Genomic DNA, 144,179 nt, shown 5'->3' with positions numbered 1-144,179 from the left:
CACGTCGGGCATGATTTAGCTCTGCCGCCGGATAGTACCCTGGAGGCCACGCTCGAGCCCGCTCTGATCCTCAATTCGGAGCCGGCCGCGCAGATCGAGGACGGATGGCTAGACATCACCTCGGGTGCTGCAACCTCTACGGCGATAGAGCCGAACACTGACTTTGTCCCTCATAAAGCTCGTGACTCCAAGGTGCCGGACTCCTCGCCGGACTCCGAACCCCCCGCGCCCGCCCTGATCGAATCCGATTGGGCGCCGATCATGGAGTTCACTGTAGCGGACGTCTTTCAACACTCACCTTTCGGCGACATCTTGAGTTCGCTAAAATATCTCTCGTTAACAGGAGATCCCTGGCCGGACTGCGGTCAGGATGGTTGGGATGCGGACGACGAAGAAATTCAAAGCCCACCCACCACCCACTTGGTTGCCGCTGTCGATAATTTAACCGACATGCTAGACTACGACTCCGAGGACATCGACGGTATGGACGACGATGCCGGAGACGACCAACAACCAGCGCCCACTGGGCACTGGACAACCACCTCATCGTATGACATATACATGGTCGATATCCCAAAAGATGGGAATGGCGAAGGAACAAAGGAGGATGACCCCTCCAAAAAGCAGCCCAAGCGCCGGCATTAGCGGCGCCGCTCTAAATCCCGCCATAGCAAGAATGAAGACTCCAATACCGGAGACAATAATACACCGGACAGTGCCGAAGACAACCCGCTCAAGCAAGATGCAGCGCAGGAGGACGGAGATGCCAGCCCTCATGAGAGAGCGGCCGAAGAAGAGGTAGAGGACTACATGCCTCCCTCCGGAGATGAGGCAAGCCTCGACGACGACGAATTCGTCGTGCCTGAGGATCCCGTCGAACAAGAGCATTTTAAACGCAGGCTTATGGCCACGGCGAACAGCCTCAAGAAAAAGCAGCAATAGCTTAGAGCTGATTAGGATCTGCTAGCAGACAGATGGACTGAAGTCCTCGCAGCCGAAGAGCATGAGCTCGAACACCCCTCCAAACGCTACCCTAAACGCAAGCTGCTCCCCTGATTAGAGGAGGAGGCTTACGAACCCGCATCACCAGGAGACAATACGGCTGACCGACCACCCCGTGGTCGCGACAGAGTGGCCTCTAGGCCCTTCACCAGACCCGTACCCCGGCATCGCTCGAAAAGCACACGGCCACAGGGGAACACTCCGGACTGGCGAGATATATTGGAGGGTAAGGCAAGACAATCAAGATCGATCTATGGATCGCGTGGGCGTCCCACGATACGTGACGACAATCATCGCGCCGGACACAGTAAGTCCGGCTGGGCCGAACAAAATAGACCAAGCTCCCTTGAGCTCCATCGTGATATCGCCCAGTACAGAGGCGCCGCACACCCACTATGCTTCACAGATGAAGTAATGGATCATCAAATTCCCGAAGGGTTTAAACCCACCAATATTGAATCCTGCGATGGCACAATAGACCCCGCGGTTTGGATTGAAGACTATCTCCTTCACATCCACATGGCCCGCGGTGACGATCTTCACGCCATCAAATACCTCCCCCTCAAGCTTAAAGGACCAGACCGACATTAGCTCATAGCTTTCCAGCAGAGTCAATTGGGAGTGTGAGGACCTGGAAGCCGCATTCCTCGATAACTTCCAGTGCACTTATGTGCGACCACTAGACGCTGACGACCTAAGCCACATAATTCAGCAGCCAGACGAATCGGCCAGGCAATTCTGGACATGGTTCTTAACCAAGAAAAACCAAATTGTCGACTGTCCGGATGTGGAGGCCCTCGCGGCCGTCAAGCATAACATCCGCGACGAGTGGCTTGCCCGGCACCTGGGACAGGAAAAGCCGAAATCCATGGCAGCCCTCACATCACTCATGACCCGCTTCTACGCGGGTGAAGACAGCTGGCTAGCACGTAGCAATAACCTCAGCAAAAATTCTGGCAGTCCGGACTTCAAGGACCGAAATGGCAGGCCGCGTCGCAACAAAAACAAACGCCGCATTAACGGCGATCATATTGAGGATACGACAATCAATGCTGGATTCAGAGGCTCTAAACCCGGTCAGCGGAAAAAGCCATTCAAAAGAACTACTCCGGGTCCGTCCAATTTGGACCGAATACTCGACCGCTTGTGCCAGATACACGGGACCCCCGAAAAGCCAGCTAACCACACCAACAGGGACTGTTGGGTATTCAAGCAGGCAGGCAAGTTAATTGCCGAAAGCAATGACAAGGGGCTACATAGCAATGACGAGGACGAGACCCAACCACCGAACAATAGAGGACAGAAGGGTTTCCCCCCACAGGTGCGGACGGTGAACATGATATACGCAATGTACATACCCAAAAGGGAGCGGAAGCGTGCACTCAGGGATGTCTACGCGGTGGAGCCAGTTGCCCCAAAGGTCAATACATGGTCCTCCTGCCCGATCACTTTTGACCGAAGGGACCACCACACCAGCATCCGCCACGGCGGATTCGCCGCATTGGTCTTAGACCCAATCGTCGATGGATTTCACCTAACCAGAGTCCTGATGGACGGCGGCAGCAGCCTGAACCTGCTTTACCAGGATACAGTGCGCAAAATGGGCATAGACCCCTCAAGGATTAAACCTACCAAAACGACCTTTAAAGGCATCATACCAGGTGTAGAAGCCAATTGTACAGGCTCAATTACACTAGAAGTGGTCTTCGGATCCCCGGATAACTTCCGAAGCGAGGAGTTAATCTTCGACATAGTCTCGTTCCGCAGCGGCTATCATGCCTTGCTCGGACGCACCGCATTTGCAAAGTTCAACGCGGTGCCGCACTACGCATACCTCAAGCTCAAGATGCCAGGCCCTCGAGGAGTCATCACGGTCAACGAAAACACTGAACGTTCTCTCCGCACGGAGGAACATACAGCGGCTCTCGCGGCAGAAGTGCAATGCAGCCTCTTAAGGCAATTCTCGAGTCCGGCCTTTAAGCGGCCGGACACAGCTAAGCGCGCCCAGAGTAACTTACAACAAGACCACCTGGCACGTTCCGAGCACGCGTAGCAGTGCGGCCCCAAACCCAGCTCCTGCGAAACTTTAAAGCAGGTCCTTCGCGTACACCATTACGCTCTGAAGATACCATGTGCATGGGGAGAGGGGCACGACCACGATAAACCCAGACTGCGGCTCAACCACACCAGGGGCTCTCAAGTGTGTAGTTCTTTTTTCTTTTCTTTTTACCTTTTATTTTTTACCCACATGACTCCATTTGTCAGAGGCCCTGTCCGGCAGCAGATCTGCCGAACTCACGATGCAACAGCCAGGAAAGGATAAAGGCTACAACGAATATACATGTGGTCTCCGTTACGAGCATTTTTATACACCAATCTGCAGCCTACCCCTGGAGGGGGACATGTTTAACAGTCCCATACCTTGCTTATCACACTATTTGTATCGTTCTGCATTCGTAGCAGCACTTATTGAATAAAACAATGCATCACCTTTTTGCTTATAATTGCATTTCCTTTTCATACATATGTTCATCCATGGCATATTGCATCCGTACACTTTGGTACGGCTAATACACACCAGGGGCTTATGTTCCCCGCATTATGGTGTGATGAGTCTGAACACTTTCACAAGTGCGGCACCCCAAACTTATAGCACTATATGCATCGGCTCCGAATCATGTCTTGGGTCAATAGTTGGGTTTGCCCGGCTCCCATGTTTTCATACCTTACGTTCCGTTATATCGGCTAAGGTAGCACTGGGAGAACCACTACGATTGCGCCCCAGTTGAGCTGGGTTAACGCCTCAGTGGAGAAAGCTAAAATTGACCGTCATGATGAGGCGAGAGCCGGTCGCTGTTCGAGAGGTTTTTTGCGAGTCCTTAAAGACTTATGCCACTTAGAGCGAGGAGCCGGATACTGTCCGGCCAAGGCATGGATAGCGCCCCAAATTCGCCCTTCCGAAGACTAGGGGCTTCGCCGAAATTTAAAATTATAGAATTCTATGGCTAAGTGAGAGTGTTCAAGCATTATAAGTCCGGTTGCCTTGTTCGCTGTGTCGAGCGCCTCCCTAGATGGGCCCAAAAATGGGAACAAGAGCGCTCGAGTTTATCCCGAACACCCCAGCACTCGTGGCATGGGGGCTGAAGCCGACGACTTGCCATCTCTCAGATTTGATAAACAGCCGCACAAAAGGTAATATTTTAAATTAACAAGCGTTGCTTAGCGCATATGAACCAAGTTTTCAGCGCACAGGATAACAAAATGCGAGTCTACTCAAATATTACATCTTTGGAGCACTCACCCGCAATAGTGCGGGCACCCTTCAACACACTCTTATAATACATCTCAGGCGTGCGATGCTCCTTGCCCTCTGGTGGGGGGTCCGTCACAAGCTTCTGGGCATCCATCTTGCCCCAGTGCACCTTTGCGCAGGCAAGGGCCCGACGGGAACCCTCAATACAGGCGGAGTGCTTGATAACTTCAACCCACGGGCACGCATCCACCAGCCGCCGCACCAGGCCGAAGTAGCTCCCAGGCATAGCCTCCTTAGGCCATAGCCGAACTATGAGGCCCTTCATGGCCTGTTCGGCCGCCTTGTGGAGCTCGACCAGCTGCTTCAGCTGGTCGCTAAGGGGCACTGGATGTCCGGCCTCAGCATACTGAGACCAGAAGACCTTCTCCGTCGAGCTCCCCTCCTCGGCCTGGTAGAATGCGGCAGCATCGGACACGCTACAAGGAAGATCTACGAACGCTCCTGGAGAGCTCCGAATTCGGGTAAGCGATAGGTAATTAACACTCACATGCTTACTTTGCATGAAAAATGCCTTACCCGCTGCTATTTTCTTTACTGCCCCGATCTCCTGGAGGGCCTTGTAGGCTTCGGCCTTAGCGGCTTTGGCACTCTCAAGAGCCGTTGCAAGCTCAGACTCCCGACTCTTCGAGTCATGCTCCAGGCTCTCATGTTTCTTCACGAGATCCTGGACCTCTTGCTGTACCTCCGCCACCCGCGCCTCCTGTTTCTCTCGCTCGGTGCGTTTCGCAGTCGCATTGCGTTCGGCCGCGGCCACCGCCTCTTTCAGGGTCGCCACCTCGTTAGTGGCCCCTGCAATACCCAAGTTATCCTTGTCATTTTTCTTGCAACCAAATCCTTTTCTGTAAGGTACAATTTTCATAAGGTATTACTCACCTTCTTTTTCCTCGAGCTGCTTCTTGGCACGGCCGAGCTCGTTCTCGGACCGCTCGAGGTTTTCCTTCAACGTATTGACCTCCGCAGTCAGTGCGGCGGAGGTCAGCAGCACAGCCTGCAATCCCATATTGACATATTTTCATGACTCCTGCGTTTATCTTTCTAAAGATCCTTAGTCCAGCTTTTCTTTCCGAACACCGAACCGAGCATCAGGGGCTACTGTATATGCGGTACCATTTTACATATAATGAAATTCTTACCTCAAATCCTGTTAGAAGGCTGCTGCAGGCTTCGGTCAGCCCGCTCTTGGCGAGCTGAACCTTCTGAATCACCGCACTCATAACAGTGCGGGGTTCCTCTTTGATGGAGGCGCCGTTGAGCGCCTCCAGCAAATTATCCGGCACCTCCGGTTGGACGGAGGCAGCCGGCGTCGGGGTCTTGCCCTTCTTACAAAGGGGTCGCCCGCCGGACTCTGGAGCCACTATGGGTTTCGGGGCTGAATCCGGTGCAAAGTCCGGGAGGTTGTCCTGCAACACCTCTGGGGCCCTCTCCTCCTGGTGGGTCCCTTCCTAGGATCCCACCTCGGCATCATCCGCATCACGGGGGGTGGAGGCAGTCGGAAGAGAATCCATATCCGACGCCCCTAAGGACCCACTCGACGAAGTGTCGAGATCATCCTTAGGCGGACTGCAGGATTGTATGCGGCATTAGAAAGACATAGTGTGGCGGAAAATGAAAACCTTGAAGTTATTCGGGAGTCCGGATACTTACGATCTCGACAAAGGCTCGGCCCTTGGAGGCCAGTCCTCGTCATCATCACTGGCGTTGGCGGAACAGTCCGGGGGAAGAGTTTTTCCCTTATTGGACCCTTCGGCCTCCCTTGTTGGGGAGCCCTTCCTTTTCTTCCCTCCCCCCGCTGGGGGAGAGGCTTTCTTCTTCTCCTCCTCGCCCTGGTGGGAGGAGTTGGCCTCGGATTCATCATCTGATAGCACCTGAAAACGGGAACTCTTCCGAGTCCCTGTGGCCTTCTTCTTGGCCTTCTTCTCCGGCACCACATGGGGTGCCGGAGCCAGCAACCCCGTTAGGCGGGCGTTAGCTGGGTCCTCTGGCAATGGGGCCGGACAGATAGCCTGTGCGGCCTTCTTCAGCCAGTCCTATCAAACGAAAGGGAGTTAAGATCCCGCATAGAGTCAAACTACGGAAGACAAGCTTCTCTTAAAGGACAAAATAACTTACTTCATCAGCTGGGCGCTCCAAGATGAATCCGCGATCTTTGGTAGCGGATGCGGGACCCTCGGCGCCCTTGAACAGCACCTTCCAGACCTCTTCGTACGTAGTGTCGAAGAGCCCATTCAAAGTCTGGTGCTGCGCCGGATCGAACTCCCACATATTGAAGCCCCATCGTTGGCACGGGAGAATCTGGCGGATGAGCATGACCTGGACTATGTTCACAAGCTTGAGCTTCTTGTCCACCAGCTTTTGGACGCAGGCTTGGAGTCCGGTCAGCTCCTCCGAATCGCCCCAAATCCGGCCGCTCTCTTTCCAGGAGGTGAGCCGTGTGGGGATGCCGGATCTGAATTCGGGGGCCGCTGCCCATTCAGGGTCACGCGGCTCGGTGATGTAGAACCACCCCGATTGCCACTCCTTGATGGTTTCCACAAAAGTGCCCTCCAGCCACGTAACGTGGGACATCCTGCCCACCATGGCGCCTCCGCACTCCGCTTGGCTGCCCTTCACAACCTTCGGCTTGACACTGAAGGTCTTGAGCCACAAGCCGAAGTGGGGCTGGATGCAGAGGAAGGCCTCACACACGACGATAAACGCCGAGATGCTGAGGATGAAATTCGGGGCCAGATCGTGGAAATCCAGGCTGTAGCAGAACATGAGCCCCCGGACAAAGGGATGGAGTGGGAAGCCTAGTCCGCGGAGGAAATGGGGAAGGAATACTACCCTCTCATGGGGCTTGGGGGTGGGGATGAGCTCTCCCTCGATGGGGAGCCGGTGCGCAATGTCGCTGGACAAGTATCCGGCATTGCGCAGCTTCTGGATCTGCCCCTCCGTGACGGAGGAGGCCATCCACTTGCCTCCTGCTCCGGACATAGTTGGAGAAGGTTGAGGTGAGATGTGCTGGCTTGGGCGCTGGAGCTCGGGTTCGCAGAGGTGGATAAGCCAAGGAGGAAGAAGGCGCAGGTAAAAGGGTTGGATCTTTATCCCCTTATATGGGCGGACAGAAACACGCGTCCCCACCGGCCTAGTAAAACTCGCTTATCTCCCAAGCGTCGCAATCAATGGCGCGGTTGGGTTACCCACGTCCGTATTGATGGGAATCCCGAAATAAGGGGAACACGATCTCTGCTTCGACAAGACGTGCCAAGGAAACCGCCTCGCTAAACGCGCTGAGGTGGAACAATAAAAACAATTCGAGTGAAGGCTTGGAAGTGGTGTGACATCACGCCACAGAATACGTCAGCAGATTGATCTTGTGTAATATTATTCTCTCTACGGTGGTATGTGCAATTTATTTTTGCAGAGCCGGACACTATCCTGGTGTTCACAATCTTCTATAAATTATTCGGAGGAGGAACCCGCCTTGCAATGCCAATGACAATATGCGCGCCGGACTCGTTGTCATTGAAGCCTGGTTCAGGGGCTACTGAGGGAGTTCCGGACTAGGGGGTGTCCGGATAGCCAAACTATCATCATTGGCCGGACTCCAAGACTATGAAGATACAAGATTGAAGACTTCGTCCCGTGTCCGGATGGGACTTTCCTTGGCGTGGAAGGCAAGCTTGGCGATACGGATATGTAGATCTCCTACCATTGTAACCAACTCTGTGTAACCCTAGTCCTCTCCGGTGTCTATATAAACCGGATGGCTTTAGTCCATAGGACGAACAACAATCATACCATAGGCTATCTTCTAGGGTTTAGCCTCCTTGATCTCGTGGTAGATCTACTCTTGTAACCCACATCATCAATATTAATCAAGTAGGACGTAGGGTTTTACCTCCATCAAGAGGGCCCGAACCTGGGTAAAAACATCGTGTCCCTCGTCTCCTGTTACCATCCGCCTAGACGCACAGTTCGGGACCCCTACCCGAGATCCTCCGGTTTTGACACCGACATTGGTGCTTTCATTAAGAGTTCCTTTGTGTCGTCACCGATAGGCTCGATGGCTTCTTCGATCATCATCAACGACGCAGTCCAGGGTGAGACCTTCCTCCCCGGACAGATCTTCGTATTCGGCGGCTTTGCACTACGGGCCAATTCGCTTGGCCATCTAGAGCAGATCGAAAGTTACGCACCTGGCCGTCAGGTCATATTTGGAAGTTTGAACTTCACGGCTGACATCCGCGGGGACTTGATCTTCGACGGATTCGAGCCACAGCCGAGCGTGCCGCACTGTCACGTCGGGCATGATCTAGCTCTGCCGCCGGACAGTACCCTGGAGGCCGCGCTCGAGCCCGCTCCGATCCTCAATTCGGAGCTAGCCGCGCTGATCGAGGACGGATGGCTAGACATCGCCTCGGGTGCTGCAACCTCTACGGCGATAGAGCCGAACACTGACTTTGTCCCTCATAAAGCTCGTGATTCCAAGGTGCCGGACTCCTCGCCGGACTCCGAACCCCCCGCGCCCGCCCTGATCGAATCCGATTGGGCGCCGATCATGGAGTTCACTGCAGCGGACGTCTTTCAACACTCACCTTTCGGCGACATCTTGAGTTCGCTAAAATATCTCTCGTTAACAGGAGAGCCCTGGCCGGACTGCGGTCAGGACGGTTGGGATGCGGACGACGAAGAAATTCAAAGCCCACCCACAACCCACTTGGTTGCCGCTGTCGATGATTTAACCGACATGCTAGACTACGACTCCGAGGACATCGACGGTATGGACGACAATGCCGGGCGCTGGACAACCACCTCATCGTATGACATATACATGGTGGATATCCCAAAAGATGGGAATGACGAAGGAACAGAGGAGGATGACCCCTCCAAAAAGCAGCCCAAGCGCCGGCGTCAGCGGCGCCGCTCTAAATCCCGCCACAGCAAGAATGAAGACTCCGGCATCGGAGACAATAATACACCGGACAGTGCCGAAGACAACCCGCTCCAGCAAGATGCAGCGCAGGAGGACGGAGATGCTAGCCCTCATGAGAGAGCGGCCGAAGAAGAGGTAGAGGACTACATGCCTCCCTCCGGAGATGAGGCAAGCCTCGACGACGACGAATTCGTCGTGCCTGAGGATCCCGTCGAACAAGAGCATTTTAAACGCAGGCTTATGGCCACGGCGAACAGCCTCAAGCAAAAGCAGCAACAGCTTAGAGCTGATCAGGATCTGCTAGCCGACCGATGGACTGAAGTCCTCGCGGCTGAAGAGCATGAGCTCGAACGCCCCTCCAAAAGCTACCCTAAACGCAAGTTGCTCCCCCGATTAGAGGAGGAGGCTTACGAACCCGCATCACCAGGAGACAATACGGCTGACCGACCACCCCGTGGTCGCGACAGAGTGGCCTCTAGGCCCTTCACCAGAGCCGTACCCCGGCATCGCTCGAAAAGAACACGGCCACAGGGGAACACTCCGGACTTGCAAGATATATTGGAGGATAAGGCAAGACAATCAAGATCGATCTATGGATCGCGTGGGCGTCCCACGATACGTGACGCAATCGTCGCGCCGGACACAGTAAGTCCGGCCAGGCCGAACAAAATAGACCAAGCTCCCTTGAGCTCCGTTGTGATATCGCCCAGTACAAAGGCGCCGCACACCCACTATGCTTCACAGATGAAGTAATGGATCATCAAATCCCCGAAGGGTTTAAACCCGCCAATATTGAATCCTGCGATGGCACAACAGACCCCGCGGTTTGGATTGAAGACTATCTCCTTCACATCCACATGGCCCGCGGTGACGATCTTCACGCCATCAAATACCTCCCCCTCAAACTTAAAGGACCAGACCGACATTGGCTCAACAGCTTACCAGCAGAGTCAATTGGGAGTTGGGAGGACCTGGAAGCCGCATTCCTCGGTAACTTCCAGGGCACTTATGTGCGACCACTAGACGCTGACGACCTAAGCCACATAATTCAGCAGCCAGACGAATCGGCCAGGCAATTCTGGACATGGTTCTTAACCAAGAAAAACCAAATCGTCGACTGTCCGGATGTGGAGGCCCTCGCGGCCGTCAAGCATAACATCGGCGACGAGTGGCTTGCCCGGCACCTGGGACAGGAAAAGCCGAAATACATGGCAGCCCTCACATCACTCATGACCCGCTTCTACGCGGGTGAAGACAGCTGGCTAGCACGTAGCAATAACCTCAGCAAAAATTCTGGCAGTCCGAACTTCAAGGACCGAAATGGCAGGCCGCGTCGCAACAAAAACAAATGCCGCATTAACGGCGATCATATTGAGGATACGGCAATCAATGCCAGATTCAGAGGCTCTAAACCCAGTCAGCGGAAAAAGCCATTCAAAAGAACTACTCCGGGTCCGTCCAATTTGGACCGAATACTCAACCGCTTGTGCCAGATACACGGCACCCCCGAAAAGCCAGCTAACCACACCAACAGGGACTGTTGGGTATTCAAGCAGGCAGGCAAGTTAATTGCCGAAAGCAATGACAAGGGGCTACATAGAGATGACGAGGACGAGACCCAACCACCGAACAATAGAGGACAGAAGGGTTTCCCCCCACAGGTGCGGACGGTGAACATGATATACGCAACGTACATACCCAAAAGGGAGCGGAAGCGTGCACTCAGGGATGTCTACGCGATGGAGCCAGTTGCCCCGAAGTTCAATACATGGGACTCCTGCCCGATCACTTTTGACCGAAGGGACCACCACACCAGCATCCGCCACGGTGGATTCGCCGCATTGGTCTTAGACCCAATCGTCGATGGATTTCACCTAACCAGAGTCCTGATGGACGGCGGCAGCAGCCTGAACCTGCTTTACCAGGATACAGTGCGCAAAATGGGCATAGACCCCTCAAGGATTAAACCTACCAAAACGACCTTTAAAGGCGTCATACCAGGTGTAGAAGCCAATTGTACAGGCTCAATTACACTGGAAGTGGTCTTCGGATCCCCGTATAACTTCCGAAGCGAGGAGTTAATCTTCGACATAGTCCCGTTCCGCAGCGGCTATCATGCCTTGCTCGGACGCACCGCATTTGCAAAGTTCAACGTGGTGCCTCACTACGCATACCTCAAGCTCAAGATGCCAGTCGCTCGAGGAGTCATCACGGTCAACGGAAACACTGAACGTTCTCTCCGCACGGAGGAACATACAGCGGCTCTCGCGACAAAAGTGCAATGCAGCCTCTTAAGGCAATTCTCGAGTCCGGCCTTTAAGCGGCCGGACACAGCTAAGCGCGCCCGGAGTAACTTACAACAAGACCACCTGGCACATTCCGAGCACGCGTAGCAGTGCGGCCCCAAACCCAGCTCCTGCGAAACTTTAAAGCAGGTCCTTCGCGTACACCATTACGCTCTGAAGATACCATGGGCATGGGGAGAGGGGCACGACCACGATAAACCCAGACTGCGGCTCAACCACACCAGGGGCTCTCAAGTGTGTCGTTCTTTTTTCTTTTCTTTTTACCTTTTATTTTTTACCCACATGACTCCATTTGTCAGAGGCCCTGTCCGGCAGCAGATCTGCCGAACTCACAATGCAACAGCCAGGAAAGGATAAAGGCTACAACGAATATACATGTGGTCTCCGTTACGAGCATTTTTATACACCAATCTGCAGCCTACCCCTGGAGGGGGACATGTTTAACAGTCCCATACCTTGCTTATCACACTATTTGTATCGTTCTGCATTCGTAGCAGCACTTATTGAATAAAACAATGCAGCACCTTTTTGCTTATAATTGCATTTCCTTTTCATACATATGTTCATCCACGGCATATTGCGTCCATACGCTTTGGTACGGCTAATACACACCAGGGGCTTATGTTCCCCGCATTATGGTGTGATGAGTCTGAACACTTTCACAAGTGCGGCACCCCAAACTTATAGCACTATATGCATCGGCTCCGAATCATGTCTTGGGTCAATAGTTGGGTTTGCCTGGCTCCCATGTTTTGGTACCTTACGTTCCGTTATATCGGCTAAGGTAGAACTGGGAGAACCACTACGATTGCGCCCCAGTTGATCTGGGTTAACGCCTCAGTGGAGAAAGCTAAAATTGACCGTCATGATGAGGCGAGAGCTGGTCGCTGTTCGAGAGGTTTTTTGCGAGTCCTTAAAGACTTATGCCGCTTAGAGCGAGGAGCCGGATACTGTCCGGCCAAGGCATGGATAGCGCCCCAAATTCGGCCTTCCGAAGGCTAGAGGCTTTGCCGAAATTTAAAATTATAGAATTCTATGGCTAAGTGAGAGTGTTCAAGCATTATAAGTCCGATTGCCTTGTTCGCTGTGTCGAGCGCCTCCCTAGATGGACCCAAAAATGGGAACAAGAGCGCTCGAGTTTTATCCCGAACACCCCAGCACTCGTGGCATGGATGCTGAAGCCGACGACTTGCCATCTCTCAGATTTGATAAACAGCCGCACAAAAGGTAATATTTTAAATTAACAAGCGTTGCTTAGCGCATATGAACCAAGTTTTCAGCGCACAGGATAACAAAATGCGAGTCTACTCAAATATTACATCTTTGGAGCACTCACCCGCAATAGTGCGGGCGCCCTTCAACACACTCTTATAATACATCTCGGGCGTGCGATGCTCCTTGCCCTCTGGTGGGGGGTCCGTCACAAGCTTTTGGGCATCCATCTTGCCCCAGTGCACCTTTGCGCGGGCAAGGGCCCGACGGGCACCCTCAATACAGGCGGAGTGCTTGATAACTTCAACCCATGGGCACGCATCCACCAGCCGTCGCACCAGGCCGAAGTAGCTCCTAGGCATAGCCTCCTTAGGACACAGCCAAACTATGAGGCCCTTCATGGCCTGTTCAGTCGCCTTGTGGAGCTCGACCAGCTGCTTCAACTGGTCGCTAAGGGGCACTGGATGCCCGGCCTCAGCATACTGAGACCAGAACACCTTCTCCGTCGAGCTCCCCTCCTCGGCCTGGTAGAATGCGGCAGCATCGGACACGCTGCGAGGAAGATCTACGAACGCTCCTGGAGAGCTCCGAATTCGGGTAAGCGACAGGTAATTAACACTCGCATGCTTTCTTTGCATGAAAAATGCCTTACTCGCTGCTATTTTCTTTACTGCCTCGATCTCCTGGAGGGCCTTGTAGGCTTCGGCCTTAGCGGCTTTGGCACTCTCAAGAGCCGTTGCAAGCTCAGACTCTCGAGTCTTCGAGTCACGCTCCAGGCTCTCATGTTTCTTCACGAGATCCTGGACCTCTTGCTGTACCTCCGCCACCCGCGCCTCCTGTTTCTCTCACTAGGTGCATTTCGCAGCCGCATTGCGTTCGGCCGCGGCCACCGCCTCTTTCAGGGTCGCCACCTCGTTAGTGGCCCCTGCAATACCCAAGTTATCCTTGTCATTTTTCTTGCAACCAAATCCTTTTCTGTAAGGTACAATTTTCATAAGGTATTACTCACCTTCTTTTTCCTCGAGCTGCTTCTTGGCACGGCCGAGCTCGTTCTCGGACCTCTCGAGGTTTTCCCTCAACGTGTTGACTTCCGCAGTCAGTGCGGCGGAGGTCAGCAGCATAGCCTGCAATTCCATATTGACATATTTTCATGACTCTTGCGTTTATCTTTCTAAAGATCCTCAGTCCGGCTTTTCTTTCCGAACACCGAACCGAGCATCAGGGGCTACTGTCTATGCGGTACCATTTTACATATATTGAAATTCTTACTTCAAAGCCTGTTAGAAGGCTGCTGCAGGCTTCGGTCAGCCCGCTCTTGGCGAGCTGAACCTTCTGAATCACCGCACTCATAACAGTGCGGTGTTCCTCTTCGATGGAGGCGCCGTTGAGCGCCTCTAGCAAATTATCCGGCACCTCCGGTTGGACGGAGGCAGCCGGCGTCGCGGTCTTGCCCTTCTTACGAAGGGGTCGCCCGCCAGACTCTGGAGCCACTATGGGTTTCGAGGCTGAATCCGGTGCAAAGTCCGGGAGGTTGTCCTGCGACACCTCCGGGGCCCTCTCCTCCTGGTGGGTCCCTTCCTAGGATCCCACCTCGGCATCGTCCGCATCACGGGGGGTGGAGGCAGTCGGAAGAGAATCCATATCCGACGCCCCTAAGGACCCGCTCGACGAAGTGAAGAGATCATCCTTAGGCGGACTGCAGGATTGTATGCGGCATTAGAAAGACATATTGTGGCGGAAAATGAAAACCTTGAAGTTATTCGGGAGTCCGGATACTTACGATCTGGACAGAGGCTCGGCCCTTGGAGTCCAGTCCTCGTCATCGTCACTGGCGTTGGCGGAACAGTCCGGGGGAAGAGTTTTTCCCTTCTTGGACCCTTCGGCCTCCCTTGTTGGGTAGCCCTTCCTTTTCTTCCCTCCCCCCGCTGGGGGAGAGGCTTTCTTCTTCTCCTCCTCGCCCTGGTGGGAGGAGTCGGCCTCGGATTCATCATCTGATAGGACCTGAAAACGGGAACTCTTCCGAGTCCCCGTGGCCTTCTTCTTGGCCTTCTTCTCCGGCACCACATGGGGTGCCGGAGCCAGCAGCCCCGTTAGGCGGGCGTCAGCTGGGTCCTCTGGCAATGGGGCCGGACAGATAGCCTGTGCGGCCTTCTTCAGCCAGTCCTGTCAAAGGAAAGGGAGTTAAGATCCCGCATAGAGTCAAACTATGGAAAACAAGCGTCCCTTAAAGGACAAAATAACTTACTTCATCAGCTGGATGCTCCAAGCTGAATCCGCGATCTTCGGTAGCGGATGCGGGAGCCTCGGCGCCCTTGAACAGCACCTTCCAGACCTCTTCGTACGTAGTGTCGAAGAGCCCATTCAAAGTCCGGTGCTGCGCTGGATCGAACTCCCACATTTTGAAGCCCCATCGTTGGCACGGGAGAATCTGGCGGATGAGCATGACCTGGACTACGTTGACAAGCTTGAGCTTCTTGTCCACCAGCTTTTGGACGCAGGCTTGGAGTCCGGTCAGCTCCTCCGAATCGCCCCAAATCCGGCCGCTCTCTTTCCAGGAGGTGAGCCGTGTGGGGATGCCGGATCTGAATTCGGGGGCCGCTGCCCATTCAGGGTCACGCGACTCGGTGATGTAGAACCACCCCGATTGCCACCCCTTGATGGTTTCCACAAAAGTGCCCTCCAGCCGCGTAACGTGGGACATCCTGCCCACCATGGCGCCTCCGCACTCCGCTTGGCTGCCCTTCACAACCTTCGGCTTGACACTGAAGGTCTTGAGCCACAAGCCGAAGTGGGGCTAGATGCAGAGGAAGGCCTCACACACGACGATAAACGCTGAGATGCTGAGGATGAAATTCGGGGCCAGATCATGGAAATCCAGGCTGTAGTAGAACATGAGCCCCCGGACAAAGGGATGGAGTGGGAAGCCCAGTCCGCGGAGGAAATGGGGAAGGAATACTACCCTCTCATGGGGCTTGGGGGTGGGGATGAGCTCTCCCTCGATGGGGAGCCGGTGCGCGATGTCGCTGGACAAGTATCCGGCGTTGCGCAGCTTCTGGATCTGCCCCTCCGTGACGGAGGAGGCCATCCACTTGCCTCCTGCTCCAGACATAGTTGGAGAAGGTTGAGGTGAGATGTGCGGGCTTGGGCGCTGGAGCTCGGGTTCGCAGAGGTGGATAAGCCAAGGAGGAAGAAGGCGCAGGTAAAAGGGTTGGATCTTTATCCCCTTATATGGGCAGACAGAAACACGCGTCCCCATCGGCCTAGTAAAACTCGCTTATCTCCCAAGCGTCACAATCAATGGCGCGGTTGGGTTACCCATGTCCGCATTGATGGGAATCCTGGAATAAGGGGAACACGATCTCTGCTTCGACAAGACGTGCCAAGGAAACCGCCTCGCTAAACGTGCTGAGGTGGAACAATAAAAACAATTCGAGTGAAGGCTTGGAAGTGGTGTGACATCATGCCACAGAATACGTCAGCAGATTGATCTTGTGTAATATTATTCTCTCTACGGTGGTATGTGGAATTTATTTTTGCAGAGCCGGACACTATCCTGGTGTTCACAATCTTCTATAAATTATTCGGAGGAGGAACCCGCCTTGCAATGCCAAAGACAATATGCGCGCCGGACTCGTCGTCATTGAAGCCTGGTTCAGGGGCTACTCAGGGAGTTCGGGACTAGGGGGTGTCCGGATAGCCAAACTATCATCATCGGTCGGACTCCAAGACTATGAAGATACAAGATTGAAGACTTCGTCCCGTGTCCGGATGGGACTTTCCTTGGCGTGGAAGGCAAGCTTGGCGATACAGATATGTAGATCTCCTACCATTGTAACCGACTCTGTGTAACCCTAGCCCTCTCCGGTGTCTATATAAACCGGATGGCTTTAGTCCATAGGACGAACAACAGTCATACCATAGGCTAGCTTCTAGGGTTTAGCCTCCTTGATCTCGTGGTAGATCTACTCTTGTAACCCACAACTTCAATATTAATCAAGCAGGACGTAGGGTTTTACCTCCATCAAGAGGGCCCGAACCTGGGTAAAAACATCGTGTCCCTCGTCTCCTGTTACCATCCGCCTAGACGCACAGTTCGGGACCCCCTTCCCGAGATCCGCCGGTTTTGACACCGACAACAACCATCATAGCCAAGTTAACTATCTACTCCCACTAGACAAGTACTAACTTACTCTTAGCTATCTAGACGATGCCGGCCGCCATCTGTGGTACACGCTAAACGCCGGCACCGGCGTCCTGCACCTCACCTCGGACTTGCCAGAGGTGCGATAGGCCCTTTCAATGCCGGCGTGGTGCACCAAAGCTTCGGCTTCCAAGCAGGAAACCCACTTGACGAGCTGGTAGTAAAAATCGGCGTCGCGAACGCGTGCGTGCCCGACAGCCTCGAGGGCTATTTGCCGGGCACCGGCCTCCACGTAGTCGTCCCAGTTGCGGGAGCTCTCCTCGCGACTCAGAGCGTCGGTGCGGTACTGCTCCATGTCCCGCTGGCGGCACAAATCGGTGATACGCTGCTCCTCCGCCAGGCGGTCGCGCTCCAACAACTCCTGCTCCTCCGCCATGCGGTCGCGCTCCAACAACTCCTCGATCTGCGCATTTCCATCTAAAGACAGATAGAATGCCTCCTCCCTCCATCTGCCTTCCGGTGAAAAACCGAACACTAGTTCCGGCAGTGACCGCCTCTGGCGTCGCCTACCGCGGACAGGCGGGGGCATGGCGGATGTGGTGAGCAACGTCGGGCTGGTGGGGGCTTATGAGGATATGGCGAGTTGGGTCACGGTGGCACCGGAGAAGGCCGGGAAATAATACTTATAGGGGGAAGGTAGCGCGACGGTCATCGGAATTCAATGCATAATGGCTTAGCGTGCGAGCTTGCCGTGGAAAACTAGGGAAACTGAAATTATGACTGTGCCGTCCCGTCCCGTCTGGGTCGCACGCCGGCATGGTGGTCAAACAAGTGCACTCGAATTATCTCCCTCCTTGTCAATAATGATTCCACAGATTTAAAAAGTCCGCAATAATTAAAGCGTATCTTTTTTCGTATCAGTAGCTGCCTTAATTACGGCTGGCTGCATGCAGGCACTCAGAATCGCTCGCAGGAAGTACGCGAAGCAGCATGCAACGAGTCACAGCTGAGGGCACGCATGCAGCCACTTAAATCGCTGGAATTAATTAGGCTTAAACGTCTGCATGCCGTTAATTATTGCCATGCCTTGGTCTTGCTGCTTTGCTCACGGGACTAATAAACCCAGACGGAAGGAGTACCTTGGTTGGTGAGAGGTTTGAATTAAGCCCTGCAAACCGGAAAGAAGGTACTAGTACGTTTGTGATCCGCTATTTATTCGTGTAGGATCGAGTAGGTCGTTTCTTGAATTGAGCCCTGCAAATCGGAAAGGAGGTAGTATGTGCGTGATCCACTATTTATCCGTGTAGGATCGATAGGGTAGCTTGTCAGTTTCTTTAGAGGTAGGCATTTTTATCCGTGTAGGATCGATAGTGTAGCTTGTCAGTTTCTTCAGAGGTAGGCATTTTTATTCAAAAAACTGCCACTTTGCATCTTGCGTCGCAAATAAATCTGCCAGGAGCGCATTTGTAGGCTAGCTAGTGATCGATCAGTAACTTGTAAACACTGAGCGAACTGAAATAAGTAACTATTAATGCATCTCAATGATTCACAGATCATATACAAATATGTAGCTCCAAAAGCAAAGATCAGCCACTTTGGATCTTGCGTCGCAACTAAAACTAACTAGTACGATTCCCATACATAAGATCAACATGTTAATGCATCTCAATGATTCACAAATCATATACAAATATGTAGCTCCAAAAGCAAAGATCTAGAAAAAACATCTGTTCTTCCTACTAACATGGATGCTTCTATTGGCCAACATTCAGTACAGACTGAAAGACAAATTTGTTTGTGAAGTCTACAATTCCTCTTGCAAACGTAAGTGGTTTCACCAACAGCTGGAACCATGAGAATGAACCACACATGATGGAGGAACATCCACTGAAATATGATTTGGTCTTCTCTCGATCACACCGCAAGACTATTTTAGGAATACAAACTTTAACTTAGGCAAAATGATGCCCATTGTATAATCAGACCAAAGCAATGAAGCACCAAGTGTTGGCCAGTAAATAGTACAGTACTACTTTTCTGCAGTCCATGAAGTGACTATCCAATCTTTGTGTCTATTTTCAAATGGCACTGCATGCAGTGACTATACTATTCTCTTGCGCAGTTCAACCAAAATTGCGGACACTTTGTTTGTTTGCCAAATAGCAACGGGCAGACATCTCTATCTGCACAAATATCAAGCAGCTAGTAACATATCAAGCAGCTAGCAAACCACTAGTATTACTATCTAATGACAGTACAAAAAGAGTAGAAAGATAGTAGCAAACCATGTACCTTCATAATGAACAGCTCATAGTGCCACCAATTGGATATAAAGTTTTGGAAAAAAACATGCTCCTAATGTTGCACCAGTTGGACTTTTTGTGCAGCTCCACTAAAATCGAGCATCCCTGTTTGCATTGATATTGAAAGTGTGATTACTATAAGAGTGGCACTAGTTGAAGCATAGACTCACAAATATAAGCATTCCAATTTCTTAATGGGAAAAGGTAGCAAGACTGTTTCTAACAACCTGTTTGAAGGAATAAATAAATCAACAACAGTTGATGTCAGGAAGGCATACATAGTTTTTTTCTGAAAAACTGAGCCATTCCTGACCTTTCCTCTTCTTTTAAGCAAATTTTGTGCAGTTCTACTAAAATAAAATGCCATCACCGCCTTGACAATTCAGTGACACTGTACAAAAGGAAATGACTTAACATTACATCATGATGTCAGGTATGTAGTCGACAGGCATTAGAGACAAACATACAGACCTCCTCCGATAACATAATGAACATTAATTTTAACAAAGGTGTGACCAGCTTTACCGGGATAATTTGAGTGAACTCTACACCATTCAAATACTACAAATATACACTAATCCAGTGGCTAGTGCAACAGTAGAGTAGTTCGTTTATTACAGGGTACAATACAATGGTTTTACTGAACAGATTTCAATAAACTCTAGCACTGGAAGGTTTCTATAAGAATTAACAATACAAAATGTAAAGGTAACAAGTTTCAGCATTGGTATACTAGTGGCATTAGACAAAATGTAAAGGTAACAATACATCCACAATCAACAGCTAACCCTGAAATAATCCAGTGACATTAAATGGCATTGCTTAAATTTATCCGTGGCATTAGACTGAAAGCGGCATTAGTTAAATGTGGCTTCACTTGAGTAGTAGCATTGCTTGACTTGAATGCTGGTGTTATACTAACAGCAAAAAAAGTGGCAATAAGAGCATGGGAGGCCCATTCGGACAGTGGGCGCACCAGTACGATGTACCTCCACGGACGTAGAGTGGTGACGGAGGTATGGTTGCCCAGAGCAACAAATATCCAGGCAACATATGTGGATTACGTCCCACTTTTGTTCTCTTTAGCCACCTTTTTCCTATGTGAGGACAACAAACCGATCGACCTGGTCATTCTCTATTGCGTTGTCATGCCTTTCTACCCTTCTTCAACCAAGAGACATGAGACTCGTTCCTTAGCTACTGATTTTCCCCTTTTCAACCTAGATGCGGGCTCGATGCCTACTCTGTTGGACAGTACAGTCTCCCTTCCTTTCCTTATTCAACCCAGACATGGATTAGTCTGCATGAAGTAGGGTTTCCTTTAATAGTGCAAATTATGGTTTTCGTCTGCGTGGCGAGCAGAGCAGAGGATAGCAAATTGGGAAGATGGTGGAGTGGAAAAAGATCCACATGCAACGACGTGCCAGATGGGGCAATAGAACAAGGGTACGGTTCGAAAAGAGGTAGCATACGTGAGGGTCAGTGGGAAGTGGCTTCGTTCGTGGTTGTCGTCCTCCGCACACACTATGGCAGCGAGCTTGGGGACAAAGGCCATCCAGCGCGGGTGCTAGGTCTGAGAGGACGGCCTTGTCATCAGTGCGTGACCTCGCTCACCGACGACGAGTGCGTTAACACTGCACGTCCTTTTCTTCCCCGGCGGATCTGTGACCACCGGTGAGGAGGGAGAGAGGGGCCATCTTTTTTAGATCTGGAGAGAGGGTGGTAGTGTGAGAAGCAAGTGGGCAGCCCTTGGCAAGAAAGCGCTGAAGCTCCAGCCTATATATCTTTTTTATACTACTAGTACTGGAGGTGGAGTAGTGGTAGAGTAGTTTATATTTTCTCTGCGTACAGTACCAGTTTGTCGTGCTTCAAAACTGAACGGCATGCCATTAAAAAAATAAAGGTCGATAACTAATGCGGCACCTCGGGCCAACGCGGCCAGATCGCATTTTGCACGAAAAATTACACACCATGTTTCATAGACACGTGGTCCCGTTCCAACATATCAGTGAGACGACGGCGAGTAGTAGGAGTATTTCCGAACCGACGTGTAGGCCGGGGCGCCCCTTCGTGAACCGTGGCAAACTGGCAACCGCCCAACGACTCTTCGCCTTTCCCTCTCGATTTGGAACTGCTGTCGCACGCTCTTCCTCTCCCTCCTCCATTTTCCTTCAGCCCTTCACCCTTTCTTCTGCCATTGTTCGATCATCTTCTCCATGGAGGGAACAGGACGGAAACGACCCCGTTAGTCTTGCCCCGATTTGAAAGATGACGTGGTGGAGGAACTCATTGATCGCTGCGACGTCATCACCTAGGCTAGCATGGCAGGTTCGTTCAAGCCCATTCTTGACTCAACTAATAACATCATTACAAGGAACCCAAGAGTCAAGGAGCGGTTTGATCTCCCCTATCTTCTTCGCCGTGACCCTGATGACTGGCGCCGTGACCCTGATGACGGAGGCCTCGCCCTGTGCAAGTGGATGCCGCTTGATAATGATACGTATGATGTTAAGATGCCATCGCTTGAGGGCAAGGCTTGGGCAGGCGCAAATGGAGATTGGGTTGTTTACATTGGGTCCAACTGCGAGTGGGAACTTGTGAATGTGTACACTCGTGACCAGGTTCCACTTCCAAAAATCTCAGCAGACTGCCTAGAGGTTGAGCACACCGGTATTGTACGCACGTTCAAATACAATCACGGTGACTGTCTTCTACGGAAGATAGCAATTTCTCGAGTTCCCAACCGCTCTTGGAATTACAACAACTATGAAGTTGTTGCTATCTTCTATAAGATTTTTGCCATCCTTGCTGATTTGGCTCGATGGACATTGCTCAAAAATCAGTTTTTGAGTACTGTGATGCAATTGAATACGAGGGCCTTGTGTTTGCTGCCACCACTCGTGGCACTATTTTTGCATGGAGTCGTTGTTTCGGTACGTTTGTCTTCCACCGTAATTATAATTGTTTCATCCACATGCATGCGGGTTAGCCAGTTTCCCTTTACTAATTAACCTTCTTCTTGTGTTTCCAAGGTCCTGCAAACATTCCACCACCTATACTTGAAGATTTTTATAACCAAGGGGGAGATGATGATGGAGCATGAGGACGAGCAGCGCCCATATACTATTTGGCGCCTCGCAACTAATTCCGATGAATCACCTCTTCTCGTGTGTATACAGCCCACTGATGATGTTACTGCTAAGGAAGCAGGTGTAGTCTCCCATGGTCGCACTCTCTGGACCTATTCCAACACCTGTTGCATGGTATTCGGGATGGATACTAGTGTGCTAGCGCCAACTCCTTCTCCCTGGTACAGAATTGATAGTCTTGGAGAAAACTCGCTCTTCCTTGGACAAAACTATCCAATGATGGTGAAAGGCGATCCAACTGCTGTTGACACAACATTACTACCATTTATGAGAAGCAATTGTGTCTATACCTTGGACATTTGGGTGGTTCCCTACCCTGGTACTGATATAGTAGGCCGCTTTAGCCTGGATGATCAGTCCTGCGTTGGTCTCCAGATCGACAATGGATGGCCCGTCCCAGAGAATCACTTGTGGTTCAAAGCAAGCGTTTCCAACACTGAGGAATGGTTGAGTTGAAGTTCATTTCATTGCTTGTTATTTGTTGTGTGGTGAAAACTTTAGTATTTATAATGTATCCTCATTGTCGACGTGGGTTGATGACCTGTTGATGTAATAAAATGATATGCCTGTGATAAACTTACTAAATTTATGAATGGCTTTCGAGTCGCTTCTGTGAGTGAGTGGTGCGACGAGGCAATTTTTTTTTCCGAATACATAATTGTACGTGCATTGCAACAGGTTATCGAATGAGGCCAATCAACAATAGTAGTACACTATTTGTACTAGCTTCACATGCTTCGCGCATTGTGCGGGTGTTTTTACTGTAGCCATATTGTACTCTACTACGTAACCAGCACCTTGAATCCTCGATACTAGTAGTACTACTACTATATAGTAAGTAGTAGGAGTAGTAGGGTGGCATGGGCCAGAACAAGCATTCACGTCCAGGAGTACGGCACACGCCACCAGCACGACTTCCATCTGACACCATATTTCTTGGAGTCCGTGCTAGAGCAATCTCTTCAACCTCATCATTTCTCTAACTCAGCCATCGCGCGGTGGGCGAGGTGGGGGTTTGCCGATAGTCAGTTTCCTTAACTTCGGTCCCACTTGTAAGGCCAACTGCAACGCACGACCCCAAACGGACCTCCGTTTTGCACGAACTCCAATGATAATTTTGACTAGAAAAGCAAGACCAAAGAAAACAAGAACCACAAGAATACATTTTACTACTCCTGTAAGTTGGATTAGTGCCTTCTTGATGCATTCATTGTTGATCAGCAGAGGCTCGATCTTGCGTGCTTCTTTCTTCTTCGATTGTAAAGAAGTAGACGTTGCTTCCTCACATCTAGTCTCATGTCTAGCGTCTATTCTAGTACTCCCTCCGGTCCATTTTTCTATGCGTCTAAGCAGCAACACGCATACCAAGTAGGAGTATCAACAAGTGCACTAATATCATCTATAGCCTCTGTGCTAGCTAAAAGTGATAGAACATCTACTAAATTGCGCTCTATCAATATATGGATGTACTCTTCTTCACAATACAAAAACTTGCATCCATTCTACTCCCTTCGTTGCACAATACATGCCTTCTATTTGTCAAAATATATATGTATCTAGACATGTTTTAGTATATAGGTACATCCATTTTTGGACAAATGGAAGTCAAGTATTTTGGAACGGAGGGAGTACACAATACAATTTTTAAGTTAGCACAACTAGTCTAATCCAAAAGCACAACCAAAGATTTGGTCGGGTTCTTCCTCCTTTTGCCGACATGTGGGACATCCAGCATCTAGGTCGTGTCATGAAAGAAAATAGAGTGATAGTTGAAGCCATGAGATGTGCATCTTGGGTTAAACTGTAAATAGAATCTTACTACTCTTGAGTAACTCCAAAAGCGGCCACCAAAGATCTTTCTTGGATTTGTTTTTCATCACCAGCATGTCGAGGTGAAAGATGTGTAGGTTTAGTGGGTCCACTTGCGTTTTCACTAACATGTGGGGCCGCATGTGAGCAAACAGACGATGGGCTCCGTGCATCCGCTGGCTGGCTGAGAAGAGAGATAGAGGAGGGCTGAGCATGGACTGCAGGAAATTTGTTCGACGTATGTCGATATAGGCTCGATATAGTGGGTTGGCATGGGCCATAACTAGCATTCACGTCTAGCAGTATGGCACACGCCACCAACACGAGTCCCATCCGACACCAATTTTCTTGGAGTCCGTGCTACAGCCATCTCTTCTCCCTCCTGTTTTCTCAGCCATCGCGCGGTGGGCGGGGTGGGGGTTTCCGATAGTCGGTTTGCTCAACTGCGGTCCCACTTGTAAGTGAAAATGCAACGCCACACGCATTCCCGCTTGAGCGGCGTGCCGGACCAACCGTGTGGGGGTGCGATGCGAACACGGCAGGCTTTTCCTTTTGAACTCGTAACTTGTAAAATTTGGTTCTGCTCCATGGCGCGATCGATAGATAGAAAATAATAATTTTGCCTAGAGTAATGAGAAGTTTTGTTCTGGCGCCGTTCATGCATGGAGTACGTACGAAAATTATGAAGTTGATGCGAAAGGTAAGATAATTATTGTAGTATCATATACTACTACATGAATTTGACGGAAAGATAAAAATACATACGGATCCATCAACCGCATCCTCACGCCCTAGTGCATCGGGTCACCAACCGACGTGTGAGGAGCAGCGGCGTTGGCGGCGAGCTCAACGTGCTTCTGAACAGTTTCGTCCAAGGTTGCACTGCGGTCCAAGAAGGCCAGCGTCCTATCGTCCTCCTCTTGCATGTAGTAGTCCTTGTGGACGATTTGTGCGTAGACGTGGGTGATTATGTCGATGGTGTCTTGCTGCGCCAGGTGCTGCGCGGTGAGCACGACCTCGAGGTGGACATTCTCTGGCGCGACGGCGGGCAGTCGCAGGGCCACCAGTGCGTCGAAGAGGTTGTCACCATAGTGGCCGTTGAGGGTGACGGGCATCGCAGAGCCTGGGCCCGTCGGCTGGAGGCTTACGTCAAAGTCGTCCGCGAGCTTCTTGACGACGGTGAACTTGTCGAGGAAACCGACGATGACCTTGTCAAACAAGGAGACGAAGTTCTCGACCAAGAGGCCCCTCGCCCTGGCCGCCTCAAGCAATACTACTTGGAGACGTTCCTTGTTGTCGGGCCGCAGGCCGGCGTCGTGGACCATCTGGCACAACCGACTGATGCTCGCGCTCATCGCCTCCATGGGTCAACTGATCTTGCGATTCGAGTGATCACTCTTGCCCTTGGTTAGCGTGCGTAGGTGCGTAGGATTTCGTACTCTCCTTGGCCATCTACTGCACCTGCCTTTGGTTGTATGATAGGTGGGCTAGCCACCCCCTGGGCCCACCTGTCATTCACCCAAAGGCAGTTGCCGTAAGTCAATGAAGCTGCGTCCCCCTCCGTGCCGGTGCAGTATAGTCATCTCACCGGACCTCTAGTTGGGGCCAAGCGAGAGAAGTTTGATGTTTACTGGTTTATTGGTCCCATTTGCATTTTGCGCCAAGTTTTGACCTTTGATTTAACTAATAAAATGTTAAGGCATGTAAACAAAAATGTTGTGTAAGTCACATTACGAAAACCAAATAATCCCAAAACACTTAGGCACGATGCATTAACTCCATCCTTGTTTCTTATTTCGTGACATATCAACCAATGAGAGATGTGGGCTGTGCATGCTTTCAATGACTTGAGACTACCATACATGACATGCAGTGTTTAGTTCATTGCATGTAATCCTATAAGTAGTTAGCAAAAAAACATTAAGTTCTCTCGCCGATAGGAATAAAACACCATGTATTTATTTACAGAGGGAGTAGTACATTTTTTGTGACATGCATTACTACTAGATATTGCTAGTCAAATACTAAAATCCAGATGGACGTGGTAGTACTCCTAAATCCAGACGGTGGTGCTACTAGTACTAGCACTGTACTACCCGTTGGTCAAATTATTACGTGCTGCTCCTCACAGTGAAGTGACAAGACCCTACGCCGGAGATGACACCTGAGTATAGGCGCCATGTTCGGCATACCATAGTCGGCCTCACCGTTTGCAGTCACTATCATCATGGCTGTAGAGCCAGCCTGCTTACAACTAGCCTTGTTTGACATAATTTCCTGTGCATAGATGCCCGTGAATTGCATGCAACACCAGGATTGGGGGTGGATGGCTCCGGCAGCGGCCATCGCGCCAGATTTTTCCACCGCCTTCTAGATGTGGTGGGGAGGAGATAAGGCTGATTGTGAGAGACAAGGAGTTGTTTGTAAATAGGGAACAAGTACGGGCATATTTTTGCAAAAAAAGGAGAAGCCTGGTTTGTATGCGTCAGATCTAGATCCGACGGCTATTGGTGAAAGATGGGAGGCACAACATCATCACTAACTCAGGACCTGTTTGGTTCGCAGGATTTTGAAAGCGCAGGAATCGGACATGGCAATATTACAAGTTTCAAACTGATATTAAAAATGTTAGGAGTAATGCTGCACCTAGGAAGAGGGAATTACTAGGAAGTTTACGTAAGAACTTCTGTTACTTTAGATGGATGCAGCATTATCATACAAACTAAAATCCACCGCCCTGACAAGTTACTAATGGGCAAATAAGTGTTTGAGTCTCTGGCCACTTGATGTTTCAAAAACAAATTCAGCTTCTGCGGAGACTTTGTCATTTAGGCTTAGACGCTTGCGGTGATCAGCACGCCATTCATTATTGCGCCAGAGAATGCCAAACCTCATTACCTTGAGCACACTTGCCTCCAAAACAAAGAACCTGGCCAATTTAATCTCAGATGTGCTGCCTCGGTAGTCGATCAAATCAATTTCTGTAAGATGGAGATCAAGGCATTCGATGAGATTGTTATAGTGCAGCACATTTTTCACTTTCGGGTCTTTTTTTATCTGCAAAAGAAGAGAACATATTAGAGCAGCTGGCTGAATAAGATTGTCGTGTCATCAAGAGGTACCAATATCATTTGCTCATACGATAGGGTTAGCTGGCTAGTGATATTTTTTCACTCTATGTCTCTCTCTCTCTCTCTCTCTCTTTCTGTTTCCTCTCATTTAACTAGGAGCACGTGAAGAGCTTGGGCATTTGTTGCCTTCCACTATGTGGCTGATGCCATATTTCGCAAAAGTATGCCACATAATATGCATCAATGTCAAATCAAAAGATTTTGGCACCGCTCTCGCGATGTGAGAGAGTTGGCACCGCTGTGCACACAGACCCACATGTATAAACAAATCAATCAAACCAACTACACCAGCCTCTCACTCTCCCAAACAAGTGTTTTTTATTGCCTCAGTCCTCTCTCTCTCACCCACGCAGTGTTTTTTCATTGCGTGAGTTAATTTGGCACCGGAGAAAGTAGGTGATCCAGATTGGGGCACCAGGTGAGCAATGGAGGGGCATCGATGCCAAATGCATCACAAGTGAATTTGCCACATGTTTTGGCCTACATAGCCCACTTTTGTACTCCCTCCGTCCCAAAATTCTTGTCTTAAATTTGTCTAAATACGGATGTATCTAGTTACATTTTAGTGTTAGATACATATGTATCTAAACAAATGTAAGACAAGAATTTTGGGACGGAGGGAATACTACCTCGTATTTAGTATAAAATTTTGATCATAGATTTACCTAAGAAAATGCCAATGCATATCACTAAAAATTACACCATTTGAAATTATATTCAAATACGAATCCAACGATATAGTTCTTAGTGACATGCATTAACATTTTGTCAGTTAAATCTATGGTCAAATTTTGATACTACAAAGTTGGAAGAGTAAACCAGGACGGAGGTAGTACTTGCTCTTAGGGTAACCATAGAGTTACTGGAGTAGTCTAAGTTACTTTCCACTATGACTAGCCTAGGCTACTATAGTAGTAGTACATCATAAAAACGATGCAGGTGATCACGTGAGAAAAAAATACTAAAAAACATTTCTTTCGGTCCAGTGCGTAGATGCAATTTTGAACACTACACTGGTCATCGTAATTTGGGAAAATTATGAAAAAATTGAGCTACATTGTGATTACCGTTTACTTATCGGAAAGAAGTTTCACCTCGATGAGTAGCTTCTCCGTGCACGGAAAGCATGTAAGGAATCCAACAACTTGATCCAGATTGGGGCCGATAGATTTTAGTGGAGTTAATTGCAAGGAACTACCACACTTCAGCACGTTGTAACGAGTCAGTACCACTAGTCATTTTTTTGCCATGCGGTACCAACTCTAAGCCTAAGTGTTCCATAACAGTCTGACAGCCGTATAAGTGTGTATTGACCCCGTATCTGACATAAAGGGCCCACATGTCAGGTGCCACCGTGGCTTACCCGCGCGCACCCGCTCGGTAAGTTTCGCACCCGCTCGGTCACTCCATGTAGCCTGGTCCGGTCGAACCCGTACGCAGCCAGCCGCACTCGACACTCCACTCTGTCCCTCTCCTCGCCGCATCGCCCTCCTCTCTCCAGCCGCCGCCACTCGCCGCGCAGACTGCTGTGTCCGCCCCCGCCACCGTGCCATGGTCTTTGAGGATGAGAGCAGCGACGACTTGTCCAGCCTGCAGATCTCCTCCTCCTTTGACGAGATGCATTATCAGGTCAGTGGTAGAGCTAGGGTTAGGGTTAGGTCATTTGGGGATTTGGGGATTTCATGATCTGGTTTTCTGATTTGAGTATTTGCTCCCTGTAGATTCCTGCTAGCATTGAAGACCAAGACTACAATGGCTTGGAGATGGCACCCGAGGGGCTCTGCGTGGAGCATCGGCGGCCAACTGAGCGCCGTGTAGCTTTTGAATCATTTGAGACTGGCAGGAGGTTTCTAGTTTGTGCTCAGCCTGTGAGTCACTGAAGCTTAGTAGTTTTGATGCTTATAGTACTAATGGTCACTGCAATAGCTTAGTTGGCTTTGTTCACTGTAATATATATATATATAAGTTTGATGCTTATGTTGACTGTAATATTTATACGGGCAGCAGCTTAGTTGGCAGTGGAAAAGCTCATAGTTTAGTTAGTTATTAGTACTGAAGCTCACATCAACATGTTGTGTAGGCATGTGCTATTTGTTGATTGAGGCAGTGTAGATTCTAATAGTTTAATTGAGGCAGTATAGGTTGCAGTAGAAGTAGCATTGTTTGGTTGGCCACATGTATAATTGTTTTCTATATTGCAGGAAGCTGTCAATTGTGGTTTCCTTGCTTGGGTTGACCCAGAGTGGCCCCCCACAATGCAAAATGCATTGTTGAAGCTTTGGGAAATGTTTGAAGACAGCAGGACTGCTAGGAGGAAGGATAACCTGGAAAGTTCACTTGCTATCCACCACCTTAAAGAAGAGAAAAGGAATCTGGATGCCAACTATGACAAACTAGTTGAAGATGTCCATCAACTTCTCAATGCCTAGGAGGACAGGGTGTTGGATTTAAGTTATGTGCAGGCTAAGGAGAAGAAAGCTGAGGCTACCACTGCATCAGTTGTGGCTGCCATGAAGAATGAGATGGAGAAGAAAGCTGAGGCTACCACTTCATCAATTGTGGCTGCCATGAAGAATGGATGGAGAAGAAAGCTGAGGCTGCCACTGCATCAGTTGTGGCTGCCATGAAGAATGAGATGGAGAGGAAAGAAGCAGAGAACTACAAGATGCAAGAGAAGTACAAAGTGCTGATGAACCTGGTAGAAGATCAAGGCAGTGTCATTAGGAACCTGAAGATGAATCATTTGAAAGAGAAGGAAAAGCTAGCTGAAGGCAACAACAATTTAAAGATTCAGGTTGATGAGCTCACCCTGTCTGTGAAAAAACTAACAGAAGAGAATGTGCCGTTCAAGAGGGGACATGAGAATCTGATAAAACGCAGGGATGAGTTAAAGCTCCAGCTTGCTGTGCAGTTCAAGTCACTTGAGAAGAGCAAAGAGAAGTTGAAGTTGATCCATGACATCTTGAAGGAATGAGGCATATGACGATGATCTGGGTAGATGAGGCAAAGCTAATCTTTTGTGAAGGGTGGTTTAGTTAAGTGTAATGTATGGATGTAGTAGTTGTGAACAATGTTGGAGACTCCAGTATGCTATGATATTCAGCTAATGTTGTAAGAATCTAGTAATTATGTAAGAATCCATGGTCATGTTGGACTCCTGTATGCTCAAGTTAGATGGCTCTAGTTAGATTGCTCAAGTTATTTAGCTAATGAAACTCAAATGTTCACAAGTGCCAAATGTTCATCCTAGTAATGAAGTGCAAATGTTCACAAGTGCCAAATGTTGATCACCTCAGAGATGCCAAATGCCAAATGAGCATTGAGTTGAGTTGTTCACAAGTGCCAAATGACAATGACAAAAAGCATTGAGTTGTACACAAGTGCTAAATTACCAAATATTGCAGATATTGCAGGCATAATATGTTCACATGAGCATTATAAGTTCACAAATGACCTAAGCACACAAACTCAGAACTCCATTACAACATACATCAATTTTGTAGCACAAATAACTAAGTTCCCAGCACAAATAACTTAGTTTTCTAACACTCAACTCTGGCACTCTGGTACTCTCCCACTCAGGTGTTACCACTGGCAGTGAAGAATGACATCAAACGAGTATATTTCCCTGGGGCACTAGAAGAAGGAGCACCAGAAGATGAAGCTCCTGCAGAAAATCTTGGGGCAGTGAAAGGCCTTGCAAATCTTGCACTTGCACTAGCTGACCCTCTAGCACTTTCACTTCCAGTTCTTCTAGTTCTTGCAGTTCTTGCAGAAGTAGTTCTTGCAGAAGAAGACCTTGCTGGTGGCTGCTGTGATCTTGATGGAGTACCTTCTAGACCTTGCTGACCCTCTAGCACTTTCCTTGATCTTTTTGCTGCCTGACAAACATAAAAAAACATGCTAGTTAGTCACAAAGGTTTAGAACAAAAAACATAGAAGGAAAGATGTCACATCCCTAGTTCTGATAATGCCAAGTGCTAGTATCTGGTGTTGCATCATGTTTAAATTCAAGGAATTTGAACTGAGGAAATTAGAAAGCCTCAAAACTTTTTAAAAGAAGGGCAAGAACCCTTTAAATTGCATTCAGTGATTCCAAAATTCCCTAAAAATCATTCTGGTAATTTTGGCAAGAGATATATACCAAACCAAAATTCTGGAACATTTTTATGGAATATTTTGGGACATTGAATTTAAATCATATTGTATTTGGATTTGAAGTTATATTCATAATATATAATGATTATAGTTTCAAAAAGCCTGTGATATTTTATGTATATGTGGAGAAGTCCATTATGTGACATAAAAATATCCAAGGGAATTTTGGCACTGTTTTCAAGTTGTTTGAATTTGAATTCAGTGGCAAAAGAAATATTAAAAAAGAAAAGAAAACAAAAAAATATAAAACAGAGCAGAAGAACTTACCTGGCAGCCCACCTACCCCGGCCCAGCTCCTGTGCTGGCCCACCTGCGGCCCAGCCCACCACCGCCTCCCTCACTCCCTCACTAGAAGGACGGAGGCGCGTGGCCGCCCCGCGTCGGCCACCTCCTCCCTCCCTGCCTGCCTGGCTCCTCCCCGATGCTCCTAGACGACGCCACGGAGATGCCACGCAACCCCGGGGCCCTCTCACTCCTTCCCCGTGCTCATCCCCTCCCCTGTCCCTCTCACACGCACCCACCCGAGCGCACCTGACGCCGCCGTTCGCTGCCACCACGGCCACCGAGCTCCCCTCGCCCCTCTGTTTTGTCCAACGGGCTCGCCTCGACGCCGTGGATCACCAAGACGAAGCACGCGCTCGCGGGATGCCTGAAACGTCGCCATCGAGTTCATCATCGTCCTCTGCCCCGACGATCGCCGCCCGTCGATTCGCCGCCCCGAGCGCCTCCCCGAGCCACGGAGCTGCTCTTCGGCCTCCCTGTGAGCTCCTGTAGCTTCCCCTTTGCTCCCCCTCTCCGTTCCCGTCGCCTAGCCCCATTTTCTGATCGAGCCCGAGAGCTCACCGCCGCCGGCCATGGCGCCGCCGTAGCTAGAGCGCCTGCACAACGCATCAGAGCCCACCCCCATGCTCAGCGAGTCCGCAGGACTCCTTGGCAACCCGCAGCTCGTCCTCCCGTGCACCAAAACACCGTATCCGAGCGTGCCCGAACTCCGGCCGCCGCAAAAGTTGCCGCCGCTATCGATTTAGTCCATTCTGGCGCGAGCTGTTGCCGCCCTTGGATGCGCGAGTCTCCCAGCTTTCCGTATCCACAAACCGCGTCCAAAACCGATCCCTGTGGGCGATTTCCGAGCCGCGCCGCCGTCTCGGGCCTCGCCGGCGTCGAGTCGCTGGCGAGTTTGACCCCACTGACCCAATTTGACCACGGGTGGGGCCCAGTTTGACCCCCCGGGTCAATGACAGGTGGGTCCTAGCACTGCTAATTAATCTAGGGTTAGTACTAATTTAATTAGTTAGACTAATGACACTGACACGCGGGACCCACTGGTCAGGTTTGACCTGGGCCGCCCGTTGACCTGCTGACGTCACTAATACGTCATGCTGATGCAGTAAATGTTTTCTGGAGTTTTAAATAAATCAGAAATGATTTATTTATTTCAGAAAATATCCAAAACTTCTAAAATTCATATAAATTCAACCGTAACTCCAAATGAAACAAATTATATATGAAAAATGATCAGAAAAATCCAATCTATCCATCTGTACCATTTTCATGCATGTTTGAACAACTTAAAGTTGCTGTTTAGGACAATTCAATTAGTTGGCATTTAAGAAAGCACATATGGAGTTTGAATTTGAACCTAGTGTTCAAACCCACTCCATTTAACTTGTTGCTAGTTGCATTAGGCCAATCAACAGCATATTGCCATGTCATGATCATGCATCATATTGTGCATTGCATTGATTGTGCTCTTCCTTGTTTGCCGGTGTTTGTCCCCTCTCAGTAGACGACGTTCCGACGATGAGTTCAATGACACCGATGAAGAACTATTACTATCTTCAGAAGTGCCAGGCAAGCAAAACCCCCTTGTTCATTCTAATACAATCCCACTCTCTCGCTCCTGCTCTCTTTTACTGCATTAGAACAACAACGTTTCAACTGTTACAGGCTGCGGTAGCTGAACCCCTTTCCTCTGCATGACCTGTCATTGCCACAATAAATAGATGAAACCCACTAGCATGAGTAGGAGTTGTGTGAGCCCTGATGTGCCTACTCATTCATGCTTGTTTGTCATGCCTGCTACAGCTTAGAGTTGAGTCAGGTCTGATTCATCGGGGATGAATTAGAGGTGTGTGAACATGTCCTACTGTTGAGAGCTAAGTGTGTGAACACGATTTGGTAAAGGTAGCGGTGAGAGGCCATGTAGGAGTACATGGTGTGTTGTCTCATTGCAGCCGTCCTCAGGAACTGAGTTCTGTGTTTGTGATCCATGAACAGTTACTACCACACATTGGGTTCCGGTAACTCGGCCCCTCTCGGCTTATTAATCAACTCGATCTCTGTCCAGGAGTTGCAACTAGTTTCTGGTGTTTGTAGGTAGTGTTAGTAGTCTACCAAGTGGCACCCAGTACAGGTGGGCTTGGGACAGACTAGGCACAGTGGCACGGTGTACCAAGTGGCACCCGGATGGTGGGCTTGGGAACCCTGCTCACATCGTTTGGGGCCGTGAGCGACACCCCGGCCGGATCTCCTTGCGGATGGAACACGAATAGGCGATAAACCTGGACGAGAGACTTGTGTGGTTAGTCAGGTCGTGGCCGACTCCCTCACCCGGCTTCCGCTTGAAGGTTGCCGAGGTACATGACGTGTACAGGGCGATAGGTGGCGAGAGCGTGTGTGAAGAAGTACACCCCTGCAGGGTTATCATTATCTATTCGAATAGCTGGATTCCTCGGATATGGAAACTTGGACCCCTTGCATAGTTCATAGACAAGTGAAAGTGGATACTCTAAAATGCGCAAGATAAGTGTGAGTGCTATGGATGGCGTTCTCGTAGGGAGACATGAGCGGATCCATAGTGGTGTATTGATATGGTGAATATGTGGATTCGTGTGCGCCACCTCAAAAGAGTTACTTGCAGTCGTAGTTCAGGATAGCCACCGAGTCAAAGCTGGCTTGCTGCAGTTAAACCCCACCACCCCTTTGTTGATAATGATGCATATGTAGATAGTTCTGATGTAAGTCTTGCTGGGTACATTTGTACTCACGTTGCTTAATTTATGTTTTTGCAGAGAGACTTCAGTCTCGCTAGTAGTTCCACGTGGACTTCGACGTTTAGCTTGTTACCTCAGCTACGATCTTGTGCCCTCGGCAGGATCTGGTAGATAGTCAGGCTTCTCAGCCTTTTTCATTTGTAGATGTCTGTACTCAGACATGTTAAGCTTCCGCTTGTGCTTTGACTTGTATGCTCTGAATGTTGGGTCGTGAGACCCATGTCTGTAATATCTCGCTCCTCGGAGCCTATTGAATAAATACTTGAGTCGTAGAGTCATGTTGTGATGCCATGCTGTATTTGCCCATATCGAGCATATTGTGTGTATGTTATTGAAATGCTTGGTATGTGTGGGATCTGACTATCTAGTTGTTTATCCTTAGTAGCCTCTCTTACCGGGAAATGTCTCCTAGTGTTTCCACTGAGCCATGGTAGCTTGCTACTACTCCAGAACACTTAGGCTGGCCGGCATGTGTCCTTCTTCGTTCCTGTGTCTGTCCCCTCGGGGAAATGTCACGCGATGAATTCCGGAGTCCTGTTAGCCCGCTACAGCCCGGTTCACCGGAGTCCTGCTAGCCCAGTGCTACAGCCTGGATTCACTCGCTGATGACCGACACGTTCGTTGTTGGGTCATGTATGCCTATCCCTGTAAGTTAGTGCCACTTTGGGTTCATGACTAGCCATGTCAGCCCGGGTTCTTTGTCATATGGATGCTAGCGGCATTATCATATACATGAGCCAAAAGGCGCAAACGGTCTCGGCCAGGTAAGGTGGCACCCGTGGGAATACCGTGCGTGAGGCCGCAAAGTGATATGATGTGTTATATGCTAGATCGGTGTGACTTAGGATCGGGGTCCTGACAGCTTTGGTATCAGAGCCTGACTGCCTATAGGATTACCAAGCCATACTGGTCGAAGTTGAGTCTAGAAATTCTTTAGTTATATAAGGGAGTTGATTGTGGGATGGAACGTAAGGCTCTTTTACTCCTTATACCTTATGCCCTTCTGATTTGAGTCATCTTATCTTTCCTACGGGGTTAAGGAACTAGGCTTTCTCTTCTTTCTATTAGGATCACGTGTTACCAATCCGTAGACTCATATTATTGTTAGATTTAAGCTTGAGTTCAGTTCCTACTACTTCTGTATGTTAACTGTTGATCTCGAAACCTTGATATTGTGCTTCTGAGTGGCTATGCCACCATTTTTGTAGCATGTCTCCAATCCTTTTCGAGCATTTACAGCCGTTATGCTGTCCGAGTCATCCCAGGTTTCTAAACAATCTGATGCACTTGCAAAATCCTTTCCCTCTGGTTTCGATGTTCCTTTATGCCAGCTCAATCACACTAATTGTTGAGTTGAGGTATTCTATTGCCTCGACATATATGTTGGAATTATTATTATGACCCTAGGTGTCTTAGGGGATCATCTAGTAGTCTAGCCATGTTTTGTGATCCGAGTGTGATGATTTTGGCCTTTATTCTCGAAAGCATCCTGTGATGCCACTTAGTAGTAGGTATTCTATTCCTGGGTCTTGAACCCAATATTCACTCTACTCATTCATGTCGATAGTGTTTGCTAGTTCCTTTAGAATATTAGTAACCTTTGCGATAGTCTTCGAGGTCTGTGGTATATCATTCTTCCAATACCATGAACCATTATGGCAGAAGTTCTTTGAACCAAAAGATCACAACCAGAGTGCTCTTGATGAGTCCTCCATTCATAGTTGTGGATCTGCTAGTCCTTCCTCTTCCGCATGGGTTATCCGGAAGAAATATGTTGAACTTGTTCGACATACTAACCTATGCATCCACAACTCAGAAAGATATATGTTCCTTTGAGTTGTTCCTCCTTAGTTGTTTTCTGACCTTTGTCTATCAATTGATAGTCAAGAGTATGCGTGCATTTGTTCATCGATGCCTGTCACTCTTGTGGTCCGTCAAGCCATTCTATTCCAGAATGACTAGGAGAAACAAACTCCAGTACCTCATCCATATCCAGGATTGGTTCAAAGCAGTTGTGCTCCGCAGATCAAATACTAATCCAGCTTTTGTTCTGCTCCACCTTGGAGTATTACCATCTTTATATCAATAATATCATGGGAATTGCACACCCTCTTATGAATTCTTGATGCAATGATATTTCTCGCCATCATTACTCACTCCTCGGTCCTCGTGTTGTTGCAACCGGAATGCCGACATGTGAACTATGATGTGTGAAATCGATCCTCCTAGAAACCTTGTTGCTTGGTAGTTAAAGGACAATAATTTCATTCTTAGTGTGTTGGTTCTTGAATCATCATTCTAAGATAGATCGTGCTACCTAGTCCTTATTTCCGGTGCACTTTTCGATCAATGAGTTGGGGCTATGCCAATCCCTTGCTTATTTGATCATCTCGTCTTGCCCTGAAAAGCAAGATTGTTCTCGAGCTTAATAGCATATCGGTGGTTCGTGATTTTCCGGATAGCTTCATGGAAGTATCACTAGGCTGTCCCCTGACTGTTATGTTGAGCTCGTGATCAAGTTGGTTTTCTGTAACCACCCCTTCTCCAAGAATCCGTGTTGGATACTCTAAGCTAGTTGGTTAAGCTAAACAACAACTTGGAGAGTTGGAAGATAAAAGCTTTGCTTAACTTAGTTCATCTCTAAGGGATATCTTCTCTGTGTGTGTGTTGAAGAAAGATGATATCTTCATCGATTGGTCCCTGTGATCAGTTGTTGGACCTATCATCTTATCCAATCTTTGATTTGAGTGTGGGCTATTCTCAAATCAAATCAGAACCAACGATGTTCGTAATGTTGTCTTACTCGTGGCTTTTCCTCGAGCATACTCCATTATATCTTTTGGTCTGACCAATGCTATCACCGTGTTCACGTAACTATGGAATTCTGTTTATATGGTCATCCAGATGACTTGTTGATGAGCCCATCAGCAGCATTTTATCTTCTCCATGATCATGTTGAACATCCATCTAGTGTTGGAAACTTTTGTAAACATTACCTCCGTGTTCCATTCATGAGGTATATGTTCGGATGAAAGAAGTGACTTTCTCTAATTCACGTGCACTTGGTGTAAGTTGCCGCCGTGGACCTGAGAAAGATTGTTTTTGCTTCCTTTGGAATCATCCCAAGTCAGTCATGCATGTGCGAAGTACTCTATGGTTTGATAGGTTCGCCGCCTCCATTCTTTATGTGTTCCTATCACACCAAGCCACTGATTGATTTGTTCAGGGAGAGGAAGCTCCTTCTTAAGAATCATGACTTATGTTAGGACTTTGTTATCCTCGATGATGGTTCCCTACCAGAACTCGACAGTGTTTTATTATAAGACTACTATGTGGTCATGCTTGTCTCGGACAACGTGTTCACATGTTGTAGCAGAACCAGCTCATGTTTTGGAGCTTGCTATCGTAGTTCGTCTCCCGAGAATCTCACAACGTCATCTCGTCGATTTGTGTTGCAAACTTTCGTTTTTCCTTCTAGACTTGATGAGTCTGGAATATCCTAACACCAACCAGATCTGAATCTCAGGCAGATACGATGGTTGGAACGTTTCCCAAGAACTATAATAATGGTCTCACCGTAACCGATAAAGTGGATGTCGGGGCTGACACACTCAGCCAGAAGACCTATTATTGTAGTATCTTGATTGAGGAAGTTGGCCACCTCCCCATAAGGATTTCGTAGGATTTACTCCCAAGTTGTTCCTTATGGATTTTTGTGCTCCCGAGGTCCGACCTTTACTTGATGGCCATGTTGATGCCTTTAAGCATTGACCGTGGTACCTAGTACATCAAGGAGAACATTAGAAGCGGAGTGCTAAATGTCTCTCGGTCGACCATCTAGATTTTGTTCCTTGGCTTGGCTAAGGTGAAATCTAAGAAGGTGTTATCTCCCTTTGCATCTGCATCATCCATCACTATCCATCATGGTAGTAAGTTGTGTTGCCAGGATCCTTGACACGGATATTGGTAAAACCTTGATGAATATGGAAATGCTCAAGTTCTTGAGAGCACGCGCAAGCGCTAGGTGTTATCATCGGCACTAACTGGGTTTGCTCTCAGCTTCCTCGGTTATGCTATAACTTCTCAAACAGTGAACTCACTCTCTACTGTTGAGCTTCTCCTCAGTTACTAAAATCATCCCATGTGTTGTTTTCAACAAGGTAATCCACATCATCCATTCTAATCCGGGTATGCCATTCTTCTGAACCCCTCCAAATGATCGATTGTGATTTTCCTTAAGCTGGTATAAAGAGTTTCAATGATCTTTGAATCAAAGGTAATTCTTTTTGCCACTTAAGGGGATATTTCTACGAGTCACCTTCCCTAAGGTGCATTGTTATGGTATCATGGCAATTTAACTCCTCGCTACGTTGACAACCGATCACCACATTCTTCAGTCTAGAATTGTTGCCCACGGAGTTGAATCATCGTCATCTGTTTCTTTCCACTCCTCTCGAGGTGTGCTTCATCTCTCAGCTCGAGAGATGTTGCTATGTCTCATTCTGTGAGTTAATCCTGAGTTGTTCGATCTCCGAGAAGATCGATCTTTCTAGAGTTTTCCCTTCCCTTCCTTTGTCATGTTGGCTTGAGTTCTTAGAGCAAGACGACGAGACAAGATGGTGATTGAATCAACGTTCATTTGAAGTGCCACCTGGATCGTGACGATTATGTTAGTTGCGTTTCCCCTTCATCTTACCCTACGCTTGAATCTCGGGACGAGATTCTTGTTTAGTGGGGGTGAGTTGTCACATCCCTAGTTCTGATAATGCCAAGTGCTAGTATCTGGTGTTGCATCATGTTTAAATTCAAGGAATTTGAACTGAGGAAATTAGAAAGCCTCAAAACTTTTTAAAAGAAGGGCAAGAACCCTTTAAATTGCATTCAGTGATTCCAAAATTCCCTAAAAATCATTCTGGTAATTTTGGCAAGAGATATATACCAAACCAAAATTCTGGAACATTTTTATGGAATATTTTGGGACATTGAATTTAAATCATATTGTATTTGGATTTGAAGTTACATTCATAATATATAATGATTATAGTTTCAAAAAGCCTGTGATATTTTATGTATATGTGGAGAAGTCCATTATGTGACATAAAAATATCCAAGGGAATTTTGGCACTGTTTTCAAGTTGTTTGAATTTGAATTCAGTGGCAAAAGAAATATTAAAAAAGAAAACAAAACAAAAAAATATATAAAACAGAGCAGAAGAACTTACCTGGCAGCCCACCTACCCCAACCCAGCTCCTGTGCTGGCCCACCTGCAGCCCAGCCCACCACCGCCTCCTCCCTCTCGTCTTCCTCCCTCGCCAGAAGGACGGGGGCGCGTGGCTGCCCCGCGCCGGCCACCTCCTCCCTCCTTGCCTGCCTGGCTCCTCCCCGGTGCTCCTAGACGACGCCACGGAGACGCCACGCACCCCCGGGGCCCTCTCACTCCTTCCCCGTGCTCATCCCCTCCCCTGTCACTCTCACACGCACCCACCCGAGTGCACCCGACGCCGCCGTTCGCTGCCACCATGGCCACCGAGCTCCCCTCGCCCCTCTGTTTTGTCCAACGGGCTCGCCTCGACGCCGTGGATCACCAAGACGAAGCACGTGCTCGCGGGATGCCTGAAACGTCGCCATCGAGCTCATCATCGTCCTCTGCCCCAACGATCACCGCCCGTCGATTCGCCGCCCCGAGCGCCTCCCCGAGCCACAGAGCTGCTCTTCGGCCTCCCTGTGAGCTCCTGTTGCTTCCCCCTTGCTCCCCTCTCCATTCCCGTCTCCTAGCCCCGTTTTCTAATCGAGCCTGAGAGCTCACCGCCGCCGGCCATGGCGCCGCCGTAGCTAGAGCGCCTGCACAACGCATCAGAGCCCACCCCCATGCTCAGCGAGTCCGCAGGACTCCTTGGCAACCCGCAGCTCGTCCTCCCGTGCACCAAAACGCCGTATCCGAGCGTGCCCGAACTCCGGCCGCCGCAAAAGTTGCCGCCGCTGTCGATTTAGTCCACTCTGGCGCGAGCTGTTGCCACCCTTGGATGCGCAAGTCTCCCAGCTTTCCGTAGCCACAAACCGCGTCCAAAACCGAGCCCTGTGGGCGATTTCCGAGCCGCGCCGCCGTCTCGGGCCTCGCCGGCGTCGAGTCGCCAGCGAGTTTGACCCCATTGACCCTATTTGACCACGGGTGGGGCCCAGTTTGACCCCCCGGGTCAATGACAGGTGGGTCCTAGCACTGCTAATTAATCTAGGGTTAGTACTAATTTAATTAGTTAGACTAATGACACTGACACGCGGGACCCACTGGTCAGGTTTGACCTGGGCCGCCCGTTGACCTGCTGACATCAATAATACGTCATGCTGACACAGTAAATGTTTTTTGGAGTTTTAAATAAATCAGAAATGATTTATTTATTTCAGAAAATATCCAAAACTTCTAAAATTCATATAAATTCAACCGTAACTCCCAATGAAACAAATTATATATGAAAAATGATCAGAAAAATCCAATCTATCCATCTGTACCATTTTCATGCATGTTTGAACAACTTAAAGTTGCTATTTAGGATAATTCAATTAGTTGGCATTTAAGAAAGCACATATGGAGTTTGAATTTGAACCTAGTGTTCAAACCCACTCCATTTAACTTGTTGCTAGTTGAATTAGGCTAATCAACAGCATATTGCCATGTCATGATCATGCATCATATTGTGCATTGCATTGATTGTGCTCTTCCTTGTTTGCCGGTGTTTGTCCCCTCTCAATAGACGACGTTCCGACGATGAGTTCAATGACACTAATGAAGAACTATTACTATCTTCAGAAGTGCCAGGCAAGCAAAACCCCCTTGTTCATTCTGATACAATCCCACTCTCTCGCTCCTGCTCTCTTTTACTGCATTAGAACAACAACGTTTCAACTGTTACAGGCTGCGGTAGCTGAACCCCTTTCCTCTGCATGACCTGTCATTGCCACAATAAATAGATGAAACCCACTAGCATGAGTAGGAGTTGTGTGAGCCCTGATGTGCCTACTCATTCATGCTTGTTTGTCATGCCTGCTACTGCTTAGAGTTGAGTCAGGTCTGATTCATCGGGGATGAATTAGAGGTGTGTGAACATGTCCTACTGTTGAGAGCTAAGTGTGTGAACACGATTTGGTGAAGGTAGCGGTGAGAGGCCATGTAGGAGTACATGGTGGGTTGTCTCATTGCAGCCGTCCTCAGGAACTGAGTTTTGTGTTTGTGATCCATGAACAGTTACTACCACACATTGGGTTCCGGTAACTCGGCCCCTCTCGGCTTATTAATCAACTCAATCTCTGTCCAGGAGTTGCAACTAGTTTCTGGTGTTTGTAGGTAGTGTTAGTAGTCTACCAAGTGGCACCCAGTACAGGTGGGCTTGGGACAGACTAGGAACAGTGGCACGGTGTGCCAAGTGGCACCCGGATGGTGGGCTTGGGAACCCTGCTCACATTGTTTGGGGCCGTGAGCGACACCCCGGCCGGATCTCCTTGCGGATGAAACCCGAATAGGCGATAAACCTGGACGAGAGACTTGTGTGGTTAGTCAGGTCGTGGCCGACTCCCTCGCCCGGCTTCCGCTTGAAGGTTGCCGAGGTACATGACGTGTACAGGGCGATAGGTGGCGAGAGTGTGTGTGAAGAAGTACACCCCTGCAGGGTTATCATTATCTATTCGAATAGCCGGATTCCTCGGATATGGAAACTTGGATCGCTTGCATAGTTCATAGACAAGTGAAAGTGGATACTCTAAAATGCGCAAGATAAGTGTGAGTGCTATGGATGGCGTTCTCGTAGGGAGACATGAGCGGATCCATAGTGGTGTATTGATATGGTGAATATGTGGACTCGTGTGCGCCACCTCAAAAGAGTTACTTGCAGTCGTAGTTCAGGATAGCCACCGAGTCAAAGCTGGCTTGCTGCAGTTAAACCCCACCACCCCTTTGTTGATAATGATGCATATGTAGATAGTTCTGATGTAAGTCTTGCTGGGTACATTTGTACTCACGTTACTTAATTTATGTTTTTGCAGAGAGACTTCAGTCTCGCTAGTAGTTCCACGTGGACTTCTACGTTTAGCTTGTTATCTCAGCTACGCTCTTGTGCCCTCGGCAGGATCTGGTAGATAGTTAGGCTTCTCAGCCTTTTTCATTTGTAGATGTCTGTACTCAGACAAGTTAAGCTTCCGCTTGTGCTTTGACTTGTATGCTCTGAATGTTGGGTCGTGAGACCCATGTTTGTAATATCTCGCTCCTCGGAGCCTATTGAATAAATACTTGAGTCGTAGAGTCATGTTGTGATGCCGTGTTGTATTTGCACATATCGAGCATATTGTGTGTATGTTATTGAAATGCTTGGTATGTGTGGGATCTGACTATCTAGTTGTTTATCCTTAGTAGCCTCTCTTACCGGGAAATGTCTCCTAGTGTTTCCACTGAGCCATGGTAGCTTGCTACTGCTCCGGAACACTTAGGCTGGCCGGCATGTGTCCTTCTTCGTTCCTATGTCTGTCCCCTCGGGGAAATGTCACACGATGAATTCCGGAGTCCTGTTAGCCCGCTACAGCCCGGTTCACCGGAGTCCTGCTAGCCCAGTGCTACAGCCTGGATTCACTCGCTGATGACCGACACGTTCGTTGTTGGGTCATGTATGCCTGTCCCTGTAAGTTAGTGCCACTTTGGGTTCACGACTAGCCATGTCAGCCCGGGTTCTTTGTCATATGGATGCTAGCGGCATTATCATATACGTGAGCCAAAAGGCGCAAACGGTCCCGGGCCAGGTAAGGTGGCACCCGTGGGAATACCGTGCGTGAGGCCGCAAAGTGATATGATGTGTTACATGCTAGATCGGTGTGACTTAGGATCGGGGTCCTGACAAAAGAAGACTAATTAAAAATGACAATTCACAAGGGTTTACCACATGCTTGTTTTTCCTCAAAGCCAACTCTGGTCTCAAATCTTTCTTGCAGTTGGTGTACCTATGGCCTTGGAGCCCACAGTTGCTGCATGTTATAGTGGCCATTCTTGAACTGTCCTTTGGTTTAGGCACCTCAAATCTGCCCTTTATTCTCTTCTCTTTCCTTCGCCCCTTCTTCACATGAAATTGGGGTGGCTCTATGTCTGGTCCACTTGTCCTTGTCCAATCATGTTCACCAGGAACTGGAAATATCATTGGTTCATATGCAGCAAGGTAAAAAGGTTTTTTGAAGAAATTGCAAACATAGTCCTCTGGAAATCTTTTTGCCTTGTTAATTGCTGATATGGCATGGTTGCATGGTATGCCATACAGGTCCCACTTTCTGCACCCACATGTATAAGCTCCCAAGTCTACATCATGTGTTTGCTGGCCACTGGTCACTTGCCAAAGATTTACACCAGCTTGGATAGGTCTGCAAAATCCGGCCCTTTCCTTTTCCTCCTCAAGCTTCTCAGCATAATGCGGTGTGATCTCCCATAGAGATTCCCTTCCTTTCTCTCTGTTCCTATGCCACCTCACCATCTGCTTGTCCTTAATACCATCAATCATGGTCCTAATAGGTTTTTTCCTAAAATCTAGGATGTACTTGTTGAACACCTCAGAGAGGTTGTTAACAACCAAGTCTGTCTTGCAATTAGTGTCAAAAGCATGCCTAGCCCATATATGCTTAGGTATTCCACTAAGCCACTTCCAAGCTTCCACACTCTCATTTTTCAAGTCATTCATGGCAATGTTAAACTTCTGCTGGTTATAGGCATAGCTGGCATTATCCATGCATTTCTTAAGATCTTCCCCCCTAAACCCAACATTCTCGAAATTTGCATAGAGGTGTCTAAGGCAAAATCTTTGATGAAAATTTGGAAAAACTTGGTTTACTACATTTAGTAGCCCCTGTTCACATAGCATGCTATACTTAGCTGTTGTACTAGTAAAAGAAAGAACATAAAAGCAAGAACATAATAGAAAGATGCATGCATACCTTCTGTCTATCATACATGATAGTATAAGGCCCAAATTTGCCAACTTCTCCTCCTAGACATATCTTCAGTTGGTGTAGAAACCAACACCAGTTAGCTGTGTCCTCTTGTCGAACAACAGCAAATGCAAGTGGGAAAATATTATTATTCCCATCTCTTCCAGTGGCAGCTAGGATTTGAGCACCAGTGGTGAGCTTAATAAAGCATCCATCAACACCTATTGTTGCAACCAAATAACAGTTAAAATTCTACAAAGCATTACTAAACTTTATATTTAAGTATAAAGAACTATAAAGCATTACTAACCAATGAATGGTCTGCATGCACTGAGAAATCCCTCCCTTGCTCCATTTATGCAGAATAACATAGCATGAAACCTTGGTCCTGGATGTGGTATTTTTGTAGTTGGTCTTGGAGTAACTGTTGCAACTACAACTCTACTACCAAGGTTTGTATCCATGATGGTCTGAGCATAATCCCTAAGCCTGGGATATTCTTCTTGTGCTCTCCTAGCACAGCTTCCACAACAAGGTTTTTGGCCCTATAGGCCATGTGCCTTGGCACATCAACACCATACTTCTCATTGCAGTTGTCAATCAGAGTGTGTATGCTGGTGGTTGGATCAGACCTGAACAAGGACTCATAGGTCTTTGCAAGCCACTTGGCACTTATCCTAGATGTCTCAGTGCTGGTAGGGCAAGTGTCCTCCAGCCTTATTTTCTTGATAGCAAAGGTTTTCTCCCCTTTGATAACTGCAGCAACTATGCAAAACTGGCAGTGCTCTTGCTTACAACAGACAATTATCCTTTGGTCTGAATTTCTGTGATACCTGATGTCTCTGGCCTGTGTGATGTGCAAGCTCAACAAAGCATCTCTGAATTGCTATTGATTCTTAAAGCACATGTACAGACATAACTGCTGATGTGGTTGCTCAAGCTTGTCATTGTACCAGATCCTTGGCTTCCTTTTCTCGGCCCTACTCTTCCTCCCTTTGGGCAGAACAAATGACAGTGGCTCATGTCCATCATCTTCATCCTCAACGAGCAACCCACCATCTTCATCATCTGATGAAGGAATGCAATCAGGTTGCACCTCCTCCAACACACTTGAGTGTGTCCTAGTAGTAGGGCCTCTCCTAACTGCCAGCTTCTTCCTCTTTTTGCAGGTTTTTGCATTGGTGCTTCTTCTGTTGCAACAACTTTGACCTCATCCTCCTTCTCCTGTTCCTCCTCCTCCTCCTCCTCCATCTCAAACAAGTCCTCAACCTCAGTGTCACCATCATAATGTAATTGTTCCTCTTCTGAATCCTCATCTGAATCTTCATCTTCAACTTCTTGCTCTGCTAGTTTATTCCCCACAATTATCTCTGTGTCTTCAATTATCCTGTACTTCTCCATGTAGAAAGGATTGGTATCACTATCATATGCAACAGCCTCAGAGTCATCACTGTTCTTATGTCCCTCTTCTACCACTGCATCTTCCTCCATTACAGCTTTCAGCTTGCCCTTACTGAAATTTCTGCTCTCTTGTGTGCACTGACTATGAAAAACAACACCTTGTTGATCAACAGCAAGAACTGCAGGCTCACTGAGATCATAAACAACAGGTGGTCTATATAATATAGGTGCTAAATTTTCTTCTCTCCTTTGACAGAAATTACTATAGTTTGATCTCAGTAAATCTTTTTGTTCTTCCTGACATACAAAAGGTGTCGTTGCCCTCACCAGCAAATTCAGAACTAAACTATGCTGATATTCCTTCTTAAGTTGCTGCAGTTTGATGTTTGTGTCAATTAAATCTAACCCAAGCTCTCTTTCCCCTCCTTTGCCTAAATTCTTCATGTGGTACAGTTCATCAGACAAAGAATAACCTTGTGTGTGCATCAGTGCATATAAATTCAGAAATGTGACATCTGAGCTGCATATCTTCCTATTCAGATTGTCGTGTGCTTCAAAATGAATCCTCCCAGACAGCATCATCCAAACTACAATTGACAGTACAAATTACAGCATCATCTAAACTGTCATCAGCAACACTAACCCTAGCCCCCTGTTTTGGATACAGAAAGAAGCAGAGAAGAGAAGGACTTATAGGACGCCGCCAGCAGCTCCACTGGTCTACTCATGGCTACTGCTAGGATGGGCCACCCATATCTCTGCCAGCTTCACCCTGTCCTCCATGGACAGCGCAGCCTCTTCCTCCAAATCCTCGTCGTCTGCGCTGGAGTAGTACGAACTGGAGCCGTCGACGTCGTCCAGACCTAAGTGTTCATCGGGGCCGAGGGTAGGAAGGTCCCCATACCCGCCCGCCCCGTCCGCGCCGCTGGGAGTCGCCGCTGCCATCGCCTGAGAGGGAGTGCAGAGGGAGTTGAGGAAGGGGGGGGAGGAAACTAGGGTTCGTCGCGTACGGGTACGACCCGGCCCAGCTACTTGGTGCGACCGAGCCAACTGGGAGGAGTGACCGAGCGGGTGCGAGCGGGTAAGCCACGGTGGCACCTGACATGTGGGCCCTTTATGTCAGATATGGGGTCAATACACACTTATACGGCTGTCAGACTATTATGCAACACTTAGGCTTAGAGTTGGTACTGCATGGCAAAAAAATGACTAGTGGTACTGACTCGTTACAACATGCTGAAGTGTGGTAGTTCCTTGCAATTAACTCATTTTAGTGCTAAGATCTTCACTGTGCGCATGGACTGGGTCAAGCTTGTGGGAATCATTTTCTGGAAGACGGTCGTAAATACATCAAGAAGAAATTTAAAAATGTGAATTTCAAGAAGACGGAGAAGAAGACGAGTGCTGTACCTGAACAATTACGGATCCAATAAAGAGTTCGGAGAATTTGGCAGACGAGTACACCAAAGCTGTCAATTTCGGCGCGTCAATGACCCTGATTTTTGTCGGACCTTCTAGATCCGATACAAGCAATCTCTCAAGGAAAGGCGCATTCTCAATGACCATAACGTGGAACAGCTGGAATGATCTCTTCCCAATTGATGTCTTGTTGCGGGGCCAGCAAGACACATAAATCAATCGGAGATTCGTCGAGGCGATGTGGAGGCTAATGAACCCGTGGATCTGCTCAAGACGAAGGTACTTGAGCGCAATACAGCTGCGGAGCAGGTGCTCCATATCCTTCTTCGAGATGACAACGTCGAAGAGGTCGAGCTGTTTGAGTTGAGGGAGAAGAAGGTCGGGCGCGGCATTAATCGGGGAAGATAGCAGGAGCTGAAGCTGGCGCGGCGCAGCGTTGGCGTGAGGCGGAGCGCGGACGGCAGCAGAAAGCGACATCGTCCAGCTTCAAAGCTGAGCTCCTCGAGCTGATCTAGGGAGGGGGATAAGAACCATTCGTCGAACTTTGGTTGGACCTTGCAGTTGGTACTGAACATGCGAATGTCAAGGCGTCTAGTTGGCCCAGGGTGCGATGAAAGGATCTTGGAGACTGCGGCCATGCGTTTGCAATCCCCGTCGCAGAGGTAGCCGTCGACGGTGAGGTTGAGGGGGACGCAGCGCCAGAGGGGGCGCCACCGCCGAGAGAGTAGGGCGGTCCGCACGGCAGATTGGGTGGGGAGGAGGCCGATGATGATGAGCAGCATGTCATCGGGGAGGCTGCTGATGAAGTCCAGGCTCGCCGGATGCGGTTTTGGCTCGAGCCGCCTCCGCTTGTTGGTTGCCTCGCCGTCCATCTCAACCGGCGGCGACGCCGGTGTACACGTGTGCTGGTGTGTGTTGTGTGCTGGGTGTGCGTGAGTGCGTCCTTCTGTGCATGCCGCTGCGCAGTGGTGAATTGTGTGCGAGTGCGTCCTTCGCGCGCAAGAAGTTTGTCCTCAATGCACCCTCAGTTTACTAGCGTGCGGGGTGCTACCCCGAGTGGTTTCAACTTTGTTTACTTCACCGCGTGTCAGATGGGCCTCTAGTTTACTTATTTTCACCCACTGCCACATGGGCCAGCACACCAAGATACAGAAGACGAGCTGACAACGCAGCATGTGGATTGGTTGACCGGTCAACTAAACAATATACGGAGCTATACGCTGACACGGTGAGCGTATAATCCATCGGTATATAGAGTTCGAGTGAGAGGGGAGGCCCGCGAGAGATAGCATAGAGAGAGAGAAAGAGATACTCCCTCCGTTCGATAAAGTAGTTACAACATTTTTTAAGTCAAACTTTTGAAACTTTGACCAAGTTTATAAAGAAATTACTTATATCTACAATACCAAAGATAAATGATAGTATGAAGTAAGTACATATTGTGATGAATCTAATGATCGTTCCATATGTAAATGTTTTTCTCCACATATACTTGGTCAAACTTTTCTAAGGTTTGACTTTTCAAAACATCCATATGCTTATGGACGTGACAGAGTCCCTAGCGAGAGAGAGAGAGAGAGAGAGAGAGAGAGAGAGTGAAAAAAGCGTGTGTGCGTGTGTGAAAGAGACATGGACAACACACGATAAAAGTAGAGAAAAAGCGTGTGTGTCTTATGCAAACATATCACACATGCATCTTCGACAACAGAGGCAAGGTGAGGAGATAGTGTGTGGTTGTTTGGAACCGAGAGAGGAAGACCCCTAGCACGTGGCCAAGAGGGGTCTGACAACAAGGGAGAGAGGTCGTGAGAGACGTATGGAGAAAATGCAGACATGGGGAGGAGAGAGTGTATGTTTTTCATAGAGAGATCCCCTGGAGATCGTGATGGGACTACATGGGTGGGAGATCGAGTGACAAGGTGTGTGCGCGATAGAAGATGCCCCGAGAGATATCGAGATAGACGTATGGATGGAAGGAGACAATACGTGTGTTCCTGATGGCTAGTAAGAGATAATCATACTTAGGAGGGGGGGGAGTGCTTGCGCTTATGGCCCTGTTTGGATACTATAACTCAGTTAGAGGTTAGAGTTAGATTCATACCCTGAACTAACCCTGAACTAACTCTAAGTAAAGAGGTGTTTGGATGGCAGGGTTAGATGGAGCGCGGATAAGGCGAGGCACCTTCATGGGCGGTGCGAGAGGGAGGGAGGGAGAGGACGAGAAGCTTTGAGGAAGTGGGGAGGGATCTGCTGTGGGGAGAGCGAGAGAAAAAAGTGTTTATTAGTGGTCCCGGGAAGAACTAACCCAAATAAGCACCTCTTGGATGGGTTAGTTTTTTTGGATGGGTTAGATGCATCTAACCTAAACTAACTCTCCTGTTTGGATCTTTTTGGGTTAGTTGACTCCAAACTAACCCAAACTAACTCTAACCCATCGATCCAAACAGAGCCTATGATGGAGTGAGGGATTATGGTACTTAGGGGGGGTGCATGTCACATGGAGAGAGAACAATGGCGGAGAGTGTTGGATGGGTCTATATGTATAGCGTGAGCGAGACACGTGTATGTGTGAACCAGGGAGATATAAGGCCAATTTGGCTTGCGTCGTGAGCATCTTTTGCGTGGCCTGGGGTTGTGCCTGGATTTCATGCATGCTTGTTTGGTTGCTACCCTGTGAAAAAGAAAGCCCGCCTGGGCTGGGTTCCCTTGCACTTTAATTAGCCTGGCTGAACTCCAGACACTGCAAGTAGCCTGGCCCAAGCGACCAATTTCGAACGCCTGGCTGTGCCTGGTCGTGCGGCCACGAGGCTAACAGCAGCATGGATGGATATTAGCATTAAATAATTGATGCATGGATTGATTGATGGGACGTTGATGCTTTGCCTGGCCCAGGCATGAACCAAACGCTTCAACACCACACAAGCCTGGCCAGGCAGAAATATTGTACATCTCACGTCCACACCAGGCAGTACGGGCCATCAAGGCATGAGGGTCAGGTCACGAACCAAACTGACCAATAAAGTTTGAGAGAGATTGAGGAGCCCCGATAAGGCTGTGTGGTGCGTCAAATAGCTGAGAGGGGGAAAGAGATATTCCATCCACTCGATAATGCAGTGCATGTAAATTTTTTAGAAGTCAAACTTTGGAAACTTTGATCAGGTTTATGCAAATGTTATTTATATCTACAATACCAAAGATACATCATACAAAACTACATCTCATGGTGAATCTAATGGTATATGTTTGCCATACTAGATGTAATTGTTTTTCTCCACGTACATGGTCAAACTTTGTGATGTTTGACTTTTCAATAAATCTATATGCTATGGACGGAGGAGAGTGCCTCAGTCGAGACAGATCAAGTGCGTGTGAAGGAGAATGAGTAAGTGTGCAAAAAGAGTATGTGTGTGAAAGAGAAAGTGACAACAAACGATAAATTAGAGAGAGCGTGTGTTTTTTCGTTTCTTATGCGAACATATCACGCATGCATCTCCGAGATGGAAAAGCGAGGCGAGGACATACACGAAGATAGCTAGTGTGTGATTGTTTGCAATGGAGAGATACACCCCTGTAGAAAATGTCCAATAGAGGTCTGGCCAACAAGGAAAAAAGGTCGAGAGGGACACATGGATGGCATGGACACATGGGGAGGGAGAGAGGGTGTGTTTGTGATAGAGAGATCCCCTCTAGATCGTGAGGGGACTATACGGGTGGGAGATCGAGGGAGTGCGTGCGCGATAGAAAGATGCCCCAAGAGAAATCAAGATAGACCATGCACATGTTTGTGATGGAGACTAAGATTAGCTAGTCATATACATATAGGGGGACTGCGTGTGCCTACAATTGAGTGAGAGACCATCATACTTGGATAGCTCGGCATGAGATTGTGTGTGTGTGTGCGTGTGAGATGGAGAGAGAACGAGGGAGAGAGATAGAGTTTTAGATGGGCCTATCGAGTGCGAGTGAGATATGCATGTGTATGTGTGACCAAGGTGGATGGAGAGTTTGAGAGGGGGGGGGGAAGAGCTCCGAGACAACATAGTGGTGCATGAGAGAGTTACGGGCAAAGAGCCAAGGAATTTGTGTGCATACGATGAGTGCACCCAAGATATCTAGCTTGGACTAGCTAGAGTATCATACATAGTGTGCGCGAGAGACCTATAGATGGTGTATATATGAATGCAAACTAGAAAGACCCCCCCCCACACACACACATGCAGAGAGAGGGAGAGAGAGAGAGAGATGGAGAGAAAGGGAGAGGGACCTACAAGGTTTTTGTGTCGGATGCGTGCGACAGAATTGAAGATTGTCGGCGAGAGTGAGTGAGTGAGAGAGAGAGAGAGAGTACAGGAGTCCGGGAGAGGGGGAGGTCGCGTTTTATGCATCAAAGACTGTTATAAACCATGTTTCGATATAAACTTGCATTCAAATATTTAAATTGGAGAACATGTTGTCTGCAATCCACACATGAACGGATATATGCGTATATCAAACAAGTTCATTAATTTGACTTTCAACATGTTCATGGAGTACTATAATACTGTACAACATGCTACTCGATTGAGGTGTTCAATTTTGTATGTAGTTCACTATTTTGACCTACTGAACGAGCTAGTTCATTGAATCGAGATATTTCATTTTGGGTTTGATTCGCGTTTTTGAGTGGGTCAACTATTTGTCATATAGTAAATCGCTAGCAACGAGCATGTAAAAACACATTACTCCCGAGCATCATCTCTCCATATAAAAAAGAAGTGGCAAGCCAATATTTCAAAATTTGATTTGAATCGACTTGGTAAGGTAGACGTGGATGCTCGTTCTCCCAAAATTTGAATGAACCGTTAAACATCCTCTCTGCTCGGTGGAATTCGCCCGAGCAAATAAATGGGAGACATGAAATTAATGTCCTATGTGGGACACGCATCAATTGGTCCATTTTACATCGAGGGTAGGTTCGTAACTTCATCCAAGCGCACCTTCTCCTCGGCTGAAATGACATGTGCCGAATAATTCATAAACCATGGTCGGCAAAACACGCTCTCCTCGCCCGAAATAGCTCGCGCCCACTATTTCAAAAACGCTCTTCTTGCCCGAAATCGCTCGCGCCCACTATAGTTCAAAACACGCCCTCCTCGCCCGAAATCGCTCCCGCCCACTATTTGGGGAGAATCAAAGTTACTCTACTATCCCCGACCCTCAGTACATAGACCAAAGCCAAGAAGCCTATAGGCAAGGGTAGAACTGTAACTCCCCCTCACATTTCAGACAAATGCGTCTGTAAGACATGGTTCCAGTCCCCTCCCAATCCCCCCCCCCCGCCCGCCCCCATTCGTACCTCGTGGGCGCCAAATCACCTTCTCCTCGGGAAGCTCCCTCCTCCCGAGCCGCGAAACCTCAGCCCCACCTCCATGGCGCCCCCAACCGCACCAATTTCACAGCCACCCTGCTCCCTAATGCCGGAGACGTTGTCCAATTGCAGTCGTGCACTGGGCCGTGTGCCTCTTACTCCATGTTGCTGGTGCTGCCTCGACGATGGCCGCGTGAACCGTACCGGAGTCCACTCACCCTCGCCGTTGTTCACGGCGACGGAGCGGCTCCAACTTCGGATCGATCCAGAGTCCTGGCGCTGCTTCAGCGTAGCCGTCGACCATCGTGACATCGCTCTTACCCCGCCGTTGGTCGCCACCGCAACCGCGCCGGCCTCACCGACTCGGCAGCTGGACCTGCCTACTTCACCATGCCGCCAGATAGGTCGCACCCTCATCTCAAATCACTTTATTTAGGCGTCAGTTGTCTGAATCTTTATTCTGGGCCAATCGATTCCCAATGGGAAGCAGCACCCCTCGAGGCGGTGGAACTCCTAGGCTGCCGGTTGGCTAGTGTCTAACGTAAGGGTGCGGGGCCGCAAGTTCACCGCGGAAGCAGTGCTTAGATGGCTATCTTTTAGAGTTGCCTGGGTTGAAGGTATTGCCGCCGCCGGATCTGGATGACAGGGAGTCTTTGTGGATTGGCCCGGGGGGGCGCAACCAAGGCAGTGCGGCGGGGAGCGGGGTTTTGGCCGGGGCCACAGACGGCGATGGCAGGCTGCTCTGCCATTGGTCGCTGGCTCTTTGGGGAAGATTCTGAATAGTGTCAGCCGGGAGGCACAAGACGGCCATCAAGCCATCTAGCGTAGATTGGACAGTACCAAAATAAAATAAATTCGTGACCCCAATTTAGCCTTCAGTCAACAGACGTGTGACCACTCTCGTACCTTGCTGTTGATCTCTTAGTGTATTTCTTCAGATCAAAGAGATATGTCGTTCTTAACATTATGCGTTATCTGCATCTTCAGACACACCGTCTTCCGAATCATCGTAGCTGCTCCAACAAGGGAATCATACACCAGAAAGGAGCTACAGTCCCCACTCAACAGTTCCCTGCATCGAATGCGCGTCCCCGACATGGACAACCACAACAACTGTAGGGCCATCGACAAGTCAGCACATGATGCTCACTCCTATGGATGGCAGACAGATAGGTTGTACCCTCATCTTACTTGTGTGCAACATTTATGGCTTTGTTATTCATCTAAGCACGGAAAATGGATCATCACGTTTCACTGTATATTCATGTTCATCTCTTACAGGTCTTGTTCAGGAGTTCACGCTGTTCCATAGTTCAGCTAAGATACTTGTTCTTTAGGTAACGTTGTTCCATAGTTATCATCCATCAGCCAATGCTATCCCATAGGCTGGTGATTATAGTATTATACCACTTCTAGTATTACCTATGTTGTTCTTTAATACTTTTGTGTGCCATCTAGTTAATCTCAAGTACAAACAATATATATTTTGTAGCTTTCATCTGTGTTCTCCCTTTAGTTTATGAGACTTGTTGCTGCTAGTTAACCCCAGTCCTACTATTATGTCGTCTCCTATAGGCACTCATTTACATAAATCTAACTACTAGTTGTCTTCCATGCATGTCAGATATAATTGCACACACTGATATATCCACAAGAACCTCACGGAGCAATGTAAAGGCCAATAAACTTGATGTCAATGATACCCAATATGATGGAACATGTAAAGGCAGTTCTTCAGAAGACTTGCAGAAAGTTGATGAATCCTCTTCACCCCACAAGGTCCTTGCTCTAACTTGGCCTGTGATATGGGTACAACATGCATATAATGTGCTGGAGTGTATCTACTCTGTTGCAATGCCATGTTCTTAGCATGCTGATCATGCATGTAAATATGTCATGCCTTCCTGTTTTTCAGTACCTATTCCATTCATGATAACATGTTTTCAAATTCAAGCAATGTCATTCTACTCTATCGCAATGCCATTTGCTTAATTTGGATATCATGCTTCTGAATATCTTATGCATTGTTATTCATCAGTATGTACTTCATATGTCTGCCATACCATGTTTTTTTACATTGAAGTGTTGTTCTAGTGCTCTATTGCAATGCCATCTTATTTTCCCAATCATACACGTGTATGTTGCCTTAGTTATTTCTGTATGTATTCCGCTAGAATATAGTTTTACATTCAACTAGTGTTTTTTTGCTGTCTTGTCCTGTCGTATCCCTAGCTCTTACACCATACTCCCTCCGTCTGGATTACATGTTGCCGAAATGGATAAGAAGGATATATATAGAATTGAAATATGCCTAGACCCATCCATTTTTTCTGGATGGAGGGAATACATGTCAATATGTCATGCCTTTCTATTCTTCAGTACCTATTCCATCTCTCTGCTGTCGCATGTTTTATAATTAAAGCACCATTCTTCTATACAAGGCATGCGGGGGGAAGACGACTATGTTAGAATCTGAAGGGTTACAAACAAGGCGTTTGCAAAAGATCCAAACGCCAGGAGATAATAAACCAACTCCAGTTTTTATAGATACTGCTCCAGCACAGAGAACCCCAACTCCTACTGATAATAAGTAGATTCCAGTGGCCAAAGAACTAGTCCGCTCCAGTCCAGCAAAAATATGTCAACTCAATTCTAAGAAGCGTGTGTGTATCCTTGCATCATGAAATTTTATAGCATGCTGATCATATTTTTTACATGTTTCTTACCCATCTCTCTTTTAGAAAATAAGCTTAAGAGATAGAAGGATTTCTGCAATGGTATCGTTTATGAGGAAAGATTTTTGCAGGAATTCTCTGTGCTCCAATGTAGATGTAAGTACCTGTTGTATATCACTATATTTTTACATCAGCATGTATTTTGTTAATCGGTGTGAAACCAACCTTTATCTGATCTAAATTTAGTTGTAGCAAAATGTATGATTAAAGGCCAAAATGTTGATTTTTGTAAGGAAAACTGCCTAGTAGTTTTGCATCCTGAGCTGCATGAGTATACTATCTCATATCAGTGGGTTTGAATACTTTGGTTCTGCAGTGGGTTTTTCAGTGTTTTTTTACTGTGTTGTCCTGTCGTATCCCTAGCTCTTACATCATACTCCCTCCGTCCGGATTAAATGTCGCAGAAATGGATAAAACTGGATGTATCTAGAACTGAAATACGCCTAGACCCATCCATTTATTTCCGAATGGAGGGAATACATGTCAATATGTCATGCCTTTCTATTCTTCAATACCTATTCCATCTCTGTTGTAGCATGTTTTATAACTGAATCACCATTCTTCTATATAAGGCATGCAAGGGGAAGACGGCTATGTTCAAATCTGAAGGGTTACAAACTAGGTCTTTGCAAAAGATCCAAATGCCAGGAGATAATAAACCAACTCCATTTTTCATAGATACTGCTCCAGCACAGAGAAACCCAACTCCCACTGATAATAGGCAAATTCCAGTGGCCAAAGAACTAGTCCGCTCCAGTCCAGCAAAAGAATGTCAACTCCATTCTAAGAAGTGTGTGTGTATCCTCGCATCATGAAATTTTATAGCATTCTCATAATATTTTCTACATGTTTCTTACCCATCTCTCTTTTAGAAAATAAGGTTAAACGATAGAAGACTTCCTCCATTGGGATCATATTCGAGGAAAATATCTTGCAGGAATACTCTGTGCTCTAGTGCCGATGTAAGTACCTGTTGTATATCACTATATTTTTACATCAACATGTATTTTGTTAATCGGCGTGAATCTAACCTTTATCTGATCTAAAATTAGTTGTAGCAAAATGTTAAAGGCGCCAATGTTGATTTTTGTAAGGAAAACTGCCTAGTAGTTTTGCATACTGAGCTGCATGAATGTACTATCTCATATCACGCACATTACTGAATTGTAGTGCTTCTCTGGTTGCCCATTCATTCATTGTGTCAATGTTGCTTTCATGCTACCTTACCTGGCTAATGATTGCTGTGCCATATTGTGTTAATTTGGTGTAGGCTAGTTGCCCAAACGTTCGTTGTGTTAATGTTGCTTTCCTATTATCTGACTTGGCCAATGATAGCAATGCTAGTGTGTTAATTTTGTGTAGGCTGCTGAAGATAAGAAGACAAACTCTGAAAACAGCAAGGCAACCCCATTGTTTCTTTCCAGTAAATCTAGGCCAGGTAATATGGCAATAACTCATGATTAATCTGTTTGGCTCCCGTCCTAATTTATGTTATGATGCAGTGGTCGAGACACTCTCCACTATCAATAATACAAGCCTGCCAAAATCGCCATCTGAATCTGTTCAGTATCCTCTATCTCGAATGCAACAGAATAAATGTATGTTTGTGAATCAATTAATGGCTGAAGCAATGATGGAAATGGTGGCTGAATCCGAGGTGCAGAGTCGTGCGACACAACAACTGATCAATGTTTTCAGGGACAGTGTAACAAAGCAGAAAGAACTTGCCCACATGCTTATGGGCGTAATCTGTGTTGAGGTTACAGATTGTGACGTTGTAGATTGTTAGGTTCTGCTCATTTATTTGCACTGGCAACAATCTTTGATTGCCCAGTGGATGTAATTTCCTGTAATATATGCTGGATGTGCAACGTTATTCCCTATATGCCGTACCTTTGCTTGATCGGTTTTGGTCCTGTGCATAATTGCTCGTCGTAATGGGCTCAAATTATCTAATTTGGCCTAAAGACATGTACGAACTTTAGTGGGCCCATTAAGTTAATGGGCCGTTACTAGGCCGAAAGTTAATGGTCGGCCCTCTTACCTCCTGGGTCGTTAACAGGCCGACATCGAAGCGGGCAACAGGTGGCCCCAATTTATTTCATGGGCCGTTAACAGGTCGTTACTAAGTCTGGGCTACATATGGCCCAACTATATTGTAGGCCTTTAGCAAGCCGAGAGAGACAGCGGGCTTGTACTGGACCATGAAAACCATGGGCTGCTAAGAGGCCGAAAGTCAGGTCGTATTGCAAATGGCCCAACTGTGTTGTGGGCCTTTAGCAGGCCGAAAGGAAACCGGGCTGGTATTGGACCATGAAGGGCATGGGCCGTTAAAAGGCCAAAACTAAGGTCCGACTACAAATGGCCCAACTCATTTATGGTCCGTTAACAGGCCGAAAGGTACACATGGCCGGGAATTGGCCCAACACTTAAATGGGTCGCTAAAAGGCCAAAACTCAGGTCCAACTACAAATGGCCCAACTGATTTATGGGCCGTCAATAGGCTGAAAGTGACACCCGGCCAGAAATTGGCCCAACACTTAAATGGGCCGCTAAAAGGCCGAAACTCAGGTCCGACAACAAATGGCCCATCAGATTTATGGGCCGTCAACAGGCTGAAAGACACACCGGACCGGAAATTAGCCCAACATTTAAATGGGTCACTAAAAGGCTGAAAGATGTACATCCTGAAAATTTGCACATCCATTAAATGGGCCATTAACAGGCCAAAATCTCATTGGGCCGATATTGAGCCCAAATATATAGCGGGCTGTTAACGGGCTCGAACTGACGATGGGATGCAATGGTGTCAAATCTTTAACGGGCCGTTGACGGGCCGGATTGGCACATCTCTTATGGGCCGTGGGCTTAAATGGACCTGACACAAGTAGGCTTTATATGGGCCGGCCTGCTAATTTTTACTGGCCCGGCTGTCGGTGTCAAAACCGGCGGATCTCAGGTAGGGGGTCCCGAACTGTGCGTCTAGGCGGATGGTAACAGGAGACGAGGGACACGGTGTTTTACCCAGGTTCGGGCCCTCTTGATGGAGGTAAAACCTTACATCCTGCTTGATTAATATTGATGATGTGTGTTACAAGAGTGGATCTACCACGAGATCAAGGAGGCTAAACCCTAGAAGCTAGCCTATGGTATGATTGTTGTTCGTCCTATGGACTAAAGCCATCCGGTTTATATAGACACCGGAGAGGGCTAGGGTTACACAGAGTTGGTTATAATGGTAGGAAATCTACATATCCATATCGCCAAGCTTGCCTTCCACGCCAAGGAAAGTCCCATCCGGACACGGAACGAAGTCTTCAATCTTGTATCTTCATAGTCTTGGAGTCCGGCCGATGATGATAGTTCGGCTATCCGGACACCCCCTAGTCCGGAACTCCCTCAGTAGCCCCTGAACCAGGCTTCAATGACGACGAGTCATGCGCGCATGTTGTCTTCGGCATTGCAAGGCGGGTTCTCCCTCCGAATAATTCATAGAAGATTGTGAACACCAGGATAGTGTCCGGCTCTGCAAAATAATTTCTACATACCACCGTAGAGAGAATAATATTTACACAAGTTCAATCTCCTGACGTATTTCGTGGCATGACGTCACACCACTACCAAGCCTTTACTCAAATTGTTTTTATTATACCACCTCAGCGTGTTTAGCGAAGCGGTTTCCTTGGCACGTCTTGTCAAAGCAGAGATCGTGTTTCCAAGGCCAGTTCTTTTTCTTCAATCCTCAATCGAATCCGCCCCTCGCCCCCGAGTTCCAACACCCAGGGCTCCAGATTCGGGTACCTTCGACCTTCGACAATGTCTAGCTCCGACCTACGGGGCCAGTGGATGCCCTCTTCCGTCACGGAAGACGACGTGTTAAAGCTGAGGGATGCCAGGTATCTGACCTATGAGATTTCACATAGGTTGCCTGCCCGAGGGCAAGTTATTCCTACTCCCGAGCTTGGTGAGAGCGTCGTGTTCGTGTCTCACCTCCGTCGGGGTTTAGGCTTCCCGACGGATCCCTTCGTGAGGGGGCTCATGTTTTACTATGGGCTGGAATTCCATGACTTGGCTCCGGAGTCTATCCTCCACATCTCATCATTCATTGTCGTCTGCGAAGCCTTCCTCCGCACTACCCCTCACTTCGGCTTGTGGCTCAAAACCTTTAATGTGGAGCCGAAGATGATTGAGGGGCGTCAGGCAGAGTGCGGAGGGGCGGTTATAAGTAAGAGGGCCGATGCTCCATGGCCTGAGGGCTCTTTTCAGGAGGAGCTCGGCTTGTGGCAATAGGAGTGGTTCTATATCACCGCTCCCAGGGGCAGCAGTCAGAGGCTGCCACCCGTCTCCCGCTCGGGCCCTCCACAGCGGCTGACGTCATGGGTTAACAAGGGGCGTGACTGGGGGCCGTCCAAGGACGTTCCCCTGTTGCAGGACCGGATTCGAGGCCTCCAAGAAAGGGAGATCAATCTGGCCGTAGTGGTACAGGTTATGTTGATCCGGCGCCTACTGCCCTGCAAACGTCGCCCCCTCCGCCTGTGGGAATTTAATCCGGAGGGGCCACGAGCTCTTCAACACTTTATGGGTTTGACACCCGCGGAGATGTACAAACTGTTCTTCGGATCGCAAGAGATGCGTCCGGAATTGACCGAGGATGCTGGCCTAAGCTGCAATCGCCCGGATACTCAAGTAAGTAGCCCTGTGTCCGGACACATCGTCCATTTATTTACTGTGGGTTTGCCTTTTGACCAGTTATCCCTTGGACAGGAGTGGATAGCGCAAGCAAAACTGATACGGTGTCCGGCCCCCCTCCCTGAGACCATGCAGGATCCCGTGTTAATCAAAATGTTAGAGGTTGCGCCCTCGGAGGAGGGCGAAGGGGGGCACAGGGGAACTACCACCTCTGCCAAGGAGGCTTTCAGTAAGGGAGGAATCAAAAGTCCCTCCTTCCAGGGGGAGAAGAGGACAGCTTCCGAAGACCCGGAGGCCAAGGCCTCGAAGCGGGGAAAGAAATCTATACCGGAAGGTCCTGTGCCGGGAAGAGCCCCGGCCGTACTGTCTCCTCGAAGGAATCAGCCCTCTAGTGAGCCGTAAGTAAAAAGGGGGAATTCTGTAATAGTGAACATCCCTGTTTAATTTCTAAGGGTAACCGAAGTTTTCACCTTGTAGTTCGGATCTCAGCCCATCTCAGCACAGCTCATCTTCGGGAGACCTTCGTCCGGAGATGATGGAGAGGAAACGCCTCCATCTGCCGCCCCATCGTGCGGGGCGGACGACCCTGAGGTGTCGTCGCGGAGGGTCTCCCCAAGTCCGGCGGGGCCAGAGAGTTCAGCACTCATTGGAGTACGGCCGGTGGAGCTGCAGGATTTGCTTAAGAGGGCGTCCATCTCAGAAGATCACCGCACATTAATGAGTATGGTGATTGAGAGGATCTCGTCCGCCGAAAGCGGGTTGTGTGAGGCCGTTGGAAGTTTGCTGACGGGATTTGAGGTACGCAAAAAATGATATACCTTTTGATAGTTTTTGCACATGAAGTGCGCCCTGTATAGATAGTAGCCCCTGAGACTTGGTATGCTGTCGAAAACGGCAGCGTGCCGAGGATCATAATCTCAGTTATAGAATGTCGCCTTTCCTATGCAGGTGGCAGAACATTCGGTGGCCAGCCGGACTGATGGAGTTACCGAGCTTAAGAGGCAACTCGACGTTGCGGATGCGGACACCCTTGCTGGTCAATAAATGACTTGATGAGTCACAAGGTATGTGGTTGCTCTGCGGTCGCCTAGTAAGGGAGCTAACGCTCATTCCTTAGAATTTGTATGCCTGATGCAGATAGTGCTGCTGCTGTGGAAGGCCTTCGAGTAGAACTTGCTCGGGCCAAGGAGGAAGCCAGAAAAAGCTAGGCGGCTGCCTCGAAGGCAGCGGAAGAGCTAGAAGCCGAGAAGGCTGCTCACTGCCGAAGCAGGGAGGAGATGGCCGGAATGGCCACGAAATTAAAAGTTGCTACCGACCGCCTGGAGGTTCTTGAAAGAGAACACCGAGCGGAGCAACAGGACCTGAAGAAGGCCGACGCTGAAGCCAAGGATGCCCGTAGTGCGATGCGGGCTATGAAGGAGGAACTGCGTCAGGTCAGAGACATTGTGGCTGGAAAGCCCTTTATGCTGCGTAGGAAGTTCACGGATCCGAAGTATGCTCAGCTGGGCCGATTGTACGGTGCGGAGGATCCTTATCTGGACTTGGCGGTGAGTGCGGCGGGCGCAGTCGTGCACTTTCAAAGCCAGAAGGATCACGAAATGGAAGAGCTTTTCTGGTCTCAATTCCATAGTCCGGAGCGTCCACTTCTGCTGAGTGATCGGCTAGTTGAGTGGGCTGAGCTGAATAGATTGTCCGGACTTGCCATGACGGATGTAGTCGCTCATCTGTGGCCGAAAGGGTCCAAGCCGAAGAGTTATTTTGGCTTGTTGCAGCAATTCCTTGGGGCGGTGCCGCGTATTGGGGCGATGAAGCAGTCGGCATGCATAGAAGGTGCACGGATGGCTCTCGCCCGTGGTAAGACATACTGGGCGGAGATGGATGCCACCGCTGTTGCATCCCGGGGTTCGGACAGAAGCCGATTCCCCACCGAGCACTATTTTGAGGAAGTCCTGCAGGGCGCTCGTTTAATAGAGTCGTAGTGCTCGAAAGATGTTATGTTTGAATGACATGTATGATTTCTGAGATCAAGTTTATAATGCAATAGCTTTTTATACTTGTGCGTTCAAGTATTGAACTATCTCCTGTGCGGCCGTATATGTATGAATAACCTGAAAGTTGCAGTCTTTGGCTTCAGCCCCCACGCACATGGTGCGGGGGTGTTTGCAAAAAGAAAAGTGCTTTTTCACACTTAATCCAACGTCTTGGTCCTTTTAGGGAGGTGATAGCGTAGCAAACTAGGCAACCGGACTATAATGCTTTATCACTTTCACTTAGCCATAGGAGCTCGAATGTGGGGCTACTATATAGCCCCTAGCGGCACCGCTCTTCTCCGAACTTCGAGGCGCGTATGTGCCTGACCGGGAAGCAGTCCTTCGTCAAAGCAGAGGAATTCTAAACATTCCAATGGTCGATCGAGTGGTTGACCAGTCTCTCGCTATATCATGACAGTCAGTTTTTGGCTTTCTCTACTGAGGTGCTCGTCCGGCCGAACCAGGGCACAATCGCAGTAGTTCTCCTGGTGCCGCGTTAGCCGATGATACGGAACGTAAGGCAGCAAAACACAGGAGCCGGGCAAACCCAACATTTGACCAAAGACATGATTCGGAGCTGTTGCATATAAGGCCTAACTCGAGACGCCGAACACTCCCTGAGGTGTTCAGTCTTTATGATACCGGGCAGAACAATGCCCTAAGCCCCTAGTGTCCAGGTACAGGCGAGAACTTCTGACGCGGCCGATGCCAAAACGCCAGCCTCCTCCTCAGCTATGGTGGGAAACCGGGGGATGTGTATCAACAAGAGACAGTAAGAAAGGTTTACGCAGGGTCTTAATCTGAAGAGAATCCTTGCAACGGGTCCCTGCTGCATGTCTGCGCCTGTGTCCCCGTTGTGCTGTATCCTGGACGGGTGTAGCACGTGCTTCATCTGTAAAAGAGAAGGACTTAGTTTCTAAGAAATATCATGCAAAAGTCGTGTTAAAATAAAGTATAATTTGGTAGATAAAGAAAGTTGAGCTTTATTGGCTCTCATCGTTGAAACGCGCGGCCCCTTATAAAGGGGGTATGCGGCTGGGAAGCCCCTTGTTTATTTACGCCGGACTCGCCTAACCGTGTCCGGGGTCTGAATGACCTGTGTTTAGGGGCCTTGACCTGCAAGGTCGGAGTGGCTGTCAAGGCAGCCCCACGCTCTCCGTGGTCGAGGAACACTCGTAGTTACTCTTTAATGAGATTATGCCGCGTGGACCGGGCATTGTAAGTATAGGAGTCGTGTAGTGTGGTATGGCGTTAAAGCGGGCGAAAGCTTTGTGTCCCAGTAGTGCTTGATGGCCACTGTATAATGGGGCGCGATGAAGAGTGAGCCTTTCACGGCGGGGTTGTCGGATGAACCGAACACAACCTCTAGTGGTACAGAGCCCGTATAATTGGCTTAAAGGCCTGGCGTCACTCCTTTGAAGGAAGTGTTGTTATGGCGAATTTTGGTAGGGTCTATCCCCATTCTGCGGGCGGTGTCCTGGTATTGCAGGTGCCGCGCTGTCTTTTCGTGTTATCACATGAAGTGAGTTCACTGTTTTGACTTCTAGTGGGAAAGTCTTCTGTTTTCCGGAGTGCTGCTTTTGGGTTTCGTCACTTTCGCTTGGTGTGTCGAGCCCCTTGTGTTCGGCATTAAGTCGGCCGGGCTGTTTGAAGACCCAACAATCTCTGTGGGTATGGTTTGTAGGCTTCCCGGAGGTACCATGTATTTGACATAGTCTATCCAGAATCTTGTTTAGGTTGGATAGCCCGTCCCTGTTGTCCTTGAGGCGTAGCATTTTGTTGTTCGGCCGAGAGCTTTTGAATCCTGCGTTGACCGCCGTACTGTTTGGGCCATTTTCCTTATTTCGGCGCTGATCTTTTCTGCGTCGTGATTTCCCGTTTCCATCCCTGACTTCGGATGTACTCGGGTCGCTGGTGCTGCATCTAGCCAGCCAGCTGTCTTCCCCCGCGCAAAAGCGGATCATGAGGCTTGTTAGTGTGGCCATTGTTCTTGGTTTTTCCTGGCCGAGGTGTCTGGTGAGCCATTCGTCTCGGACGCTGTGTTTAAAGGCTGCTAAGGCTTCAGCGTCCACACAGTCGACTATTTGGTTCTTTTTAGTGAGGAACCTGTTCCAGAATTTGTGTGCTGACTCTCCGGGCTGTTGAGTTATGTGACTTAAATCGTCTGCATCCGGAGGGCGGACATAGGTCCCCTGAAAATTTGCTCGGAACGCATCTTCAAGCTCTTCCCAACTTCCAATGGTATTTTCTGGGAGGCTTTTAAGCCAATGCCGAGCTGGCCCTTTGAGCTTGAGGGGTAGGTATTTTATGGCATGGAGATCGTCTCCTCTGGCCATCTGTATGTGTAGGATGTAATCCTCAATCAGACTTGGGGTCTGTTGTTCCGTCATATGCTTCTATGTTTACGGGTTTGAATCCCGCTGGAAATCCATGATCCAGTACCTCATCGGTGAAACATAGTGGGTGTGCGGCGCCCCTGTATTTGGGTGTGCCGTTGTCTTCAAATGCTCGGCGGGTTATGTTGCTTCCTGGAGTCTTCTTTTTGGGCCCATAAATAGACCTGACTGGGTCATCCTTTTTCCGAGGATCTTTATGCTGATCGTGTGCCGGCTTGTGTGCGGCGCACCTTGTTGCTCTTGGCCTGTCATCTGGTCGTCTATCCGGCCAGGCGGCTTCTTTCTTTTTTGACTGCGGGGGCTCTAAAGCCTCCTCGTCAAATTCGGGCAACAGCTTGCGCTTTGGGTAGCTCTTTGTCTGGTGACTAGCGCCATGTTTATCTGCGTTGTTGAGTACTTTGCTCCATCTCATTCTGAGTGCGTCCTCCGCTGTTTTGAGCTTCCGCCTTTGCTTCTTCAAACTTCTTGCAGTGGCGACGAGCCTTTTATGAAGGTTCATATGCTCTGGTGATGTGAGATCGTCTTCGCCGGGGATGGGTTGATTGTCCAGTTCATGTCCGGCTGGCTGCTTGTTGACATGTGTGTCGTCCACTGCTTCGCCCTGCTCTAGGTCCGGGTCCGTATGGGTGCCATTTTTATCGAGGCCGGTCTTCGGGCGGCGCTTGCGTCGCTGTTTTGGTTGTTTTTGGGGGGAGTTGTCCTTCGCCACGTCCCGTTTTTCCTCATTGTCGCTTCCTTTTGGTGTATACACCATGTGTACGTCGTGAGTTGGGGTGGCTTTCCAGTGCCCGTTAGGTGCTGGTTCTTGGTCGTCTCCGGCATCGTCGTCTATACCATCGATGTCTTCGGAGTCATAATCTAGCATGTCGGTTAGATCGTCGACAGTGGCTACCAAGTGGGTGGTGGGTGGGCTTTGAATTTCTTCGTCGTCCGCATCCCAACCATCCTGGCCGCAGTCCGGCTAGGGCTCTCCTGAGAACGAGAGATACTTTAGCGAACTCAAGATGTCGCCAAAAGGTGAGTGTTGAAAGATGTCCGCTGTGCTGAACTCCATGATCGGCTCCCAATCGGAATCGATCGGAGGGGGCGCTGGAGGTTCGGAGTCCGGCAAGGAGTCCGGCACCTCAGAGTCACGAGCTTTATGAGGGACAAGGTTAGTGTTCGGCTCTATCACCATAGAGGTTGCATCCCCTGAGGCGGCGTCTAGCCATCCGTCCTCGATCTGCGCAGCTGGCTCCAAATTGAAGATCAGAGCGGGCTCAAGTGCGGCCTCCAGGGTACAGTCCGGCTGCAGAGCTAAATCATGCTTGCCGTGATGGTGCGGCACGCTCGGTTGTGGCTCGAATCCATCGAGGATCAATTCCCCGCGGATGTCAGTCGTGAAGTTCAAGCTTCCAAATCTGACCTGACGGCCAGGGGCATAACCTTCGATCTGCTCTAGATGGCCAAGCGAGTTGGCCCGCAGTGCAAAGCCGCCGAATACAAAGATCTATCCGGGGAGGAAGGCCTCACCCTGGACTGCGTCGTTGATGACGATCGAAGAAGCCATCGAGCCTATCGGCGACGACAGAGAGGAACTCTCAATGAAAGCACCAATGTCGGTGTCAAAACTGGCGGATCTCGGGTAGGGGGTCCCGAACTGTGCGTCTAGGCGGATGGTAATAGGAGACGAGGGACACGGTGTTTTACCTAGGTTCGGGCCCTCTTGATGGAGGTAAAACCCTACGTCCTACTTGATTAATATTGACGATGTGTGTTACAAGAGTGGATCTACCACGAGATCAAGGAGGCTAAACCCTAGAAGCTAGCCTATGGTATGATTGTTGTTCATCCTATGGACTAAAGCCATCCGGTTTATATAGACACTGGAGAGGGCTAGGGTTACACAGAGTCGGTTACAATGGTAGGAAATCTACATATCCATATCGCCAAGCTTGCCTTCCACGCCAAGGAAAGTCCCACCGGACACGGGACGAAGTCTTCAATCTTGTATCTTCATAGTCTTGGAGTCCGGCCGATGATGATAGTTCGGCTATCCGGACACCCCCTAGTCCGGAACTCCCTCACTGGCCTTTTCACACGAATGGGCCTCTGTTGGGCCGTGCCACGTGTCAACGTATCATAGGCGCCTTCCGTCCAATGAGTGGATGGCATCTGTCCCAATGATGAGCTGACACGTGTTTCCTCCAGCCAATGATGATTTTACACATGGAAAATCCCCATTGGTCGGGGCTGTTAACGGGTTATCAGATTCAAAACCCGACCCGATAGCTTAATGACGTTCCGTTATGTTGGATGCCACATGTCGGTCACCCTTGACGAAAGCACTTCTGTGACGCGCGATTTATCGTCATGGAAGTGGACACTTCCGTGATGATAATTTTGGTAATGTCATGGAACACTTCTACGACAGCATAGGTATGACTATCTTGATTCTGTCATAAAATCGTCATGGATGTACATGCATGAGAAAAACGCGACCTACTGTGACAAACACGTATCATCATGGAAGTGTATTTTTTTGTAGTGTAGAGTAAGGTATTACACCACAATGGTGGCCCGATCTAGTATAAACCTCGTGTCCCTTGTGTTGTTCTTCGTGTAGTTTAGATCCCTTGTGAGGCGACGAGACGTGAGTAGGTAGGAGGTGAGATCTCCACGCGCACCCTAGAGTTTGAACCTAAAGGGTTTGCCAGAACCCGAAATCCAACATTTGGCGCGCCAGGTAGGGGTGCACCGGAACCCGCCTTCCACCGCCTCGTGTTTTGCCGTCTGTCGCATCCATGTCTGACGCTCGTCGAGCCCGCGCCGAGCGCCGGGCTGCCCTCGCGGCCCATGTTGCCCAGACGGCCCCCGTCGGAGGGCCTCCCCGTCGTTCCCCGTCGCCTGCCATTTATGCCGCCACCGGCCCGGCGGGGAACGAGCAGCAGGCATCGTCCCTGCATCCTTCGGTGCGGCGAGAAGGCCGCACCGCCACCCCGTCGCTGACTCCTGCTGGTTCGTTGTCCTAGGCCCGTCGCGCTCCCGCGGACGCGCACGCCGCCCAGCTCCTGCGCCAGAGCTCATGCACTACCGTCCCGTCGACAACCTCTACGACGACTGGCTCGCCCGCATCACTGAGCTCGTCAGCACCGCTGGGGGCTCCCCTGCGCCATCCCTCTCGCTGCACCGCGCCCCGCCCTGCGCGGGCAACGAAGCTCCGGGGCGCCTCAGCCGCCTCCCCATCAAGAAGGCGCCTTGGCCCCAAGGCATGTGGCCCCTGGACAGGATCCGCTCCGTCCGGCGGCAGCACAGCAAGAGAAGAGCTGCCAAGAGATCCCTCATCCCCACGAAGCTGCCCGTGTGCTCCCCGCACCGGCCCGTCACAACCGCGCTCCTGCTCCAGCGCGCCAAGACCACGCGCTGCTCCTGGCGGCAGCGCGTGTAGACTTCCAAGATCAAGCTCTCCGTCACCAAAGGCCTCCTGTGGCCACGGCAGGCTGCCGTGCCTTCACCGCCGAGCTGCGCAGCATGGCCTGGCCGGGCAAGTTCAAGCCAGATCTGCCCCCGCGCTACGACGGCATGGCTGACCCTGCGGAGTTCCTCCACCTCTATGAGCTAGGCATCGAAGCCGCCAAGGGGGATGAGAAGGTCATGGCGAACTGGTTTCCCATGGCGCTCAAGGACGGTGCCCGCACCTGGCTCCTGAACCTAGCTCTCGGCACGATTTCCTCCTGGGACGAGATGCGCACTTGCTTCATCACCAACTTCCAAGGCACCCGCAACCGGCCCCCAGCCATGAGCGACCTGTGCTATATCAAACAGCAGCCAGGAGAGACCCTGCATAAATTCATCCAGCGCTTCAACAACGCTCGCCTCAAGATCCCCAGGGTGACTGAGGAGGCCATCATCTCGGCCTTCTCCGACGGCGTGCGTGACATCAAGATGAAAGAGGAGCTAGCGATCCATGAAGACCTGTGCACATCCCTGGAGCTGTTCAACTTGGCGACCAAGTGCGCCAGGGCTGAGGAAGGGCGCCTTTCCCTCCTCGAGCTTCCGGTTGCCGACCCAGAAGAGAAGAAGCCCAAGGTCAAGGACGTGAAGCACAAGGGGGCTGCCGTGTTTGCAGCAGAGCCAGACACCAAGCGAGGCACGGATCAGCCTGAGTCATCCAAGGGCAGCCGGTAATGCGTGTACCACGACCTCCACACCCACAACACCAACGAATGCCAAGAGCTCAGGGCTGTGCGGGATGTGCGTGCCGGCCGACGCCCCGAGCGCAACGACCGGGGCTATGGCCGAGGAGGAGGAAGAGGTGGAGGATGATAGGAAGACCGTGTCCCTCGCCAAGGGTGGCGTGACCGACCTCGCGAGGACCGCTGGCAGGACCAACCTCGCAAGGGAGTTTGGAGGGATCAGCCTCGCGAGGATCACCCATAAGGCAATGCAGGCCTCCCTCCTCTACCACCACAGCTGAGGAGGAATGAAGAACCTCATCAGGACGAAGGGGCTGGGGGCTTCCAGGAGCCGCGCGCAATCGCTTGTATCTTGGGAGGCACTCAGGCCCCAGCCTCTCCGCGCATCTTCAACCAGTTTGCTCGCGAGGTGAATGCAGTCCTCCCCAAGCTTGAGGCCACGCGCTCTGTCAGGTGGTCAGCGTGCGCCATCACGTTCAGCTCTGCGGACCAGCTCAAGTGCGCAGCCACAGCCGGAGTCCTCCCGATGCTTTGTTCCCCAATCATCAGCAATGTGCAAGTCACCAGGACCCTCATCGATGGCGGAGCAGGGATCAATGTCCTGTCCGTCGAGACGTTCAACAATCTCCAAGTGCCATACAATCAGCTTTCGCCAACCAAGCCTTTCTCAGGAGTCACTGATGGTTCCACTATTCTGATAGGGCAAGTCCGCCTTCCTGCCACCTTTGGGCAGCGCGACAACTACTGCACCGAGCTCATTGACTTCGACGTTTCCCACATTCGCCTGCCATACAATGCCATCCTCGGGTACCCAGCCCTGGCCAACTTCATGGCAGTGACTCATCACGGCTACAATGTCCTCAAGATGCCAGGAAGCGGTGGAGTCATCACCGTGCCTTCTGAGGAGAGGGATGTTGTGTGCTCTCTAGAGCGTGCTTTTCAGGCCGCGTCAATCGAAGACCCAGATCACAGGAGCGGAAGACTTCCCGAGGCAGTCCCTAAGAAGAAGAAGACATTGCCTGGTCCGAACCCTCGGGAGGCAGGCCCCTAAGGATCCGTGCCCGTTCAAGGGGCGCCTCCTTCTGTCGCATAGGAAGGCACGCGCGGCGCCCTCCTCGGGAAAGGCTCGGGGGCTCTCTCCTGGAGGGCCATCGACTTTGCCAAGATCACGAGGGAGGCGCTCGGGCACCACAGGGAGGCGTGTTTCAAAGCATGTTTCCCTCAAGAAGGAGCAAGGCCAGGAGGGCCAAACCCTCGGGAGTTCACCAGCGAGATCATTCAGGAGCTGCAGGAGCCAAGAGTCATGAGTGGCAGTCGCCGCTTACCCGCAGTAGCTCCCCGTCCAGGTGAGGATGGTGGGTTGCGCGTCTGCATCGATGTACCAGGACTCAACTGAGCCGCCTCTCAGGAGCACTTCTGACCCTCACGCATGGGACGCTGCAAAGGTCCACCCCAAAGCTATGTTCGCATGCCTTATGGCTTGCCGAACGCGGCTGCCGCGCGCCAGCGCCTCATGAGGAGCATTCTGGAGGCCCAAGAGGTCAGGCATTCCGCAGTCCTGGTGGAGATGGAGATGGTCCTCGAGGAGCCGCCAGCGCCTCCGGAGCCTCCTGAGGCTCCTCGGCCTAGGGGCTTGTGAAGATTGGCTTCCGCAGCGCACGTCGTCTGCTACTTCAGCATCCCTTCATCTCCAACATCATCAGGTGACATCCTTTGAGTTTCATTTTCAGCTGGGAGCGCCCCCAGGGCTGCATCATTCCCAGGACGCATGGGTCCGTCCCTGCGGCATGTAGCCCTTTTGTTCATGTCCTTAGGTTGCTTTGTTGGGGGCACCCCTCCGGCTGCATTATCCCCAAGCCACTCGGGCCTGACCCAAGGGCATGTATCTCTCTCGCGTTTATTTAGGTCGTTTGTTTGACCCGCCATGATGCCTGTGGTGGCACCCTTCTTCCCTCATGCCAGCCACTTGCATGTTAAAGGGGGGGTACCTGAGCATCGCGACTCATGGACTCTTACTGGCTCTTCAGCCCTCACCTCCTGGCCTTGTCCACGACATCACAACCTGGCATACCAGCGATGGCTGAGCTCGCTCGAGGGCCGGGACCTGCGGACGTAGAGCGTCGGCATCTAGCCAAATTTGCAGGAGCACATTACGAGTAAAGCCCCAGAGCCAGGCGCAACCCGCCTTGAGGTAGGGCCCCATGAGTCCCACGCTGGCTCACGGGTGCCCAGATACACCTCGTCAGGCCCTACCGTGCCAACCACGTGTCAGGGCGGGGTTGTACACGCCCCAGGGGCTCCTCCCGGAGGGGAGCCCCCACCCACGCACCAGTGGAAGCACCATGCTCCGTGCTGGCTGACGACACTGCCGAGGAGCGGCTATGCCCGTACACATATGGAAGCACTATGCTCCGCGCTAGTGATAAACAACTGAGGGTGGCCCCCGGCCGCATCAACCTCAGGGAGCCCAGAGCTTAGTGTCCGGACCCATCGTAATCTCCCCTCGGGAGTGCCGCGCGAGGGGGCTAGGCAAGGGGGCTACGCCTGGGTCATGCCCAGGCGCACGCCACCCAGCCAGGCCCCTCGGGCCTGTTTCGTTGCACGTCTCTCCCTGAGCGGAGCTAAGGTACGAAGGCCGTTTGAACGTCAAGGGGGACTCTTGAGCATCGTGACTCAGGAGCCTAACTGGTCACGTAGCCCCTCACTCCTTAGGTCAAAAAGGCTAACGGCGGTTGAGGTATGCGCGGGGCCGGGCCCTGCCTACGTAGAACGGTAGATCTACTCCTACATCTCCCCTTCCTACTTGCTATTCGCGTGTCAAGGGGGACTCCTGAGCATCGCGACTCAGGAGCCTAACTGGTCACGTAGCCCCTCACTCCTTAGTTCCGAAAGGCTAACAGCGGTTGAGGTATGTGCGTGGCCGGGCCCTGCCGACGTAGAACGGCAGATCTACTCCTAATCTCCCCTCCCTACTTGCTATTCGCGCGTCAAGGGGGACTCCTGAGCATCGCGACTAAGGAGCCTAACTGGTCACGTAGCCCCTCACTCCTTGGTCCCGTCCTGGTTTCTGGCCGGGGCTAACGGCGGCCGAGGTATGCGCGGGGCCGGGCTCTGCCGACGTAGAACACAAGCAAGTAGGAAGGAAAAATGCCAATCTCAAGGAATTCAAAAGCAAATATTATAGTCCATAGGTTGTTCTCACAAAAACAAACACAAGTTTAAACGCCTCCACGAGGCATGATACATGTTGCAGGAGCTAAAATAGGACAGGAGTCGCGAAGGGGTCACTACCCGGCAGTGCCATCGCTGGTAGTGGAGTTGCGTTGGCGGCTTCGCCTCGCGGAGCCCCAGGATCGGTAGCGTCTCGCCTTGGCTTGGTGCTGAAGGCGCGAAACTTCGCCAGCAGAGCTTCCGCTCGACCCTTCACAGCCTCAGCAGCGGCAGCGGCAAGCTCGCCGCTCGCAGGCTCCAGCAGGCTGTCAAGGTCAACGTTGGGGTCGCGAAGGTAGACGTGGGTGAAGACGCACGCTAGCGCTGTAGAAGAAAGGACACGCGCCTCGGCCTCAGCCGTGGGGCCAAGGCCGATGGCGACATCTTCAAGTGCGCGGACTAGGAAGGGAAGCAACTTGGCGGGGCCATCCTCGGCGCCGGCCAGCGGCTTTTCCAGGCCGCCATCATAAAGCCTCTTCAGCGAGGCGCGAGCCCTCTCCTCCAGCTTCGCAAAGGCCACGCGGTCCTCGGCCAGGACCCTCGCCTTGACGTCCAGCTTGATCCTCTTCGATTCCAACGCCTGCTCCAGCATATCCAATCGGCCATGGCGTTCATCAAGCTCGGCGTCCCGGACCTCGGCGGCAGCTTCGCGAGTTTTCATCTCCTCCTCCTTCTCCTGGCGGTCTTGGGCCTCCTTGGTGAGCTGGTCGCGCAGGCCTTGCAGCTCACTCTCCAGCGCCTTGTAGCGGCCCCAGACATCCGCAACCTCACCCAAGGCAGCATCGCGAGTGGCCTTGGCTTGAAGGAGGCCTGCTTCTCCTCATCACAGGTTGTCGCAGCCTGGACCAGCGCCGCTCGAACTGAAGCATCAGAGCGGACCCAGCCGGAGGCCAGCTCCACGCGCCCGGCCACCAGGCGAGGGTCGGCGCCCTGAAGATCTTCTCGCAGCCGGTCTAGCTCAGCAGCAGCACGATCCAGGACAGTAGAAGGAATCGGAGAAATGGCAGTTGGTGGAGTAGGAGGAGAAGACGACAGCGTGATCACAACACCATGAGTCGGGACCTCCTGACCCCCAACGACTGTGGCAGTGGCGTCAGGCAATGATGCCTTGGGAGTCGCTTGGGCCACGGGGGCTGAGCTCGCCCCAGCACGCCCCGCCTGGCCTCGCGAGGATGATCGGGCAGGAGAGGCCCGAGCCTTGCTGCCTCCTTCTCCCACGGGTGGACGTAGTGCCCCAGCCGAAGCCTCAGGGGCCCCCTTCAGCTTTTTTGCCGCACGCACCGGCCTGGCCAAGAAATATGGACGTCAAGCCTCAGCAACAGGAGCAAGAAGCAAAACAAAAATCAAGCACTTACGGGTCATCGCTCACGGACTCAAGCAGCCTCCGACCATACTTGAAGCCCGAGAGTCGGCTGCTGGGGTCCGCCTCAGGAGACTTGGAAGCTGGGGGCACGTCAGAGGAGTTGAAGCTAGCTTGAGGCCGCCTTGGAGCCGGAGCAGACCCGCGGGGAACCAACCCCGTCCTGTCCTTCTTCGGGATCAGGGGCGAGCTCTCCCCGCCTTGCTCGTCGCCATCCTCGTCGTCGTCTGGCATGAGGCGGAGAGCGCGGGACCTGCACCGAAGGAGGGGCTCTCTCGACTCCCCGTTGGTCGCCTCGGAGTCGGGCTCCTCTTCCTCCCCCTCTTCTTCCTCCTCTCTGCCGGAGTCGCTGGAAGATACGTTCACCATCGTCGGGGCCGCCAGGTCCTCAGGAACCTCCGCGGGCACAGGCCCATCCCCGTTGAAGGCGGGCATGGAATTCACCACCTGCTCCCAATCATCTCGAAGGAACAAGGGTACAGGAGCACCCTCCAATCTCACCACGTCTCCCCCAACCAAGGATTGGAGAACCGCGGCCAGATCTCCTACGGCCAAGACTACGGAGCTCGGGCGAAGGGCGGCATCGGCTTCCCCGAGCCTCCAAAGCGGGAGCGAGTGTTCCCGAAGCGGAGCCACCCGGTGCTCCAGGAACTCCCTCAGGAGCAACGACCCGGTCAGCTTCGTCGACGCCATGTTGCCTAGCCACAGGTCCGCGTCCATCCTCTCCAGCACTAGCTTCGCGCGGGGAATGACGAGCTCCGTGTGGGACCAAGCATCGACGGCCTCAGGCTGCCTCGTAGGCAGCATCAGCCGGGGGTGGATGCGCCCAGTATCCACCATGACCCACTTGCTCCGGAAGCCTTCGATCCTCTTCCCGGGCTTCGAGATAGCATTGGAGCTGGAGTACGCAATAAAGCTCGCGCACGCAGTGATGGGGCCGCGAGAAACCCGGAGGTAAAAGTAATGGCGCAGCAAGGCCACTGAGGGCCTTACCCCAGCAAGAGCCTCGCAGTAATAGGCGAAAATCGCCAGGAGAAGAACAGAGTTGGGATGGAGGTGCAGAGCTTGCAGGTTGTAGTGGCGGAGAACAGAAAGAAAGAACTCAGAAAAGGGAGGCACGAGACTGGCGGCGATGGTGCTCACGAAGAGCAGGTGGAAGGTGCCTCCTTTCTCCTCAGGAAGGGCAGAGCCAACCTTGAGCGTGGCCGCCCCGTCGTTGCCTTGCGCTGCCATCATCTGGCGCGTCCAGGCAAGGTTCTTCTCCGACACGTTCGGAGGATCCTGAGTGGGCGAGTACCAGGCTCCAACCGAGGTCTGGCGAGGCGCCATGTCTTGCTGAGATGCAGGGTTGGAGTAGATCTGGGGATTTCAGGAGCAAGCAGGAGGAGAGCGAGAAAGGGGATCTGGTCAATGACTAGAGAAGGCAAAGAGGGTAAGCCTGGCCGGGTGCCGCTCTCTTTTCAATTCGTGCAGTTGCTGAGGCGTCGTGGGGAAGCAGGGACGCCCACGTCCAATCAGCCGCCACGCGGCGCCCAAGGCTGCAGGCTGTTGAGGCCCGCGGCGCTTCGCACTTGCCCCTTTGCTTCTCTGCTAAGCCATGTCCGGGCGCGCCTTGGGCCCGGGGGCTACTGTCGGTGTTCTGGAAACGGGGGTACCCAGACTTGCCTGCCTGCGGCCTGCGGCGTGGCTCAAGGAGTGGCCCAGTACGACCCATGTTCGTCTACACAAGCTCAAGACCCTCGCGAGGGGCCAAGCCTCACGAAGCAGACGACGGGAAGCTTCCTCAGGCACAGCCTCGTTAGGCTGGCTCGCGAGGAGGCGGAGAGATCAAGGCGGGGTACCTCACGAGGTGCCCGTGACGCAAGCCATGACGACCGAAGCCAGGCGGGCGCCAGGCGGGCGCCGGCCTGCGCAGAGTCCTTGTTTCCTCTTTGGTGCAAAGGGGGCAAGCGCAGGCAAGGGTATCAAGCAAAGGAAACCATTTTGGTGCAACAAGACCAAGACTAGCAGAGCGGCAGGATGGAGGTTATCGTGGAGCCCAAGCCGGCGTCATCGTCAGAGTCTTTGGCAGGCGAGGACCAACTTTAGTCAGGATAAGTGTACTAGATGTTCCCCTTCAAAATGGCCAATTGTTGGCGCCCTTCCCGCTCAATATTTGGGAAGAGGACCTGGGCCTCGCTCTAGAAATAGGGCTAGCCACCACAGTAGAAAGGGATCTGGATTCAATCCTTCCCAAGAGGCATCACCTCCACAAGAACTCCTCCCCTCGCGAGGCAGTTCTTCCTTTGTATTGTTCATCATCAGCCTCTGAGGCAATCCACCACACCACAAACTAGAGTAGGGTATTACACCACAATGGTGGCCCGAACTAGTATAAACCTCATGTCCCTTGTGTTGTTCTTCATGTAGTTTAGATCCCTTGCGAGGCAACGAGACGTGAGTAAGTAGGAGGTGAGATCTCCGCGCGCACCCCAGAGTTCGAACCTAAAGGGTCTGCCGGAACCCGAAATCCGACAGCAACAAATTCTTCTATTTGTTCCAAATCATAGTAATCATATCTACCATTAGCATAAGAAGCTAAGGTTTCATTATCATTGAATTTGCATGAAATGGGAAGGTGTGGATCCTTCATCCTAGAGCAACAAGTATAATCATGCATCACGCATAGTTGACGAGCATACCAACGCAAAATAATAAATTGATCCCACAATAGTTTACCTTTTTGTGTTGAGCGATATTCCCTAAAGTATTCACGTTGATCCAACGTGTCTCCCATTATAAAGTTGAATGGGGTTTTCTCAGGATTATCAAAGTAGTACATAATATCTTTCACATAATGAGCATCGAGGGTTTTAGGAGTTACCCCATCTACATGAGTAGCAAGTACCTCTAATTTTTTTTGGTATTTTGTTGTCACATCCCTAGCTTCTGGTAATGCACTAGGCTAGACCTCATGTGAGCATCATGTTTAAATTCAAATGAAATTGAATTGAGGAATTTTCAAAGCCTCAGAAGACCTCTAAAAATAACCAACATTTAAATTTCATCAAATGAGTCCAAGAAAATGTTCCTGTTATTCCATGGAAATATTGGTGAGAGGTAAAATTTAAACCAATATTTTAGGAGTCACAGAGATATTTATTTTGGCCATTTGAATTAATCCAATAACTATTTTCTTTGGATTTATATTTAATATATATTAAATATGACTCCAAATAATTCTGGAAGTTTGTGAGTGGCTTTGTATATATTTTAGTAAGCCACATAATAAACTACAGAATTTATTAAAATGGTTTAGTATTTTACTAAACTAAAACAAAACAGAACAAAATAGAAAACAATAAACAAAAAACAGAAATAGAAAGAGAGAGAAGGAGTCTCACCTGGGCTTACCTGGCGGCCCAAGTGGCCGGCCCAGCCCACCACCACAGCCTCCCTGTCGTCTTCCTCCCTGGACAGGAGGACGAGCGCGTGCCCGCCGCGCGCTGGCCACGCGCCTCGCCAGCTCCTGCTTACCGCTCTCCCCCGACGCTCTGGACGCCCTGGACGTCGACACGCGGCCTCCCCGACCGCCCCTCACTCTCTCCCGAGCTCTCCCCCTCCTCTGTTTCTCTCTCCCTCTCGTGCCGAGCGCAGCCGTCGCCACCGACGCTGTTCGCCGCGGCCACCGGCCACCCCTCGCCTCGCCGATGCCTCCAGAAGAACCGCCGCGCCTTCTTCTTCGTCTCCACCAACCCATGTGACGCCGGAAGCCTCGGAGCGCCGTCCCCGACGTCTTCTTCCTCCTCGGGCCACCGAGATCGCCGGCGACCTCCCGTCGTCACCAGCCCCTCCCCGAGCCCACTGACCACCCCTGCGGACTCGACGTGAGCTCCTCTTCGTTTCCCCTCCGTATTTTCGTTCAATTTCGTGCCGTATCCATCGTCTCCGCCGAGCCCGAGAGCCCATTGCCGCCGGCCACGAGGTCGCCGTGGCTAGAGCTCACGCGCGTCACGTCCAAGCACACCACCATGCTCAGCACCACGCCAGGATCCCAAAACCCTAGTCTATCGCTCCTGTGGCGCACCGTAGCCACCGCCCGCGCCTCACCCGAACTCCGGCCGCCGCCGTCGTCATGATTGCCGTCGCCTCCGGCCACCTTAGCTTCTCCCGTCCGCCCTGTTAGATGCGCGCGAGTCTGGGCATCCCGTAGAGCCCCTCCGCCGCTCTTTTGGTCATCGGAGGGCGAATCCCGGCGCTCTCCGCCGTCCCTGGCCTCGCCGGCGACGAGCCGCGGGTCAACTCCGGCGAGTTGACCCGGGTTTGACCCCCCTCTCTCTCACTGACATGCGGGCCCCGCCCGGCTAATCAAGTTAGGTTAGTATTAACTAAGTTAGATTAGTTAGTTAGACACTGACACTCGGGACCCACCGGTCAGGGGTTGACCGGGCTGTGCCACGTTGACCTGCTGACGTCATCGTGACGTCAGTATGACGCAGTAATACTTTCTGGATTTAAAAATAATCAGGAAATTTCAGAAAATAGCTAAAACTTCTATAAATCATAGAAAATTAACCGTAACTCCAAATTAAACAAATTATATATGAAAAATTATCAGAAAAATTCAAGGAATCCATCTGTACCATTTTCATGCATGTTAGAACAACTTATAGCTGCTGTTTAGCACAAATCAATTAAATGGCATTTGAATATCCACATATGGAGTTTGAATTTGAATCTTGGATTCAAACCAACTTCATTTAATCTGGTTCTAGTTGCATTAGCCCAAAACACATTCATTTTGCCATGTCATGATCATGCATCATATTGTGCATTGCATTGATTGTGTTCCCTTCTGTGTTGCCGGTATTTGTCCCCTCTCGATAGACGTGATACCGATGATGTGATCGTTGACACTGATGAAGACTCAATGTTATCTTCAGAAGTGCCAGGCAAGCAAAACCCCCTTGTTCATTCCGATACAATCCTACTCTCTCGCTCCTGCTCTCTTTTACTGCATTAGGACAACAACGATTATCTGTTACTTGCTGCGGTAGCTGAACCCCTTTATCCTTTGCATGACCTGTCATTGCCACAGTAAATAGATGAAACCCACTAGCATGAGTAGGAGTTGTTTGAGCCCTGATGTGCCTACTCATTCATGTTTGTTTGTCATGCCTGCTATTGCTTAGAGTTGAGTCAGGTCTGATTCATCGGGGATGAATCAGAGGCGTGTGAACATGTCCTACTGTGTGTGAGCTAAGTGTGTGAACACGATTTGGTAAAGGTAGCGGTGAGAGGCCATGTAGGAGTACATGGTGGGTTGTCTCATTGCAGCCGTCCTCAGGAACTGAGTTCTGTGTTTGTGATCCATGATTCAGCTACTACCACGCATTGGGCCCGAAACCAATGGACCCTCTCGGCTTCTTAATCACCCTTGTCCTCTGTCCAGGAGTTGCAAGTAGTTTCTGGTGTTTGTAGTATGCTGGAGGCCGTGGACAGCGCTGACCGTAGGGGTGGGCTGTGATGCGGTAGGCACGTGGCACGGTGTACCGGGCGCCCGTTTGGTGTCTCGGGAACCCTGTTCACATCGTTTGGGGCTGTGAGCGAAACTCCGGCCGGATCTCCTCATGGATGGAACCCGAATAGGCGATAAACCTGGACTAGAGACTTGAGTGTTTAGGTAGGTCGTGGTCTACACCCACGTCGGCTTTCGCTTGAAGTCTGCCGAGCACATGTCGTGTGCAGACGCTAAGTGGTGGAAACATGTATGAAGAAGTACACCCCTGCAGGGTTATCATCATCTATTCGAATAGCCGTGTCCGCGGAAAAGGACTTCTGGGTTGCTTATATCAGTTCATAGACAAGTGAAAGTGGATACTCTAAAATACGCAAGATAAGCGTGAGTGCTATGGATGGCGTTCTCGTAGGGAGACGGGAGCGGATCCATAGTGGTGTATTGATATGGTGAATATGTGGACTCGTGTGCGCCACCTCAAAAGAGTTACATTGCAGTCGTAGTTTAGGATAGCCACCGAGTCAAAGCTGGCTTGCTGCAGTTAAACCCCACCATCCCTTTGTTGATAATGATGCATATGTAGATAGTTCTGATGTAAGTCTTGCTGGGTACATTTGTACTCACGTTTGCCTATTTTATGTTTTTGCAGAGAGACTTCAGTCTCACTAGTAGTTTCCGCGTGGACTTCGACGTTTAGCTTGTTACCTCAGCTACGATCTTGTGCCCTCGGCAGGATCTGGTAGATAGTCAGGCTTCTCAGCCTTTTTCATTTATAGATGTCTGTACTCAGACATGATAGCTTCCGCTTGTGCTTTGATTTGTATGCTCTGAATGTTGGGTCATGAGACCCATGTTTGTAATATCTCGCTCCTCGGAGCCTATTGAATAAACTACTTGAGTCGTAGAGTCATTTTGTGATGCCATGTTGTATTGCACATATCGAGCATATTGTGTGTATGTTATTGAAATGCTTGGTATGTGTGGGATCTGACCATCTAGTTGTTTATCTTTAGTAGCCTCTCTTACCGGGAAATGTCTCCTAGTGTTTCCACTGAGCCATGGTAGCTTGCTACTGCTCCGGAACACTTAGGCTGGCCGGCATGTGTCCTTCTTCGTTCCTGTGTCTGTCCCTTCGGGGAAATGTCACGCGATGAATACCGGAGTCCTGTTAGCCCGCTACAGCCCGGTTCACCGGAGTCCTGCTAGCCCAGTGCTACAGCCTGGATTCACTCGCTGATGACCGACACGTTCGATGCTGGGTCATGGATGCCTGTCCCTGTAAGTTTGTGCCACTTTGGGTTTACGACTAGCCATGTCAGCCCGGGCTCCTTATCATATGGATGCTAGCGACACTGTCATATACGTGTGCCAAAAGGCGCAAACGGTCCCGGGCAAAGGTAAGGCGACACCCGTGGGAATACCGTGCGTGAGGCCGCAAAGTGATATGAGGTGTTACATGCTAGATCGATGTGGCATTGAGTCGGGGTCCTGACAGCGTTGGTATCAGAGCTTGACTGCCTGTAGGATTACCAAGCCAAACTGGTCGAAGTTGAGTCTAGAAATTCTTTAGTTATATAAGGGAATTGATTGTGGGATGGAACGTAAGGCTCTTTTTACTCCTTATACCTCATGCCCTTCTGATCTGAGTCATCTTATCTTCTACGGGGATTAAGAACTAGGCTATCTCTTCTTTCTATCAGGATCACGTGTTACTAATCCGTAGACTTATAAGATTGTTGGATTAAGCCTCAGTTCAGTTCCTACTACTTCCGTATGTTAATTGTTGATCTCGAAACCTTGATATTGTGCTTCTGAGTGGTTATGCCACCATTTTTGTGAATGTCTCAAATCTTTTCTGAGCATTTACAGCCGTTATGCTGTCCGAGTCACCCCACGTTTCTGAATAGTCTGAAGCATTTGCAAAATTCCTTTCCTCCCATTCCGATGTTCCTTTGGGCCAGATTAACCACACTAATCGGTGAGTTGAGGTAAATTATTGCCTTGACATATATGTTGGAGCTATTATTATGACCCTAGGTGTTTTAGGGAGTCACCTAGTAATCTAGCAATGTTTTGTGTCCCAGTGTGATGATTCTGGCTTTTATTCTCGAAAGCATCCCGTGATGCCACTTAGTAGTAGGTATTCTACTCCTTGGGCTTTGAACCCGAGATTCACTCTACTTACTTCATGTTGATAGTGTTTGCTAGTTCCTTTAGGATATTAGTAACCTTTGCGATAGTCCTTAAAGTCCGTGGTATCTTCTTCTTCCAAATACCATGAACTACTTATGGCAGAAGTTCCTCGTTGAACTGAAATATCACAACAGGATTATTCTTGAGGAGTTCTCCATTCATAAATCGTGACTCTGCCAGTTCTACCTTTCTGCATGGGTTATCCGGAAGAAATATGTTGAACTTGGTTCGACATACTAATCTATGCATCCACAACTCAGAAAGTTATATGTTCCTTTGAGTTGTTCTCTTTAGTTGCATTCTGACCCTCGTCTATCAATTGATAGTCAAGAGTATGCGTGCGTTCGTTCATCGATGCCTATGACTCTTGTGGTCTGTCAAGCCATTCTATTCCGGAATGACTAGGAGAAACAAACTCCAGTACCTCTTCCATATCTAGGATTGGGTCAAAGTAGTTGTGTTCCGCAGATCAAGTTACAATCCAGCTTCTGGTCTGCTCTACCCTGAAGTATTACCTTCTTTATGACAGGAATTTCATGAGAATTGCACCACCTTTTGTGAATTCTTGACATAGTGATACTTCTCGCCATCCTTTTTCATTCCTCGGTTCCGTGTTGATGCAACCGGAATACCGACAAATGAATTGTGATGTGTGAAATCAATACTCCCAGCAACCTCGTTGCTTGGTAGTTAAAGGATAATAATTTCATTCTTAGTATGTTGGTTTTTGAATCATCCTTCTAAGATTGATCGTGCTACCTAGTCCTTATTTCCTGGTGCACTCTTTGATTCATGAGTTAGGATTTGTCAAGTCCTCGCTCATTTGATCATATCATCTTGCCCTGAAAAGCAAGATTGTTCTCGAGCTTAGTAACATATCGGTGGTTCGTGATTTTCCAAAGATCTTCTCGGAAATACTACCAGGTCGTCACCTGACCGTTATGTTGAGCCCGTGATCAAGTTGGTTTCTTATGAACCACCCTCCTTCCAAGAATCAGTGTTAGATATCCCTGAGCTAGTTGGTTAAGTTGGACAACAACTTGGAGAGTTGGAAGATAAAAACTTGTCTGACTTAGTTCGTTCCAAAGGGATATTCTTGTGTAGTGTGTGTTGAAGAAAGATGATATCTTCATCGATTGGTCCCTGTGATCAGTTGCTGGACCTATTGTCTTGTCAATCCTTTGATTTGAGTGTGGGCTATCGTCAAATCAAATCAGTACCAACGATGTTCGTAATGTAGTCTTACTCGTGGTTGATCCCTCGAGCATACACCATTACATCTTTGGGTCTGACCAATGCTATCACCTGTTCACATAATTAGGGAATTCCATCTTCATGGGGAATCTGGATGAATTATTGTTGAGCCCATTGACAACATCCTTATCTCCTCCATAATTTGTTGGACATTAAGCTAGTGTTGGAAACTTTTGAAAGCATTTTCTTCATGCTAGCTCATGAAGTATTTGTTGATGAAAGGAGTGACTTCTTTTTATACACGTGCATTTGGTGAAAGATGCCGCCGTGAATTTGAGAAAGTTAGTTTTGCTTCCTCTGGAATCATCCCAAGTCAGTCATGCATACGTGCGAAGTATTCTGTGGTCTGGAGATTTGCAACCTCCATGCTATATGTATATCCTAGCACACCAAGCCACTGATTGAGTTGTTCAAAGATAAAGGAGTCTATCCAAGGTGAACTCTTTGGACTTCCACGCGTGGAGACTTCGATGTCATTAATGATGGTTCCCCCTCCTGAACTCGGTAGTGTTTTATTATAAGACTACTTTATGGTCATGCTTGTCCTGGACATCGTGTTCACATGTTGTAGCAGAACCAGCTCATGTTTTGGAGCTTGCTATCGTAGTTCATCTCCCGAGAATCTCGCAACGTCATCTCGTCGATTTGTGTTGCAAACTTTCATTTTTCTTCCTAGACTCGATGAGTCTGGAATATCCTGACACCAACCAGATCTGAATCTCAGGCAGATATGATGGTTTGGAACATTTCCCAAGAACTATAATATTGGTCTCTCGATAACCGGTAAAGTGGATGTCGTGGCCAACACACCCAGCCGGAAGACCTATTATTATAGTATCTTGATTGAGGAAGTTGGCCACCTCCCCATAAGGGATTTCGTAGGATTTACTCCCTAGTTGTCCCTTATGGATTTTTGTGTTCCCGAAGTCCGACCTTTTACTTGATGTTTTAGATATCAAACCATATCTATGAATGGGTTATACTAGCACATCAAGGAGAACATTAGAAGCGGAGTGCTAAATGTCTCTCGGTCGATCATCCAGATTTTATTTGCTTGGCCTCGCTAAGGTGAAATCTGAGAAAGTGTTATCTTCCTTTGCATCTGCATCCTCCATCACCATTCATCATGGTAGTAAGTTGTGTTACCGGACCCTTGACACGGATGTTGGTAAAACCTTGATGAATATGGAAATGCTCAAGTTCTTGAGAGCACGCACAAGCGCTACGTGTTATCATCGGCACTAACTGGGTTTGCTCTCAGTTCCCTCGGCAATGCTATGATCTTTTCAAACAGAGAATCCACTCTTTATTGTTGGGTTCTTCCCCAGTTACCAGAATCATTCCCAGCATTTGCATTTTGTTCCCAGCTTGCACCGCCAATGTGCCATTCTACCATGGGTCCCTTCCATTTCCGGTGATAAGCAAATTCATCCATTACGTTGTCTTCAACAAGGTAATCCACATCATCCAAGTCCGAGTATGCCATTCTACCGACCCCCTCCAAATGATCGCTTGTGATTGCCTTGGGCTGATATAGAGAGTCTCAATGATCTCTATATCAAAGGTAATTCTTTTTGCCACTTAAGGAAATAATCTACGAATCACCCTCCTCCAGGATGTTTCGTCGTGGTTTCATGGCAACTTAACTCCTCGCTACGTTGACGATCGTTTACCACCTTCTTAAGTGTGGAATTATTGTCCACCTAGTGAACCTCCGTCATCCGTTTCTTCCACCCCTCTTGATGTGTATCTCGTGTCTCAACCCGAGAGATGGTTCTATGTCTCATTCCGGGAGATAATCCTGAGTTGGTCGATCTTCGAGAAGACCGATCCTTCCAGAGTTTTCCTTTCCTCTTCTTGTCATGATTAGCTGGAGTTCTCAGAGCAAGACGACAAGACAAAGATGGTGTTCAAATCAACGTTCATTTGAAGTGCAACCGGGATCGTGAAGATTATACTAGTTTGCGCTTCCCCTTCAGCCTACCCTACGCTTGAATCTCGAGACGAGATTCTTGTTTAGTGGGGGTGAGTTGTCACATCCCTAGCTTCTGGTAATGCACTAGGCTAGACCTCATGTGAGCATCATGTTTAAATTCAAATGAAATTGAATTGAGGAATTTTCAAAGCCTCAGAAGACCTCTAAAAAATAACCAACATTTAAATTTCATCAAATGAGTCCAAGAAAATGTTCCTGTTATTCCATGGAAATATTGGTGAGAGGTAAAATTTAAACCAATATTTTTGGAGTCACAGAGATATTTATTTTGGCCATTTGAATTAATCCAATAACTATTTTCTTTGGATTTATATTTAATATATATTAAATATGACTCCAAATAATTCTGGAAGTTTGTGAGTGGCTTTGTATATATTTTAGTAAGCCACATAATAAACTACAGAATTTATTAAAATGGTTTAGTATTTTACTAAACTAAAACAAAACAGAACAAAATAGAAAACAATAAACAAAAACAGAAATAGAAAGAGAGAGAAGGAGTCTCACCTGGGCTTACCTGGCGGCCCAAGTGGCCCGGCCCAGCCCACCACCACAGCCTCCCTGTCGTCTTCCTCCCTGGACAGGAGGACGAGCGCGTGCCCGCCGCGCGCTGGCCACGCGCCTCGCCAGCTCCTGCTTACCGCTCTCCCCCGACGCTCTGGACGCCCTGGACGTCGACACGCGGCCTCCCCGACCGCCCCTCACTCTCTCCCGAGCTCTCCCCCTCCTCTGTTTCTCTCTCCCTCTCGTGCCGAGCGCAGCCGTCGCCACCGACGCTGTTCGCCGCGGCCACCGGCCACCCCTCGCCTCGCCGATGCCTCCAGAAGAACCGCCGCGCCTTCTTCTTCGTCTCCACCAACCCATGTGACGCCGGAAGCCTCGGAGCGCCGTCCCCGACGTCTTCTTCCTCCTCGGGCCACCGAGATCGCCGGCGACCTCCCGTCGTCACCAGCCCCTCCCCGAGCCCACTGACCACCCCTGCGGACTCGACGTGAGCTCCTCTTCGTTTCCCCTCCGTATTTTCGTTCAATTTCGTGCCGTATCCATCGTCTCCGCCGAGCCCGAGAGCCCATTGCCGCCGGCCACGAGGTCGCCGTGGCTAGAGCTCACGCGCGTCACGTCCAAGCACACCACCATGCTCAGCACCACGCCAGGATCCCAAAACCCTAGTCTATCGCTCCTGTGGCGCACCGTAGCCACCGCCCGCGCCTCACCCGAACTCCGGCCGCCGCCGTCGTCATGATTGCCGTCGCCTCCGGCCACCTTAGCTTCTCCCGTCCGCCCTGTTAGATGCGCGCGAGTCTGGGCATCCCGTAGAGCCCCTCCGCCGCTCTTTTGGTCATCGGAGGGCGAATCCCGGCGCTCTCCGCCGTCCCTGGCCTCGCCGGCGACGAGCCGCGGGTCAACTCCGGCGAGTTGACCCGGGTTTGACCCCCCTCTCTCTCACTGACATGCGGGCCCCGCCCGGCTAATCAAGTTAGGTTAGTATTAACTAAGTTAGATTAGTTAGTTAGACACTGACACTCGGGACCCACCGGTCAGGGGTTGACCGGGCTGTGCCACGTTGACCTGCTGACGTCATCGTGACGTCAGTATGACGCAGTAATACTTTCTGGATTTAAAAATAATCAGGAAATTTCAGAAAATAGCTAAAACTTCTATAAATCATAGAAAATTAACCGTAACTCCAAATTAAACAAATTATATATGAAAAATTATCAGAAAAATTCAAGGAATCCATCTGTACCATTTTCATGCATGTTAGAACAACTTATAGCTGCTGTTTAGCACAAATCAATTAAATGGCATTTGAATATCCACATATGGAGTTTGAATTTGAATCTTGGATTCAAACCAACTTCATTTAATCTGTTGCTAGTTGCATTAGCTCAAAACACATTCATTTTGCCATGTCATGATCATGCATCATATTGTGCATTGCATTGATTGTGTTCCTTCTGTGTTGCCGGTATTTGTCCCCTCTCGATAGACGTGATACCGATGATGTGATCGTTGACACTGATGAAGACTCAATGTTATCTTCAGAAGTGCCAGGCAAGCAAAACCCCCTTGTTCATTCCGATACAATCCTACTCTCTCGCTCCTGCTCTCTTTTACTGCATTAGGACAACACCGATTTATCTGTTACTTGCTGCGGTAGCTGAACCCCTTTATCCTTTGCATGACCTGTCATTGCCACAGTAAATAGATGAAACCCACTAGCATGAGTAGGAGTTGTTTGAGCCCTGATGTGCCTACTCATTCATGTTTGTTTGTCATGCCTGCTATTGCTTAGAGTTGAGTCAGGTCTGATTCATCGGGGATGAATCAGAGGCGTGTGAACCTGTCCTACTGTGTGTGAGCTAAGTGTGTGAACACGATTTGGTAAAGGTAGCGGTGAGAGGCCATGTAGGAGTACATGGTGGGTTGTCTCATTGCAGCCGTCCTCAGGAACTGAGTTCTGTGTTTGTGATCCATGATTCAGCTACTACCACGCATTGGGCCCGAAACCAATGGACCCTCTCGGCTTCTTAATCACCCTTGTCCTCTGTCCAGGAGTTGCAAGTAGTTTCTGGTGTTTGTAGCTATGCTGGAGGCCGTGGACAGCGCTGACCGTAGGGGTGGGCTGTGATGCGGTAGGCACGTGGCACGGTGTACCGAATACCCGTTAGGTATCTCGGGAACCCTGTTCACATCGTTTGGGGCTATGAGCGAAACTCCGGCCGGATCTCCTCATGGATGGAACCCGAATAGGCGATAAACCTGGACTAGAGGCTTGAGTGTTTAGGTAGGTCGTGGTCTACACCCACGTCGGCTTTCGCTTGAAGTCTGCCGAGCACATGTCGTGTGCAGACGCTAAGTGGTGGAAACATGTATGAAGAAGTACACCCCTGCAGGGTTATCATCATCTATTCGAATAGCCGTGTCCGCGGAAAAGGACTTCTGGGTTGCTTATATCAGTTCATAGACAAGTGAAAGTGGATACTCTAAAATACGCAAGATAAGCGTGAGTGCTATGGATGGCGTTCTCGCAGGGAGACGGGAGCGGATCCATAGTGGTGTATTGATATGGTGAATATGTGGACTCGTGTGCGCCACCTCAAAAGAGTCGCTTGCAGTCGTAGTTTAGGATAGCCACCGAGTCAAAGCTGGCTTGCTGCAGTTAAACCCCACCATCCCTTTGTTGATAATGATGCATATGTAGATAGTTCTGATGTAAGTCTTGCTGGGTACATTTGTACTCACGTTTGCCTATTTTATGTTTTTGCAGAGAGACTTCAGTCTCACTAGTAGTTTCACGTGGACTTCGACGTTTAGCTTGTTACCTCAGCTACGATCTTGTGCCTCGGCAGGATCTGATAGATAGTCAGGCTTCTCAGCCTTTTTCATTTATAGATGTCTGTACTCAGACATGATAGCTTCCGCTTGTGCTTTGACTTGTATGCTCTGAATGTTGGGTCATGAGACCCATGTTTGTAATATCTCGCTCCTCGGAGCCTATTGAATAAACTACTTGAGTCGTAGAGTCATTTTGTGATGCCATGTTGTATTGCACATATCGAGCATATTGTGTGTATGTTATTGAAATGCTTGGTATGTGTGGGATCTGACCATCTAGTTGTTTATCTTTAGTAGCCTCTCTTACCGGGAAATGTCTCCTAGTGTTTCCACTGAGCCATGGTAGCTTGCTACTGCTCCGGAACACTTAGGCTGGCCGGCATGTGTCCTTCTTCGTTCCTGTGTCTGTCCCTTCGGGGAAATGTCACGCGATGAATACCGGAGTCCTGTTAGCCTGCTACAGCCCGGTTCACCGGAGTCCTGCTAGCCCAGTGCTACAGCCTGGATTCACTCGCTGATGACCGACACGTTCGATGCTGGGTCATGGATGCCTGTCCCTGTAAGTTTGTGCCACTTTGGGTTTACGACTAGCCATGTCAGCCCGGGCTCCTTATCATATGGATGCTAGCGACACTGTCATATACGTGTGCCAAAAGGCGCAAACGGTCCCGGGCAAAGGTAAGGCGACACCCGTGGGAATACCGTGCGTGAGGCCGCAAAGTGATATGAGGTGTTACATGCTAGATCGATGTGGCATTGAGTCGGGGTCCTGACATTTGTGTTCCATATCCATAACTAAAGATAGAGAACAACTAAGAACAACAAATACAAATTACTTAGTTGTAAAGCAGACAAGCACACACGATAATATTCACCCCACGCTATGACTCCCCGGCAACGGCGCCAGAAAAAGGTCTTGATAAATCACAAGTGTAGGGGATCGCAACAGTTTTCGATAAGTAAGAGTGTCGAACCCAATGAGGAGCTAAAGGTAGAATAAATATTCCCTCAAGTTCTATCAACCACCGATAGAACTCTACGCATGCTTGGCCCTCGCTTTACCTAGAACAAGTATGAAACTAGAAGTACTTTGTAGGTGTGATAGGATACGTTTTCAAGATAATAAAGAGCATGTAAATATAAACTAGGGGTTGTTTAAATAAAGATGCAAGAAAGTAAATATAGGGAGTGTGGAAAAGTGGTGGTAGGAGTTGTGAAATTGTCCCTAAGCAATTGACTATGTTACTAGACCGGTAATCACTATTGCAATTCTATTTGAGGGAGAGGCATAAGCTAACATACTTTCTCAACTTGGATCATATGCACTTATGATTGGAACTCTAGCAAGCATCCGCAACTACTAAAGATTCATTAAGGTAAAACCCAACCATAGCATTAAAGTATCAAGTCCCCTTTATCCCATACGCAACAATCCCCTTACTCGGGTTTGTGTTTCAGTCACTCACGCAACCCACTATAAGCGAATCATGAACGCATTGCGACACCCTATAGCGGGAATCCCTCACGCTTGCGCGACACGGAGGGCACCATAGGACAGCACCAATAATAAAACATGCAACTCAAACCAATCATAGCAATTCATCAATCACCGACAGGACAACGGAAATCTACTCAGACATCATAGGATGGCAACACATCATTGGATAATAATATGAAGTATAAAGCACCATGTTCAAGTAGAGGGTACAGCGGGTTGTGGGAGAGTGTACCGCTGGATATAGAAGGGGGAAGGTGATGAAGATGTTGGTGAAGATGACGATGGTGTTGGTGAAGATCACGGTGATCATGATGGCCCCCGGCAGTGCTCCGGCGCCACCGGAAGCAAGGGGGAGAGGGGCCCCCTTCTTCTTCTTCTTCCTTGACCGTCTCCCTAGATGGGAGAAGGGTTTCCCCTTTGGTCCTTGGCTCCCATGGCTTGGGAGGGGCGAGAGCCCCTCCGAGATTGGACCTATCTCTCTGTTTCTGCGTTCCCTGTTTCTGCCCCTTCACCGTTTCCTTTATATTTGGAGATCCGTAACTCCGATTGGGGTGAATCTTTCGCCCAGATTTTTCTTGTAAAATTAGCTTTCTTGCGGCAAAAGAAGGGCAGCAACCGCCTCCCGTGTGGCCCACGAGAGGCCATGGCACGCCTGCCTCCCTAGGGCGCGCCCCCTATCTCGTGGCCACCTCGGACACCGTTTCGCGTTGATTCTTCCTCCGGAAAATCCCAAATATTCCAAAATAATTCTCCGTCCGTTTTTATCCCGTTTGGACTCCGTTTGATATTGGGTTTCTGCGAAACATAAAACATGCAACAAACAGGAACTAGCACTGGGCACTGGATCAATATGTTAGTCCCAAAAAATAGTATAAAAAGTTGCCAAAAGTATAAGAAAGTTGAAGAATATTGTCATGGAACAATCAAAAAATATAGATATGACGGAGACGTATCAATGCGCATTCATAGGATTGAAAGAAGATGGGCAAAAGAGTGGAGGGAGTACAGATATGTCACTCCCAAATACATGAAGAAATTTGCTCTTAACCCTCCATGCTCAAGACCTTCTCTGGCACCTGGCCAAGAAGCAGATCCAACAAGCCTTAAACATGGTGAGGATTATGCTGATGAGTGGGCCAGGCAGCAGGCCAAGTTTGTCGGAGTTCTGGATATGGGGGTATCCAGACTTGCCTGCCTGCGGCCCGCTGCGTGGCTCCACGGGCGACCTGGTGCGACCTGTCTTCATCAACCAAGCACTCAAGACCCTCTTGAGGGGCCAAGCCTCGCGGGGCGGATGACGCAAGGCCTCCTCAGGAGCAGCCTCCTCAGGCAGGCTCGCGAGGGAGGCGGAGAGATCAAGGCATGGGGTACCTCGCGAGGTTCACGTGACGCAGCCATCACGACCAAGGCCAGGCGGGCGCCAGTGCGCGCAGTGTACCAGTTTCCCCTTTGTAGGACCTTGAGAAGAGGTGTCTAGAGGGGGGGGGGGGTGATTAGACACTAAGTACCAAAGTTGCAGTTATTAGCTTTTCTTAAATTTGAGTGGAGTTTAGGCATAAATTTAACATTCACAACACATAGAAAGCAAGCATGCAAAGAGTATATAGGCAGCGGAAAATAAAGCATGCAACTTGCAAGAATGTAAAGGGAAGGGTTTTGGAGGATTCAAACACAATTGGAGACACGGATGTTTTTGGCGTGGTTCCGATAGGTGGTGCTATCGTACATCCACGTTGATGGAGACTTCAACCCACGAAGGATAACAGTTGCGCGAGTCCACGGAGGGCTCCACCCAAGAAGGGTCCACGAAGAAGCAACCTTGTCTATCCCACCATGGCCGTCGCCCACGAAGGACTTGCCTCACTAGCGGTAGATCTTCACGAAGTAGGCAATCTCCTTGCCCTTACAAACTCCTTGGTTCAACTCCACAATCTTGTCGGAGGCTCCCAAGTGACACCTAGCCAATCTAGGAGACACCACTCTCCAAGAAGTAATAAATGGTGCATTGATGATGAACTCCTTGCTCTTGTGCTTCAAATGATAGTCTCCCCAACACTCAACTCTCTCTCATAGGATTTGGATCTGGTGGAAAGAGGATTTGAGTGGAAAGCAACTTGGGGCAGGCTAGAGATCAAGATTCATATGGTAGGAATGGAATATCTTGGCCTCAACACATGAGTAGGTAGTTCTCTCTCAGAAATAGGATGCTGGAAGTGTAGGTACAGTATGATGGCTCTCTCTTCGAATGAAGAGGAGGTGGAGGGGTATATATAGCCTCCACACAAAATCTAACCGTTACACACAACTTGCCAAACTCGGTGGGACCGAATTGAGAAACTCGGTCAGACCGATTTAGCAAATAATGTGACTGTTAGGGATTTCGGTGGGACCAAAATTCAACTTGGTAGGACCGATTCGGTTAGGGTTAGGGCATAACGTAATCTCGGTGAGACCGATTACACAAACTTGGTGAGACCGATTTTGGTAACAAGCTAACCAGAGAGTTGGTCAGGCAAACTCGGTTGGACCGATTACTCAAACTCGGTAGGACCAATTTTAGTAATAAGTTAACCAGAGAGTTTGCATTGTAATCTCGGTAGTACCGATTACACAAATTCGGTGAAATCGATTTTGGTAATGGACATACACAGAGAGATTACAATCCCATCTCAGTGAGACCGAGATCCCTATCGGTGAGACCGATTTGCTTAGGGTTTGTGGCAGTGGCTAAGATATCCAAACTCGGTGGCGCTGGATAGAAAGAATGAGTGGGGCCGAGTTTGATTTTAGGTTTAGGACATATGTGGATGTGAGAAAGTGGTTGAGGGTTTTTGGAGCATATCACTAAGCACTTGAAGCAAGAGGCTCATTAAGCAACACCTCATCCCTCCTTGATAGTATTGGCTTTTCCTATAGACTCAATGTGATCTTGGATCACTAAAATGTAAAATGAAGAGTCTTGAGCTTGAAGCTTGAGCCAATCCTTTGTCCTTAGCATCTTGAAGGAGTTCCCACATCCTTTAGTCCATGCCACTCCATTGTTGAACTTATCTGAAATATACTAGATAAGAGTGTTAGTCCAACAAGAGATATGTTGACATTAATTACCAAAACCACCTAGGGAGCACTTGTGCTTTCAATATCCCCCTTTTTGGTAATTGATGGCAACATACATCAAAGCTTTAGATAAAGATATAAAGAATAGAAAGTAAAGCTTTGGAAAGACATGTAACAAGCATAGGCTCCCCCTACATGTATGCAATCATGTGAATATGAAATATAGAAGCATGTGATAGCATAACCTTGATAGAGCAGGCAATGTGTTACATGTATCTTGGCCATATGCATCAGAGCAAAACCTATTAAAGGAAATACCTTCATGCCCATGAGTCCTTCTTGCAAACATTATGTACATCAGCAAGAATTCCTCATACTCATGATTGTGATGCATATACTTACCTTGTAGTCTTGAGTTGGCTTAGGATGGAATGAACCTACGTAAACAAGGTTAGATAACACAGATGCATCTACTAGCCAGAGCAAACAGAAGAAACCACAAGAATACCAAGACTGGGATGACATGTAGAGAGTGAGTACTAAGTACTTCATTTGAATTGACATGTCCCCAAGAGTAAAGATATGCAATGAATTTGAATGATTTCTTTCCCTTAGATGTCTTGCTCCCCCTGAATCTAGCATGGGATACTCGGAGAAGATAGGGAACACAAAATCAGAGCTAAAGGATATAAATCAATAGAGCTAATGCAAACTAATGCAATAAGCACACATGAACATGTCTTTCCCCTCAAGAAGACATGTGGCTCTCCTCTTGAACACCAAGCATCTGGGATCCTTGAGAAATACTCTCTACTAGTATTCTCTCCCCCTGGAGATCTCTCTCTCTCTCCCTGAAGGATCTCTCTCCCCCTGAGAAGGTGATACTCTTTCTCTAAATGATAAGCTTTGATGTTATCTCTCTCTCCCCCTTTGACATCAATTTCCAAGAAGGTATTGATAAAGATGTAACCTCTCTCTCTCCCTCTGGAATTTGTCGTGAATGGGTTTGATCCTTGAGTCACAACATAAAGCAATGATAAAAATGTGATGCTTGTAGAGGACAAGATTCATTGAGTGGAGCTGGATCAGAAGAAACACAGAATAAGTGGCAAACTGTTTTTCCTGTTGTGAAATCGGTGGCACCGAGTTGTAGGCTTCGGTGGTACCGAAAATTTTCGGTTGGACCGAAAATAACAAATCGGTGAAACCGAGTTCATCGCAGAGAAAACACTTGTCACCTCAGCTCACTAATCTAATAAGACCTCACAAAGATTTGCAAGGAATTAACTGAATGATATGCAAGGAACTGAATGCAAATATGCAGAACAAAAAGAAAGAAATCTAGATTAAGTTTTTTTGAAAGGGGAAACAAATATGCATGAGACAAATGCAAAAACACAGAAGAAAACAGAAGGGAACTTCATCTAGAAATGGTCGGCGACAAAGTCACCTATGTTAGAGTATATTGACTTTAGGAGTCAAGTGAGATCACTTGATCATAGGTCATACTCATCGTTTAAGCTCAAAATGGGGTTGCCATTTTCGTTTAAGCATCTTGATGTATTCACATCTTGTCGAGTTGCTTTAGCTCATGTCTTGGAGTAAAGCTTCTCTAAGATTGAATAACGTACCTTGGTTGGTGGTGTTGTCCATGTAGTTGAACTTGTGTGGGTTGCTCGAGGTTGATGTAGCTCATCAAGAATTTGGAGCACCACTTGGAATTTGAGTCCATCTACCTACATGGGTTAGTTCTTGCAAGGAAGAGCACTTGTGTATCCAAAAATGACAATCATGAAGCTCAACATAGAGTTTGTCAAAGGATATGTTTCAATGGTTTTGTGCTTCCTTGGCTTCAACCACCTCTGTATAGAGACTTGGTGATGTAGAGATTGCTCAAGATGTGAGTAGATTACAATCTCATGGAATTTGATTCAACCAAGTACCTACATGGGTTAGATGACATGCAAGATACAAATATATCCAAGACATAAGATTTTCATCATAAGAGAAATATCAAGGATTAGTCATAAGCACATGTCTTGCATGTATCCATTGGAGTTTCCACTCCAAGTTTGAAGCATCAATGATGTTCAATTCTCCTCTCAACCTGCAAAACACTTTCTCATCAAGAGGTTTAGTGAATATATCCGCTAATTGCTTTTCGGTGCGAACATGCTTAAGATCAATGTCACCCTTAGCAACATGATCTCAAATGAAATGATGACGAACTTCAATATGCTTAGTTCGAGAATGTTGCACAGGATTATGACCAATTTTGATAGCACTTTCATTGTCACAAAGCAATGGAACATGTTTCACATATATCCCATAATCTTTAAGAGTTTGAGTCATCCAAAGTAAATGAGCACAACATGAACCAGCGGCAATGTATTCCGCTTCGGCAGTGGATAAGGATACCGAGTTTTGTTTCTTGGAAGACCAAGACACAAGAGATCTACCAAGAAATTGACAAGTACCCGAAGTGGACTTTCTATCAACCTTGTCTCCGGCATAGTCCGAGTCGGAGTAGCCAACAAGATTGAAAGAGGCCCTCTTAGGATACCAAATGCCAAAATTTGGTGTATGTATTAAGTATCTCACTATCCTTTTCACAGCCTTAAGATGACATTCTTTAGGAGCAGCTTGATATCGTGCACACATGCACACACTTAGCATGATATCGGGACGTGAAGCACATAGACATAACAATGAACCAATCATAGAGCGATAAACCTTTTGATCGACCGGTTCACCATCTTTGGTCAAATCAAGATGTCCACTAGTAGGCATGGGTGTAGACATACCTTTGCATTCTTGCATATTTAACTTCTTGAATAAGTCCTTAGTGTACTTCGTTTGAGAGACAAAAGTACCTTCCTTAGTTTGCTTGATTTGCAACCCAAGAAAGAATTTGAGTTCACTCGTCATTGACATCTCAAACTTCTCCGACATTAGCTTCCCAAACTTTTCACTAAAATGAGGGTTAGTTGAACCAAATATAATATCATCAACATAGATTTGGCACACAAATAGTTCACCATTAACCCTTTTAGTAAAAAGAGTAGAATCAATTTTCCCAATTTCAAAGCCTTTTTCAATAAGGAACTTCGTTAAGCATTTGTACCAAGCTCTAGGAGCTTGTTTAAGACCATAAAGAGCTTTGTGAAGTTTGTAAACATGATTGGGTTTCTTAGGATTGACAAAGTCGGGAGGTTGTTTAACATAAACTTCCTCCTCTATTTCACCATTTAGAAAAGCACTTTTAATGTCCATTTGGTACAAGGTGATATCATGATGATTAGCATAGGCAAGTAAGATGCGAATAGACTCAAGTCTAGCAACGGGAGCATAAGTCTCACCATAGTCCATACCTTCGACTTATGTGTAGCCTTGGGCGACGAGATGTGCTTTGTTGCGAACTACTTGTCCATCTTCATCTTGCTTGTTGCGAAACACCCATTTGGTACCGATGATGTTGTCGTTGTTGTCGGGCTTCTCAACCAATGTCCAAACTTGGTTTCTCTCAAAGTTGTGTAGCTCTTCATGCATAGCATTTATCCAATCCGGATCTTCCAATGCTTCTTCAACCTTCATAGGTTCAATGCTAGAGATGAAAGAATAATTTTCACAAAAGTTAGCTAAATGAGTTTTACACTACTACAAAAAGGGCTATAGATGGAATGGCCACTAATGGCGCACCTGTGATGTCGTGCGCCATTACTATATTCTAATGGCGCACCATGTCTCGGTGCGCCATTAGTAATATATTACTAATGGCGCACCAGGTGTGTGGTGCGCCATTAGTAGTTTTGAAAAAAAACATAAAAAAATTTGTTACTAAAGGCGCGATGTTGCATAGTGCGCCATTACTAATTGACATAGTAATGGCGCACCACATCCGTCGTGCGCCATTAGTAGTTTTGAAAAAAAAGTAAAAAAAATAAAAATAAAATTGTTACTAATGGTGCACCATGTCTCGGTGCGCCATTACTAGTTTTAACTAGTAATGGCGCACTTTCCACTGGTGCGCCATTACTAAGTTTTTTCAAAAAAAAATATCAAAAAAATATCAATTTTTTTATTTTTTTTTCAAAACTAGTAATGGCGCACCACCCCACGGTGCGCCATTACTAACTTGCCCAACACCGAATGCACCCCCCCCCCCCCCCGTGGATCGCCTTTTCAGTTTTAGAAAAAATAAAAGAAAATGGTGGAAACATCAAAAAAATAAAAGATAATATGTTTCCCATGTGATATGTGCTCTAGTTTTTGGGAAAATTTACAAATATGAATTTCAACTTTATTTGCAAAATCTCTCTGGAAATTTGTAAAATGGGCATAACTTTTGCATACGAACTCGGATGAAAAAGTTTTTTATATGAAAAATCATCTACTCGAAAAGTTACATCCAAATTTAACCGGGGGAACCCCGTTAAACATTTTCAAAACCCCCAAAAACCTAACAGAAAAAAGTTACGGGGCTTTCAAGATCTAGCGGGAAAAAAATTAAAAAAAATTCGAACTTACTAGTGGCGCACCGTGGATGTGGTGCGCCCCTAGTAACAGAAAAAAAATTGGTTTTGAATTTTTTTTGAATTTTTTTTCAAAAAATGATACGTAATATGATCGGGAAGTTTGAAATATTTTTCAAAATTTCATCATAGTCATGAACATGAACAAAGTCCTAGACATCAACAAGGTATAACAGGATTGATATGCTAGATATATCAACAAGTGCCTGTGAAGTGAGCTGTTGCTGGGGTTGGATAGAACTCTGAAGTTAAGCGTGCTTGGGCAGGAGTAGTGTGAGGATGGGTGACCTTTTGGGAAGTTTGACCATGGAGTGCGATTTGACCTGAGATTAAGCATATTGACCCGAGATTAAGCCATAGTGAACTGAGATTAAGAAAAAATTGAAAAAAAATTAAAAAACATTTAAAAAAATTCTGAAAAAAATAAAAAAAAAATTGAAAAAAAATGTTACTAATGGCGCACTTCTATGTGGTGCGCCATTAGTATACCAGATACTAATGGCGCACTTCTATGTGGTGCGCCATTAGTATACCAGATACTAATGGCGCACCGTGGGCTATACTAATGGTGCACTACATGGTGCGCCATTAGTATACCAGATACTAATGGCGCACCAGTGGTGCGCCATTAGTAAAAAATACTAATGGCGTGCTAGTAATGGCGCACCGGTAGTGCGCCATTAGTAGGCAAAACCGGTGCGCCATTAGTAGGCCTTTTTCTAGTAGTGTTAGAGCGAGTGATTCTCCCGGTTTGAATATCATTGTAGATTTGCTCGATGGGATGGTCTTTGGCAATTCTTGCTCGAACTCGTGAAAGCTTTTGCTTGGATCTTCGTTGAACATCTTCTTCATCTTGTTCTTCTTCTTAGCCTTCTTCATTGTTGGCATTGTCGTTCTCTTGTCGTGGTGGAGAAGGAGGTTGTTGACGTTCATCTTGATGCACTTCCTCGTTTCCTTCATCTTGGTGTGTCCCACTTGTGGATGCTTCCGTATCAACTCTTGGTTCACCTTCTCGTGAAGTAGAAGCTTCCACTTGGACAGACGAGGTACTCTCCTTCACCTCCGTTGGACGAACCTTGCCAATAGACAAGTCTTGGATTGCTTCCGAAGGATCTTTGTCTCCTACATCAATTGGCAATTGCTCTACTTGCGAGCCGTTAGATTCATCAAACTTCACATCTACCGTCTCTTCAACCTTTTGGGTGAAATTGTTGTAGACACGGTATGTGTGAGAGTTTGATCCATAACCTAGTAGGAAACCTTCATGAGACTTAGGAGCAAATTTAGAACGACGATGCTTATCAAGAATGTAGCACTTTGAGCCGAATACTCGAAAGTATCCATCTTGGGGTTTGTTACCAGTGAGTAGCTCGTATGCCGTCTTGCCGAGTAGCTTGTGAAGATACAAGCGATTTGTTGCATGACAAGCTGTCTCAACCGCTTCTTCCCAAAAGTGCTTCGGCGTCTTGTACTCATCAAGCATCGTTCTCTCCATTTCGATGAGCGTCCGGTTCTTCCTCTCAACAACTCCATTTTGTTGAGGTGTGTACGTAGCCGAGAACTCGTGTGAAATCCCTTCTTCGTCAAGAAAGGTGTCCACATTTGCGTTCTTGAACTCTGTTCCGTTGTCGCTGCGAACCTTCTTGATCTTCACTTCAAATTGATTTTGGGCCTTCCTAGCGAAGTTTTTGATGATCTTTTGAACCTGCGATTTATCATCAAGAAAGAACACCCACGTAAATCTTGAAAAATCATCGACTATAACTAGACCAAAAGAATTTCCACCGAGACTCTTGTAAGAGTTGGGACCAAAGAGATCCATGTGAAGTAGCTCGAGTGGCCGCTTTGTGGTCATGATGTTCTTCACGGGATGCCTTCCTCCAACCTGTTTACCTGCTTGACAAGCACTGCAAAGTCTATCCTTATCAAAAATGACATCATTAACTCCAAGGATATGATTCCCTTTAATAAGCTTGTCAAGGTTTCGCATACCAACATGACCTAATCATCTATGCCATAACCAGCCTTTTGAGGATTTAGCAATGAAGCAAGTTTTAGGTTGGGCCTTTTTAGTGAAATCAACAATGTATAGATCACCTCTACATATGCCGGTAAAGACCATTTTGTGATTGTCTCGACAAAACACTTGGCAATCAACTTCAGTAAATAGTACATTGAAACCGGAATCAGCAAGTCTAGATACTGAAAGTAAGTTGTATCCAAGAGATTCAACGAGCATGAAATTTTGTATGGAGCAATCATGTGAGATGGCCACCTTACCGAGGCCAACCACCTTACCCTTTGAGTTGTCACCGAAAGTGACATACTTTCGAGGACTATCATTATCAACAAGCTCATGAAACATGTCTTTATCTCCGGTCATGTGATCGGTACATCCACTGTCAAGGACCCATTCCTTTCCTCCTGACATATATCCTCAAAGATTTTCCATAAGACCAAAATGTCTCATTGCATCATCAAGATCGATGTCACTATCATCATCCTCATCATAGTATCCATGTTCAACATCGTCATGTGGTGGATCAAATCCTAGAGAGGGTGATTCGTTAGAGTGATTTTGACAATGATCTTGTCTATGAATTTTTATAGCTTCGCAAATAATATCACTAATAATACAAACATTTCCTTTGGAACGCATAAGATTTGTAAGCTCGAATAGACGATCACCAAACATAGGATCACTAGTATTCATTTTACTCAAAGCAATAGACTTATGGAGAATTTCATCAAGATTTTTCAAAGAATAATCAGGAAATCGTTCCTCAAGAAATTTCCATATAGTGTAGGCACACTCAAGAGTAGGCAGTTTTATAATCAAGTTTCTAGGCAAGCCTTTAGTGATAAGATTAACAGTTCTAACATTCCTAATCATGTCAATAGACTCATCAAGGGTAGGATGCATAGGATCAACACAAGGTGCACAAGGACTAGCAATGTACTTGTTCAAATGATATTGATTGAAAATTACAAGCATCTCATTTTTCCACTCATGAAAATACTCTCCATCAAGAATAGGCACTCTATGTCTAAGACTCCCCAAAGTAGACTCGTCCATCTTCCTCCAATGGTGATAAAACCAAGGCAATGGAGACCAATGCTCTGATACCACTTGTAGGACCTTGACAAGAGGTGTCTAGAGGGGGGGTGATTAGACACTAAGTACCAAAGTTGCAGATTTTAGCTTTTCTTAAATTTGAGTGGAGTTTAGGCATAAGTTTAACATTCAGAACACATAGCAAGCAAGCATGCAAAGAGTATATAGGCAGCGGAAAATAAAGCATGCAACTTGCAAGAATGTAAAGGGAAGGGTTTTGGAGGATTCAAACGCAATTGGAGACACGGATGTTTTTGGCGTGGTTCCGATAGGTGGTGCTATCGTACATCCACGTTGATGGAGACTTCAACCCACGAAGGGTAACAGTTGCGTGAGTCCACGAAGGGCTCCACCTAAGAAGGGTCCATGAAGAAGAAACCTTGTCTATCCCACCATGGTCGTCGCCCATGAAGGACTTGCCTCACTAGCGGTAGATCTTCACAAAGTAGGCGATCTCATTGCCCTTACAAACTCCTTGGTTCAACTCCACAATCTTGTCGGAGGCTCCCAAGTGACACCTAGCCAATCTAGGAGACACCACTCTCCAAGAAGTAACAAATGGTGCGTTGATGATGAACTCCTTGCTCTTGTGCTTCAAATGATAGTCTCCCCAACACTCAACTCTCTCTCATAGGATTTGGATCTGGTGGAAAGAGGATTTGAGTGGAAAGCAACTTGGGGAAGGCTAGAGATCAAGATTCATATGGTAGGAATGGAATATCTTGGCCTCAACACATGAGTAGGTAGTTCTCTCTCAAAAATAGGATGCTGGAAGTGTAGGTACAGTCTGATCGCTCTCTCTTTGAATGAAGAGGAGGTGGAGGGGTATATATAGCCTCCACACAAAATCTAACCATTACACACAACTTGCCAAACTCGGTGGGACCGAATTGAGAAACTCGGTCAGACCAATTTAGCAAATAATGTGACCGTTAGGGATTTCGGTGGGACCGAAATGCAACTCGGTAGGACCGATTCGGTTAGGGTTAGGGCATAACGTAATCTCGGTGAGACCGATTACACAAACTCGGTGAGACCAATTTTGGTAACAAGCTAACCAGAGAGTTGGTCAAGAAAACTCGGCTGGACCGATTACTCAAACTCGGTAGGACCGATTTTAGTAATAAGTTAACCAGAGAGTTTGCATTGTAATCTCGGTAGTACCGATTACACAAATTCGGTGAAAACGATTTTGGTAATGGACATACACAGAGAGATTACAATCCCATCTCGTTGAGACCGAGATCCCTATCGGTGAGACCGATTTGCTTATGGTTTGTGGCAGTGGCTAAGATATCCAAACTCGGTGGCGCCGGATAGAAAGAATCAGTGGGGCCGAGTTTGACTTTAGGTTTAGGACATATGTGGATGTGAGAAAGTGGTTGAGGGTTTTTGGAGCATATCACTAAGCACTTGAAGCAAGAGGCTCATTAAGCAACACCTCATCCCTCCTTGATAGTATTGGCTTTTCCTATAGACTCAATGTGATCTTGGATCACTAAAATGTAAAATGAAGAGTCTTGAGCTTGAAGCTTGAGCCAATCCTTTGTCCTTAGCATCTTGAAGGAGTTCCCACATCCTTTAGTCCATGCCACTCCATTGTTGAACTTATCTGAAATATACTAGATAAGAGTGTTAGTCTAACAAGAGATATGTTGACATTAATTACCAAAACCACCTAGGGAGCACTTGTGCTTTCACCCTTTGGTGCTAAGGGGGAAAGCACAGGCCCGTAGTACCAAGGCATCAGGCAAAGGTTTCCATATCGGTGCAACAAGACCAAGACTGGCAGAACGGCAAGACGGAGGTCACTGTGGAGCCCAAGATCGCGTCATCACCAGAGACTTTGGCAAGCGAAGACCACCTTTAGTCGGGATAACCTGTACTGGTTGTCCCCTTTAAAATCCCGCCATTGTGGAATCCCTTCCCGCTCAATATTTGGGAAGAGGACCAGGGCCTCTATAAATAGGGCTAGCCACCACAGTAGAGGGGGATCCAAACCCAGTTGATCTACGCACCACCAAGCACAAGAACACCTCACCTCAGGAGGTTGTTCTTCCCTTGTACTGTTCATCATCATCCCAATAGGCAATCCACCACACCACACACTTGAGTAGGGTATTACACCACAATGGTGGCCTGAACCAGTATAAACCTAGTGTCTCTTGCTGTGATTTCGTTTAGTTAAGCCTAGGGATCGCGACGACACAGAGAGAGTGAGATTCGATAGGGGGAAATCTTTGTGTGCACCCTAGTGTTCGAACCTTAAGGGTTTTGCCGGAACCCGATATCCGACATTTGGCGCGCCAGGTAGGGGTGCGCCAAAGCCTTCCTTCCGTCGATCCGCATTCGATCGCTTTGTCGCATCCATGTCCGGCGCTCGCCGAGCCCATGCTAAGCGCAGGGCCGCTCTCGCCGCTTAGGTCACCCAGACGGCCCCTATCGGCGGCCCACCTCGCTGTACCCCGTCGTCTTCCGCCAACGCCGCCACCGGCCCAGTGGGGCACGAGCACCAAGCATCCTCGCTGCACCCCTAGATGCGGCGGGACGGTCGCACTACCACCCCGTTGCTGACTCCAGCCGGATCGTCATCCCACGCTCGATGCGCTCCCACAGACGTGCAGGCCGTGCTGCTCACGGTGCGTGAACTCTTGCGTTACCTCCCCATCGACGACCTCTACGAAGACTGGCTCGCCCGCATCACCGAGCTCGTCAGCGCCGCTGGGGGCTACTCTGCGTCGTCCCTCTCACTGCCTCCACCGCCACCGAGTATGGGAGGCGCAGCTCAAGGAGCACCTCCACCGCCTCAACCCCAAGACTGTACCCTGGCTCCAAGGCGCGTTGCCCCTGGGCGTGTCCCACCACGCCCGGTGCCCGCACTGGAAGAAAGAAGCTCCCAAGAAATCCCTCGGCCCCGAGAAGGCGCCCACGTGCTCCCCGCACCGGCAAGACAAGACCGCGCGCTGCCAGTTGCAGCAGTGCGCGGGCATCACCAAGAGCAAGCCCCACGACAGCAAGGGGCTCCAGTGGCCACAACAGGCTGCCTTGCCTTCACCCCCGAGCTGTGCAGCGTTGCCTGGCCGGGAAAGTTCAAGCTAGACCTGCCTCCTCGCTACGACGGCACCCCGACACTGAAGAGTTCTTGCAGCTCTACAAGCTAAGCATCGAAGCGGCTAAAGGCGATGAAAAAGTTATGGCGAACTAGTTCCCCATGGCGCTCAAGGATGGTGGCCGCTCCTGGCTCCTGAACCTGCCTCTTGCCTCGATCTCTTCCTGGGGCGAGATACGCAGTCGCTTCATTGCCAACTCCCAAGGCACTCGCGAGCGCCCCCCGGCCACGGGTGACTTGCGCCGCATCAAGCAGCAGCCTGGAGAGACCCCGGAGAAACACATCCAGCGCTTCAACAGCATCCGCGTGAAGATCCCCAAGGTCGCAGACAAAGATATCATTTCAGCGTTCTCCGATGGCGTCTGTGACGTCAAGATGAAGGAGGAGCTGGCCATCCACGAGGAGCTGTGCACATCCCTGGAGCTGTTCAACCTGGCGACCAACTGCGCAAGGGCTGGGGAGGGACGCCTCTCCCTCCTCGAGCTAGCAGCTGCTGACCCAGAAGAAAAGAAGCTCAAGGCCAAGGACATCAAATGCAAAGGAGCAGTTGTGCTCGCTTCAGAGCCAGACATGAAGCATGGTAGGGATCAACCCGAGTCTCCCAAGGCCAGCCGACCTTTCTGCACCTACCACAACCACAACACCAACGACTGTCACGAGCTCAGGGTAGTTCGATAAGGATGCTCCAGTCGACGCCTCGAGCGCAACGACCGGGGCTACGGCCGAGGAGGAGGACGTAGCGGAGGACGATGGGACGATCGTGGCCCTCGCCAGGAATGGCGCGACCGACCTCGTGAGGATCGCTGGCAGGACCAGGCTCATGAGGGCGCCTGGAGGGACCAGCCTCGTGAGGGCGCTTGGAGGGATCAACCTTGCAAAGACTGCCCGCAGGGAAACGTAGGTCTTCCTCCGCTACCGCCGCCAAGAAGGAATGACGACCACCACCAGGACGAGGGGGTTGGCGGCTTCCAGGAGCCACGTGCTATTTATTGCATCTTGGGCGGAGCCCAAGTCCCAGCCTCTCAGCACATCTTCAAACAGTTCACTCACGGGGTGAACGCAGTCCTCCCCAAGCTCGAGGCCACGCGCCCGCTCAGGTGGTCCGAGTGCGCCATCACTTTCAGTTCAGCGGATCGGCTCAAGTGCGCGGCCACAGCCGGTGTCCTCCCGATGCTCTGTTCCTCAGTCATCAGCAACATGCAGGTCACCAAGACCCTAATCGACGGCGGCGCAGGCCTCAATGTCCTATCCGTTGAGATGTTCAATAACCTTCAAGTGCCATATGACCAGCTCTAGCCTACCAAGCCTTTCTTCGGAGTTACCAACGGCTCCACCACCCCGATAGGGCAGGTCTTCCTCCCTGTCACCTTTGGGCAGAGCGACAACTACCATACAGAGCTCATCGACTTCGACATCGCCCACATCCACCTGCCCTACAATGCCATCCTAGGGTATCTAGCCCTGGCCAAGTTCATGGCAGTGATCCACCATGGCTACAACGTCCTCAAGATGCCAGGAAGCCACGGGATCATCACGGTCCCCTGCGAAGACAAATATCTGGTATGCTCCCTCGAGCGTGCCTTCCAAGCTGCATCAATCGAAGACCAAATCAGCAGAGGCGATAACCCTCCGGAGGCCACTCTCAAGAAGAAGAAGCAGCCGCTCCGCCTGAGGCCTCAGGAGGTTGGCCTCTCAGGCGGTGCCACATCAGGATCAGCGCCTATGCATTGGGCTCCTCCCTCCCTCGCATAGGAAGGCGCGCCCAGCACCCTCCTCGGGAAAGGCTCGGGGGCTCTCTTCTGGAAGGCCTCAGACCTTGCCCACATCACGAGGGAGGCGCTTGGGCATCACTTGGAGGCATGCTTCGCAGCAAGTTTCCCTTAGGAAGGCGCGGGAAGGCCCAATGTCTAGGAATTCATCACCAGGATCACTCAGGAGCTTCAGGAGGCGAGGGCCATGTGCGGCGATCGCCGCATGCCTGGTGCAGCGCCCTATCCAGGCAAGGATGGCGGGCTGCGCATCTGTATCGACATCCCAGGGCTCAACCGAGCCGCTTCTCAGGAGCGGTTTTGGCCTTCACGCATGGGACGCTGCGAGGGTCTGCCACACAGCTACGTTCGCATGTCATGCGGTCTGCCGAATGCAGCTGCCATCCACCAGCGACACCTGCGGAGCATTCTCGTGGCTCAGGAGGCCATGTACGATGAGGTCCTGGCGGAGATGGAGACGGTCCTCAGGGAACCACTCGGACCCCCGGAGCCTCCTGAGTCTCAGGGTTCTCGTGGCTCATGAGGAGCGGCCGTCCTCACTGCGCATCTTCATCTACTCCAACACCCCCCATCTGCAGCGAAGCCAGGTGACATCTTTCAAGTTCATTTCAGCTGGGAGCTCCCTCAGGGCTGCATCATTCCCAGGCCGCATGGGTCCGTCCCTACGGCATGTATCCCTTTTCCTTATGATTTTAGTTTACCTTGCTGGGGGCGCCCCTTGGGCTGCATCATCCCCAAGCCACTCTGGCCTGGCCAAGTGGCATGTATCTGTTCTACTGTTACCTACGCTGGTTTGCCTTCCATGCCTAATCTACTTGTGATTGCCATCTACCATGGGAGCCGCTCATGCTGGCACGACGCTTACACATGGGTCCGTCCCTGCAACACCGAGAAACCTGAGCGGTTGAGCTCTGGCCCGCGGCAACCCCGCGCGCGTCACCTCACCAGGCCCTCCATGCTCTCACCCGCAATCACGATGGCAACCCATGCCTCCCTAATGCTAGTTTGCAGGAACCTCCCGAGGATCACAGTGAATAACACCACGGTCTCCCTCTCATCCCCGTGCTCCGCTTGCGCATTGAAAGGGGGGCTCCTAAGCATCACGACTCAGGAGCTCCTACTGTCTCTCCAGCCCTCACCCCCTGGCCTTGCCCACGGCATCGCGACCTGGCATACCAGCGGCGGCTGAGCTCACTCGAGGGCCGGGACCTGAGGACGTAGAGCACAAAGGAGAGTGCGGGAAAGAAGAGGGAAGGCTCGGACAAGTCCAACCTAGCTATGCTGCCACCGCCGACACTCATGTCCGGCACAACACGAGGGAACGACTTCATATCACCGAGATAAGTTCCACACTTGGAATAGCCGATCGTTGTAGCACGGAATTCTTACTTGGTGCAGCCCTATGAGCGCGACGTATCTTTCCTTTCTCACCACTCGGCGACTGCTTGCACGCTAAAGTGGACCTCCCGAGCATCGTGACTCGGGTGCTCTTACCAGACCTCGGGCCGCTCACCTCCTGGCCTTGACCACGGCATCGCGACCTCGCATACCAGCGATGGCTGCAGCCTGCCTGGGGACCAGGACCTATCAGCGTAGGGCACCAAGTCGTGGCGAGGTTAGAAAGGAGGAGCCAAGTCGGGACAGGACAGACACTCACATGATTTCATAATAAAGGATAACATCATCAAGAGACACTGCAGACCCTTTACACGCCCCCGCAGGGTATTACTCGATTCCGTGCAGGGAACAAAAGAAGAGAACTTCGGAGAACCCTAACTACGGACGCCTTCGGGGCCGACGCCATCATCAATAGTGGGCCACGGAGGACCGGCGCCAACCCCATCCAGATCAGTGGCGGCGTCAGCCCGACACTGCCGCCTTGCTCCGGGCACGGCGAGAGCCCGAGGGAGCGTAGCTGTCATCGCTCGTCTCCGGAGTCTTGTAGAGCTCGAGAGAGCTGCTGGACTCCCGAGTGTCACTGCTGTCATTGGAGGAGTCACTGGAGGAACGGATGGCAGGTTCGGCCCCTGTCATGTCGATGCCATGGTTGTCCTCTCCTCGGCAACACTCCAAGCAGCGGCCTTCTGTGTCGAAGACATTGAAGAACAACGTAGAAGCACCATCGTATTCGAAATGAATCTCGAGGGCACCCTCCATTCGGCAGACCCGGGCAACCTCGCTCCAGCCACGAGTCATGAAGACCTTGCCTGAAGAAATGACCTCGACCTCAGCTCCGGTCACCGGAGTGCCGCAGTCGGCGTGCTGCAGCCAAAGCTCGAGAGGCCCTCTCGGCAGCATCTCGGTGGAGAAGAATGAAGGGAAGCGAATCCAGGTGCTTGGAGGCATCGCCACATGAAGCACGAGCTTGCGAGAGGAGTCCGCGGCATGGACTCCGGTAGCGACATCGCGTGCCACCATGGCGCGCCGACCATGGCTACGGTATAGGCAGCGCCGTCTGCCGCCCCTTTCTCCCGAGCCTCCAACTTGGGCGAGCAGGGGCAGCGGATACCCAGGGGGCGGTCGTTCATACCAAGACCTTCTCGTCTCCAACAACGCTACCTCGCTGCAGCGATGAACCGACCTATTCTTTGGCGGAAGTGGATCGGGCCCCTCCCGGGGGGCCTTTTCCTTCTCCTCAGATGAGAACCTGCAAATCGACGCCATCGGTGTCAAGATTGGAGGCGGAGCAAGGAAGAAGAAGGAAGAAGAATGGGAAGATATGGGCGACGGGGGCTTGCACCCCTCCGCATTTATAGCCCGAGGAAGATCAAAGGCCGGCCTCCACGATCACAGGTAATGATAACCCCTCTGTGCATGTAGCAGGGACTCGTCAAGTCGTGCAGTTGCCGAGGCAGCATGGGGAAGTGGAGACGCCCATGTCCAATCAGTCGCCACGCGTCAATAGGCTGCAGGCTTTGAGGGCCCATGGCGCTTAGCACTTGCCCCTTGGTTTCGCCGCTAAGCCAAGTCCGAGCGCGCCTTGGGCCCGGGGGCTACTGTCGGCGTTCTAGATATGGGGGTATCCAGACTTGCCTGCCTGCGGCCCGCTGTGTGGCTCCACGGGCGGCCCGGTGCAGCCCATCTTCATCAACCAAGCACTCAAGAACCTTGCGAGGGGCCAAGCCTCGTGGGGAGGACGATGCAAGGCCTCCTTGGGAGCGGCCTCCTCAGGCAGGCTCACGAGGGAGGCGGAGAGATCAAGGCATGGGGTACCTCGCGAGGTTCACGTGACGCAAGCCATGACGACCAAGGCCAGGTGGGCGCCAGCATGCGCAGTGTACCAGTTTCCCCTTTAGTGCTAAGGGGGCAAGCACAGGCGCGGAGTACCAAGGCATCAGGCAAAGGTTTCCATATTGATGCAACAAGACCAGGACTGGCGGGCCAGCAAGACGGAGGTCACTGTGGAGCCCAAGACAGCATCATCACCAGAGCCTTTGGCAGGCAAAGACCACCTTTAGTCAGGATAACCTGTACTGGTTGTCCCCTTTCAAATCCCGCCGTTGTAGAATCCCTTCAAGCTCAATATTTGGGAAGAGGACCAGGGCCTCTATAATAAGGGCTAGCCACCATAGTAGAGGGGGATCTGAACCCAGTTGATCTACGCACCACCAAGCACAAGAACACCTCACCTCAAGAGACTGTTCTTCCCCTGTGTTGTTCATCGTCAACCCAAGAGGCAATCCACCACACCACACACTGGAGTAGGGTATTACACCACAATGGTGGCCTGAACCAGTATAAACCTCGTGTATCTTACTGTGATTTCGTTTAGTTAAGCCTAGGGATCGCGACGAGGCAGAGAGAGTGAGATCCGATAGGGGGAAATCTTCGTGCGCACCCCAGTTTTCGAACCTTAAGGGTTTTGCCGGAACCCGATATCCGACAAAGTTGGCAAGGCACGCAAGAGAAGCAGTGAAGAAATTAAACAAGGATTCTGCTACTGCTGTTGCTGCTGCTGAGGCATCGTCAAGCAAGAAGGCTATGCCAAAGAAGTCAGCCAAGAAACCACCTTCCTCAGCAATGCCCTCATGGCCAAGTTCTTCTTCAATGCCCTCACGGCCAATTTCCTCAGTGCCACCAAGTAAATTTCCTCAAGCTGCCCAACTTCCTAGGGTTTCAAAGTCCTCAGCTCCTCCAGCAAAGTCCTCGGCACCTGTGCATCTTGCCACTTGCCAACGGACCACAGGCATATCTATTGCCTTAGGAGCTTCTGCAAGTTCTTTTGCTGCCCCATCTCTGCTGAAGACCAAAGCCACTACTGGACGAGGCATACTAGAACAAGTCCTCACAAGAAGTAGGTGGTCTTTCAAATTCCATCTGATGATGATGAAGCTGATGATGAGGAATTAGCTGAAATCATCAGGAACAAACAGCAACGGGTCGCAAGAGCCAAAGGAAGTGATGTGCCCCTTCTACTGGATCTGAAGAAGATCCTCGATTTCATCGAACTCTGGCACAAGGACCCAAACACTCCTCTGCCAGATCTGGGCCTCACTCTTGGACAAAGTCACGTGTTGGCTGTGTTCATTGCCGAAGAAAAATGGAAGTATGACCAAGCCAGGACTGTGAAGAAAGCGCAATACAAGAAGCAGCACTACCTAAAGGACAATGTCCTCAGTCTTTCGCCTGAGCAGCTTGTTGCATTGCAAGCTGACATCAAAAAGCTCAGCAATGAATTTGACTCCTACAAAGCAGATTGGCTGGGAGCCAAAGTTAGGTTTGTCAAGCTGTCGAAGAAATTCACTTCACCTGAAGAAGTATCTACGGCTGAAGCATCTGCTCAAGCCAAAGAAGGAAATGCTAGCACCGCTGATGAAAATCAGGATGCTGATGAAACTATAAGTACCAGGACCGTTGAAGAAAATCCAGTCGCTGAAGAAATTGCCAGGGAAACCACTAGTGTTGCGCCTGAAGAATCTACCAGGCCAGCTGAAGACTCTGTCGCTGCGCCTGAAGAAATTGCTCAAGACAGGCCAACTGCATCAGTTGTGCCTGAAGAAATTGATCATATCCCCTCTGCTCCTTCTGCACCTCTACCAAGTCATGTTCTTCCTTCTGCTCTAGAAGTGAAGAAAACCAAAGCTGCGGAGCCAGCTGCACTAAAGAAGAGGAAAGCATCAGCGGCTTCAGAATCTTCGGCCCCCAAGATGGCGAAGATTTTGACAAGCTCTCTTGACAATACCATTGATGTTGTTCCTCTTGCAAGCATGCCATCAAAGGAACTTGTTCCTTATGGTGAAGAATATCATATTCTTGAAGAATCTGCTGATGAAGATCCCTCTGCTGCTTCCACATACTAGATGGATGAAGAAATTGAAGTTGATGCTTTCTGCTCAACTCCTCAGGTATCATCGCCAACGCCTTAGTTCACTGCTGAAGAGGCCGGCGTTGAAGAAATGGAAGTGGATGAGGATGTGGGCATAGGCTTCACCACTCTAGTGATGAACGATGATTTTTGGGAAACTCAGCACCCCAACTCTCCTCTATTCACACCGCTACAGCAAATTCCTCAGTCCCCAGCTCCAACTGAAGTTCAGATGGGTTATGATGAAATCCACAATGCCCCTTCCACTTATGAAGAAATTCCAGCCACTAGTGCTGATGAAAATGTTGCTGAAGAAATGGAGGCCTAGGCTGCTACTGAAGCAGAAGCTGATATTCCTTAGCCTGCGGCTCCAGAAATTGACATTCCAGAAGTTATTCTTCAGATCACTGACACTCCTCAGCCACAGCTGAAGAATCCATTCTCAAAAACTCCGAAGTTCAAGGCTGATGCCTTCTGTAATGAGCATATATTCTTCACTGAATATAACCCCTATGATTCTGCTCGTCTGAGGAGGATGCGTTTCTGGACTGCTGCTCAAGCAAATTTCTATGCCTCGGTGCTCTTCAACAAGGATAAAGTCTTCGACCACATGCATATTCCTCATATTGATATGGAATCACTGCCTTGCTTCACCCCAGTCCTCGCTGCTATTCATGATGCAGGATTGCTCAATTTTTGCGCTGACATATGCGATTGGAATGAAGAAATTATTCTTCAATTCTATGCGACGCTGCACATCACAGGCAATGCTGAAGATGTGAACTCTTGGGTGTTGGATTGGATGATAGAGAACACACATTATAAGGCACCTGCAACTGAATTGCTTCATGCCCTGCCTGTCAGTCCTCCACCAGAAGGTGCACGTCTCATCTATTCTGAAACTGAGCTATCTGATCATTATATGCAAGTGCTGATGAAGCCATTGAAGCCTGGTCAAGCCTCAAGGACAAAATTCCTTGTGAAGGAATTGCAGTATGTGCCAAGAACTGTCTATCACATTCTGACGAAGACATTAAGTCCAATCAAAGGCCAAAATTCAAATGATGAAGAAATCGTTGGCATCATGAAGAATCTACTTTTCAACATCATGCACGGTATTGTCGTGAACTATCATGATTTCTCCATGGGGAATTTGGCTAACGTTGCAATGCCACCATTTGAGTTGAAGCCTTATGCGCCCTGGATCATGAGATTCCTCAGATCAAGGTATTCACTCAACTACAAAGTTGATACACTCAACCATGGCAGCTACTTGCCCCCGATTGAAGTCCTCAAATGGACATTTTCCTCAGCTGATGAGAAGGGCAAGGCCACTGCTATCATTGATCAAGGCAATCGTCCATTGAATGGTCAGTTCCGCAAAGCTGCATCTTACTCCACCAATGATGATTCTGCCACTCATGACTCTGCCGCCAATGCTTCCAAGCAAAGTCCTCAGGCTACAGCTCACAGGGTGATGACTGATCGTGAGCTTCTCCTCAGTCTTCATCAAAAGGTGGATTGCAATCACAAGTGGGTAAAGTGTCATTTTGGCGCTATTCTTCACAACATGACTGCCACTTACAATTTTGTGAAGAAAAACCACTATTACCTCAATGAAGTATTCGATCGCACCTGGGCTATTTTGACTCATCTCTACGGTGATGAATATTTGAAGCAAATGGGTTTCCAACAGGACTTCGGCTGGTCTAAACAACCACCGAAGAAATTCAAGAAAGTTCATGTTTCTCCTCTGGTGCCCAGTTCATATTCCTCATCCCGTGATACTGATGAAAATGAAGATTTGGACGACACTGTGGCAGGCCCTACTACAACAACCAACCCCGACAATGATGCCACTCCTCCATTGACTTTGTGAAGAAATTCTTCAGGGGCGTTAGTCCTCACTTTTCATCCCTTTTGGTCATTTGATGATAAAGGGGGAGAAATTTGAGTTAGTCTTCAAGTGGGTCTATATATATGGGCGTATTTTTGTTAAGTTGCAACTCTTGCTCTTTTGAAGCTTTTGTTGATTGAGTTGTAAACTTAAGTCCGATGGTGACCTGATACTTTTGTTGTGTTTTTCTGCATGCTATTTCTTCCTAATGTTATGCATGCATGCTGAATAACATCAGTCACCATATTTCATCATGCATTTCAAATTCTTCGGTTCATATGTTTAATGCGTGTATGAATTACAAGATATAGGGGGAGATCTCCAAGATTCTACTCTTCAAGTGTGCATTGCTTCAAAAGCAAATTCCTCACTATGCACATCTTAAGGGGGAGTTATTCTATATCTTGCAATCAAATTCCTCAATATTGAGCACCTTCAATTCATTTGTTTATCTCCGTTGAAACTTAACCTATATTGTCATCAATCACCAAAAAGGGGGAGATTTTAAGTGCATCTAGTGCCCCTTAGTGATTTTGGTGTATTGAAGACTTATAGGTTAAGGGACTAATATGTTTGTGAGTGTACACATGCTCTATAAGTCGATGAGGAGTTTGATATTTACAGTGAATGTCGACCCTTAAAAATGAAAGTCTTCGGCTGAAGACTATGGTTCTCCTGAAGACTTTGAAAATGAAGAAATTGGTGTGACCTTGACCACTTGGATATTCATGCAAGGATTATGAAGCGCGAAGACTTTTGTTTTCATAGTTTCGTTTTCTTCTTCTTGAGTTATAGGAAACACCGTACTGTTAAAGGGGTCGAGGTAATACTAAGGAAACTGATTTCCAAGTGATGCTCATCTCAAAATCCTACACCTACCCAATCCTTCGAGTGAAGCCATTGGAAATCTCATTTCAGTTTAGTCGATTTCTTCAGTGACAGAGACGAAGATCTTCTGGTCTCTGAGGAATTTGTTCTGACTGAGGAGTTAGGAATTCGCCAGTGCGGATTGCCTACACAGTGAGGAACATGATAGCCCTGAGGAATTCAAACCTCAGATATCCGACCGTTGCTGAGCCACGCGCCAGCTGTCCCGAAAATATCCTACCACCTAACGGTCATATCAGCCAAGGGCATTTATGTCTTATCATGTCGGGTTGATCCCGAGGCTATAAATAACCGCCCCCTACAACCACTAGTTGGTTGGCTGCTCCAAGAGAAACTGACACTTGTCATTTGAGAGCATCCCATCCTCCGAGGACTTTGAGAGAAAAACATCAAGTGAGGAAATACCCAAACCCAAACCCAAACACCTACAAACCCCAATAGTGATTGAGCATCACTGAAGAGATTGTTCCTGCATGGAACCGATGCTTGTTACCTTTGAGGATTGTGTATCCTCCAGACGGTTAGGCGTCATGGCCAGAGCATCCGAGAGGAATTGTGGATTGCCAAGTGACCAAATTTGTGTAGGTTTGGAAGTCACCTGTGAAGACTTACCACTACAGTTGGGCAAGATTTGCGTGATCTTAGCTCAAAGGGAATAGGGTGAGGACTGTGAGTCCGGGACTGTGTGTCCTCGAGTTTAAATACTCAGCCGCTCTAACCAGACGTACAACTATCAAAGTAGTTGGAACTGGTCGAACAAATCATTGTCTTCACCAAGCCTATTGGTTCTATTTCTTCAACCCTTTCATTTCCTCAGTTATGTGTTGATGAACCTGATCATTACTGTTTGAAGACTTTGACTGAAGACTTTCTCTAATTCCTCAATCCTATTTCTTCAGTCAGTTTGTCTTCATCCTGCCTATCCTGTGTTTACGCTTTCTGTACTCTGTGTTTGTCTTTCATTTCATCATGATGACTATGTTGTTACTCTGTTATGCTTATACTTGAGTACTTATTCCGCTGCAAGTAGTTGTTCGCTTAGGAATTTCCTCACCCTGAAATTCCTTAGTGAAGAATCCATAAAAATTGCCTATTCACCCCCCCTCTAATCGACGTAACGCACTTTCAGAAGCCGAAGGTGGTGGGCAGCCAACATGCAGAGTGCGAATGCGCCATGGTGAGCAAGATGCCCAACGTTACATGGCCATCAGGTACATTTATTGAGACCATCAAAGGGTGGCAACAAGAGTGGTTCTACGTCACTGAGCCGCGCGACACCACCTGGGCCGCAGCTCCCGATTTCCGATCTGGAGCTCCAATGCGGCTCACCTCCTGTCCCGAGAAGGGCCTTAACTGGTCTTTGTCAGATGAGCTAACAGCGCTCCAGGCGCATATCAAGAGCATGGTGGACAAGAACATCAAGCTTGTCAACATGATGCAGGTGATGCTAGTTCGCCGGATCCTTCCATGCCAAAGCCAGACTTGCCATCTGTGGGAGTTCGATCCGGCCAAGCAACAAACCTTACTGGAGTTCTTTGGCACTACGCACGAAGACATCTGGAAGGTGCTATTCAAGTCCAGCAAGACATGGCCGGACTCAGCCGAGGACCGTGGGCACAACCTGGCCCGTCCTGCTAGTCCCGTAAGTTTTTACATGTTTTCAAGGTACATCCTTTACTTGCATATTCAAGGAAGAATCCTAAGCCTTCCTACTGATTCTTTCAGGGATGGACAAAGAAAGCGGAGCGAATTCACTGTCCGGCTCCGCTACCCGAAGACCCAACAGTCCCACTTCTGACAAAGATGCTGGTTCTGGTGCCCTATAAACCGCCGGAGAAGAAGGACAAGGAGGTCAATGGTGGTCTCCGTCGCAAGGGCACTTCAGATGCGACATCCGGAGACGCCAAGGTTCATTCCTCCGCTGCCGAGGACGACGAGGAAGAGGAGGAAAGCCACTCCTCCCCTGCAGGGGGAGAAAGAAGAGGACGGCCTCCACGCATTTGGAGGCCAAAGCGTCTAAGAAGGGGAAAGCTTCCCTTCTGGACAACTCGACCGCGGCCACCGACAGCAGCTCAGAATGGACTCTAGGGTCAAGCCCCTGGCCAAATCACGGGAACTAAAAAACTCGGACACGTTCATATATCAAGCCTCACTACTATATAGTATTAACATGTTGAATCATGCATTTGCAGTCCGTCTCGGTCCAACCTCGAGCAATCCTAATCGGAGGATTCGCTGGACCCGGAGGCGATGGACAGCGGGACCCTTTCTGTGGCCTCCTCTCCCAAGGCCATGGATAACGCTGAGCTGTCGTCCCAAAGGATCCCTGGACAGGAAGAGACTCAGGAGGCCGTCAGGGCGGCGCCAGAGGGTAAAACCTCGGTAGCCGGACACATGGGGGAGCACATCCCCATGGATACTGGTAGTGGGGGCCATATCCAATTTGGCCCCCAGTCGAATACAATTCCAGAGATCTATACGGCTCCAAAATCAGGCAAGCAGCCTCTTTCGAAAGAAGGAGGTGTGCCTATTCCACCGGTGTCCTCTATCCATCCAGAGGTGCCGGATAATTTGCTAGAAGCGCTGCAAGGTGCTTCCATCATTGAAGAGCACCGTACCCTTATGGGTACGGTGATTGAGAGGATTCAGTCTGCGAAAAGGGGGCTGGCCGAAGCCTGCACAAGCCTTCTAACAGGCTTTGAGGTAATAAACACAATTATATATAGAAAGAATGTCACAGTATAGATAGTAGCCCCTGATACACTGTCCGGTGTTCAAGAAGAAAAGCCGGACAGAGGATCAAACAAGTTTCGCAGGAGACTAACTATAAAATGTCTATGTGAATAAGCAGGTGTCGTTATTGGCTGCGACCTCCCATGCTGCTGAGGTCTCTGGACTGAAGCAGAGTCTGGAGCGGACCAAGGAAGAGCTCGGCCGCATGAAGAAATAGCTGGAGGATAACCAAGGTATGTAATAACCTTGTCCATATTTCAGGAAGGATGAATTTTTTTGTACTGACTAAAGTGCCATGACATTTATTAGGAGCCGCGACCGAGGTGGAGACCCTCAAGAAGGTGCTGGCCAAGGCCGAGGAGAGAGCGACCAAGGAAAAAGCCGCCCGTGAAAAGCATGAGGCCAGGGTCATTGAGGTCCAGCAGGAGCTCCAGGATGCCATGAAGAGATGCGAGTCCTTGGAGCGCGACATTACGGCTCAAGGGACCGAACTGACCAAGGCTCGCCAGAGCACACACGATGCCCGGGTTGAAGCCTAGGGCGCCCTCCAGGAAGTCTAGGAGGTAAGAAAAATCGTGGCGGGTAAGGCCTTTATAATGCAGAGCAAATATGTGAAGAAAAGGTTCCTCTTACTGACCCGAATTTGGAGTTCTCCAGGGGCGTGTGCGGATCTGCCGCGCAGCATTTCAGATGCTGTGGAGTTCTTTCGAGCCAAAGAGGGGAGCTCCACAGAGAAGCTGTTTTGGTCGCAATATCTTGCGCCAGAACATCCGGTGCCCTTTAGCGACCAGCTAAAACAGCTGGTCGAACTGCATAGGGTGGCCGAACTAGCCATGAAGGATTTAATAATCCAGCTATGGCCTGCCGAAGCCATACCCAGCAACTACTTTGGACTCGTGAAGCGGCTGGTCAAAGCCTGCCCTCGGCTTGATGCCATCAAGCGGTCGGTCTGCATCGAAGGCGCGCGAATGGCTTTCGCCTGAGTCAAGATGCATTGGGTGAAGATGGACGTCGTGAAGCTTGTAACTGAGGGACCGCCCGTGGGCAAGGAGCACCGCACGCCCGAGCTGTATTTTGACAATGTCCTAGAGGGGTCCCGCATTGTAGCGGAGCAATGTATGAAGGATATTATCTTTTAGTGACTACATTCATGTTATCTTGTCATGTACAATGAAACAGAATCGTTATGTAATATAATGCCTGTTACTTTAAAATTTTACCTCATGTGCGGCCGTTTTGTTAAATCTGAGAGTTGGCCAGTCGTCGGCTTTAGCCCCCACATAGGAAGTACGGGGGTGTTCGGGATGAATCTAAACACTCTTTGCTCCGGAGTTTGGTCCCTAAAGGAGATGTTTAGCGCGACGAACCAAGCAATCGGACTATATGGCTTTATCACCCTCACTTAGCCATAGGAGTTTGACAATAAAAAATCTAGGCGCAACCCCTAGTATTCGAACTTGGGGTACTGTAAACACCTTATCGGTTAAAAACTGATTCGTCGCGTAATGCGGAAAAAATCGTAAAAGATGTGTGACCTCTCGAACAGCTGACCAGCTCACGCCACATCATGACAGTCAGTTTTCTGCTTTCTCTACTGAGGTGCTGATCCGGAATAACCAGGACACAATCGTAGTAGTTCTCCCTTTACTACCTTAGCCGATATAGCGGAATGTAAGGTGGGAAGCAGAGGAGCCAGGCAACCCAACTATTGACCAAAGACATGATTCGGAGCCAATGCATATAATGCTATAAGTTCGGGGTGCCGAACTATACTTAAAAAAGCGTTCGGACTTTGTTGCCGTATTGTGGGGCATAATGAAGCCCCTGGCAAATTTAAAGTGTACCAAAGTGTATGGGTGCATTCAATAAGAATAACGAAATAAAAATGAAAAAGCAAGTTAATGCCACATAAGTTGGGCCGTAGACTATTTTTATTGTAATTTCATTGATACGCCGAAGCGTATTTGTACAAATAGTGTGATAAACAATATAGCTGATTAACCTGCCCAGACAAGGGGGAGATGCGTGTTGTTCCCGAAGACAGGTGGAATGATCAAAGAGAAGAACATCTAGAGATTCCCTCACGCGTCTGTACTGCTTTCCGCCGTGGTATGTGTATATCCTTCGAAAGGATTAACAATTAGGCCACCAGGAAAAACCTGTAGCAAAAGAAACCTGAAAAGAAAAAGAAAAAGCAAAAGTATGTGGGTCCACGGGAGTTTGAACAGTATTATGGACCATGATCTAGTTGTGCCTCCATCTGTGCCCATGGTATTTTGAGTGTGTAGTTATGTACGCGTGGTGCTAGTGCTGCCGTTTGGTCGGGACTGGGACGGAGGCCGAATTGCTAGTCAAGCTCTTGATGAGCTGAACTATCCTATTGTAGAGTAGTACGAACTCGTTTGACAATGTCTAGGAGCTTGTCCTCTGAATTAAAGTTCTGCCTGAAAAGGCCGCTTTGTGCTTTTGCTGCCATGGCAGCATTGTGCTCCTCGATACAGAGAGAGAATTCCGTGTTTCCATTGACTGTTATGACACCGCTTGGTCCGGACATCTTAAGTTTGAGATAAGCATAATGTGGCACCGCATTGAATCAAGCAAATGCGGTTCGTCCGAGCAGTGCGTGATAGCCACTGCAGAAGGGGACGATATCGAAGAGCAACTCTTTGCTTCGGAAGTTATTCGGGGATCCGAAGACCACTTCCAGTGTGATTAAGCCCATACACCGGGCTTCTACACCTGGTATGACTTCTTTAAAGGTAGTTTTTGTGGGCTTGATTCTTGATGGATTAATGCCCATTTTGCGCACTATATCCTGATAGAGCAGGTTCAGGTTGCTGCCACCGTCCATGAGGACTCGTGTGAGATGGAATCCATCGATGATTGGATCAAGGACTAGTGCAGATGAACTGCCATGACGGATACTGGTCGGATGGTCCCTGCGATCGAAAGTGATCGGGCAGGATGACCATGGATTAAACTTTGGGGCGACTGGCTCCATCGGATAGATGTACCTGAGCACACGTTTGCGCTCCCTCTTGGGGATATGGGTAGCGTATATCATGTTCACCGTTTTAACTTGGGGGGGGGGGATTTCTTCTGTCCCCCTGTGTTCGATGGCCGGGGCTCCTCGTCATCGTCCTTGATTTGCGACCCCTTCTCTTTATTCTTGGCATTTAACTTGCCAGCCTGTTTAAAAACCCAACACTCTCTATTGGTATGATTGGCTGGTTTATCAAGAGTGTCATGGATTTGACATGGATGATCGAGTATGCAGTCCAAGTTGGACAGGCCCGGATTGTTTCTTTTATATGGCTTCTTCCGCTAACCGTACTTAGAGCCGCTGAATCCACTGTTGACCGTCGTGTCTTCGGTGTTCTCACCGTTGCTTCGACGCTTGTGTCTGTTGCGTCAGGGCTTGCCATTGCTATTTCTGGCTTCAGAAGTGCCAGATTTGCTTGTATTGTTATTGCTACGGGCCAGCCAGTTGTCCTTGCCCGCACAGAAGTGGGTCATAAGCGCCATCAGGGCTGCCATAGACTTTGACTTTTCTTGGCCGAGGTATCAGGCGAGCCATTCATTGCGGATGCTATGTTTAAAGGCCGCTAGGGCTTCGGCATCCGGACAGTCGATGATCTGGTTCTTTTTAGTTAAGAATCTAGTCCAAAATTTCCTGGCTGACTCTCTGGGTTGTTGAACTATGTGACTCAAGTCATCGCCGTACGGAGGTCGGACGTATGTGCCCTGGAAGTTGTCGAGGAAGGCGGCCTCCAGGTCCTCCCAGCTGCCAATTGAGTTTGCTGGCACACTGTTCAACCAGTGCCGAGCAGGTCCCTTGAGTTTTAGTGGGAGGTATTTGATGGCGTGTAGGTCATCACTGCGGGCCATATGAATATGGAGGAGAAAATCCTCAATCCATACCGCGGGGTCTGTTGTCCCATCATATGATTTGATGTTAACAGGTTTAAACCTTTCTAGGAATTCATGTCCCATTACTTCATCAGTGAAGTAGAGGGGGTGTGCGGTGCCTCTATGACAGGCTACATCGCGACGCAGCTCGGATGGAGTTAGTCTGCGGTATTCGGCACGTACAGGGTTATATTTGTCACGTCTGGCCAGATGCCCCTCGTCGTGCATCGAAGCACACCCCCGCGATCCATAGATCGATCTGGTCTGGCCTGCTCTGTTTTCCAGGTCATGCTGCAGGTCATATTTGTATCCTCGAGCTGTGGTGTCTTTGTTTTTACGGCTAGGTAGTGCAGACTGGTGTTTGACTTGAGTTTCTGCTTTGTCCCGGCCATGCGGTGGTCGGTCAGCCGCATTGTACGCTAGTAGGACGGGCTCTAGCTCCTCGTCATCGAATTGGGGTAGCAATTTGCGCTTTGGGTAACTTTTGGTTGGGCGCTCGAGGCCGTATTCCTCGGCTGCCAGGACATTAGCCCATCTGTCATTGAGTAGATCTTGATTAGCTTGAAGTTGTTGCTGCTTCTTTTTCATGCTCCTTGGAGTGGCTATTAGTCAGCGCTGAAAGCGCTCCTAATCGATGGGCTCCTCAGGCACGATGAAGTTTTCGTCGCCGAGGCTCGCCTCATCCTCGGAGGTGGAAGATAAGTGCTATCCTCCGAGTCTTCGTTAATGGCCTATTCGTTAGGGCTGACTCGCCCATCCTTCCATTCATCTTGTTCGGAAGATGGTTCGACGGGGTCTTCGTTTTCTTTGGCATCGTCCGGAGTATTATTTTCTCCTATGCCGGTGTCGCTGTTTATTCCATGGCTTGGTTTAGAGCGGCGCCGCCGACCTTGGTGCTTTGGCTGCTTCCCAGGAGGCTTATCCTCGACTGGATCCATTTTGTTATAGTCGTTGTTCTCTTTGGGTGTATCCACCATGTATACGTCATACGAGGAGGTGGCTATCTAGCACCCTGTACATGGTGGTTCTTGTGCCTGCTCCTCTTCGGCATCGTCGTCCATACCGTCAATGCCTTCGGAGCTGTAATCGAGCATGTCGGTTAAGTCTTCGATAGTGTCTATGAAGTGAGTGGTGGGTGGGTAGCGGAATTCTCCACCCTCATCTTCCAATTCGAACCGGATATAGTTCAGCTGAGAGTTCCCAGACAAGGAGAGGGCTCTGAATGAGTTTAGCACATCGCCGAAAGGTGAGTGCCGGAAGATGTCTGCGGAGCTGAACTCAACGATCGGGGCCTGATCAGGTTTGATGGGTGCGGACGTACGCGGTTCAGAACTTTGGCCGGAGACGAATCCAAGGTTCCCATAACACAGGCCCCGCTTGAGATCGGATCTGTGTGCGGCTCTAACACCGATGAGTCTGTGGCTTCCATGGAGGGGTTGAGCTTCCCGTCTTCGGACGACGCAGTCTGCTCTAGGCCTAGGGCTAGAGCAGTTACAGGCGCTATCTCCTGGGCACGGTCCGATGATAGATTTAGGTCATGTTCATCATGGCGGCAGGGAGCGGCTGTCATGGGCTCGAATCCGTTGAAGATCAAGTCTCCCCGGATGTTGGCAATGTAATTCAAGCTTCCAAACCTGACCTGATGGCCAGGGGCGTAGCTGTCAATCTGCTCTAGATAGCCAAGCGAGTTGACCTGTAGTGCGGAGCCGCTAGATACGAAGATCTGTCCGGGGACGAAAACTTCACCCTGGACAGCATTGTTGTAGATGATTGATGGAGCCATCAAAACCTTCTAATGATGATGCGGCGGAACTCTCAATGAAAGCACCAATGTCGGTGTCAAAACCGGCGGATCTCGGGTAGGGGGTCCCGAACTATGCGTCTAAGGTTGATGGTAACAGGTGGCGGGGGACACGATGTTTACCCAGGTTCGGGCCCTCTCTATGGAGGTAATACCCTACTTCCTGCTTGATTGATCTTGATGAATATGAGTGTTACAAGAGTTGATCTGCCACGAGATCGTAGGGACTAAACCCTAGAAGTCTAGCATGTATGATTATGATCCTCCCTCTACGGACTAAACCCTCCGATTTGTATAGACACCGGAGAGGACTAGGGTTCTACAGAGTCGGTTACAGAGAAAGGAATCTTCATTATCCAGACACCAATCTTGCCTTCCACGCCAAGGAGAGTCCCATCCAGACATGGGGGAGAGTCTTCGGCCTTGTATCTTCATAGTCCATCAGTCCGGCTCACGTAACATAGTCCGGCCGTCCGAGGACCCCTTAATCCAGGACTCCCTCACCTGAAAAGGACTAAACACATGTTCCTAGTTTATGGAGGTGAGGAAGAGCTCGTCGTAAGGGGTTATGTTGATGCTAGTTTCCAAACCGACAGAGATGATTGTCGATCACAGTCTAGATTCGTGTATGTCATGAACGGAGGAGCAGTGAGCTGGATGATTTCCAAGCAAGATACGGTGGCTGATTCTACCATAGAAGACGAATACATTGTGGCTTGTGAAGCTGCAAAGGATGGTGTTTGGATCCGGAACTTTCTGGATGATCTTGGTATTTTCCCAGCCTCGGTAAAACCATTGGACCTTTATTGTGATAATTCTGGTGCCATCGCACAAGCCAAGGAGCCGAGGAATCACCACAAGGTCAGACACATAGATCAGAAATATCACCTGATATGAAAGATCGTAAAGAATGGTGATGTAGAGTTATGCAAAACTCACACAGATGCAAATGTTGCAGATCCGTTGACTAAGCCGCTTCCACAACCCAAGCATGAGGGGCACGTTAGAGCTATGGGCATTTGATGTCTATTTGATTGACTCTAGTGCAAGTGGGAGACTGTTAGAGATATGCCCTAGAGGCAATCATGTATGATGATATTTCCTATGTGTTTATGAATAAAGATAGTCCTTGGACATTATCAATGATGTGTATCAGCAAGTACGTGACTTGTTTGTGGGACTATGCATTGTATGATGACTATCCTAAAAGATCCCTAGTCGAAAGGGCTGTCTGGACGTGCAGCCAACTAGACTTGCATATGACACGGTCGATGGCTTGGTCTCACTAGCCATGGAGCATTGGATTCTAACCGGATAATATGGACTTGGAAAGGTCTGGTCGGATTTGACGTAGTCGGATCCGAGTCGAGATAAGGTCCGAGTCGGACATACCCAACTATGAGATGTAGCGATATGTCATTTTTGAGTCTCTAGTACAACATACGTTCCATGTCCTAAGACTTGAGCTGGCGCATGTACTCAGGATGATGACAGACCTGCTTTGGGCCGACCAAATGCTACTCTATAACTGGGTAGTTACAAAGGTAGGTTTCAGGCTTGTCTAGACCCATGCTGCGAGATATGGTCGAGCAAGATGGGATTTGCCCCTCCGATTAGGAGAGATACACTCTGGGCCCCTCGTGTGATCCGACCAAGATAAGCATGGCCATGCGACAACGATTATGAGATAATCCGAATAGTGGTCGGCATCACTAGAACGAGAAAGAGGTCGGGCAAGCACAAGGATGAAAATCTCGCCTTGAGCCCAACAACGTATATCGTGTGGTAAAGGGAACAGAAGTGTGACATGTTGTATAGGTTCGCCTAACCAGCTTCATAGTCTGCTTGGTGTTTAGCATGCCTTGCTAGAGGCTGATACCAACCGTGCAGTCTAAAGGTGATCCGAACTGCGACCAAGCTGTCTTGAACCTAAGGGGTCGCGTGCTTAAGGGAAGGAACCTACGAGGTTGGATCCGAGGACACTGGTCCGATGTGATCCAAACTGTATTTGGATTGTGGCCGAGTAGACTTGTGGGCTCTAAGGTCCAAGCGAGGCCCAAGTGTTGAGCCCATGACGGACGCCTATATAAAGTGGAGGTGCAGCACACTCATGCAGTTGATCGCTTTGGTGTTGTCACTAGGGTTTGCATGTGTTGCAAATAGCCACCTCCACTCGCTGCCGGTTGTGTGATCGGACCTAGCAGTCCGCCGCACGACGTTCCTCCTGCACACACGGATACCGTTAGAGGCGGTGCACTTGTGCCGCTCCGGCGAACCTGTTCGCGGGAACCAATCGGCTACGTGGGAGACCGGCAAGGAGGAGGACTCCGGGAACGCGAGGCAACTCTGGGAACGCGTTGCCTCAACTCTACTTCCACTGCACGGCACTGAGCGTTAGTGGTCACGATCTGTGATCCATCTCCCGTAGCATGTTCCTGGTTGTTCTGCGCGTAGGAAAATTCTAATTTGCAGTCGACGCACCCTACTGTAGAACTCAACACTCCCCCCATAGCTTGTTGTACAAGCTAGGGGGCGAATTGGAGGTGGAGGAGGACTCCTCCCTTGGCCGCGCGCCAAGGGGGTGAGGGCCTCCCCAAGTTGGCCACCCCTCCCTCCACCTATATATACGTGAGGGAGTTCCCCCCTCTAGAGAGACAAGCCCCTTTACTTCGGGCGCCCCCTATCTAGTTCTCGGTTCTAGACTGGATTTAGTTCTAATTTTTATTGGTCCACATAATAGAGAAGCCCCATGAGGTTATCTTCTCCATCCTCTAGTTCTCCAGCGACGGAAATCTCTGGCCGATGAAGTGCTGTCGGATCATGGCGCCTGTACGTGTGCAATCCATAGAGACGTCATACTTTCGATCTTTGGTTTGAGGTATTGTTTGTAAATGATACAAGGGACTTCTTCAACAATCTATACCAACTCTTCTTCCGCTACAACTCGCAGTTGGCTAACCTTGTATGCATCTTCATAGTGATTTGGGATCTTGATCGTAGGACGAATTATTTTGTTTTCTACTATGTTTCCAGCAGTTTGAAATCGATTGTTGGAAATGTTTCGGTTGGCCTTTGTCTAGGCTACATGCCGAGATTGTTTATTTCACCCTCGGGATTGCTCCATCTATAAATAGTCGGCCTCACCAACCATTGTTTGGCTGGTTCATTTGAATTTATGGAAGTGTTTGTCTGAGCACCCCCTCTTAGAGATTTGAGGAATCTACTCAGAGAAACCCCAGAGTCAAAACTTAGATAATGGTTGAGCATCATGCAGATCTAAGTCAAGAGCTTTGAGCATATTACTCTTGAGAGTTGCTAACTCTCTAGGTAGTTATGCGTCTACCTGAGTGACTAATTGCTCCATATTTTATGCATCTTTAGAGATCATTTGTTGCACAATATCTTCGTATATCATGTCCCATTGAGTAATTACATGTCCATATGCATGATTTTTAGTTTTTATCCTTTTCATCACAAACATTGCATATCATCATTATTTGTTACTTTTTATTATGTTTCTTTGTCTTTGTGTGTCTTGTAGGTGAGCTGGACTTCCCATGCACTTCGCACCATGAAAGGAGTTCAAATGGTGGACATCCAGGACCCCAGACTTAGCCATTTCGAAGGTGGAGAAATTTAGTTTTCCAAAGCACTCCAAATCAATATCTAAAACCATAAATGGGTCGATTTTTTTCATACGAATCCAATGAGCCCAAGAACGTCAAATTATGAGTCTGTATGCAGAAATGGTGATGGATGTACCGAAGAGGGGCAGAACAAAAGACGGTGTTCTATGCGACCACTGCTGGTCGTATGGGCGCCCGTATGAAGCTCAAACAACACCGGAAGTTGCCTCCAATGATGGGATTCTTCATGGATTTCGTCCCCACTTACACCTACGAATTCCCTGGCCCTTAAGTGATGATTGGGAGAGGATAAGGCTAATCTAGAGCCCTTGGATCAAAGGAGAGAAGCCACATCAAGGGAGGAGGCATTGCGAGAGCTCTTATATAGACATCATCAACCCTAGCCGTCGTTGTTCGCCATTCGTCATCTCATCTCCAAGTCCAGCCACCATCCACATCAAGAACACCATTGTTGCAACCCTGAAGGAGACTAGAAGGGAGCCGACCCAGTGGGCGCGGCCATGGGTCGCTGCCTCCACGCCACCATCATCACCATCATCATCCGCGCCGCCGCCATCATTACCACCATCACCATCACTTATTCGTTGTCTATCACAGTCTCCATGATGGGTTGTAATAACTCTTGAACCCTTTATATGTGATGTTATTTGAGCAATTGTTGGCTATGGGTCAGTCAATTGGTAAGTGGTTATTTGATATGTGTTGTCTAATTATGCATGTTGCTTCGTGTTACATATTTACCTCCGGTAACTTAGTGATGGTAGATGTTCTATCCATTGGCATAGTTGGAGATATACAACTTTCCAGGCCACACATGAAGTATATAGATGGTTGTGGAAAATGAGAGACCTGCGACGAACAGGCGCAAATTTAGGAATCGGGGGCTCCGCGGACACAAAACAAGGTTTGAATCTAGGGCGTGTGTGAAGGACTCTGCTAAGCTATGGCTCACAGCCCACTGTCCCATGGCTTGGCTCTGTCATGCTTGAGCAAAAGAAAGAAGAAAGGAACACGATGATTTACCCAGGTTCGGGTCACCTTGCGGTGTAAGGCCCTACTCCTGCTTTGTGGTGGATTACCTCGCGAGGGGGATGTGTATGAACTAGTACAAGGATGAGTTGTCTCGTGAGGGCTCCGGATCCGATCCACTCTATGGTGGAGACTGATACATCTCCAACGTATCTATAATTTATCAAGTATTCATGCTGTTATATTATCATTCTTGGATGTTTTACAATCATTTTATAGAAACTTTATATCATTTTTTTGGGACTAACCTATTGCCCCAGTACCCAATGCCAGTTGTTGTTTTTGCTTGTTTTTTACATCGCATGAACTCAATATCAAATGGAGTCCAAACACCGAGAAACTTTTTGTGGATTTTTTATGGACCAGAAAACATCCATTGGGCCATAGCACCACCTGGGGGTGCCCCGAGGGGGACACAACTCACCAGGGCGCGCATGGGCCCCCAGGCACGCCCTGGTGGGTTGTGCCCACCTCGGTGGCCTCCAGCACCCCCTCTTTGCCCTATAAATTCTCAAATATTCTAAAAAAACCTCAGGGAGAACCTAGATCAGAAGTTACGTCGCCGCAAGCCTCTGTGGCCACCTAAAACCAATCGGGAGCCCGTTCCGGCACCCTGCCGGAGGGGGAGATCATCACCGGTGGCCATCTTCGTCATCTCAGCGGCCACCATGATGAGGAGGGAGTAGTCCACCCTCGGGGCTGAGGGTTTGTACTAGTAGCTATGTGCTTAATCTCTCTCTCTCTCTGTCTGTCTCTCTCTCTCTTGTGATCTTGAAATGTTACGATCTTGATGTATCATGGGCTTTGTTAACATAGATGGATTATATGATGTTTCTCCCCTCTCTACTCTTGTTGTGATGAATTGAATCTTCACCCTTTGAAGTTTTGTCTTGTCGGATTGAATGTTCAGATCTGAGAACACATGATGTATGTCTTGCGGTATGAATACTTGAGGTGACAATGGGGTATCATATTGATTCACTTGATGCATGTTATGGCACTCAACTTGCGGATTCCCGAGGTGACATTGGGGTAATATATGCATAGGGGTTGATGCATGTTTTTATTATCTTTTCTCCGATAGAAACTTTGGGGTCTCCTTGTAGTTTTTTTGTGTGGATTGAATATTATGATCATGAAGTTGTTTGATGCATATCGCAGAATTAACTCACGGATACTTGTGGTGACATTGGAGTATCTAGGTGACATTAGAGTTGGTTGATGTGTATCATATGGTGTTATTTTAGTACAAACTCTTGGTTAGATTGATCGGAAAGAATAGCTTTGTGTTATTTTAGTACGAACTCTAGGATAGATTGATCGGAAAGAATAGCTTTGAGGTGGTTTCGTACCCTACAAACAATTTCTATCTTTTGTTCTCCGCTGATAGGAACTAGGGAGTGATTCTTTATTGCACTTTGAGGGATAATCATATGATCCAACTATATTAGCATTGTTGAGAGATTGCACTAGTGAAAGTACGGACCCTAGGCCTCATCTTCCATCATTGCAATACCGTTTGCCTATGTTTTACTATTTACTACCTTGCTGTTTTTTTATTGTTCGCACTACAAAAACTCATATCTACTATCCATACTACATTTTTATCACCATTTCTTCGCCGAACTAGTGCACCTATACAAATTTCCATTGTATTGTGTTTGTTGGGGACAGAGGAGATTTCTTGTATTTGATTGCAGGGTTGCTTGAGAGAGACTATCTTCATCGTATGCCTCCCACGGATTGATAAACCTTAGGTCATCCACTTGAGGGAAAATTGCTACTGTCCTACAAAACTATGCGCTTCGCGGCCCAACACGAGTCTACAAGAATAAAAGTTGTGTAGTAGACATCAAGCTCTTTTCTGGCGCCGTTGCCGGGGAGGTGAGTGCATGAAGGTATATCTTTCAATCTTGCAATTGAATCTTTTAGTTTCTTGTTTTATCACTAGTTTGGTTTATAAAAAGAAAACTAAAAAAATGGAGATTGGGTTACCTCATATTGTTCATTATCTTTATAGTGTCTATCTTGAGAATAAGGATTCCGATGATTGTGCTCAATTGCTAGAAAAGGAACTCAATAAAAATTATGGCATAAAAACTTTGAATGATGAGCACAATTGCAATATTGTTAGTATGAATTCCTTGAATATCCATGAGGTTAATGATGATTGCACTAGCAATGATAATGATGTCTCCTACAAGGATGTCAATTTTTGCGGAGTGAATTGGGAGTGCACACACACACCAAAAAGGGAAGATAGATTTTGTAAGAAGCATACATATTTAGAAACGAAAAAGTTGCAAGAGAGGCTCGATAATTGTGCTGAAAGGTTTAATTTTTTTACCATCCTTCTGAACTTTGCAATGAACATGGTCATTTAAATCTCCAATGCTATTTGTTTCATGATCAAATCGTGTCCAAAAATCATGATAACTTGATTACCCTTGAGCATCATAAAGAGCTTAGTCTTCTTTTGGGGTATGAAGAAATGAAACGTATAACTAAGGGTATTCCAAAATTTAATCTCAATAGGTTTCTTGATTTTGATCTAGAGGAAAGTTCTATGTTTTGTGCGATAAATTGCATTGAAAATCCTTATATTTCCAATTACATAAATACAAGAAAACAAATAGAAGATGAAGAGAACACTAATGAAAGGGGAAATATTTCCCAATATCCTCCTAGTGTTTCTTATGATGAATTAGCTAACGAGGAGGAGCTTCCTATCCAATCAATCTCCTCAATGAGAAGCTCGAAAAAATGATTAAATCCACACGTGAGGTGGTGAATACGAAAAAGAAAAGAAGAAAAAGTAGAGGTAAAAAGGTAACTCTCCCAAGTAATATTGCTCCTATCACCATTGTGCCTCATGAAAGTGAATCAAATATACTGATGGAGGATGAAGATATTGATTATGATTTTGTGATGCCTACTACTTGTTGTGATGATTATGATTGGGAAGACAATGATGTCTCTTATGATCTTGAAAATCTTTTTGGCACTTGCTTGGAAGAATATGATAATAATGTTTACTATACTATAGGTGCCATTCATGCTATTGATAAGAATGATTATGATGATATGCAAAACCATAAGCTTGGGGATGTTATGTTTCATGAGTATGAAATGTTTGAAGATTAATTTGCTTAAAATAATGCTTGTCCCAAGCTTGGGGATGCTTTGCATAATGAATATGATCCTTTGATTCCTTATACTTTCGATAAGAAAATTTATTATGATGATAGCATGCCTCCTATTTATGATGATTACAATGATGAAAGTGGGTTTGGAAGAGTGTCAACTCTAGGTAGTAGTGATCCAACTATTTTGGAGGGTGTTGAATCTTATTACAATATTGATGAAAGTGGATTTGGAGAGGTCATGACTTTATTTGGTGATACATCCACTATTTTGGAAGAGGTTTCAATTGACTATGACGATAATTGCTATCTATGATGATTATTATGATGACACGTATGTCATAAAGAGTAATAAATCTTCTATACTTGTGCATCATGAAAACAGTGTTGTATGTGATGGTTATATGGATGAATCTAATCATGATGCTACTGAAAATTATTATGAGAGAGGAACTTCTGATTCATGATGCTCTTGTTATGTTTCAACTATGACAATAATGTTGCTATCTATGATGATTATTATGATGACATGTATGTCGTAAAGAGTAAAAAATCTTCTATGCTTGTGCATCATGAAAAGAGTGTTGTATGTGATGGTTATATGGATGAATCTAGTCATGATGCTACTTAAAATTATCATGAGAGAGGAACTTATGATTCATGATGCTCTTGTTATGTTTCAATTCTTATCTTTTATGTGAGCATCATTGAAATCATCATGCCTAGCTAAAAGGCATTAAAGAAAAGCGCTTGTTGGGAGACAACCCAAAATTTTTACCTACTGTTAATCATGTTTTATTGCTTTTGTTTCAATAAAGTGCCAAGTAAAGCCTTTGGGATAGTGTGGATGATAGTTGACTTGATTCTGTGCAAAAATAGAAACTTCTGCGCCTAGTCCAGGAATTTCTAAAATTCACTGGAATGTGATTTTGATCTAAATTTTTTACAGGTGATGCATATACAAATTCTCTATGTTTCCCTAATTTTCAGATTTTTTGGAGTAGCAGAAGTATGGTTGGAGTACAGATTACTACAGACGGTTCTGTTTTTGATAGATTCTGTTTTCAATGCATAGTTTTCTTGTTTCATTGTTTCTATGGCTTATATTGCTCAATATAAATTGTGGAAATGATATGCTACAGTAGACATTGTGTGAAAACAATTATGAATATTGTCTTTGACAGTACCAAAATGAAATAGTTTGCTCTTTATCATACTAACCTACCTCACGAAGTTCCGTTAAGTTTTGTGTGATTGAAGTTTTCAAGTTTTGGTTGAGATGTCGATATGGGGAGAATAATGAGTGACAAGACCCTAAGCTTGGGGATGCCCAAGTCACCCCAAGGTAATATTCAAGGAAGATCCAAGCAAGTAAGCTTGGGGATGCCACGGAAGGCATCCCCTCTTCTTCTCCAACATTATTGGTTACCTCACTTGGAGCTATACTTTCATTCGTCACATGATATGAGTTTTGCTTGGAGTGTCATTTTATTTTTTTTAGGATTTGCTTGATGTTATTTATAATAATGGTTTGCATCTTTTATTTCAATAAAAGTGGCAATGATAGCCTTTGTCATGCTTATTTCACAAGTCTATATGTTGTTGTTTGAAAACAAAAGTTTAACGTTGTTGCAAAAATTCCCAAGAAAAGTCAGAATGTGATAAAAGGTTGAAACTTTTTGCACAACAAGCTATGATAAATTTTCTACAGCATGGTAAATTTTTAGAATTTTTGGAGTTAGGGAAGTATGATGAATCTTGCATTATTTACATACTATATTGTTTTTGCATATTGTTGTTATGTTTGCTTGTTTAATGATTACATTTGAGGATAGGAGTATTAAATATGCAGAGGCATTTAGTATGCAATGTTGAATAATAATTTTAGTCATCTGCTATAGTAGAGAATGATAAGGTTTGCATTGATTTATACTAACTTATCTCACGAGTTTTGTTGAGTTTTGTGTGGATGAAGTTTTTGAGATTTAGGGAAACCGTGATAATAGAGGAATTAAGGAGACAAAAAAGCTCAAGCTTGGGGATGCCGCGGTAGGCATCCCACCTTTCTTCTTCAACAATTATCGGCTAGTATCGGTTGAGCCTAAGTTTTTGCTTCTTCACATGAGTTGTGCTATTCTTGCAATGTCATTTTATTTTGTTTTGCTTGTTGTTTTAATAAATACTTAGATCTGAAAGTTTTTAAATAAGAGAGAATCCACAATTAGCTACCCATTTACATAACTACTCATTTGATCTTCACTTATATCTTTTTTGGAGTAGCTGGTCATTTACTCTTGTGCTTCACTTATATCCTATGAGTAAATTGTTGAATGAATTGAATATCATGAAGTTGGAATTGTATGTTCATATCATGCCTAATGCTAGCTTCACATTGGGTTTAGAAAGTGAAATCTTTTGAAGCTTGACAATCACAATATTGGTCATACAAGCAATTCATGAATGATTAGTAGAAGGAAGATAACTTTCACATGCAAATACACTATCTTGGAAGTCTTTTGTGATTGTGAGCCCCCATCAAAATATTATATGCCAAAACTGTTGACGTTGGAGAAGGAAGACAATGTAATGATTTATGTTTGTTCATATTCACATAGAAGTTATATTGTCATAGATCCTTCAACATGTGGTGCTTCCCCCTATCTTTGCTAGCCAAAAACTCCGCACCAAGTAGACATACTACTTGTGCATCCAAAAACCCTTAAACCCAAATCTTGTTTTGAGAGTCCACCATACCTAACTATGGATTGAGTAAAATCCTTCAAGTAAGTTGTCATCGGTGCAATAAGGCAATAAAAAGTGCTTCTAAAAGTGTTAGATCATTTAGTGTAAGAGAAAATTGAGCGTTGTACGAACTTGTGATGGCGAAGAATAAAAGCGACATACTACATAATAAAGGTTGCCATCATAAGGGGCAATATAACGTGACATTTTCTTGCACTAAGGGATTTAGCATAAAAACAAAAGGCGCATGGCAACCTCTGCTTCCCTCTGCAAAGGGCCTATCTTTTATTTCAATGTATTTACTTTCATGCAGGATTCAAAGTTTTTCTCTCTATTCCTTTTTATTTTTCTCTTTTGGCAAGCATCATGTGGTGAGGAAAGATCTAGGCACATATATCATGTTGCATATGGGTAGCATGAGTTATTATTGTTGACATCACCCTTGAGGTGAAAATGTTGGGAGGCGAAATTATAAGCCCCTATCTTTCTATGTGTCTAGTTGAAATGTTTTGCTCATGTGTATGCGGTGTGTGTTAGCGATCATAGAAGACCATATGATGGTTGAGTATGTGGAGCTCTTACTTAAACTCTGTTGAATAAGTTGAATTGCAATTGTTTGGTGACTAAGAATATAGGTTGTTGAGTTTCAAGAGAATTCATTGTTTGAACCTTAACATCTAAATTGGTTACTACTTTGTCATGATGAGTTTTATGAGAAAGAGTTGTTGTTATGATGCTAGGGAAAGTGATTGAAATTATCATTGATCAAACTTATGCACTTTTCTAGCATTCACACTTCATAAATTATTTCTTTTATCATTTACCTACTGGAGGACGAGTAGGAATTAAGCTTGGGGATGCTGATATGTCTCCAACGTATCTATAATTTATGAAGTATTCATGCTGTTATATTATCATTCTTGGATGTTTTACAATCATTTTATAGCAACTTTATATCACTTTTTGGCACTAACCTATTGACCCAGTGCCAAGTGTCTTGTTTTTTTTTACATCGCAGGAAATCGATATCAAACGGAGTCCAAACACCGCGAAATTTTTTGTGGATTTTTTATGGACCAAAAGACATCCATTGGGCCAGAGCAGCACCTAGGGGTGCCCCAAGGGGGGCACAACCCACCAGGGCGTGCCTGGGCCCCCAGGCGTGCCCCGGTGGGTTGTGCCCACCTCGGTGGCCTCCCGCACCCCCTCTTCGCCCTATAAATTCTCAAATATTCCAAAAACCCTTAGGGAGAACCTAGATCAGAAGTTCCGCTGCCATAAGCCTCTATAGCCACCGAAAACCAATTAGGAGATCATCATCGTTGGCCATCTTCATCTTCCCGGCGGCCACCACGACGAGGAGGGAGTAGTCCACCATCGGGGTTGATGGTTGGTACCAGTAGCTATGTGCTTAATCTCTCTCTCTCATGATCTTGAGATGTTACGATCTTGATGTATCATGGGTGAGGGAGTCCTGGACTAGGGGGTGTCCGGATAGCCGGACTATTATCATCGGCCGGACTCCAAGACTATGAAGATACAAGATTGAAGACTTCGTCCTGTATCCGGATGGGACTTTCCTTGGCGTGGAGGGCAAGCTTGGCGATACGGATATGTAGATCTCCTACCATTGTAACCGACTCTGTGTAACCCTAGCCCTCTCCGGTGTCTATATAAACCGGATGGCTTTAGTTCGTAGGACGAACAACAATCATACCATAGGCTAGCTTCTAGGGTTTAGCCTCCTTGATCTCGTGGTAGATCTACTCTTGTAACACACATCATCAATATTAATCAAGCAGGACGTAGGGTTTTACCTCCATCAAGAGGGCCCAAACCTGGGTAAAACATCGTGTCCCTTGTCTCCTGTTACCATCCTCCTAGACGCACAGTTCGGGACCCCCTACCCGAGATACACCGGTTTTGACACCGACATTGGTGCTTTCATTGAGAGTTCCTCTGTGCCGTCGCAATAAGGAAGGATGCCTTTTCCCGTCTTTAAAGACGGCGCCGTCGTCAAGGGAGCTTTGGCCGCCGGCCAGACTATCCGGCTAGGCGGTTTTCTTATGACCAGCTGTTCGGCCACTGCCCCGACGATGACCTCTCAGGTCATCAAAAGCGATCTTCACGTCAGCTCGGAATTCACCGAGCAGCTAGATCCGATTGAGCTCTCCTCCGTAAACGAGCTCTTGGATCGCATCGCCGCCCTGGGAGTCGCTACAGACTATGATCAGATTGGTCTTAAAACCGATCTGAGAGAAATTAACTCTCCCCAGGCTACCCACCACATTGTTGTGGCAGAGGAACAATGCGGCGACTCTTCTTCCATGTTAAAAACCAGCTATGTCCGGATTCCCGATCCCTCCATGCCGGATTCCCGCGGAGGGACGGACGTCAATCAAATACTAAACCTAAAGTCAGGCATCGGACCAGATTTGTCGGAAAACATCCAACAAACCAAGCTTCCAAATCCGGAAACTTCTTGGCCTTTGAGCCTCAGATCGGGCGGGGTTCCGAACTTAATTCCACCCGCCCACCCAAACATAAGCGATCTATCTCAAATACAGCAAGAGCCCGATGAAACAGTACATCATTACTGGGCCAGATTCCTCCTGGTTATGAACAGGATAAAGGACTGCCGTGAAGAAAGCGCAATTTCAATTTTCTGCAACAATTGCACGGACAAGGGAATCATGAACGCCATAAGTCGTCGCGAAGTTACACGCTTCGCCGACCTAGCGACCATTGTACAAAAATACTGTGCGATGGAGAGCGCCTGGAAAACCAAAACCAGGTTTTGGGACAATCCGACCCTGAATACAACCCCAGTCCAAAATAAAAGGGTGCGTCATACTCAAGCACCTGGGTTAAAAACCAAAAAAGCAAAAACCCCCTAAAGGGCACGGAACTGTACTGGAGGGATGGCTCAACGGACCCTGCAAAATCCACAGTACGGAGGGCGCCACTCCAACACATAGCCTTCGAGCATGTTGGATACTACGGTAGGTGGCCAAAAGTGGTGAAGGCTTTCTAGCCCCGGGCAACCAGCCCAGCAGTACTAGTACGGTATTAACAGTCTTCGAGACTTTCATATCAAATAACATGCAGAAGCGAACAATCCGCAGCCTCGCCGAAGTCTACCAAGTAGCAACAACAAATCCATGGAGCGACACGGCCATCACCTTCAATGCCAACGATGAGCCTATTCCGAATAGCTCGAGCACCAGCCGCATTGGTCCTCAGTCCGATAGTGGACGGCTTTCGTCTTACCAAGGTACTCATGGATGGTGGCAGCGGATTAAACCTCATCTACGAGGAAACCCTTCAAAAAATGGAAATTGACTGGAGCCGCATTGAGCGAAGCAGCACAACCTTCAGGGGAATAATCCCTAGTCGAGAAGTACGCTGCACAGGAAAAATCACACTAGACGTAGTGTTCGGCTCGCCGGACAATTACAGGTCCGACGAGGTCACGTTCCAAGTGGCCCCATTTGGCAGCGGATATCACGCCTTGTTAGGGCGAGAGGCATTCACAATCTTCCAAGCTATACCCCATTACGGGTACATGAAGCTCAAAATGCCCGGGCCCAATGGAATAATCACTCTCGCCAGTGATCCAGATATAGCACTCCGCGCTAAAAATAAGACAGCCGCACTGGCCCTAGGGGCATTATCCGAAGCCCTAGCGGCAGAGGAACTCACTGTGCTGCGCTCCATGGTGGATAGGGACGATGTGATACTCGATAAGAGGTCCAAGTCCACCTCCTTTAAACCAGCGGACGAAGTAGTCAAATTCCAGGTCCATCCAACGGACCCCACAAAGACGGCCTCCATCAGGGCACAATTGAATCCTGATGTAGAAGCCGCACTACGAGAATTCCTTCGGGAAAATTGGGACATTTTCGCCTGGCACCCTTCAGATATGCCAGGAATCCCACGCAGGCTGGCAAAACACAGCCTAAACATCCTAAAAGGATTCAAGCTAGTCAAACAGGCTCTTCGGCGATTTCCCGAACCCAAAAGACAGGCAATGGGAGAGGAGCTAGCCAAACTCTTAGAAGCCAGATTCATCAGAGATATAAAACATCCGGACTGGCTAGCCAACCTGGTAATGGTACCAAAAAAGGACAAATCCTGGCGCCTTTGTGTCGATTTCAAAGACCTTAACAAGGCCTGTCCAAAGGACCCTTTCCCTCTCCCTCGCATCGACCAAATCATCGATGCTACCGTAGGGCACGATTCATTGTGCTTCCTCGACGCATACTCCGGATACCATCAAATCAACATGGCGGAAAAAGACCAGGCTGCAACGGCATTTATTACTCCATATGGACCATTCTGCTTCAACACAATGCCCTTCGGACTCAAAAACGCCGGTGCAACATATCAACACATGATTCAGACATGTCTGGCCACCCAGAAAGGCAAAACAGTAGAGGCATACGTAGACGATGTGGTCGTCAAGACCAAACACGTCAAAACTCTAGTAGACGACTTGAGGGTGACATTCGACAACCTCTGAGCATATGACATTAAGCTCAACATGGAAAAATGTGTTTTCGGTGTACGAGCCGGAAAGCTCTTGGGCTTCATTGTATCAGGTAGAGGAATTAAAGCAAACCCAGCCAAGATCCGAGCTCTGTCACAATTGGATATCGCAAAAGACCTCAAGCAAATACAAAAACTAACTGGATGCGTGGCGGCTCTAAGCCGCTTCATCTCCCATTTGGGAGAAAAGGCAGTGCCCCTCTATCGCCTCCTTCGGCACACCGAACATTTCGAATGGACGGATGCTGCCACGGCCGGACTCGAAGAAATTAAGGCCGTATTGGCAACAAATCCAGTCCTGGCCATGTTATTATATATCGCAGCAACACATCAAGTTGTCAGCGCGGTACTCGTCGTCGAACGAGAAACAGAAGGGTACAAATTCCCTCTTCAAAAACCAGTGTACTATGTATCCACTGTCTTAACTCCATGCAAGTCCCGGTACCCACACTATCAAAAGATAGCGTATGCGGTGTTCATGGCATCCCGGAAGCTGCGACACTACTTTCAAGAGTGTTCCATAACGGTGGCCTCCGAAGTACCTCTCAACGACATTATAAACAATCGCGATGCGACGAGCAGGATTGCAAAATGGGCCATTGAGCTCTTACCATTTGACATAACCTACAAACCATGGCGAGCTATCGAGTCGCAAGTTCTGTATGACTTCATCGCCGAATGAACCGAAGCCGAACTCCCTAAAGAGTATGGCGCATACTCCAATTGGATCATGCATTTCGGCGGCTCCAAAATGTTGGCTGGCTTGGGGGCTGGCGTCATCTTGACGTCCCCAACCGGAGACACAGTCCAATACGTGCTTCAAATAATGTACACGGACTCCAACAATGCAGCCGAATACGAGGCCCTTCTACATGGCCTCCGGATGGCAATCTACATGGGTATTCAACGCCTAGAGGTGTGCGGGGATTCAAACCTTGCAATATCCCAAGTAAATGGAGACTTTGACGCCAAGGATCCGAAAATGGCAGCCTATCGTAACGCCATCCTAAAAATGTTAGCCCGGTTCGAAGGACTCGAATTCCACCATGTAGCCCGGGATAATAACCAGGCAGCAGACGTGTTGGCACGCATCGGCGCGAAACGCGACACCGTCCCTCCAAACATCTTCCTGGAGCGGCTCTTTAAGCCATCCGTATTATGGGAAGAGGAGTCCGGAAATAACAATCCGGAACCAACTGCATCACCTAACACAGAACATTCTGACACAATCGGTGGCTCGGCCAATGAAATAACAGATTCAGCCCACGAAATACTGGCAGTAATTGCCCCATGGACAGAACCATTCCTAGCCTACTTAATCAGGAAGGAACTTCCCGAAGACCAAAATGAGGCCCGCTGCATAGTTCGGCGATCTAAAGCCTACAAGGTCCATGAGGGAGAACTTTATAAGAAAAGCACGACCGGAGTCCTTCAAAGGTGTATCTCCGAAGAGGAAGGGCGAAATCTCCTGGCTGAAATTCACGCCGGACTCGGCGGGCACCACGCCGCCGCCCGGGCCCTTGTAGGCAAGGCCTTTCGTACATGATTTTATTGGCCGACCGCCCGGGCAGATGCTCAGGACTTAGTCCAACGATGCGTCGGTTGCCAACTCTTTGCTAATCAGAGCCACATGCCACCCACCACCCTCAAAACTATACCCATCACTTGTCCGTTCGCGGTCTGGGGGCTTGACATGGTTTGGCCCCTTAAAGGGGGAACCCACAAGCACAAATACATATTGGTCATGGTGGAAAAATTCACCAAATGGATAGAGGCCAAGCCGGTTAAAACAGCAGAATCCGTACATGTGATAGGCTTCATATCCGGGGTAGTACACCATTTTGGCATCCCCCACAGCATCATCACTAATAACGACACGAATTTCACGCCCGGCGAGGTGAAACTCTGGTGCAAAAACAGGGGCATCAAGCTCGACTACGCTTCAGTCTACCACCCTCAAACTAACGATCATGTGGAACGAGCAAATGGTCTAATCATGAGCGGCATCAAACCCAGATTAGTGCGGTCCCTCACGGAATCTAACACGCACTGGGTAGAGGAGCTCGACTCCGTACTCTGGGGGCTGCAGACCACGCCAAACCGCACAACCGGATTCACACCATTTTTTATGGTATACGGCGCTGAGGCAGTTTTGCCCTGCGATATAATAAATGACTCACCCCGCGTGCGCATGTACGAGGAAAGAGAAGCCGAGTTGGATCGGCATGACAGTTTGGACACTTTAGAGGTGGAGCGCGACGTGGCAAAATCCCGTTCCACATTCTATCAGCAGCAGGCTCGAAGATATCAAAGCAGAGAAGTACGGGCCAAAACTTACAATGTTGGTGAGCTAGTTCTACGCCTGCCGGATAAGAAAAAGGACAAACTTAAGCCCAAATGGGAAGGTCCCTTCATCATCGACCAAGTCCTTACCGGCGGTGCATACCGTCTACGCAACGCATCTGACAATAGACTTGAGCCAAACCCATGGAACGCAGCCCGTCTCCGAAGATTTTACGCCTAGCGCCGGACTCAGGGTTCGTCTCCTTCCTCCGTCCACCTTTCATATTTTTTCGCTGTCTTTGTTTTCCCTCCTTTTTCCTCCCTCTTTCAGTACAAACCCCTTGAGGGATGATCTGCGCTTTGTTCGCACTCACTCGATGTGCTACTCGCACTCGGTATACTTGGGGGCTTCTTAAACAGAAGCTTATTTCTATGGGCTTCATGCCCAACACATGTGTCATACTTCCGCATGTACCTTTTGATCACCATTATATGCATCCACATGAGTTAAGTTTTGGCCAAGCCGGGTTGCCTGGCTCCTGTGCTTACCCCTACGTTCCCAATTGTTCGGCTAGGAGGTAAAGGGAGCACCTCTGCGATTGTTACTGCCGGGTCAGCCGGATGTGTACCTCAGACTGGGTGAAGCCGAAGGCTAGCATTCTTAAGGGAATATTTGGTCGGTGACCTGAAAGATGATTTATTACTTACTTATTTATCTGCCCCTGGATGCTTTTTCTGCTATTTTTGCAGTCCGGACATGCACTTTAGGGCATGCCTCCCAGGGAAAGGAACCCTTAATGGAACTATTCTCCTTGGAAGATGTTTCTTACTAACCATGTAATATAACATAGCTAGTTGGGCACTTGTCTGATAAAGCAATTATGACCCCTACGCCTTGTCTCCATGCATGCCCCGGTTCTTTTATAACCATAAGGGTATTCGGACACACTCCGGACTGTTGGGTCCCGAGGTTGAAGCGAAAAGGTCCGCAAAGGCAAACGATCTACAATTCGGCTAGAAGGCATTTTAAATGTCATTTTAAAATTACATCGTCAAACTGACTGATTGTACTCCTCTTCAATCGCATTTAACAAGCTGTCTAATTTATAGTCCTGTTGGGAATATTTCGCGGCCAATTCTACTTGGGCGTACATCAGGCTCACAGGGATCTCCTTCCCATCGGGCCCCACAGGTCCGACCTCGGCCATGTGGTTTGGGTCAGCCTTCGGGTACCGCGTCTTCACCATGGCCCAGGCCTCCCTGGCGCCCTGACGCCAGGCTGATATCTTCCACAGACGGAGACGCCGTCATACTCCCTGAAGCTTCTCAGCAAGCCCTCCAAGGCCCTCGGGTAGGGAGACGGAAGGCCATAGGGCTTGAACGACGCCGCTCATCGCCTGCCGAACACGTTCGTGCAGTTGCAGCAGCTCGGGAAGAGGGTCTCCCATGGAACAAGGCATCTCCTCCGCCGAACGACCCGTGAGCACACCTATAGACACAGTTCTATCAATCGACTTCCTCGCCGAACTCTTCTTTTCAAAAGAGTTTGCTCAAGCACTTACTATAAATGACGCGACGAAGCCGCCGATTCTCCTTTACGGAGTTAGACAGCTGGACCCGAACATCTTTTAGTTCTTCGCCCAGCTGGGTGTTGTCATCTTGGAGTTTGTTCCTCTCCTGCTACACCCTCATAAGCACCCTCACGCCGGCCTTCAACTGGCGCAGCAGATGTTGCTTGTCCGGATCTAGTCCGACACCCTCTGCAATATTATTGTCAGACTATACACACACGCCGCACTTCATAAACTACTTCTTTTCAAAATATGAATTACCAGAGGGGGTCTCCGTGGCTCCCCCGGCAGCGGCTAGTGCGGCCTCAAGTTGGGCCTTGCATTCTTGAAGCTCCTGGGACAGGTGGGTATTCTTCTCGGTAAGATCCTGCATAATAAATGATCCTTAAATCAGTTAGTTTAACTATTTTAAGTCTCGGGGGCTACTGGCATATATAACTATTAAAATTCCTCACCCGTATGTCTTTTACATACTGCTCCGTGGCTCTGGTTAAACCATCTTGAGCAGCACGGAGGTGCGCATCTCCCGCATTAAAGGCATTCAATGCCTCTGGGGAGAAACACGCGTCACGAAGAACTGTCTGATGACGCATGTGATTCATGGCGCTCTACACCTCAGACCTGGTGGCGGACAACCTGTCGGCATCCTCCGTTGGAGGAGCATCTGGCTCGTGCCTTGCGCTCACCTCCCCCTCCGAACCAGGCGTTGGAGCCTGGCTGGCGGAGGCTTGGTTGGCACCCTCTCCGGACTCAGTCCGGCGAGCGCTCTTTCTCCTGGAAGAATCATGAGCATTAATATACCTCCCAGGAGTCTTTCCCTTAAAAGACAATGGTGCACCATACCTTTGCAGCGACGTTTCGATTCGCGCCGCACTCCTCTTCCGCCTGCTAGGCCACACTGACCTCGTTTGGTTAGTCGCTGTGGGCTCGGCTTCCCACCATAAAGGCACCTCCTGCGAAGCACCATTGGTACACGGTGGTCAGAAATAAGCATTAAAAAAGTAACGGTGTCAGGACTTCGGTCGTACTCACCTGGGAAGCCGGACATAAACCGGGGTAGTCAGCCGTAATGGTGACTAAAGCATTGTCTATGCTGAGCTGGTGGAACACACCGTCAATCAAATCCACCTTTATGTCTGGATCCTCTTCGGAGGCCGGATCAAGGGATCTTCCCGGATCCTCGGGTTGTGGAGTTGGGCTTTCTATGCCCGCCACATCCCGGCGTATTTCCTGCGTCGAAATCATAAAGTAAGACACTTATCTTTGAAAGCACGGATCAGATATATAAGCGTCCGCTTACCCAGCTCCGAGGGTTATTCATGGAGAATCCATTCAATGGATTTGTGGGAAGGAAGTCCTCCTTCTCCCCCTTGTACAAGCCGGACAGGATCTTCACCAGATCGGCGGCCGATCCCGGTCCCGTGCGGCCATGACGGGTGGCGTCATTCTCCCCGTTGAAATCCCACATGGGGTGGCCCCTATATTGGAGCGGCTGCACCCCTCACATAATGCATGTGTCCATGACTCCAATCATGGTTAATCCGGAATGGGCTAGTAACCGTATCCGGCCCATCAGATAGTGGACGCTCCTATCATCTTCCCGTTGAGGGCTCCGTGGGCGCCAACTCAGGCGTTTCTTCAGAGGAGCGTTGCTAAACTTCGAGAGGCCGATCTGAAATGGATCCGGTAGTGGGGCGTCTTCCATATAGAACCACTCTGAAGGCTAGTCTTCGGACGCCTTCTTCGGGGTTCCGGATAGATATCCGGTCCCGGCGATGCGCCATATTTCGGCTCCGCCCACTTGATATATTGACCCCTCGTGAGAACGGGGTACGAGGCAAAACAGCCTCTTCCACAGCGCAAAATGAGGCTCGATGCCCAAGAACAGCTCGCAAAGAGCTACAAAGCCCGCAATGTGCAAAATGGAGGCAGGCGTGAGGTGGTGAAGTTGGAGTCCATAGAACTCCAGGAGCCCCCAGAGAAACGGATGTATGGGAAATCCGAGTCCCCTTATTAAGTAGGGGACGAAGCATACCCTCTCTCCTTTGGAGGGATTGGGGACGCTCTCCTCCTGTTTCCCACCCTTGTAGGTGGCCAGTCCGGCTCGAACCGGAACCATAAAGGCTGGGGGAAGGTACCCCTCTGCTTGGAGCGTCACTAACTCGCTATGCGGGACTGAGCATCTCCTCAATCTCCTGGCTGAGGACTAGGAGCGCAAGAAGAGGAGCCGCGTCGACTATCCATGATGGAATGGATTTCTTGTCAGATGCGCCTTGATGAGTACTTGCGGAAGGAGGATGGTGTGATTTGGACTGGATCCTCGCCTCTCTTATAGGCAGCTTATTCGCGCAGCTAGGGGGGTAAACGTAAGAATACCCTGGCTTTTCGCATTCGTACAACACGTGGAAGAAGGCCATTATTGGACGTGGAAGCCAAGGAGCGCAACATTTATGAAGCAACCAGACACTATCCGGCAAACACATGGAGCGTGAAGGAGAACCCGCCTTGCAAACGCCGAAGACAACATACGCGCCAGACTCGTCGTCATTGAAGCCTGGTTCAGGGGCTACTGAGGGAGTCCTGGACTAAGGGGTGTCCGGATAGCCGGACTATTATCATCGGCCGGACTCCAAGACTATGAAGATACAAGATTGAAGACTTCGTCCCATGTCCGGATGGGACTTTCCTTGGCGTGGAGGGCAAGCTTGGCGATACGGATATGTAGATCTCCTACCATTGTAACCGACTCTGTGTAACCCTAGCCCTCTCTGGTGTCTATATAAACCGGATGGCTTTAGTCCGTAGGACAAAAAACAATCATACCATAGGCTAGCTTCTAGGGTTTAGCCTCCTTGATCTCGTGGTAGATCTACTCTTGTAACACACATCATCAATATTAATCAAGCAGGACGTAGGGTTTTACCTCCATCAAGAGGGCCCGAACCTGGGTAAAACATCGTGTCCCTTGTCTCCTGTTACCATCCGCCTAGACGCACAGTTCGGGACCCCCTACCCGAGATCCGCCGGTTTTGACACCGACAATGGGCTTTGTTAACATAGATGGATCATATGATGTTTCTCCCCTCACTACTCTTGTTGTGATGAATTGAATCTTTACCCTTGATGTTTTGTCTTGTTGGATTGAATGTTCAGATCTGAGAACACATGATGTATGTCTTGCGGTATGAATATTTGAGGTGACAATGGGGTATCATATTGATTCACTTGATGTATGTTATGGCACTCAACTTGCGGATTCCCAAGGTGACATTGGGGTAATCTATGCATAGGGGTTGATGCATGTTTTTATTATCTTTTCTCTGATAGAAACTTTGGGCTCTCCTTGTAGTTCTTTGTGTGGATTGAATATTATGATCATGAAGTTGTTTGATGCATATCGTAGAATTAACTCATGGATACTTGTGGTGACATTGGAGTATCTAGGTGACATTAGAGTTGGTTGATGTGTGTCATATGGTGTTATTTTAGTACGAACTCTTGGTTAGATTGAAAAATAGCTTCGTGTTATTTTAGTACGAACTCTAGGATAGATTGATCGGAAAGAATAGCTTTGAGGTGGTTTCGTACCCTACAAACAATTTCTAACTTTTGTTCTCTGCTAATAGGAACTAGGGAGTGATTCTTTATTGCACTTTGAGAGATAATCATATGATCCAACTATGTTATCATTGTTGAGAGATTGCACTAGTGAAAGTATGGACCCTAGGCCTCATTTTCCATCATTGCAATACCGTTTGTGCTATGTTTTATATTTACTACCTTGCTATTTTTTTATTGTTCGCACTACAAAAACTCATATCTAGTATCCATACTACACTTTTATCACCATCTCTTTGCCGAACTAGTGCACCTATAAAATTTTCCCTTATATTGGGTGTGTCGTGGACACAAGAGATTTCTTGTATTTGATTGCAGGGTTGCTTAAGAGAGACTATCTTCATCCTACGCCTGCCACAATTGATAAACCTTAGGTCATCCACTTGAGGGAGAATTACTATTGTCCTACAAAACTCTATGCTTGGAGGCCCAACACGAGTCTACAAGAATAAAGTTGCATAGTAGACATCAAAGACTAGCCTATATTAATACTGGCCCGG

This window comes from Triticum aestivum, chromosome 4B, assembly GCF_018294505.1.
Source record: "Triticum aestivum cultivar Chinese Spring chromosome 4B, IWGSC CS RefSeq v2.1, whole genome shotgun sequence".
In the NCBI taxonomy this organism is placed as follows: domain Eukaryota; kingdom Viridiplantae; phylum Streptophyta; class Magnoliopsida; order Poales; family Poaceae; genus Triticum; species Triticum aestivum.
Note: the sequence above shows the minus strand (reverse complement) of the source record.